The sequence below is a fragment of the Sminthopsis crassicaudata genome, chromosome 2, assembly GCF_048593235.1.
Source record: "Sminthopsis crassicaudata isolate SCR6 chromosome 2, ASM4859323v1, whole genome shotgun sequence".
Lineage (NCBI taxonomy): Eukaryota > Metazoa > Chordata > Mammalia > Dasyuromorphia > Dasyuridae > Sminthopsis > Sminthopsis crassicaudata.
The window spans coordinates 450,465,175-450,599,053 of record NC_133618.1 but is presented as its reverse complement, the minus strand read 5'-3'; the positions used below and the strand labels follow the sequence as shown (position 1 = coordinate 450,599,053).

The 133,879-nt window shown below is 36.8% G+C and overlaps 2 protein-coding genes across 2 annotated transcripts; both read left to right on the top strand.

Annotated features, from left to right (window-relative positions):
* Positions 1 to 14,056: 14,056 nt before the first annotated feature.
* Positions 14,057 to 46,458, top strand: BPIFB3 (BPI fold containing family B member 3). The gene is made up of 15 exons (XM_074284816.1): positions 14,057 to 14,168; positions 17,603 to 17,759; positions 19,044 to 19,148; positions 19,905 to 20,045; positions 24,630 to 24,693; positions 25,577 to 25,637; positions 26,807 to 26,898; positions 27,601 to 27,780; positions 29,012 to 29,065; positions 34,017 to 34,187; positions 36,097 to 36,164; positions 40,560 to 40,602; positions 43,217 to 43,280; positions 45,104 to 45,180; positions 46,222 to 46,458. The coding sequence occupies exons 1-15, from the start codon at positions 14,057 to 14,059 to the stop codon at positions 46,255 to 46,257; spliced, it is 1,425 nt and encodes a 474-aa protein (XP_074140917.1). The 3' UTR covers positions 46,258 to 46,458.
* A 14,984-nt stretch (positions 46,459 to 61,442) lies between these two features.
* Positions 61,443 to 86,208, top strand: BPIFB4 (BPI fold containing family B member 4). The gene is made up of 15 exons (XM_074284815.1): positions 61,443 to 61,526; positions 64,782 to 65,704; positions 68,075 to 68,179; positions 68,366 to 68,509; positions 70,049 to 70,112; positions 71,334 to 71,394; positions 72,750 to 72,841; positions 74,790 to 74,993; positions 76,627 to 76,680; positions 78,410 to 78,580; positions 80,761 to 80,828; positions 81,001 to 81,043; positions 82,316 to 82,379; positions 84,248 to 84,324; positions 85,844 to 86,208. The coding sequence occupies exons 1-15, from the start codon at positions 61,443 to 61,445 to the stop codon at positions 85,865 to 85,867; spliced, it is 2,178 nt and encodes a 725-aa protein (XP_074140916.1). The 3' UTR covers positions 85,868 to 86,208.
* The last annotated feature ends 47,671 nt before the right edge of the window (positions 86,209 to 133,879 follow it).

The following is a 133,879-nucleotide window of genomic DNA, read 5'->3' as shown; positions in this document are numbered from 1 at the left end:
TTAGGAAACTTAGGTTTGCATTCTGACTTTGAACATTGGGTAATTTCCTTCTGTTTCATTGTGAAATGAAAATGTTAGACTAGATTAATTTAAATTGGGATCCAATTTAATCTCTCCCTTATTGATGGCTAGATTTACATGGATCTGTGAATTTAGATCTGAAAAAACTTGCATTTTTAGCACTTACACTAACCTTTAACTGAAACCTTTAACTGAAATTTAGCATTTTCTTCAAATATGAATTTTAAAATCCACATAATTCTAAGAAAGAGTAAATAAACTTCACTTGATTATCCATAATACAGTTATGAACCCTGTGTAGTATATGATTGCTAAGGACCTATGACTCTATGGCAGGATTTATTAAACCTGTAATGGAAAAAGGCCCTGAGGCTTCAGAGAGCTGGCAGGACATAAAGGAGAGAACACTGGCTGTTTTGTCTTTGTTTTATTCTCCTGGTAGCTTAGGAAAAACAGCTTTAGGTCAGAGAGAAAATGGGGAAGAGTCTGGGAGCTTTCTGCTCCAAGTAGAATGCGATCCTTGTATGCTTCTAATAAGTTTCTATTTCTCTCTACCTTTGTATATGCCCCTGCTTGAATGAGCATAGGATCTCTGATCTGAAAAGGATTTAGAACAGAAGTTATCAGGGCTAGAGGGACTTCAAAATAAGATATCAGAACTAAAGAGACTTACTTTACAAATGGGGAAACTGAGGTCCAGAGAGGCAAAGAGATTTAAGTGGCAGACCTACTACTTGACATCCAGGCCAAGTCTCTTTTCAAGTAATAATAATAAATAATAATAATAATAATAATAATAACAATAATAAAATCATGAACATCATCATCATCAACATCATATTTCTATAGTCCTTTGAGAATTTGAAAATGTAATCTTTCTATTAGTTCTGTGAGATAGTGCAGAGATCATTCCCATTTAACAGAAGAGAAAAATAAGGCTCAGAGGTGGATAGTGACTTGTTCTATACCATACTGAGATAGCATTTGAGTAGGAATTCAAAGCCCCTCTTTAGATTGCCAAGGCTCAGGGCTCTCTTTAAATCATTGTGCTGCTGCTGTTGCTGTCTATGAACCACTACATTCACCTTCTCAGCCCAGCACTCAAGTGTGCTCTTGCTAAGTCATCCAAGTGAGAAATCATCTGTTCTGGCAGGCCTGGGTTTATTTTGGCTCTGCCTTCTTGGCTCTAGGGCTTCATTCATCCAGTTGCTTCCTTGGGATTAATTCTGGTGCATTTTCCCAATTCTGGCTCCAGCTTTATCAAGGAGATTTGTTTTCTGCTGGGCCAAATGCCCAGCCTCTTATAATGGTACTATTGTACCTTCTTAAAGCCTGGATTTTCCTGTGGGGACAGACACCAGAGTGGGATCGCAGGGGCTAAGATTAGACTCACTAAGGTTGAGCTTAAGCTCCTCCCCCCAAAAATGGGTATGATGGAAGCTGTGGTCCTAATGAGGTTTGGAACCATTTCCCCCTCCTTCTCCATTGCTTTTGCTACCATGGTTCTTGGTCCCAAACTATGGCCCAAGAGACCCTGATCTTCCTCAGGTGGCTATTTCAGGGCAGGCAGGTAAAGAAGGGGAATATAGTTGTGTATATGGTCAAGGGCTCTATGTCTGAGGGGTCAGCTTTTCCCATAGTGCTTATCCCAAACACAAAGATGTCATCTACTTTGGCCAGTTATTCACTGGGTCTTGTCATTTGTCCGCACTTACCCCTAGCCTCCAAGCCCCCAAGCCCAATACACACACACACACACACACACACACACACACACACACACACACACTCCTCTACTCCCTCCCCTTTAAGTATATGAAGATTCAGACTTAACAGTGAAAAAATACACAGGCAAATGTATATCTGTACATATATTAACATGTACATGTGTAGCACAATACACATATAGACAAAATAATTTGTCCCTAGGCATACATATCAATAGATTTAAATACAGGCATAAAAACATATTCACATATAGATATCCTTACATGTAGATACAATCATCCATTTGTAAACATTTTTATACATTTGCATAGATATGCATCCATGCATTTATGTACATCAACATGTATAAGACATATAAATGTCTTAAATGCTAGAGGAAGGAGGGAAATCCCTATATTCATGCATAGACTTGGATGTACATCTTTATATTTAGAGCCAGGAGAATGAGATTTGTTTCCCAGCTCCAACGTTTACTAATTGTGTGATTATGACGGAGTTATTTAATGTCTCTAAGCTTCAATTTTCTTATTTGTAAAACGGCTCTGCTGCTTGCTTATGGAATCTTGGACAATTCACTAAACTTTTCTGTGCCTCAGTTTCCTCATCTAGAAAATGAGCAAATTGGACTAGGTAGTTTCTAAGATCCTTTGTAGCTTTAAATATTAGGATCCCATGACACATTCTTTGCTCTGGGCATTATGCCTCTCTTAATGCAGCCTAGGCTTACATTAACTTACCCTCTTCTATATAATAAAAATGTGACATTATAATAAAAACAACAACAATAATATTTTCTCCCATTTAATAATAACAATTATAACAACAATTGCAACAATAATAACAATGCCTGGAAATCTATTAAAATACCCAGAAGAACTGCTTTCTAGCCAAACCTTCTCCATCCTGTACAAAGAAAGGTGATTTTTTTTTTTATCACAAGTGGCAGACTACAAGTATCTCCATTAAATTTCATCTTATTTGATTTGGTCCAATATTCTATAGTGCCAAGATATTTTTGGACCCTGAATCTATCATTCAATATGTTAACTCTCTTAGCTTTGTGTCTGCAAATTTTACAAGCACAACACCTATGATGTTATTCCAGTGATTGACTGAAGTGTTAAATAGCACTTGGCCAAGGACCAATCCCTGAAGTCTTCTAATGGAGATTGTATTCTAAGTTGACATTGAACCATTAATGACTACTCTTTAGATCCAAATGTTTAAGCAGCTCCAAATCCACATGACTCTATTATCCTGCCTCTATTCACTTTTCCCTTAAGAATAATGTGTGATTTGTCAAGTACTTTTCTCAGATCTGAGTAAGCTATATCTACTTCATTAACCTAATCTTCTAATCAAGTAACCCTGTCAAAAAAGGAAATGAGGTTAATCTGGCATGACTTGTTCTTAATGTAACCAGGCTAGCTCATTGTTATTTCTGCTTCCTTTAAAAAAATTTTTTTTTTGTATCTTTTATTTTTACACATTGCCTAGATTTTTCTCTATATCCTTTTCTTCCCCCATCTCTCAGAAATCTATCTCTTATAACAATGTTTTTTTTAAAAGGGAAAAGAAGAAGAAAACACAAAGTCAATGAACACATGGGAAAAAATCTTGGTCTTTGCAGTGCTCTGTAACTATGGACCTCCACATCTGCAAAGGCACTGCTTCCTTTTCTAGATATTCACTAATCATCTCATTAATCATAAGTTCCAGAATTTTCTCAGATATTGAAGTCAATCTCATTAGCCCATAGGCTTCAAACTAAATTCACTTTCCTTTTCTGAGTATCATGACAGTTAGGGTATATGGGATATTCAGGCAGGACAAGCAACTCTGGTGTAGGGCTTATTTAGCTCTTTTCAGAGCTGCTCAACTACCTTTGGCATTCACCTGACATCCAATTCTTACTTGGGCCAAAAAGCTATGGCATACAGAGTGACCACATCCTGACAAATCTTCTTGGCAGATGGGCTAAACCAGGTTGAGAGTAATTAATGGGCCTTAAACCCATCACTAAGTTAGAGGAATGTCTACCACAAGCATGTGAAAACTTCCCCTGGCAAAATGGATGAATGAGAACAATTTGTTTTAATGGCCATAAAGGAGCTGAAGTAGGTGCCATGGAGCACTTAGAGCTTGGCCAGATATTGAAGACACCAAAGTCATCTCCAATCATCTTGACTTCTGTCTTGTCATTGAACTTTGATGTCTCTGGAAGAAATAGTAAGGCTGATGACTTTGCAATTCTGCCTCACTTAAAATCCAATTCACACTTAAGTCAAGGCATCATCCTGTGATGTTATTGGTCCTTTACAAAAACGAAGGACAAATAACAACAATCAGATAACAAATATGCATTTTAAAAAAAGTGATGTTGTGGATAGGGCACTGGGTCTGGAGTCAGAAAAACCTGAGTTCAAATCCTGCTTCAGTCACTTATTAGCCAATTGATCTTCAGCAAGTCACTAAATATCTGTCTACTTCAGTTTCCTCAAGTGAAAAATGAGGATAATTAACACCTTTCTCACAAGGTTGTTACAAGGATCAAATATATTAATACCTGAAAATACTTGATATGGTACCTAGCTCATTGTAGTGTATATGGGATGTTCAGGAGGACTGGTATGAGGGCTTGCTGAGTCCTTGTCAGGGTTACCTATCCCCCTTTGGTAGTCACATGATTTATCTAACTCTCACCTATGGCTCCAAGAAACTGTAGCATGTGGAGTGATCATATCACAGCAAACCTACCCTAAACATGTGAAGATTTTCTCCTGGAAGAATGTGTGGATGAGAACAATTTGTTCCAATAGCCATGAAGGCATGGTTAGTCAGACATGGAAGATGCTAAGGCCATCCACTGTTGTGATATGGGAGTCACTTGCTAGTGGCTGCTTGAGATTTAATTCAGATGAATAAAATGGATCTCTTCATGTGAGAGGATGATAATTATATGAGGAGACCTAGAGGCAGTTGCTGTTCTCTGACTTCTTTACTGAGAGGCAATTGCCTTCCCTGACCTCTCTCCTCTTCCCTCTGCCTCCAATTTATTTCATTCCCAATCCATAAGGAACATCTTCGACGTCTGCTTTGTAACTCCTTCGAGTGTTATGATTCACAGCTGTGGAGACTCTCAGAGAATTGACCTGCTCCTTCACTTAGATATGGTCCTTAACAATCCACTGCATGTTGCACCTTTAGCAATCTTTCTGACTTTTGCCTTGCCACTGGACTTTTATTGCCTTTGAAGAGAGAGAGAGAGCCTGATGATTTTGTGCAACACTGTCTCACTTAAATCCAATTCATGAGCAAGTCAAGATATCACCTGTGATGCTATTGGCCCTTTAAAAACAAAGGATGAGTGAATAATTCATCATGACATTTGCCTTTCTTAAGTCTTTGGATGTCCCTTCATCATATGCTCTGAATATTTCCTTACTTGCTTTAAATATTAACTCCCTATGGGCCATTTTTGTTCTATCCCTTTCATTCCCCAAATCATTCTTTTTGGTAGGGAAAATTGAAGCAAAGTATGAGCCACTTTCTTCTATCAGTTTCCTCATATGAACACATGATTAAATATCCAAGCCACTTGAAAACTTGGAAAGTAAGTCAAGGATCTCCATGGACTCTTCCAGTTTGATCTTTGAAAATTTGCAGAAACAGGTGATGTGTTTGGTTCATCTGCTAATCTTGACAGGATAATTATGTAGAGAATAAATACAAAATAAGTACAAAGTGCTTAAAAAAAGGTAGTTAGGAAGGAAGGGAACTAGCATTTTGGAGATCAGAAAGAATATCATATAGAAAAAGATGGCTAAGACTTATTCTGCTCATCCCCAGGAACAGAGCTAGGTGTATGGGTAAGCAGTGTTATGGGGCGATGATGGCAGTCTGTGGACAGAGAACTGAGCTAATCATTCTGTGAGTGAGGTGAAAGAAAAGGATATGTATTTCTCTGAATTAATTATAAATGAGATATCTTCACAATCTTTAAAATAGGAGGGATCATTTTTAGAGTTGGGAGACATTAGAGGACAGATGAGGAAACAGGCACAGAGAGGCTAGATGACTCAGCCATAGTCACACAGTAAGTATAAGATGTTAAACTGTGTAGGAAGTTGTAGGAGCTGTCATCTCTCTCCCTTCCAGTATGTAAGGGAAAGTTTTAGGGAGGAAGTGAGGCTTGATAGGGTGTTAATATGACAAAAGAGAAATAACTTGGGGTGACAAAAGGAATAGAAAATCACAGGATCTTTAAGTTGGAAGACATCTTGGAGATAATTTGGCTAAAACTTATAAATTCATTCATTCTAAAATAGACTTGACAAGTGATCTCTCCTAGCTCTTTCTTGAAGACTTCCAGGAATGGAATAGCCCCTACTTCTAAGGTAATTAACATCATGTCTGCACAAATCTCTTAATTATTAGGAAGATGCTTCTTGTATTGAGCAAAACTGATTTTCCTTCAACATCTACCTTGGTGCTCTTACTTCTGGAAAGACAAAACATATCTTAATTCTCTTCTACATTAAGTTCCTTCCTTCAACTACTCTGTAACTTGTCTTTAATCTCTGTATATCTACTAACTTGTCTTTAATCTCTGTATATTTATTCTGTATATCCTTATAAATAAATAAATATGTATGCACATATATGTATATATTTATATATCTTATAGAATGTAAGCTCTTTGGGAGTAGGAATTGTTTCATTTTTTGTCTTTGTCCCTAGCACTTTCACAGGGCCAGTACATAGCAAATGCTTAATAAATGCTTATTTATTGATCAGCTCCCCAAGAAAGCTCTTTAAACACTTACAGACAGTTATTAAGAAAGGCCTCTCTAAGTTTTCTCTTTCCCAGGGTAAATAGTCTCAATTTCTTCCATTAATTCTTTAAAAAATAATTATTTTTATTTTCAGCCCCACACTTTCTTCCTTCCTCTACCTCTTCTCCCACCCACTGATAAGGCAATAAATGCAGTACCTCTTGTAGAGTGAAGTCATGCAAAACATTTTCACATCAGTCAAATAATTGTTATGTGGTAGTTAGTCAGGTTTGGAATTTTAGGCAACACAAAGCAACAGGTTAAGCTGATAATTGCCCTGCATTATAATTCAATTTATCAATCCACAAGCATTTATCAAGTGCCTTCAAGTGCCTTCTCTGTGCCAGGCACTATGCTAGATGTTAGGGATATAAAGATAGAAATGAAATAGACCCTGCCCTCAAGGAACTTACATTCATATCTTCATTCTTTTGTCCCCTCACTATCCTGATCACTCTATTTGGCCATAGCAAATATTTAACAACAGCAGTGACCAACAATAATACCTAGCAATTATGATGTGCTTTAAGGTTTGCAAAGCACTTTACAAGAATCCTGGGAAGAAAAATGCTATTATTACCTCCTTTTTCCTGATGAGGAAGTCAAGGCAGACAGAATTTAAGTGTCTTGCCTGGGGTTACATAGTTATTGAGTAGATTTTGAACTCTTCTTGACACAAGGTACAGAGCTCTATCCCTGGTGCCACCTAGTGGCCTAGTACATTTACATAGGGCCTTCTATATTGTGGTTTCCAGAACAAAACACAATACTAATGGAAGATTGATGGGGTAGAATTCCTAGATTCTCAGAGCTAGGAGGAACTTTCCCAACATATATTCTTATCCCCTTATTTTGTTGTTGATGTTATTGAATTGCTTCCATTGTGTTCAACTCTTTGTAACCCCATTTGGGATCTTCTTGGCAAAGACACTGGAGCAATTTGTTTCCTTCTTTGATTTTACAGATGAGGAAACTGAGGCAAATAGGGGGTAAGTACTTGTCCATAGTCACACAGCTATAGTTCACTATTGCCTGTTTAGTGGTGCCGTCACATTTGATGGCATTCTATGCCTTTTCATTTTGCTATTCAAGGCTCCTCACAATCTTACACCAATCTTCCTATTCTGACCATTATCTTTCACTATTCCCTTGTTCATTGCCAGCCAGATTGTACTTCTCCCTACCCAAGCACCATTTCCCTCTGAATTGTTCTCTCTTCTTTTTTTCCCCCCTTTTTTCCCTCCCTCCATTTTCCTCGTGACATCTTAACTATCCATCAAATCTCATTTCTAGTGATGTTTCCTCCACTAGGTCTTCTGTAATTTCCCCAGATTGAAGTAGTTCTGGTATCCTTTCTTTCTTAGCACTATAGACTCATCTAACATATTTGTTATTAATCTACTTTGTATCATATTTGCCTCAAAGCACTGGAAGTGCACGAGATTTGTGTGAAAGATATGGGAAAATCTCACACAGGATGAGAAAACATAGATGAGTTATTATTTGTTCTTGTGGATGGAATGACTATGTCAGTGAGGTCACTGATCCAACAAAATTTCCAAGTGTATTTTTTTATAGCCCCATAGTTAGACTTCGTGTTTCTCGTGGGCAGAGACTGAGTTTTATCTACCCCTTGATAATAAATGCTTAATAACTGTTTGATGAATGGATAATATCAACAGATTATATATAAAAATACATCATTATGGATAACTTTTGCTTTTCTATCACCTATATTTCCTCTTTTTCTCACAGAGATCCAAATCTTATAAACAAAGAATAAAGAAGCAGTTCAGCAAAATAAGCACATTGAAAATGTCTGCCTTTATATATGGTGTCATATACTTGTGGTTCCCCCCTCTGCCAAGAAGGGAAGAAAATGCATCCTCAAATATCTTCTTTGGGGACAATCTTGGACATTATGATTTGCTGGCATTCAAGTTTCATTGTTTTGTTATTGATATTATTTTCATTTTCATTGCCACAATTGTTTTCCTGATTTTTCTCACTTGGATGGATGGGGGAGGAGGAGAAATCATTTATTAAGTGCCTTTTATGTGCCAGGCATTCTGCTAAGCTCTTTTACAAATATCTCATTTGATCCTCAAAACAACTCTGGAAATTGCTATTATTATCCTATTTTGCAGTTGCAAAAACTGAGGCAGATAGAGTTTAAGTGATTTGCTCAGGATCACACAGCTAGTAAATATCTAATGTCTAATTTGAATTCAGATCTTCCAGATGTCAGGTTTAACACTCTGTCCCCTAGATGCTGCTTTACATCAATTCATATATCTTCCTATGTTTTACTGTATGCCTCATAGTCACAATATTATTTCATTGCATTCAGGTTATGGAATTTTTTTGGTCATTCCTCAAGTGATGGATACCTATCTACCTTCTTTCCAGTTCTTTTCTCCTCCAAAAAATGCTGCTATAAATATTCTGGATAGATGGGGATTTACAAAATAACAAATTTCTATAATACTTTATGATTTGTAAAACAATCTTATGACAGTCCTGTGAGGTACCTAGTTAGTAAAATTATTAATATTCCCATTTTACAGATAAGAAGACTGAGACCCAGAAAGAGAAAATTACTTACCTGATGCAGATAGCTCCTTTAGTCTAAGAGCAAGGATTCAAAATTCAGGCCTTCTGATTTCAAGATTAGCACCTTTTCTATTATACCCTACTCAGTAGGGAAAAGAAACCAATGCTTGGAAAGGGGGAAGTAATTTCCCCAAGTTGCATGGTGAATGGTAGAGCAGGACTTAGAACCTAGGATTTCAGAATCTCTACCTGATCTTTTTATTCCACTGCATGCAATGTCTGTTCATCAGCCAGGCTCCGCAGTGGCCACTCAGAGGGTTCTTTCCTCTGCCTCCCCTGTTAGTCCCTTCCCTTAGGCCTGCTCCTCTTTTCTTCTATCTTCTGCAAAGTCTTTCTCTGATAATAACAAGAACTACTTCCTTAAGTTCCCTTAAGGTTTATAGAGATCCTTTCTCAACACAATCCTTGGTCAGGAATAGCATTATCATTCCCACTCTACAGATGAGAATTGAGTCCAAGAGAGGAAAAATGACTTCCCTATGGTCACATAGATATAAAGTGTCAGAGCTGGGATACAAACTCAGGTCTCCTAATTCCAAGTCCACTAATCTTTGCATTACACCACTCTGCTTTGGAATTGAAGTGTGGCCAGTCATAGAGTGGCAATATGTTCTACCAGTGGCAAAGCACCAACTTTTCTAGAGCTGATTCCTAGATTCAGGGGCTCATTGTCGCAACATCCCCTCCAAGAGCCATTACCTCTTACCAGAATCTCATAGCATTTGGCTCAGACCCACAGGGCAACCAATCCCCTTTGCGTTACTCAATTGTTGGCTGACATTTTCTCCCCCAGAAGGAAGGCTTAGCCTGGGTCGATAGGAAAACCACAAGTTACCGTTGATACCCTGATGGGTTTCTTGGCTATCCCCATCCTTTTGTGTCTTCCCCATTCCCAGAGCTTTTAGTCCATATAAAAAGCCTGGCATCTTGGTACCCCAGGCGGAGCTGAGCAAGCAGGCATCCAGAAAGGCCTCTCGATTCACCCAGGACAGGTAGCGGGTAAGACAGCAAAGTACATCTTTTAGCATTCCCTCAAAAATGAAAATCAGGGATCATATGCAGTGGAACTGGAAGAAATAAGAAAGGAGCGGCATTTTGGCACAGTGGAAACGAAACGGACTGTGGATTCTGAGGACCTAGATTCAAATCCTGTTTGTTATTTATTACCTTTGTGAATTTGGGAAAATTAAGCTTTCTTGACCTCAGTTTCCTCATCTATAGAATGAAGGAATCAGACTGGATGACTTCTAGAGTCCCTCTCAGCTCCAAATCTCTGATAATCTAATTCAACACTTTTGTATTATATAGAAGGAGAGGCCCAGATAGGGGGAAGTGATTTTCCTAAAGTCACCCAAGTAATAAAATATGAGATTCAGAATTTGAACCCAGATTTTCTAACTTTAAATCCAATGCTTTTTCTTCTATGACATGCTATCTCTCTAGTTTGCTTCCTATTCCCATTGGGAACTTAAGGTGGAACCTTCTTCTGACTATATCATCTTTCTGAATTTCTCATTCTTCTGTAAAACAGAAATGAAAATGGATGATTTGTATAGAGGTAGAAAGGGACCTTAGACTCCACACATTTTACAGATGAAGAAACTGAGGTCTTATAAGTAACTCAGGTCTTCTGAATCTAAACCTAGTAATCTTTATGTTGTACAGTTTGAATAGTTAGCTCTAAAGAAGAACTTTTTGAGAGGTGTAAGAAAAGTGAGATTATAATACTTCCTTATATCCCTTTAGATTTCACATCATTGTTATTAACATTTTACATATGAAGAAAATATGGTCCAGAGAGAAGGAGGGACTTTCAACAAGTATGTGATGGCAATGCCATTAGATTAACTTAACCGTCTCTCTGGTTCAGCAGCAGACAAAATCTTATGTTATATTCTGAATGGTCCATGAGTTAGAATGAAATTATTCCTCTTTCCCTAATTACTGCTACTGTAGTCCTTACCATTGTTTATAAACTAGTATCTCTGCTTCCCTGAGTTGTATCTATTTTGTATTAGTGGGGGATTAGGTTGATTTCTGGATAAGAAATCTAGTGCTAAGATCTTCTTTTGATTTTTTTCCTTCTTTTAATTTTACAAGAGATCACATTCCTATGTCCTCAGTTTTCTCATCTTTATAATAGGAATCTAACCACTTGCTATCTAATTTAAGAGGCCCAACATAGGATTTTAGCCAAAAGAAATGCTGAGTTTTTCTTGGAGAAATTCATTGGATAAGATTTTGGAACATAGTGTGGTGTCAGAGCTGAATGGGATCTTAGAACATTGAATGTAGAATATTAGTGCTGCAGGGAGAATCTTAGAAAAACATAGAATGTTACAACTAAAAGGGACCTTAAATCATAGAATATCAGAGTTAAAGGGGACCTTAAAAACATAGAATGTCAGAGCTGAAAGGACCTAGTATGTCAGTACATGAAAGAAATTTAGACTATAATATATGTCCCCTATATCTCAGTGGGAATAGTGAGATTAGGGATTGTTTTATCTACTTATTTATATTTATATTATATATATTTATAAATAAATATATTTATTTATATTCTCCAGGACCCCAGCATAGTACTTAACATAGATTTTTTTTGGACTAGGTGAAAGAAGAGATTCTTTGCTTCAATTGCTACCCAGCCTTAATCACTGAATGGGTGCAGCTTCAGTTGAACTGAGATCTGTGGAAGACCTTAGCTTAAAAAGGCCGAGGTCTCCCACTGCATCCAGGGCCATCCCCATTCATCTTGATCTCCGTCTTGCCACTGGACCCAGATGGCTCTGGAGGGGAAAGTAAGACAGGTGACCTTGCCCACCCTTTCCTCAAATAAATCCAATTCACACTTGCATGTCATAGCATTACCTCCTTGGTTTCATGGTCTTCTGTGATAATGAAGGGCAAACAACAGCTTAGTCAATGCTTATTGTTTCAGTGGAAACAATATTTGTCTTGGTGTCAAGATTCCCAGCTGCTAATCCCAATTCTGACATTATTTATGTTATCCCATGCAAGTCACCTCACTCCTACTAAGTCTCCTCTGTAAAATGGGTATAATAATATTTGTTCATAGGGTTATTGTCAGGAAATCTTTCTATTAACCTAATAGAATTATATCGGTATATATTATTGTATTGTACAATGATTTGTACAATTGTACAATAATATATTGCTATCTGCCTTCAACTGTTCTAGAATTTTTCAAAGATAAACTCAACATTCACCATTCTTGGGGTAATCCACTTGCTGAGTCTGTTAGATTAGATTGCAGAAATGTTCCCAAATTTCTCATTTGATAGTGGAGGAAACTGAGGCTCAATGAGAATGACTCATTGGAAATACTATGTAGAGTCAGTGGCAGATCTGGGAACAGATGCAGGTCTCCAGGTTCTCAATCTTAAGCTTTTCCCATTGCATAAGGATACTTATGGCCATGTAAAGCATATTCACTCACTTGGTGATTACAAAGAGCTTGAATGTGTAAGGTGTAAAAGAGATAATGGCTTTTTCTTGTGCTGGTATTGGGATGATTAGGATCCTTGGATATATTCCTCTATCTATCTAATATGATTCTGTTCTCTGGTGGTGATGGATAATTGATCCCTCAGTTAAAACATAATCCCTCATATTATCTGCCTTCTACTAAGTTCTGGAACCAAAGAGAAGAAGAGAATATTCAGTGCCTGCCCTCTAAGGTCTTAAGGTCCAAAGTGGAGTTTGTGATTAGGCTATCCCATGTGTGAAATGAGTTTGAGACAAATGTAAAGAAGGGTATGTGGTTCCAGAAGAGCTTGCCTCAGCTAGCAAAGACAAAAGGGATGTCCTGCAAAGAGGCTTATCTTTGGAGTTAGAGGATCAGGGGTGAAATCTTAGTTCAGCCTACCTGTATGACTGAACAAGCCAGTAAATTCAGGAAGTCCCAAAATGAAATCCAGCCTCAGATATCTATTAGCTGGGTCAATACTAGTAGATCCTCTGTCTATATCAGTTCCCTCATCTGTAAAATGGGATAATAATAGCACCTACCTCTCAGGATTGTTGTGAGAGTAACATAAGATATCTATAAAATGTTTTTCAAATTTTAAAGTGTCATATAAATGCTGGTTGTCATCTTCATCTTCCTCCTCCTTATCATTTCTTTACATCTTTGACACTCAATGTTTTCACCTGAGAATGCTACACTTGGTGATGCCTAAGGTCAGTTCTACTTTTAAATCATTTGGTCCCATGACTTGGAAGGAATGGCATTGCTGTTGGAATGAAAACACACACACACACACACACACACACACACACACACACACACACACACACACACACAAACATACACACAGATTGGGTGGGAAGGTGAGGGAGTGGTGAGTTAATCTGGGAAGGCTTCCTGGAAGAGGTAAATAATTTACAGTAGGGCTTTGAATAAGGGGAAGACTCCTGTGTCTTGTAAAAAAACATAGCATCAAAGAATCATACAGAGAACTCAGAAGCTATCTAGTACAACCTGTAAAAGAATTTGTCCCCCCAACTTTTCTGAGAAGGGGCAGCCCAGTCTTTTTTAATGTACCTTCAGTAAGAAGGGCCCCTACTATCTCCAATAGAAGCTATTCCATTTTTGAATGACTCCAACCATTAGCTGTTTTTCCTGACACCATGCCCATATTTGTCCCTTCGTTACTTCTTACCATTCCAAATTTTGTTCTCTAGAGAGGTGGGAGCTGGTCATTCTCTAGGGATGGGACTGAGCTCAAGCTTGTGTGTGTGTGTGTGTGTGTGTGTGTGTGTGTGTGTGTGTGTGTGTGTGTGTGTAGGAGACTAAGAATTCCTGTTCCCAACTCTTCCAGGTGTTGGGATTGATGATGTTCTCCATCCTCTCTATGGTCCTTTTCTTTGGGTTGTTGACTCCATCACAAGGACTGCTAGAAACAATTGGAACAGTTGCACGGATTGATAAAGACGAACTGGCATCAGGTGAGTTTTGCTTATGAACCTCCCATTCATGCTATGTATCCAGGCATTGCAAAGAGCCCTTTGCAGATTACAGTTTTTCTCACAATAATACTCTGAGCTAATTATCATTGATATCATTATATTCATTTACAAAGCAGAAAACTAAGATTCAGAGAGGAAAAGTTTCTTGCCCAAGATTACACAGCTAGTAAGGAGCAGAGTGATTACTGGAACCTAGGGCTCTTGGCAGTTCTTCTGGTGTTTCCACTCCATGAAATGACCTCTTTAAATGAGGATCAAGAACACTCTTGAAGAAGAAAGAAATCTTAGAATAGCTCTTTAAAAGGAGCTCAGAAGGTGTTTAGCTCAATCTGTATCTGAAGCATGGGACCAAGAGTCAGAAGACTTGGTTTTCATTTCTGGTTCTGCTACTGCCTTGATGTGGGATGTTGAACAATTATCTTCCTTGATTTTTTGTAAAACCAAGGAATTGGATTTTAGAAAATAAGGGCAATAGAAACCCTGCAGTTCTCTGCCCTAGTCAGACTGCACTTGGATTGGCACAGCCGTATCAGATTACCACATTTGAAGAAGGGCATTAAGTGCTTTGATGTAATATATAATATTTATTATGTAGGTTTTCTTCAAATGGAAATTTATTGTTTTACATTGAATTCACTTTTATGGCCTGCTGTATATATAGCAGTTTTTCTTTTCTCATTTTGTATTCAATGTAAAAATATTAAAAAAAAAAAAAGGTTTTGCCACCTTTAGTTAAAAGGGCATTGAGAAACAGGAGTGCATCCATTGGCCAGAATGGTAAACATGCTAGAGATATAAAAGATTTATCTACAAAGATATGTTATAAAATGATTGGCTCAAAGAACTTAGGATGTTTAGTTTGGAGAAGAGAGGACTGGGCTAGACCTGATGGTTGCCTTCAAGTAGATGAAGGGTTGTCATGAGGCAAAAAGACTAGGTTTTCTCTGACTGACCCTAGAGGGCAGAGCTGGAAGCACTTGATAGAAATTTAAGGGAAATGATGGAGGAAAGGAGGCGACCAAGTGACTCAGTCAATTGAATTGAGGGAGGTTTGTTTCTCTGTCAGTCTGGTTGAGTAAAGATTGTTGCTTTTTTGTTATTGTAGCTATTGTGTTGATGTGTTGCTTTTCTTTACATCAACTCTTTACATCAAATTTCTTTGAATAATTCGCATTAATTTCTTATAGGGTGACAATATAATGTAATATTCCATTAGATTCATAAACCAGGAAGGCAGCTAGGTGGTGCAGTGGATAGAGCACCAGCCTTGAATTCAGGAGGACCTGAGTTCAAATCTGGTCTCAGACACTTAACCCGTCCTAGCTGTGTGACCCTGAGCAAGTCACTTAACCCCAGCCTCAGGGGAAAAAAAAAGATTCATAAACCAGTTTGTTCAATAATTTCCCAGATGGTACAAATCCACTTAGTTTTTACTTTTTTGCTACCACAAAAAAATGTTGCTATAATTTTTTGTACATATGGAACTTTTCCTTATATCTTTGACCTTTTTTCAGTAGATACCTATTAGAGTTGGATCAGAAGGCATATACAATGTAATGGATTTCTTTAAATAGTTTCAAAAAGTGTTTGTAGAATGGCTGGACCAATTCACAGCTCCTACAACAGGAAGTGCCTCTTTTCCCATAGCACTTCCAACATTTAAAAAATTCCAACTTGCATCATCTTTGCTGATCTTGTGAGTATGAAGCAAAAATTTGAGTGGTTTTATTTTATGGTATATTACATCTTTTTGGAAAACTGCCTGTTTTTATCTTTGACCACTTATCTATTAAGAGATGGGAATTCTGTAATTCTGTGAAGGTGTATTCTAATTCTAATATTCTAATTCTAACAGTCTATATATTCTTTGTTCTTGCATTTCTTCTAGATTTTATGTTCTATTTTTCCTCTAAGGTTCTTCTGAATCTAAGTTATTTAGGTTCTCTAACTCCTTATTTATTTACTATACAACCAAATCACATAAACAATGGAAAAATCTAGGTAGGAGATGGTTTCATTGAAGGGCATCTCTCTTCAGAGGGTAATTTTCTATTGGTCTCTTTTTATCTGTCTGTTCTTTTCAGAGGTAGAGATCACTTTTCCCCAGACTTAAAGCCCTCATTTGAACGGGTGTAAGCCTTCTCAAAAAGAATAATGTGGAAAAAGTGAGCCAGAAGTATGTAGAAATATGAAGTAGGGAAAGGAAAAAGAGTAAATACAGAAGTCTTAAGAGAAAAGCCTTCAATTTCTGAGTCATTGGTGAATCCCTTGTTGACCTGTGCCAGCTTGATAGGTTCAAGGACATGTCCAGATGTTCCTCACATAAATGCTGTGGTTGTATACAATTCTGGAGTTTCTTTCCTAAAGTTTTCCCTTGATTTCAACCATGGTCTCAGCCTCAATTCTAGCCAGGTCTTTGTATGTTTGATTATGTCTAAAAGAGCAATGATGTTCAAAGATCAAGAAGCCTTGGGGATCACTACAGAATGGCTGTAATGAAGAGGGCATGAAGGACGTGAAGAGCATTAAGGGGAGGAATACAAAGCAATGTTTGCAAGGCAGGTTGGAACCAGATTGTGGAGGGCTTTGCATTTCAGGTGAAGGAGTTTACCTTTATCCTTCCTAAGGCAATTGGGAGCCACTGAAGGATTTTGAAGGGGTGGTTGTACTAAATGATCAGAACAGTTCATTAGGAAAATCAAGATGGCCACATATATCTGATGGATAGGAAAGGGGAGGCTGGATTCAGGATGACCTATGTGAGCTCCCCTAGACGGTGAGTCTGGAGAGATGAACCTTCTTTGTGAAATTCTGACCACTTCCTGATTGAATGAGAGAGAATTTGGCTGGATCCACTTCCTGGTTTCCTCCCCTGCTTTAAATTCAACAGACTCTCCTAGACTGGGAAAAAGTTTTTGCTCTGGGCTCGCAGACACTGAGAAACTGAATATGGATGTCTTGTGAGAGGAATGAAGAAAGCTGGGATCTGACTGGAGCTGATGGATCCGTTTGGATTAAATACTGATTTAATTTGGACTTTATTTTTTATTACTTCACATTATTCCAAATAACGAATCTGACTGACTTGGACACCGAGTGACTTTTGCTTAGGCCCAATGACCTGAAGTGGGTAGTGTGGTATTCTGAAAAGAATATTGGATTTGGAAGAAGATCTGAGTTTGAATTCTACTCTGCTATGTCCTAGCTGTGTGATCTTCAGCAGTTCATTAAACTCTCTGGACCTTGGTTCTTCTTTGTAAAATGAGAGAGTTACACTAGCTGATCTCTAGGATCCATTTTGGCTTGAACTCCTATAAAACTAATGAGGTTGGCTGTCTCTTAAGAGATGGATATGGTGCATTGGTCAGCCTGGAGGGGCACATAAGGGTCTAACTTTCTGTCACTCATTCCAGCCATCCAGAATTCCCTAGTGGGTGGTCCCATCCTACAGAATGTGCTGGGAACTGTCACATCCTTGAATCAAGGTCTACTTGGGTCTGGAGGGCTGCTTGGAGGAGGGGGCCTGCTCAGTTACGGTGGTTTATTTGGAGTTGTGAAAGAGGTCTCTGGGTGAGTCACTTTCAATTCAATATGTTTCTATTTATTGAGAGTGGGATAGCTTTCCCCCACGGACTTCTCTGGGAGCTTTTGGGGCTTGGCAGACAGGTTCATATGTGGGTTTAAAAAAATTAAGGCAGCAAGTTTGACCTAGGACACAAACTGGCTATGTGACCCCTAGGTGAATTAACATATTGTGCCCCAGGAACCTCTCTGCTAGTTTGCTTTTTTCCTTTTGAAAACTGCCAGTTCATATCTTTGACCATTCATCTGTTGGGGAATGAGGATTCTGTAATTTAGTGAAGATCTTTTCCAGTGCTTCCATTTCACACTGTTCTAACAACCATTCTGATTCTAACATTCTATATTCTAAAGTCTCTTCCAGCTCTAACATTCTATGTTCTAGGCTTCCTTCTAGTTCTAAATTCTGTGTCCTGAGCTCCCTCTCTTGTTAACATTCCAGATTCTAAGGTCCCTTTCAGCTCTAAAATTCTATAGTCTATGTTTCTTTCCAGCCCTTACATCATATGTTCGAGAATCCCTTCTAACATTAATATTTTATTTTTTAAACTCCCTTCAAGCTCTGAATTCTGTTCTGAACCCCATTTTATCTCTAACGTTCTAGATTCAAAGGTCCCTTCCAGGTTTAACATTCTATGTTCTAATATTTCTTGCAGCTAAGAACCTTTCTATTTCTCACACTGTATTCTTTGGTCTAAGATCCTTCTACCACCAATACCATTTAACTGACAGTTTTTAGATATTCTCTCTGATATAAAATTTATTTATAATAAGACTAGATTAAATGTGACATGGAAAATTCCAGATTGGGGTCATGTCATAAGAAGGCAAAAAGGAAGTGCAGATTTACTGGGAAAAAGGGGGTTTCCTCAGGGTAGAGGTTTCTTATATATACAAACTCATGGGAATGAATAAGAACAACAGCAAAGACAATTTTTTTTAAGTGTAGATACTTCGACAGAAAGGTAGCATGTAATAAATAAATGGATACTAATTCCAACTATGTCACCTACTTTCTGGGTGGTCATGGACGAATCACTTAATCTCTTGAGTGTGTTAGCCTAGATGGTCTTGAAGACCTCTTTTAACTCTAAATATCAAAGTACTAAGACCTCCACCCTCTGCTTTCAGGTATATGAAGGACTTCCTCTTCTATTGCAGATCCATTCTAGATAAAGTCTCACTTGTGGTGTCCCTTCCTCCCTTCCAAAGGATGGATATCTGCTCTCTCTATGACTTCAACTTCTCTAACTTATTTTCCTTCTTAACTGGCAGGTTGAAGATTGAAGAGATCACACTCCCCAAGATAGCTGTGAAGCTCCTGCCAGGATTTGGGGTACAGTTAAACCTGGTGACCAAAGTTGGCATCCATGGATCAGGGTAAATGGAATTCCTAGGAAGGACCTATTTCAATTGACTCATGGACATCTCATTCTTGCTTAGAAGGATTGAGCTTTTTGCTTTAGGTTGGGTGGTAGATGGGTGGATGGGCTCAGAGTCAGGGTATCAGAGGTTCATTTAAAGGAAGGGAAGTTTAGTTAAGAAGATGGGGATTCAGTGAATGGATAAAGGATAAATAATAATTGATCTCAGAGAATAGATAGAGACTAAGAGGTGACTAGCTCACATATACAAATATGACATTTCATGGAAAAGGTTCCAAACTTATAGATGGGAGACTGGGATTCTTATATGGACTTTGCTATTGACTTAGGGTGTAATCTCGACCAAGTTATTCAGGTAGTTTCTTGAGTCTTTAAAAAATATTCTGTTTTAAAGTTCTTCCCAGCTCTGACATTCCATGTTCTAAAAAATCCTTCCCAGCTCTGAATTTTATATTCTAAGATTTCCCAGCTCTGACAATGTATGTTCTATTCTCCTTTCAGCTGTTAACATTTTAAGTCCTGATATTATGTGTTCTAACCCAGCCCTAATATCGTGTTCTGTATTCTAAGGTTTATTCCAGTCTTGATGGTCCATTGTCTATGATCTTTAGACATATTTATTTAGACCTATATAACATATAAAATTTTGATTGTAACCACTTGCGTGTATCCCTTTACTGGCATGATGCTGGTCTCTCAGCCCATTTTTGGAAGGGGGCCCTTAACAGTTCCACTCTGAATTTTCTTCTAGCCCCCTGGGGAGCCTGTTGCAAGTGGCAGCTGAAGTAAATGTGTCATCCAGAGTGGCCTTGGGGGTAAGTCCCAAGGGTACACCAATCCTGATCGTGAAGAGTTGTAGTAGCCTTTTGGGTCACATCAGCCTGCTATCTGGGTAGGTACTGGTGGGTACTGGAATTAATAGTTGGCTTGAGACACCCCAGAATCCAAGGCCTCTATCTCTAATCACTTCTTCTTGGGACTTGGGATTTGGACCTCTCTTGATCTGATGGTCTCATAATTTTACCTTCCATTTATGAAATATAACATGATATATTCAGGAAATTCCTATCAAATCAAATTTTAAGTGCCTCAGTGTAAGTGAATAGGGAGCAAAGTCTGGAGTCAGAAAGACTCCAGTTCAAATCCAGTCTCAAACATCTTAGCTATGTGACCCTTGGAAAGTCACCAAAAAAATCTCTGTTTCAGTTTCCTCATATGTACAATGAAAATAATAGTTGCACCTACTTCCAAGGGTTATTGTGAAAATCACATGAAATACTATTTCTAAAACACTTTGCAAAGTTTTAAGCTTTATATAAGTGATAACTATTATTGAATCCTGTAGGTACTTAGGAACTGTGCAATACTGGATAATTAGATCACTTAAACTCTCTTAACTTCAGCTTCCTCAACTGGAAAATCAGGATAATAATAACTCCTGCTTCATTGTGTTGTTATGAGGCTCAAATAAGATAATCTATGTAAAGCGAGTCACAAATCTTGCAGTATTGTGTATACCTAAATATAGCTATTATTATTATTATATTAATATTCACCTTTGCACAGAGGTCAATCATGTCAGTTCACATATGGACTTTTACTTTATAACTGAAATCATAGAACCTGAAAGATAGAGTGGGTACCCTGGGAGCAGGAAAGGATTCAGAAAAAGGAAGACTAGACTCAGGACAAACTTCACCAATTCAGACCAGCTGATTCCTGGTTAAACGTAGGAGGAACCTGTATGCTTAGGTCAAAGTTGTGATCTCATTTAGAAGGCTTGGCTCTTCATAGTTGTTCATTTCAGTTATGTCTGATTCTGTGACACGATTGGGGGTTTTGCTAGGCAAAGTGATTTGTCATTTCTTTCTCCAGCTTATTTTATAGATGAGGAAACCTGGGCAGAAGGGTTAAGAAACTAGCTATATAGCTAGTAAGTGTCTAAGGCCAGATTTGAACTCAGGAAGATGAATCTTACTGATTCTAAGCCCAATATTTCTTCTATTGCACCCTCTAACTGCTGTTCTTCTTCATGGAGAGCTCTTAAATGACTTCAAAGCAGACTAAGATTAAGTGCTCTAACAGTGGAATTTCACGTATGAGAATTTCATGTATTCCATTTGGGGAGAAGTGTTTACATGTGCATGTAGGGACAAAGAGGGGAATGGTGTTGTTGGTGTTGCTACCAGCCAGATAGGATGGGAAATAGTCCTAGTCTGGGATTCAAGAGACATGGGTTCAATTCTGTCTCAAATTGTGTGACCCTGTACAATCCTTTGTCCCTCCTGGTCATGTTTCCCTATGTGCAAGAGAAGGGACTAGGACCTGATGACATGTTGGATGTCTGCTGGCTCTGGCATTCTAAGTTGGATTTAGTCCTTCTTCCCTTTGTGATGTCCCCTCCCCAGTGTTTACTGTTCCAAAACCACTCAGGTGGAATCTCTTCCACCCATGATGTTTACTTTAGCAAAGGAAACTTGCATTCTTGCACTAGTGCCATTTTTGGCCAACTGCTACTCTATGTGAAGGGCTCTGTTCTCTGTTTCTGTCTTTGTAGTGAGTTCAAGCAATCAACAAACATTTATTAACCACTTACTTAGACCCAGGTACTGTGCTAAATGCTGGGGATACAAAAAGAGGCAAAAGACAATCTCTTCCCTCAAGGAGTTAACAATCTAATAGATATGAAGTCTTAGCAATCAGATTGGGGAGGAAATCATGTAGGAGCAAAGAGGAGCCTTCCACGCACTCTTAATATTCTATCTCATAAGCAGCTCCCTATTATGTCTACTGGTAAATATGCCTATGGGGCAGAGGTGATGATAACAAAGAACTTGCTCTGTGCATGGCTTTGGCTGGTTTTCCTGTGGTCTTTGAATCTTGAGACACATGTGGGTTTGCATAGTTCAGGAACACTAGAACTAGTGGAATAAAACACTGGAGTCACATCAGAGTTCTGCCATTTTATCTCCAGTTAATTGTGATTTCACCTCTATGGGTCTCAGTTTCCCCCCTGTATAAGATGAGAGGTATAGAATGAGCCTGCAAATGGCCTCAAACTTTAGTCAGTCTTCAATATGAATGTAGAAAAAGGAAGAGGAGACTATCGAATAGATTTAAAATATTTATAGAATCATAGTAGGTGGAAGTGCTAGGATTTGAACTCAGAACTTCTGACAAGTCTACCATTATTTTTGCTGTGCTCTGGAAGTGTGACAACAAAAACTAAAAGGCAATTGGACAGATGTTGCAAACTATTACTTGGATTCCTCATCTTTGCCAGAGGGCTGAACCACTAACTTAGTCACTAAGTCAGACAATGCCCCCTCGTGGACTCAGCAGGAAGGTTTTCGAGAAAGATGCCTTGCCTGGCTGGAGCTACATCTTATTAGCAGTACGGCTCTGGTTGTTTTTAATTTTTAAAATTGTATCTTCCTGGGTGAAAATACATACAGTTGTCTAGTGAGAATGAGGAGATTTAGATTCTTGTTCTGCTACTGACTTTGTAAATTTGGGAAAGTCACTTTCCCTTTCTAGATTTCAGTTTCCTCATTTATAAAATGAGGGAGTTGGACGATCTAGATCAGGGATATGCTGGAACCAGCTTAAGAGAGCTGGTTGTTAAATTTTCAGTGTGAGAACTTACACTTCAGAAATTGGCAAACTGTACATCAGGGCTTGATTGACTATTTTGTTGATTGTCTAGAGTTTAAAAGATGATGCTTCTTCACATTAATAATGCAGATTAAATTTAAAAGGGTATCATGTCTATATTTTGTTTTTTAAAAAGATGGTTGTTGAATATTTATGATATTGCTGGACTAGACACATTTCAGAGTTTCTTCCAACTTTTTTATAACCTATATCTTCTAAAGTTTTGACATTTTATGGTGTATGTTCTGTGCTGTGGGTTAATTAGTTTGGATAATTTGTATTTCTAAGTAATCTACCAATGACTGAACTCTCCCAGGGAACATTAGACTTTAGTCTACTTCAAATTCATATATCATGTAAGTTCTTATGGAATGATGATGTTGGTAGAGCCAGTAGATAGGGCTGTGATAGTGTATGCTCTATCCTCCTCCCATCCTCTTCACCTTTCCCCCTAAGGTGAGGGACAGGTACTCTCAGAAAACCTTGGATCTTAGGCTAGAACTCTCTACTAAAGAAAACAACAAGAATACTGGTGTTGCTTCTGATGGCACACTTGGGCAGAGGTAGTCATAAGATGTTTCAAATAAGACCTGATCAGTTTGGGCGGGAGTTGGGGGAGGGATGGGAGCTTCTGGATAGGAATTGAAGAAGGCAAAGAATGGGGAAAAAGAAGCTAAGACTGTAAGAGCCCTACATCTAGTCAGTTTGTAACTCTGCCTTCTATTTTATACCTCCAGACTTTCCTTTCTAAGATCTTTACTTTTCAAGGTAGCCCTGAGGTTTTGCTACAGCCTTATTTTTCTGGGATATAAATATTTAGGGGAGTAAATAGCACTCCTGCCTCTTTATTGATGGGTCCTCTAGTTAACCAATCTACAAACATTTATTAGACAGATTTGAACTGAGGAAGATTAATCTTCCTAACTTCAGGTTCAGCACTCTTTCCACCTAACTGCCCTACAAGCATTTAGTAAGTGTCTATTATATGCCAGAACTGTGCTAAATGCTGGGGATGTTTTTAAAAAGTGAAGTATCCTTTAAAGAGCTTCCATTCTAATGGGGAAGATGAATACATAGGTGAATATGTTATACTATATATGTATATACACACACACATAAACACACATTAGTATGTGTGAGTGTGTGTGTGTGTGTGTGTGTGTGTGTGGGTGGGTGGGTGTTTATGTGTGCTAGCAACTAGGGGAATCAGGAAAGGCTTCATGTCAAACAGAAAATCTTAACTCAGGATCCATGAAATTGGTTTTTAAAAATGTATATATGTACATGCACACAAACATATGTACATATTGTTTGATTATTATAGCAATATAACTTCTCCTTGCAATAAAATGTATTTTATTTTATGGATTTAAAAACATTTATTCTTTGGAGATGAGGTCTATCCACAGGTTTCACAAGACTGACAAAGGGGTCCAGGACACAGAAAGGTTAAGGCAGTATTTGAGCTGAGTTTTGAAGCAAATCAGGGAATACTAAGAGGCTGATGTGGGGAGGCTGGGGAGAGGAGGATGACAGGAGCAATCAGTCCTAAGGCATGGAGACAGATGTGGAGTAGCCTGCACTGAGAACATTAAGAAGGTCCTGGTGATTGACCCATTGATTAAGTGAAGGAGAGTAATATGTAAGAAGGCTGGAATGTGCCATACCTACTCTGCCTCCTAGAGACATCTTGTGTTTCTCACAAGCCCTAGACTGGCCTCAGAACCATGAAAACGCTAGAGGGACACAAGGGTCTCACATCCCTTAGGGAACATCTGGTCCTGCACTTTCTAGGATTAACCCTTCTATTGCTTTGGCTTAGGCTGCTGCCAGCCCCACTCTTTGGTGTAGTGGAACAGACACTCTTCAAGGTGCTGCCCAGACTGGTAAGTCTCCAAACTGCCAACTTGCTGCCCTCCAGCTGACCCTGGAAGTCTGGATCCTGCTGGGAAATTTATATAACTTCACAAATGACACCCAAGTTAAGCCCTTAAATCTCTGCATCTAAAATTCCCTCATGAAAACCTTCTTAGGTAATTCCATCTGAGCCTATCAGCTCCCATAACAGTTAGTAGTTTTGGCAGAAGAGGCAGGGGAACAAGGATGTTGATAATATTAATTATAATAACAACAGCTAGAATTTATATAGTGATTTATAGTTTGCAAAGTGTTTTATATTTATCATCCCATTTTATCCTTACAACAACCCTGAAGATAGGTGCTATTACAAATTTGGAAACTGAGGTAAAGATTAAATGACTTGTGTAAAAATTTATCCCAGATCATAGGATCATAGAATTAAAGCTGGAAAGAACTTTCAAGGTCATTCTTTTTAATCCCCACATTTTGTGATTGAAAAAACCAAGGAGCAGAGGGGTTGTGATGTGAAACACATAGTAAATTGCTGGATTTGGGGTCAGGAAAACCTGAATTTAAAGCCTACATAAACACTTATTTTCTATATGATTAATCTATCTCAGAATCCTCAACCTAAAATGGCAATAATAATAGCACCATCTTTCTAGGATTGTTGTAAGCATTGAAGAATGTATATAACATTTTGTAATCCTTAAAGTGCTATATATAAATGTTATTATTTTTATCATCATCATCATCATCATCACTATTATCTAAAGAATCCATGTTATATAAAGAGCAATTGAAGCCCAGAGAAGGATCATGGGAGGAAAGGGAGTATCTAGTCCAACCTTCTCTAAATCTGACAATTCCAAGACTCTTCTGATTGTGTCTTCCTTCTCTTCCATGCAGCTGTGTCCTATTGTGAACAGTGTCCTTGAGGTGGTGAATGAGCTCCTGGGTGCTGTGCTGTGTAAGTCATGGAGACCACTCTCTGCTTGCCTTCTTCTGTTTTTCTCTCTATTGTCACATAAGGATTTAACTTGGCTTGATTATTCTTCTTCTTGGAGACTCAGTTTCCTCCTATAGAAAATGGGACTGATAATTCTTGTCCTACATATTTTACAAGACTTTTGTTAGGCAAATCTATCTGGAGAATATGAATCAAAGCTCTGGACCATGTTGGGCAGATGTGAGGAGATGTGTGATATCTCTATTAATAATTATAGCTGACAGTTCTATAGAACCTCCAGTTTACTAAAGTGTTACATGGATCAATGCATCCTCACAGCAGCCTCTGACTTAGGCAGGACTGACTGCTTTTTACACATGATGAAAACTCAGGTCCATAAAACCCCAAGTGACCTGTCCAAGGTCACACAAGTAATCAGGACAAAGACAGTTCTTAAATTTGGGTTCTCTTTCCATTGTATCACTCTGCCTCTCATGCAGTGAGAATCTCACTTAAAATTTTTTTATTAAAAATTCTTAATACATTTATTCTTTTCCAATTACATGTAAATATAGTTTTCAATATCCTTTTTTTTTAGATTTTGAGTTTCAAATTTCCCCTTTCCTCCTTTACTTCCCCTCTCCCCAAGATAGCAGCAATCTGATATAAGTTATATATGTACAATCATTTTAAACATATTTCCATATTTATCATGTTGTCAAAGAAAAATCAGAACAAAAAGGAAAACCCAGGAGAAAGGGAAAAAAAAACCCAGCAAAAAAGGGAAAATAGTATGCATTCAGTTTCCATTGTTCTTTCTCTGAATGTGAATAGCATTTTCCATCCTAAGTCTATTGGAATTGTCCTGGATCACTGTATTGCTGAGAAGAATTAAGTCTGTCATAGTGGATTATCACACTATTTTGCTATTACTATGTATGTTTTTCTGGTTCTCTTCACTTCACTCAGCATTACTTCATGAGAAAATTCAGTTCTAAGACTATTTCAACTAAAGCTGATAATTTTATAACAGATTATTAGATTGCTTGAAAACATTAGACTGAGTTCCATGAACACACTTATAAAAGTCAATGTGAAATTTTGAATTCAGATGCATAGGAGGGATATAGTGGGTGGGAGTCTTAGGGCCCACAGCTAATTTAATGACACTCCATACTTTTTTCTTATAGCCCTTGTTCCCCTTGGTGCCCTGGGCACTGTGGAATTCACATTGGCCACCCTGCCTCTCATCTCCAACCAGTATATACAGTTGGACATAAATGTGAGTCAGCTTCAAAAGATGTAAAGTGTCGTAACTGAGATTTGTGAATGACTCACCTTTTTCTTTCTTTAAAGGTGGGGGGCTTGGGACTGTTGCAGGTCATTTTTCAGCAATCTAGAGGCTTCTTAGAGAAAACTTGGATGTAGGTGTTTGACTGGATAGGGTTCATGGCAGTTTTTATTGAAAGAATGGTTTTCAGACTTAAAGAGAACTGAAAAATCCTGAACCATACCTGAACAGGAAACCCTTCTCTATTTCTTGGGAAGTGGTCATTCAACCTTTATCTATACTACTCCTTCTGTTTTCCTCTTCTTTTCCAGTAGGTAGCTCATTATCTCCCAAGCAGTTTATTTTATTGTGGAATAGTTCTGATTTAAAAAAAAAAATTCTGCCTTATATTGAAGTCTGCTCTACTATAATTTCCACCTATGGATTCCAGTCCTACTTTCTGGGAGCCAACAGATCATGTCTGATCCCTCTTTCATTATGATAGCTGTTTGGAGCTTAGAAAGCAACTTTTATATCTTTCATAGTGTGCTCTTCTTCAGGATAGCAATGCCCATGTCCCGGGGTCCACTGTTGTCATGCCTGGTCATGGGTGGCAAGGCTGGGTCTATATGGGGGTTGGAAGCCAATACACACGGTTAGAATAATCTCCTTTTCCACTTTCTCCACCTTGCCTCACTACCTTTTTGCCTTCAGCCTATTGTAAAGAGTGTGGCTGGTGACGTGATTGACTTCCCTGAACCTCCAAAGCCCATCAATGTGCCTCCAAAAGAAGATCACACCTCCCAGGTGACAGTGCCATTGTACCTCTTCAACACTGTATTTGAACTTCTGAAAAGCAATGGGGCCCTGGACATTGACATCGTACCTGAACTAGTAAGTGACAGAGGGCTAACACTTATTAAAGATATAGTAATACCTGCATAGGGGACAATCTTTTCTGTTGGGCTCAGACATCTTGTTGTCCTGCCATTTCAATGAAGAGGTTGGAACACTTTTCCAACTCTGCTGAGTAGAAAAAACAAAACAAAACAAAAATTGAATTTAGAGGTCTTGGGTTCAAGTTCCAGCTCTGCTACTTAATCTCTATGATCTTGATCAAGTCATTTAAACTTAACCTTGATTTCCCTATCTGTAAAATGAAGGAATTGAACTAGATAATCTTTAAGGTCTTTTTCAATCCTGAATCCATGATTGGCCTACTTTTCATATTCTCCTTTCAGTTTGGGCTGGCATTTTTCTTGAAGGGAACATGGGAAATAGTGAGGTATGGAATAAAAAGCTTTGGATTCAGAGAAAAGGCCCAAAGTCCCTAGCTCTGTCAGTAACTTGCTGTATGATCTCAGCAAATCCAACCCACCTCTCCAGATCTCAGCTTTCTCAATAAAAACAAAAACAAAAACAAAAACCGAGCATAATAAATCCTTGGAAGTCATAGAATTGTGGTAAGGAAACTGTTTGCTGAGCCTTTTAAAAACACCTTTAAATATAGACAGTGTGAATTATTTCCCTGAAACTCACTTCCTTCATGTGTTAAAGGAATATAATAAAGCCAGTCTCCATTGACAGAGTAAACTATGAAAAAAAGTGCTTTGAAAAATCCATAAAGGCAGTTAATAGTGAAATGAATGGGGAGCTTGACCTAGACTAGTAAACAAGAATTAAAATCCAGCCTCAGATAATTACTAGCTGTATGATCCTGGACAAGTTACTTCTGCTTCATTTTCCTCATCTTCAAAATGGCAATAATCATAGCACCAATCTCTCAGGATTGTTGTAAAGATTAAATGAGGTAATGATTGTAAAAAATTTGCAAATCTTAAACTGCTATATAAATGATACATGTAACAAATACACTATATATATTTCATATATATTCATATATGTATACATATGATATATTAAATAATATATAATTTTCATATACAAATGTGTATTTATGAAATATTAGTACAGGTAGAAGGAGAGGCAGGGAAATGACCTTGTCGGTCATTGACATTTTTCATTGCTTGTATCTCTTCTCCTTAAGCCCATCCTCCCAATCACCATTTTAAGCCTTACATATATGATTCCTCCATTAAATTGGCTGTGTCTGATTTGTGTACAGGTTCCTAGCAGTGTTCCCATGACAAGCACAGCTTTGGCAGAACTGCTTCCTAAGGTAAGTAAAGTAGTTACCTTTTCTTCCTTCCTGGCCTGTCTCCTCCCCTTTGTACCCTCCTTTCCTGCAAAGAAAAAACTTATTAAGTGGATCATAAGAAAAAATGGTATGTTTAAGTAGTTTTGGACTTTACTTTTGGCTGAATGAGGTCCACCCTTTCTGATTTGACTATAGGAATTAGAGCTGTAATTACAGCCCAGAATATGAGGGGTTTGTCCAGATGCCAAGACCTTTAGGGGAGGGGTATTTCCTCCATGTTACTTCCAGGAGAATGTGTTTCCCTTTGGACTTTGTATCTGTAGGCGTTGAGGGAAAGACAAGCCTGGGAGAGGACAAAATTGTACAGTTATGGGCCAGTATAGGTCAGAAGAAAGGGATGGGAAAGTGTCCCTTTTTCTCTTCACAATTGCACCCCAGGTTGGATTGTTTCTCATGGGATCCAACTCCCTTCCCTTTCCCCAATAGCAAGAGAGTGTTGACTGGTCCAATTCTCCTCCCTCACTTGAATTTGCTTGGGGTGCTGGGAATTTGCCTCAAGAAAGACTAGGATACAAAGAAGATCACAGATATTGGTTCTTTGTAGTTCTGGTTTTGCCATTAATTAACTATATAATCTTGAAAGAGTAATTTCCTATCTTTGGGCATCAATTTCTTCCTTTGTGCAATAAGGAAATTGGATTAGAGCATCTCCAAAGCTCCCTTTATTAATGTTATTAAAAATTCATGTTCAGATATATCTGACTGATACAATCTTTCTTGAGAAAAAATTTTCATGGAAGGAAAATTTGAAGTTATAATTGGCTTAAAGAGGACTTAGAGAAGAATGAGGGCACTAAAGATTGATTAAATCATTTAGCAAACTGGTTTAGTATTTTTAGTATGCAGGGTCCTGTCTTTGGTGATAGGGATGCAAAGATAGAAAAAAACTTGAGAGACTTCCCCAGAGGTTTATATACTAATGACATGAGTGGGAGGGGGAAAAAGTGGGGAGAGTAGGGGGGGGAGAAGATAAGTGTCGAAATAAGTATGCTTCAAATAAGTATGAGTGAAATACAAAAGAGAAAGTGGAAGAAAGTCTAAGCAAAGGGCTTTGAGATTTTTCAGGAGGGAGAGACCATATTTGAGCCCATTCCATTCAATTAATTTAGTTTCAACAAATGTTAAATGCTGTAAAGAATGATAGAAACCATTGGGAATAGAGAAATAAGGGCAGCAATAATGAAAGCTTGCATTTACACAGAATAATAAAGTTTGTAAAACTCCTTATATGGTTCATGAGATCTCATGGAAAAGTCCTATCTTTAAGAAGCAGATGCATTCATTTAGTAACACATACACAAATAAGTATAATACAAGGAAGAGTATAATTGGGGAAGAGAAGAGTAAAATTAACAAACATTTGTTAATTCCCTACTGTTGTTGTTGAGTTTTGTCCAATTTCTTGTGACCCCATGGACTATAGCACACCAATATTGTCAATGGGGTTTTCTTGGCAAAGATGCTAGAGTGGTTTGCATTTTCTTTTCCAGCTCATTTTTCAGATGAGGAACTGTGGCAATCAGAAGTAAAAATACTTGCCTACAGTCTAAGGCAGCAGTTGAACTCAGGTCTTCCTGACTCTAGGGACAGCTAGATAATACTCATCTTCCTCAGTTCATGAAGACTCATCTTCCTGAGTTCATAATTTGACTTCAGATGCTTATTAGCTTGTGGGCAAGTCCTTTTACCCTGTTTGCTTCAGTTTCCCCATATGTAAAATGAGCTGGAGAAGGAAATGGCAAACAACTGTAGTATTTCTTCCAAGAAAACTCTAAATGGGGATATGAAGAGTTGGACATGACTGAAAATGACTGAACAACAACTTCGTAACAGTATCCATTGAGTTTTCTACCTGACCTAACTCTATGCTAGCAATTGAAGATAAGTAATAAAATGATGTGTGCTTTCAAGAGCCTTTTAGTCTGTCTGACTGTCTGTCTGTCTGTCTACCTATGTATCTATCTATCTATCCATACCGAATATAAACAAAATAAATATATTTAGGAGGGAAAGCATTAGTTGTTGAATCAGGATAGTCTATGTAGAGGGGTGACATGGAAATTTGTATTTAGGCAACAACAGGCTGCCAATTTGACTGCAATATAGTGTATACAGTGGTAAGTAATGTGAAACAAGACTGCCAAAATAGGTTGTAGATGGAGTGTCATCTTATTCAGTCATCAAGCATTTAGTAGGTACTTACTATGTCAAGTCAACAAGGCACCACATTTATTAAGCACTTGAAGATACTAGGGTCCTTGCCCTCATACAATTAATGGAAACTATTATGAATCTGGAAAGGTGATGCATGCAGGTCTCTTAACTGTCAGGATGAGGTTTTGTATTTGATTCTAGGAGAAATAGGGAACCAATGGAAGTTTTTGAGCGGGAGAGTCTAGATGAAAGGTCAGGTCTTTAACTAGTGTGGTTGCTATGGGAGTGGAAAGAAGAGGATGGGCGTGAGAGGTGCTGTGGAGATAGAATTAGCTGGATTGGGAAGTGGAATGGGAACAGTGGAGAACAAGGAAGGTTTCATGAAGAATGGTAGTCACTTCTCCTTTGAGAGAAAGGAAGAAGTTAATTTACAACAGGGAGGATGTTTGAGCAAAGGTAGAGAGGTAGAAGAAAAAAAAAAAGGAAATAGGCAGAATATTGCAGTTTGGCTGGGATATAAAGTATCCATCTATATTGCAGCCAAATTGGCAGTTGTTGTTGCCTACATACAAATTTCCATGTCACCCCTCTACATAGACCATCCCCCATGTCTAGAATATAATATCTCTACAGTTCCACCTTTCAGAATACTTATTTCATTCCAAGGTTTAGCTCAGGGACTAGGAATAGTATAAATAGTATAAAATAAGTCTAGTTGCATAGGGCAATAGGAATTTATGTTTTATGTGAGAAATGAAGGAGGGAAAAAAGCATTCATGAAGTGCCTACTATGTGCCAAACACTTTGCAAATATTTGAGCTTCACAACAACCCTGTGAGGTTGGTATTATTATTATTTTACAATGAGAAAACTGGGGTACACAGAAATTAAGTGCCTTCCCCAGGATCGAACAAATAGGAAGTAACTGAAGGAAGATTTGAACTCAGGTCTTCCTGACTGTAGACATGGCATCCTATCTATTGTACCATCTCACTGCCTCAGAAGATTTATCAGTTGCATATTTAATTATGATGCTAAGTTTATCACACCTTTTCTTCTCGTTTTTTAAAAAATAGTTTTTAAAAATGCATTTTTCCTCTTATAGTCTCTTCTCTGTCCACATATTGGATCCTACTTTGTGACAGGGTACAATGCCTTTCAGTAATTGAATTTAGTTATGGAAAACATAGCAAAGATCTAATGATGAAATAATAGGAGAAGGAGAGGTGAATCCCAGCTCTCTAGTGCTAGAAGAATAGCTGTAACTGGGCAAGGCAATCAGAATCTTCCCAAAGACATGGAAATTGGAAACTTTTCTAACAATGCTTGTATTCTTTTAGTAACAGATATGGAAACAAGGCTAAATAGCACTTAGTTGGCAAAAAAGTAATTAGTTAACATAGAAAACCATCAGAGCCTCCCCCAAAGCTATTTAACCAGTAATTATCTAATCTTAAGGTCTACAAGAACTGCAAGTAATTTTTCTTTGTCACAATGTAGGGTTTCATTTGGGTAATGAAATTAAGTGTGATATTTAAAAAAAAAACATGTTTTTCTCCCCAGTAATAAAGGGAGAGATGGGCAAAATAATCTTATGTGTCATACACTAGTGTTATGTATATGAGTGAAAGGATGTTTTTGTTCACATGAGTAGACAAAGTAGGTGTTAAAGGAATTTTGGTTAGGAAGTAGGTAGAACTTTCTGATTAGAAGAAAAGATAGGTGACATAGATCCGGATGTTCAAGTAAAGTTTTGGAAATTTAGGACTTGAATAATGAATGAAAGAAAAAGTATTCAGTTATCACTTTCTGTGCCAGGTTCTGTGATAATTGCTGTGGATTCAAAAATAAAAAGCTAGTCTCTTTCTTCAATGAACTTAATAGAGGAAGATATTACATATAGTGATCAGGAAGAAAGTATTTTGGACAGGGAAGTAACAGGGACTATGAGGGGATGCAGAACTATTGGATATTGTGCTGCTTTGATTAGGGTTTCCAGAGCAAGAGATGGAAAAGGGTTAAAGTTGTTAAGTACTCTGTGGTCTGGTATGAAGTCAGCCAGGAGACAGCAATGTAGGACTTGAGTTAGACTAGAAAGTTCCTGAAAGTTTGCACAGGCAGCTCCCTTTCCTAAAGAGCATCAGTAAGGTCTGTGCCACCCAGAGGAATTTCTGAAATTCTCTACTACCAAGAACTGTGACAGTAGCTGGGGCAAGGAGATCTAAAGATGCCCTTAAACAACTTTTAAAGACAAATTCAGGGATTTTTGAGGGAATTTTGGATGTTGAGACAAAACCCTTAGATGTGATAGAGGCCCTGGGACACTGAGGTGTAAGGGAGACAGAAACCCCAAGGATATTTGAATTACCTTAGGGCCTGTGATGGGTGAGGAAAAGGGGATCAGAGGAGAAGGGTTGGAACTCTAATGGTTTTCTATATTAATTAATTATTTTTACTAACTAGGAGTTAAGCTTGATTGTTTCTGCATCAATTGATAAAGGAATACAAGTACTATTAGCACAGTTCCCAATTTTGGTGCCCTCGGAAAAATCCCTGATTGCCTTGTCCTAATGACAGCTGTTTTTCTAGCACTGGGAGGCTGGGATTCTCTCCCTTGCACCTCTTATTTCATCTTCAGAATCTACTGTTCTTTTGAGCTCTAAAACTTTCTGATTTTAAATTTTTCTTGTTTTTTGACTTAGCCTTTGCTGTGTTCCTTAGCCTTTGCTGTGGAAAATGACTCTCATTTCTCCCATAGGCCCTGGGAACTCTGCCTCCAGACCAACTTTTGTTGATCTCATTAAGAGTGAAGGAAGTACCAACGTTCATGCTGAAGAGTGGGAAAGCCTCTTTGTCCCTCACTGCTTCTATGGAGGTGTTTGTTTATCACCCCCAGGGGACTTCTCAATCCCTATTTTCACTGAATTCGGTGAGCATCTAGCCTTTCTGCTTTTCTGGGATCACAGATCAGAAAACATCTAAGTTGAGGTGACAATGAAAAGTGGAAATGTCAGAATTCATGCATGTTAGGATTTGAATTCAAATCCTGACTATCCTACTTAGTATGGGTTACCACTACCACTGCCACTGCCACCATTGGATTGGGAGTCAGAGGACTCCAGTTTGAGCTTCATCATTGCCATTTATTGTTTACATGAACTTGAGAAAATAATTTCACTTCTTTGAGCCTCAATTTCTCAAGAGGACAATATTCATTTCACTACCTCTATCTTAGATTTTTGTGATAAAATTTATTGTAAACCTTCAATTTCTCTATATGTGTATTAAACTACATAATATTTTTTTATTCCTGATAATAATGATGACAATACCAACAATGATAGTAATAAGAAATAGCAGCATATTACACTTGAGAGGTCAAACACCTCAGGATGTCTAGATTCCTTCTTACAAATTGGCCAGGAAAATCAGGGCTCCATAATGAAATACCTAACCCCTTACATTTAAGAGTTGTAGGGGTAGGGATGCATAGTGGATGATAGCCCCTTCTGGTGAAATGCACAATAAAGGAGCAGAGAGATTAATGGAAAGTCAGGAAAGGGCAATAGAAAAATAGAATAAATAATGTCAGAACTAAAAGAGATCTTAGTACAAAGTTAGAACTGAAAGTAAACTTAGAGAATATGTAATCCAAAAAGGCATAACAGCTACCATGTGTATGACACTTAAAGGTTTGCCAAGAACTCTACAAATATTATCGTATTTAATTCTTGCAACTTTGAGAGGTAATTGCCGTTATTATTAGTCTTTTACAGATAAGGAAACTGAGGTAGACAGAGATTAAATGATTTGCCCAAGGTCACACCACTAGGAAGTATCTAAGACCACATTTGAATCCAGTTCAAATTTGAGGTTCTATTCACTGAGCCACCTAGCTGCCTTTTTTACTAGGAAATCAAATAACTCCCTGAGATCTAGAAGGCTCTGGAGAGGAAAGCGAGGCAGGTGACCTTGCACTGCTCTGTCTCTTACTTAAATTCAATTCACTTGCATATCATAGCATAGCCTGCTTAATGTCACAATCCTCTTCAAGAATGAAGGGTAGTCAACAACAACAAATAACTTTCCAGTAAGTATCAGGGATAGGGTCTCCTTATTCTAGCTCAGTGCTTCTCCCACTGGAATTTATAGCCTTGTCAGTATCTAAATCTCTGTACTAATTTTTTTTTTAACATGCAAAAAAATTTTTTTGTCTTTTGTCTGGGAAATTATCTCTGATTCCATAGTGGACATGAGGGGTGGGGTTGGTGAGATAATGTAAAGATTTACTTAATTAAGATTGTTCTAAGAATTGACTCAGAGGAAGATAAGTAGAACCAGGAAGACATTATTAGATGACAACAATGATGTAAATGGAGAAAAAAAAAAAGAAAGAAAAGAACAGAGGAAAAAAGAAAGGCCAAGAGATAAAGTACATTTCCCACCTTTCTTTGCAGAAGTGAAGATCTGTGGGTGTGGATATGGCACATGCTATTACACAGTCGGTGGTGTTAGTTGGTTTTGTTGAACAGCCATCTTTCTCTTTAAAAAATTATGATTATTTTTAAAATGAAGGATGACTTGTTAGATAAGGAAATGAGAGAGACATATTTAGCAATGAAGCTTGGATAAAACAAAAGTTACAAACAAATATAAAGAATAAAAATATTGTTCAAAGAGAAACAGTTGACATAAAATTCAATTTTTATGTTTATATTCCATTAAGTGAGGGATACCTATTCTATTTTTTTCATTCAATTTCAATGCCCTGAAAACTGGCAGAAAATCAGATTAATGTTGCTTATGTGTTTATTTATATGTATATTTTTTTCATCAAGGTACTGTCAATGAGTGCTCAGCTAGCTACCTCAGCAACTAAACTACACATATCACTCTCCCTGGAACGGTAAGATTTTATTTCCTTTTTGTTGTGCTTTTAAATATAGAAGGACTTGCATTATCCACTTCACAGTGCCTTTTGAATAGAAGCAAAAAGGAATTTAGAGATCATCTAGTCTAATCCTTTTATTTTACAGATGAGGAAACTGAAACTCTGGGAGGTTAAGTCTCTTGTCCAAAGTCACAGAAGTGAAAGTGATGGAGCCAGGATTGAAAATCAGGTCAAAAGACCTGGAAAAGGGTGGGCCAGAGAGAGGATCCTTGAGGAGGAGTCCTTCAGAGCTAGAGACACCAGTCCTCTTTCTACTTCCTCATACTAGAGACTTAACTGGTGTTAACTTATTGTAACCAAATTGAACTTTTCAGAGACAATCATAAAGAAATACATTTCTGAGTCTATTATTGTAGAATACTTTGTTCATTTTTACTTGTTATTATTTATAATTTCTCTATTTAGGTAGGTAATATTATCCCTGTTTTACAGATTAGAAAACTAATACCCAAAGAAAGGAAGTGACTTGCTTATGCTCACATCTGGGAAGTGTTAATACTTAAATTCATGTCTTTTGACTTTTAAATCATTTACCCCTTTTATTCCACCAACCTACATTCTATTGCTGTTGGTATTGAGAATATATTTTCTCTTTTACACAGTCATTGCTTACATTTTTTAATCCTTTTACTAGGATAAAAATATTGGTTTTTCTATAGTCTCTTAAATATCTCTCAATTGGTGGCAGGTTGATTGCTAAAACAGTAGATCAGATTGAACAAAGTTAGTATAACTATTGGTTATGCCTTCTTCCCTCCCCCTATAAATGTTACTTATTTTATCCTTGGACTGTAAGTGTGATTATTATCTGCATTTTACAGATGTGGAAATTGAGGCATACAGACTTGCCCAGGGTCAAACAGCTAAAAAGTTTATGAGACCAGATTTTTGAACTCATGTCTTCCAGACTCCAGATGTAGTGTATTGCCCACTGGGCTATCTGTTTTCCTACATCTGAGTCTGAAAGTTTAGTCCCCTCTTTAGATAGAGTAATATGTACATTATATATGTTACAATATATATGTTGTTGTTTGTCCTCATTTTCGAAGATGACTAGGATATCAGGGAGGTGAGGTCATGATATGCAAGTGAATTGTGTTTGAATGAGAGAAGGCTGTGCAAAGTGACCGGCCTCATTTTCTCCTCTGGAACTATCTGGGTCTAGTGGCCAGATAGATATCAGAATGACTGGGAATGGCCCTGAATGCAGGAGGAAACCTTGGTCTTTTTAAGCTAAGATTTTTAATAGGTCTCAGTTTGAGGGAACACCCATTCAGTGATCAAGATTAGGCAGCTTATATATGTGTACATATTACACACATATACACACATATATACAATGTACATATCAGTCTATAAATAAGTTATAGTTGCTCTGTATAGAATATACATATATATATATATTATATTAAATGGCATTTCATGCATTAAAGCACAGCCATTTAGTTATTCAAATGATTGGGACAGTTGGATCAATTACACTACAATTGATTCATTATGCTTCCCTAAGCTAAATCTTACCTCAAGACTGTGAGATATATAGATTGTCAGAATTAAAGGGACCTTATAACAGAGAAAGTCAGAATTGTAGAGACCTTAGAATAGAGAATGTCACAGCTAGAAGGCCCTTAGAAGGTACCATAACAAGAGGCAGAGGAACCCAAGAATACAGAATTTGGAGTTCGAAGCTTCCATAATACATAATAATCAACAGTGTCAGAGATGAGAGGGACCCTACACACCATCTAGTTCAACTCCTTCATTTGATAGAGATGGAAATTAAAGGCAAAAAGGAACTATCATATTAAGCTAGTGGCAGAGCCTAGGCTAGAGTCTAGTTCTGACTCTTAGTCCTGTGCACTGGTCATGCTACCTTCTATTGCTCTTGGTTTGGTGACTGGCCCTGAGAATCCAGTTCAGTCCTGTTTGTGCTTTGGGCAGACTGCTCTGGCCTCAGTTCTGATCAGAACTGTGTGAAAGAGGAAAGGCTTAGGTGCAATGGCCAAGGGAGATTTTAGGATTAGGGAACTACAGGTTGAACCCAGTGCCTCAGAAATTCCGTGCAGTTCTGGGATTCTTTATTTTTATTTTTTTTTCTTGTTTCTGCTACAAAGACATTTAATGCCCAAGAATATATTTGACTACCTCGGTGAAGTGATCCCCAAACTTGGGTATTTATCTCTCTAGCTCTTGTTTATTTCATCTCATAAAAGAAAGTAGTTGGGTGCCTGACTTGACTAGATGAGAAGCGCCCCCCGCCTTTTTCATTTTAGGGCCTTGATGATCTGCCAGCCTTGATGCAGCTAACTGGAGACAGTGGAAGGCATGCTGGGCCTAGAATTAAATTTAAAATCTAGTCTTATATACTTACTAGCTGTGTGACTCTGATCAATCCACTTAATCTCTGTTTGTGTCAGTTTCTTGTTTTGTGGAATGAAGATAATAAAAGCATCTACTTCCCAGGGCTGTTGTGAGGATCAAAAAAGATGACATTTGTAATTACTGTAGCAACCAGTAGGTGTTTAATAAATTCTGATTTCCTTTCTTCCTCCCTCCCTCCCTTCCTTCCTTTTTTCCTCAGAGCCCACACACTGACCTTTGAATGCTAAGGGTCCCTCTCTTTCATCTCCAACCATTTGTTCTCACCAGCTAGCATTCAAATCCCCCTTGCCATATTTCTTTTTTTTAGATTGGCCTGAGACAGGCTTACCCTGGCACATTTGACTTTTTCAATGGCTGAGCAGATTGTCTGACTCTGCAGTGCAAAGAGACACATTAGTGTTAAGTGTCAGAGAAGAACAATTGGCTTATTCTTGAGTTAGAGTTTTGTTTACATCTCAACTCTAATCAATGGTGTATGGATATTAGGCTTCCTCTCTTTAAACTCCTTGTCTGTTAAAAAATTATAATTGTTGGTTGACACAGCCCCTTTTTCTATCCTTTCCCAAATCTCCTGTGCCTCAAGGTTATGGTTTAGGTGATAAACTAATCCCTACCAATGTGTTCTCAGATAATCAGCTATTCCCTTCCAAGGCATTTAATACCTTAACCCTTAGTAAGTAAGAGATTTATTTTTAGTCAAGGACTTCAGAAAGCACCTAGTCTGGAAGTTCTAATCTGGGGTCCTTGAACTTGGGCATCTGTTTAATTATTTTTTGATAACTGTATTTCAATATAATTGGTTTCTTTTGTTGTCCTATATATTTTATTTGCATTTAAAAGCATTATTATGTGAAATGTTCTATAGGATTGACCTGATTGCATATATATATATATATATGCACACACACACACAGACACACACACAGAGTTGAACTCTCATAGTATATTCTCTTCATTTTACAGGGGAGAAGCTAGTGGCCCAGAGGCCACAGTGAATTAAAAGCAGAATAATCTCTTCCAGGGACAGGGACATAGAAGATATTCTAAAAGAATTCTCCTCAAACCACAGCCTCTTCATATATATCAGAACTATCTACAATTCCCTTTTCCCATTCCTTTTCTTTTTTTCTCTTTGTTCTCAGAACCAAAAGGATTTGTCTCTCTCTGGGCCCCACAAAAGCCAGCTATCCAAACTAGCCATTGTGATTAGTGTCTAGGGCTGCCCTCCCCTGTCTTTTCTTTCTTCTGGCCCTTACTTGTTTCCTTGGGATATGGAGGTCAGCTTTGTATAATGGAAATAATGGTGGATTTGGAATCAAGAAACTTGGCTTCAATTCTTGCCTTATCATTTCCTAGCCATGTAACATCAGGTAAATTACTTTCTGTTGAGCCTGGAGTCAGGAAGACCTAGTTCAGTCCAATGGCCATTTATTAAGTGCCTATTGTGGCACTTAATTTAGCAAGGGACTATGCTAAATGTTAGGCATCCAGTTAATAAATCTAGTTAATAAAAAGAAAGACAATCCATATCCTGAGTTCAAATCTGGTTTCAAACATTTACTAATTAGCTGTGTAACCCTGCATAGGCAAGTCATTTCATCTCTGTCTGCCACAAATTTCCCATCTGTAAGATGGAGATAATAAGAAGATCCACATCTCAGGGCTGTTGTGAGCATCAGATGAGGAGATATTTATAGAAAGATTAACTAGCATGGTGCCTGGAACATTGTAGAAACTTAATAAATATTTTTTTTCTTTCTTCTCTGGGTCAGAACTTTTTTTTAGCTACAAAATGAAAGGTTTGGACAACATGATCTCTAATTATAGGAATAAAATTTTAGAGAAATGTATGGGTTTGGAGGAAGCTCCAGGACTTACATTCTGCTTTGTAAGCTCTCCCCTGTTTTCTCTTTGGGAGACCTAGACACACAATCCATAACCTGTCAATATTTCTCTTTATCTCTGCAGACTCACTACCAAATTGGTTTCTTCCTATTCTTCTAACTTTGATGTAAGTTTTTGGGGAAGGCCTTGGGGTTGAAAGGGAGTGGGTTACTCCTGGATCCAATCCAGAACACCATAGATTGCTTATGTGGAAAAATGGGCTTAGCCACACAGTCCCTACTGTTTTCATTAACCCCAATCCTAGAAAGAACATGTCCCTGGGGTTCAGAGAATCAGAGTACAATCACTTTGAGAGTCTGAGATGCTATAGGGAAGGCAGTCAGATGTACAGCAGATTCAAGAAGGCAGCTGCACCCCAGTTGATGCTGTGTTTTAAAGTTATACATGGTAAACTTTCTTCTCCTCCTATCCCCTCTCCATCTTCTACCCTTTGATGCATATCTTTTTCCCTTTCCAATTTACTGCTCATGCATACTGTGACTTGAAGTTCCTGGGATAATTTTGGAGCCCAGTGTGGGCCAATGAATGACTCTCCACAATCCCATCCATTCTCTCAAATGATCCTCACAATAAGGCATGTCTGCTAACATCCATTTTTAAAGAAGATGCAGGAAGGTATGGAGACTGAGCTAATGGCTAATGTGCAACTCAAATCTAGCATTCACAACTCTTAATTACATGTCTTTTCTACAGTAGCAGACTGATGTACCATTTTAGCTCTGGATAGAACACAACTGTTTGGTGTAGAGATTAACTAGGATTCTTGAGTGCCAGAATTTGGTGATCCTTGGAAACCTGAAAAAGGAAATTTTAGAACCAATATAAAGTTATTTAACTTTATCAAATGAGGAACTAGTTGTCCCTAGGAAGTTCGGGGTGAAAGAATGAACAGGTTCTAGAAAGCTTTAGATAAAAGCATCTAGATCAATGATGATGATAAATTTCTGGTGGTTTTTTTTTTCCTGAGGCAATTGGGGTTAAGTGACTTGCCAAGGGTCACACAGCTAGGAAGTATTGAATCTCTGAGGGCAGATTTGGACTCAGGTCCTCCTGACTTCAGAGCTGGTGCTCTATCCACTGTACCACCAAGCTGCTCCAATCTCTGGTGATTTTTAAAGGAATTGTCAGGTTTTGGATGACAGGTGCATTGAGAACCAATAGTTAATGGAGGACATATACTACCTTTTGAACCTGTTTCTTTCATTCATATGACAAACATTAAATGCTTGCTATGTGATAAATACTGGAGATGTAAAAAAAAAAAAAGCAAAAACAGTATCTGTCCTCAAGGACTTTACATTCTAATCAGTGAGACAAGATGTGACTATGTCGATAAATAGAAGCTATATAGAAAGTAGATACAATGTAATTTTAAAGGAGAACAGCTTAGTAGTTAGGGGGTGGGGAGAATAACCAACAAAGGCCTTCTGCAAAAAAGTATCACTTTAACTGAGACTCCAAGAAATCAATGAATCCTAAAAGAAGTGGAGAGGAGGAGGGATCGTGTATTAGGCATGGGGAACCCTTGGTATAAAGGCAGGAAAAGAACCAATAGGTATTGAAAACTAGCAAGTACGTCAGTATAAATTGTCGAGTTTGTGGAGGGAAGTAACGTGAAGAAGATTGAAAAATTAGGGAGGAGGCAGGTGGTGAAGAGCTCTAAATGCAAGAGGAATCTAAAATTCATCTTAGAGATAATAAGGAAACTTGAGTTTATTAAGTAGATAGAAAAGACATAGATCTTAATGTTAGGAAAACCATCTTTGTAGCTGTGGAGGATGGATTGGAACCCAAAGGAATTTGATGCTAGGAACTTAGTCAGAAGGTGTGTGTGTTTCTCTCTCTCTCTGTGTGTGTGTGTGTGTGTGTGTGTGTGTGTGTTTGTGGGTATACACATCCACATATATTCTTCCTTTTTCATTGGATGGTTGAAGTAGAAGGTAGAGAAAAAAAATACTTGTTAATTTAAAAAATAATAAAAAGGCTGTTTCAATAGTCCAATTAATGGTGGTTGTATGAGTGGAGAGAAGGGGATATATAAGAAAAATATTGTGGAGAAAGAAACAAGATTTGGCAACTGATTGGATATTGTGGGGTGAGTAAGAGGGAAGAGTTGAGGATGACTCTGAAATAATGGGTGATTGGAAGAATGATGGTTCTTCAATATTAGAAAAGTTTAGAAAAGGGAAAGATTTTAAGGAAAATATAATATAAAAGTGTTCCAGTTAGAACTGGACATGAAAGTGAGTTGAATAATGAAGAGGTGACCTTGAAGCATTAATAGTTTGTAGGTCATATGAAAGGTTGATAAAGCCTTTTCCCCCCACAATAACCCTGTGGGTTTGGTAGTTTCAGTTTCAGTTGCTCTCATTTTATAGAAGAGGAATCCAAGATTTAAAGAAGGGGAATCGTGTGTACATGGGCAGTATACTGATAGATGTTGTTTGTCTAGGAAGCCTCAGAGCTGAGACTGGAATCCAGGTTCTCACACAAGGTCAAACATGCTATATATGTACTGTTAGAAGCTCTCCTTAAATAGCTCATATGGCTGTCTGAAGGCAGAAGGCAGAAGGATCTTTCTCTCCTGTTTCAGCTCCTGGCAGGACTAGAGGCAAATCTACTGAGCTTCAAATGCACACTATAGGTCACACATTAGTGGAGGAAAGGAGACAACTGGACTTTAGCCATACCTGCCAACCCCTTTATGTATTCCATTTCAGGTTTCACCTATAGAGGAATGGCTCAGTGATGTCGTGCGGGCAGCCTACTTGCCAAAACTCAATGGTATGGAACATCTGAAATTGTCATTTTTATTTCCAGCTCTGTATTCCCATCCCTTCCTTTAGCTTGGTGCTGCTAGTTAAGGGTCTATCCATGGTTTCTCCACCACTGGTCATATAGCAGATACCTTTTAATTTATATGCATTAATGACTAATGTCTGGGATTGATCTCTATAGCAGTTTCTTAAGTAATTGCAACCAATTCAATACTTGGCCTACAATCCATAGATGAATAAAACCAATGAGATCTCTCCTGAGATTCCCAACTCTGTCTTCTCAAACAGGCAGGATTTACTTTTTGGAAATTGGTCAATCAACACACCTTTATTAATTGTTGTCTGCCAGGAATTGTGATAGATGTAAGATACAAAAGTGAAAGTGAAGTAAAAAATTATATCTGTATAATTATATATGAAAATATGCACGATAAATGCAAGATAGTTTGTGGAGAGAGAGGAGATTCAGGAAAGTCATTATGTAGAAAAGAGCTTGAGTTGAGTCTTAAGGCAATAAGGGATTGCTGAGGCAGATTTGAAAAGCTAGTACATTCTAGGAATGCTGAACATTCAGTGCAAAACATAAAGTTAGGAATTAGAACTTTATGGATGGGGTTAATGAGTAAGTTAGAATGGCTATCTTTTTAATTTCATAAACAAGACCCAGTGGAAAGCACAGAAATCACATGTAAGGGAAATAAGGGTGGGTCAATGGATAGAGTGCTAATCTCAAAGTCAGGAAAACCTGAGTTTGAATTTGGCCTCAAACACCCACTAGCTATGTTAAGTAATTTAACTTCTTTCTGTTTGCTTTAATCTGCTGGAAAAGGAAATTGAAAACCATTTCAGTATCTACCAAGAAAGCCCTATTTGGGGTGATGAAGAGTTACACATAACAGAATGAGTGAAAAACAGATTCAATATTACTGTGGGCTTTGATCACAAATTTGAGTGCTGGATCAGGGCCTCGGTTCCTGCTTCCTATTCTTAACCAGCATAGTTTTGGTCTGTCCACTAATTCTATCCTATGTGTCTGGCCTCAGAGTCTCCTGAAAAGGGGAACTTTGGATATTTTATTTTAAACATTGCCTTTACATTTATTTATACCATAAATATATAGCCTGGGTTGATAATTATTGGTAGCTGATCCCAGCTTTGGGGGTGGTGGTACATATTCCTTTCTGAGTCTATGTGCTCATAATCAGGTCCAATATTATCAGAGTTTTAACTTGACCCCAGTTTTCACACAGCTCCTTTTACTTAATGGCTGATTTACTGAAGTGTATTTTCCTACAGAAAATAGAGATTCCCCTTAAAATGGCACTGACTCATTAGGATGGCATGATCTCTGAGTCATATCTTCAACAGAGGGATGAGCGTTGAGTAAGCCACACTCATTGCATATCAGTGCAAGACTGTCATCCACATTGTGTCTTTTGGATAGAGCAAAACTAAGTGGTTATCACTATGGGGATCAAACACATGATCTTTGTGCAGAGTTCTAACCCACTGGACCAGTTAGGCACAGAATCGTATTAATGACAACTCTTACTTACATTGCTCTGTAGCTCTGAGTTGAAATCATCTTACAAACAATCACCTCAACTAATCTCCTAGTGAAATAAGGTGGGTGGTGTGATTTCTCCCCATTGTACAGGAAAGAAAACTCAGGTCTACAGATGGAAATCTATTGGCTTGAAGTTATTCAATGAATCAGTGGAGAGCTGGGAGAAGAATTTGTCTCCTAGTTCATGTCTCTGACAATTAGATTTAGCAGTTAACTTGCTTCACATCTCAGCTAATGTCTCATTTCCTAATTCTTAATAACAGTGGAATTGGAAGTAGGCATCCCTCTGCCTAAGATCCTCAATGTCAACTATGCAAATGCTGCTCTGCAGATCATTGAAGTAAGTAAGGCCTTTCATCTGGATGGGCTTTTCATTTTATAGTAGAGGGCAATATTTCATAATTCACTCCTTGAGGCAATTTAGATCACAGGACTTGGAACCAGAACAGATCCTTACTAGATGTGGTATTATAGTCAAGTTACTCAATCTCTCTGCCTCGGTTTCTGTATCTGAAAAATGGGCATAATTATACCTATCCTATGGTTGTCGGGAGGATCAAATCAGTTCACATATATAAAGTGCTTTATAAACCTTACACAATATAGATTCTAGCTTTTATTATTAGCTTTTTCTTTTGAACACAAAGTAGTTATCTTTCATTTTCTATTTTGATCTTCATAAGAGTGGTGTTCTGAAGTGGGCAGAACAAACAAGGATTATTGTCCTCATTTTATAGATGGGGGTAGGAAAGGGAAGGCACTTCAAAAATTACAGAAATAGAACATTTTTTGGGTCATTACTCTTGTAGTTTTTGCATAGGAAAGAAAATTGGCCTTGACATCAGAGGCTTTGGCTTAGAGTCTTGGCTCTGATATTTCTATAATCTTATGACTTCAGGCAATTTACTTAATATCCTGACCTATAAATGAGGAAGTTGGATTAGATTCTCTTTAAAACTTTTCCCCAGCTCTAAATAATAATGATGATAAGCAACAAACAATATATAATAATAATTGCAATATTTGGGTTATGTAGCTGCTAAGTAATAGAGCTGGGACCTAAAACCCAAGTCTCTCAAAAGATCCATCTCCTCTGAGCACCTCCTGTGCCCCTGGCCCTGTGCTATGTACAGTGAGGGGAACCTAAGAAAGGCAAAGCAAAAAGGGAATCAATAAATATTACTGAACTAAGTAACTAGGATCACTTAACAAACATTTCCCAAGTGTCTCTTTTGTAAGAGGGAATATTGGGCCCAGAGTAGTGATCCTGGAAATGACTAAGTCATAGTACCTATTATCATTGAGGTTATAGTCTGCTGAGGGTTTGTTGGAAATGTGTCTGGGAGGAGGTAATGGATCCGTATTTAATTGGTTCTTCCAGAATGCTGTCTTGCTGACTGTGGCTTCACGAGGCTGAGCTGATGGAGGAATCCCCAGGGCTATGGCACTTTCTGAAGATATGGGCGAGACCCTTGAGCCTTTCTGGTTTCCTCTTATTCTGATTCCCTTGTGGGTCTTAGAGTAGATAAAAAAAATCAACCCATGGGTACTGGACTGACCCTTTGTGGTTTTCTATGACCTCTTGAGAATGGTGCCCAGGACAACTCACACAAGTTCTTCCCCAGGAAAGTCTTTTAGGACATGGGGTCCAAACTGGGAGAGTATTCAGGGTTTACCCCTGTAAATGCTCTTATTTCAATAAAGGATTCTACTATTTCTGCATTCTCTGGCTGATTTTTTCTCTCTGGTCATACCCAATTCTCTTGGTTCTTTTCTTCCCTTCCTGGTAAACCAGCAACAGGATTTGGAGGGTGAGACAAAAATATCCAGGTTTCTTTACTGGCCTCAGATGATATGGTCAGTTCCTGATGGAAAATAACATTAGCTTGGGGCAGCTAGGTGGTACAGTGGATAGAACACTGGGCTTGGAATTATGAAGACTCATCTCCCTGGGTTCAAATCTGTCTTCAGATACTGGGCTAGTCACTTAATTCTGTTTACCTCAGTTTCCTTATGTGAGGAAATGAGATGGAAAAGGAAATGACAAATCACTCCAGTATCTCAGCCAAGTCATTCTTATTTACTTTGGGCAGTTGTGTGTGTGTGTGAGTGTGTGTGTGTGTGTGTGTGTGTGTGTGTGTGTGTGTGTGTGTGTGTGTGTGTTGGGGGACAGGGCAATAGCCTTACTTTTCTTAAAGAGAAGTATTCACCATGGAGACCAGAGATCTCTTGTAATGTAACTGAGATCTTCTGGGTAGTCATACTTCAGTCTTTCACAATTTAAAGTTTAATTTCATTAGTATGGACACAGTTACCTGTTGATACAAGTCCTCCATGTCCTAGTAGACAATCTTTATGAGAAGCTGTGTCAAAAAATAAGACAAGACAAAACAAAACAAAAAGCAAAAAACCCTCACAAAATAAAATCATCATTGTGCATCCAAGGTGCGAGTAGTGATGAGTCTCCCTGATGTAATTGAAGGTGTGGGCCAGTAGAACTATACTCAGATCCTTTCCAGATTGGAGGGGCCTGCTAGAGGTTATGTTTTACTGTCACCATCTTGGGGAGGTCCCTTCACACCCTCCAAGAGGAGAAATCAGAAGATGCTTTTAGCAGCAGAAAGGATCACATGACTGAGAATAACAAGAATCTGCTTCATGGCCTTCTCATGAGTCTTAAAGGAAATTGTGTAAAACTCTTGGCAGCTCTTTAAATGGTAGATCAGTGTCAGCCCTTTATTAGAAATGCAAGTTTGTTATTCTCAAAAGGAAGCAAAAAACAGTTTCTGCCCTCAAGGAGCTTACAATCTAAGAGATGAATAACATGCAAATAAACATATAAAAACCAAGCTACATATATTTTAAATAGTAAATTTTGTTTCTGACTCTTCCTAAGCTATGTGACTTTAGCCAAGTCACTTAAACTTTCCTGGCTTCAGCTTCTTCATCTGTTGGGCTCAACAGCTTCTAAAGTCTCTCCCAGCTCCAAATCTTGTGTCACTTTTTAACTTGCCCAGAATTACACAAGGAGTCAATGGTAGAGTTTGGACTTAAGTTACTTTCCCTGCCACTAAATCTGGTTCTCTCTTCCCCATACCATACCACCTAATGATGCTGATGAAGACAATAATAGCCTAAAATTCTCTCCAGAGGCAAAAATGATGCTGAAGAGATGAGAGGATTCATGCAGGAACTCTGCAGTCACTTCTGTTGTAAGGCAGTCTTGGTGGTTCTCAAAGACTGAAAACCAGATTTGATTTGGCAAGAATTGCTTGGACAAAAGGGCTGTTCTGACTCTGAGTCACCCAAACTGGAGATTGCAGATTGCTATCTCTAGCAGCCTAAATGGCTTGATTGAGCCTGCCCTTGGAGTGAGCTGGCGCCTTTATCCAAGCTAATCTTCAGGAAAGTCGTCTTAGGCAGAAGCCTGGAGGAAGTAACTCCAAACTCAAGCTTATTCTTATCAAAGGCCACCAGAAGGCCCAGGAGTTTCAATGATGTGTACTGCGATGGAATCTGAGTTGATTCTCACTTTGGCAGTCTGTAGGGCTCACTTTTATGTAAGAGGACAGAGAAATACCTACTAGATGGTGCCACCTTGGTGCCTTTAAAAAGAATGGTAGAATTTGAGAGCTGGATAAGACCTTGGAGATTTATGATCCCTCTGGTGCATCAATTTTGATAGATCTTCTTCAAAGAGGATATGGGCAGGAGACATTTTCAAGGGACAAAAGGAGGAGATAATAGTCATAGCTCTTAATAAATAATACCTATTTTAGGAAACTAGGCAAATGATTTTACTTTTTTGAGCTTTAGTTCTCTCCTCCATAATATGGTGATAATACTGTTTGTATTACTATCTTAGAGTTTCTATCCCTGATTGCCACTAACCAAGATGGCTGCAAGGAGATCACCACCACCATCATCACCACAGCACACAGTGTGTTATAATATCTGTTTGATCTTCTCTCATCCCTAAAAGAAGGGATAGACAGGGGTTATACATTTGACTGAGTTTCAGGGAAGGGAAATGATTTCAAGGTCATCTGGTGATGTGCCATTGACTGATCTGAGGTTCTAAGTCCTTACCTGGTGTACTTTCCTGTTGCCTACTGTAGTGGTTAATTTTATATCACTCTGGAGAAAGACCCATGGATTTGGAGGGGGGGGGAGAAATATTTCTAATTAGGAATTAGAATTTTAGAGTTTCCTTAGATAATATACTAGGCCGACTAGTATTCAGAGAGACAAAATAAATATGAGAATGGATAGTTAATAGAAGGATACTGTGCCAGGTCTAAAGTCAGGAAGGTTGGAGTTCAAATCAAGCCTCAGATGCTTATAAGCTATGTGACTCTTGAAAAGTCATTTAACTCTGTCCCATTTTATTTTCCACTGTAAAATGAGAATAGTGGTAGAATTTCCTAGGGTTCTTAAGAGGATTCAAATAAGATAATAATCGTAAAGCTCTTAAAACAATGCCTAACATAGAGTAAGCTCTGTGTAAATATTGCTTATGGTAATTATTATTATTTTTTAATGGTTGGGGCTAAATTGATGAATTAGTATGGGGTGATTTCTTATGTACTTGTTTGTACTGCTTGTATGTTGATTTTACTTGATGTTAATTTGCCTCATTTGGGTTATCTAGTTAGGATGGACTCCTTTAGAGAGCACTTATCCTGTAGTTAGAAGATCTGAGTCTGATGCTGTATGATTCCAGATAATTTTCTCTTGTCTCGATTTTTTTCACTCATCAGCCCTATAATTTTGACCTGTCTGAGTCTCAGTTTCTTCATTTGTGAAATGCGAGTGTTAGACTAGATCCTCTAAAAGATACTTTCTAGTTTTAGAGGTGGCTAGGTGGCCTAGTGGATAAAGTAGTGGTATGAGTCAGGGATGCTTTATCTAAATCTTCTGAAAATACTCTCATCAATAATAATAACCAGTAAGAGCATCATCACCACCATTATTATAATATTATAGTTATCACCATTAATATATCCATTTACCTTAGAAGAATAATCATTACAGGGTCAGCTAGCTGTGGATTGAGCACCAGATATAGAGTTAGGAGGAGGGGGTGTTCAAATTTGGCCTCAGCACACACCAGCTGTGTGCTAGTCACTTAACTCCAATTACTTTACAAAAACAAACAAACAAAAATAATCATCATAATAAGGAACATAATTAAAAACTTCATTATCATTTATTATATTATTAAACATTTTATTGATGTTCTTTTCTTTTTTCCACATCATCACTTTTATATATTTATATATTTATTTTATACATTGTATTTTACATATTGTCTCAGTTTATATATTGTTTCATATATTGTTACTGCTCATTCCCACTTTCCCCAATAGAATCTTCTCTTTTGCATGTAACTGTAGTTAAACAGAACAAATAAATACATTGGGAATACCTGAAAACATATCTAATTCTGTACCTCTAGTCCATTACTTCTCTTGCTAAGGGAAAGTCATATTTCATAGTCAGTCTTATAAAATTTTTTTACCTCCATCATGGCCTTTATCTAAGTATATTTTGATATGGAATTGATGCTTTATGTATTTCTCTTCTTTATTGCCATTTCTTTTACTCATGTAATACATAAGATATCCTGATATTGGAGCAAATTGATGACTCCTTTCATTATCTGAAAAGAATAGTTATATTACTCTTGACAGATCTTTTTCTGTTATTTTGGCTGCATCTTTTCCTCTTAGTTGCATCTTTAAAATGGTCTTGAAGTGAAATGCTTAATTGATTTTATCATCACACTTTATGTAAACCTATTTTTTTTTTTATTTATTTTTATTTTATTTTATAATTATAACATTTTTTGACAGTACATATGCATGGGTAATTTTTTACAACATTATCCCTTGCACTTACTTCTATTCAGATTTTTTCCCTTCCTCCCCCAAACCCCTCCCCCAGATGGCAAGCAGTCTTATATATGTTAAATATATTACAGTATAATTTAGATACAATATATGTGTGTAGAACCGAATTTTTTTTGTTGCACAGGAAGAATTGGATTCAGAAGGTAAAAATAACAGTTTACATTCATTTCCCATTGTTCCTTTTCTGGATGTAGCTGGTTCTTTCCATCATTAATCAATTGGAATTGGATTAGCTCTTCTCTATGTTGAAGAAATCCACTTCCATCAGCATACATCCTCGTACAGTATCATTGTTGAAGTGTATAATGATCTTCTGGTTCTGCTCGTTTCACTCAGCATGTAAACCTATTTTTCCTTCCACCATTTTTCATTTTACAAAGCAATATTGTTCTAAATCCTCCACTATCTTCTTCTATAACATTTTATCACATTTTAATGATTTATATTTTAAACTGATCTTGGTATCTTGGCTTTGGTGGTATAGTTGGCATATTTTTTCCACTTGTCAGGAAACCGACTGTTTACTATTGAGAGTAGAATTTCTTGGCTCTTTTGGTCTCTTCATTCTGATAGTTGCTTTACAAAAGTTATAACTCCTTTGAAAAGGGTGATAATCTGTGGTGATGCCTCTTCTTTTATCTATTTACCATGTTTGGATGCTACTAGTTTATTTGAATAAATCTAAATAAGAGTATGCAGTATTCTTTTCTCATTTGTATTCTTTCTTACAGTTTAGTATTGATTTTGATTTTTGAGAAATCAGTGTTATAAAAATTGATTTGAAAATGACTCCCTAAGCCATGTGAAAACAAACTGTTTAGAAATCTGTAAGAGTTATGATCAGTACAATTACCATGAATCTAAAGGACTGATGACAATAAATACAATGTATGTAATAATGACGATGCCAAAGGATTTAGGATGTGTAATGGTATATACATATATTTACACACATATGTATATGCATGTATGGACACATGCATACATATATATATATCTACATATATATATGCATGTATCTATATACACACAGATACACAGTTTTAGGCCCATAGTAGACACTTAATAAGTATTCATTAGGTTGGATATCTTTCCATCTAATTTTTTTTGTTTCCATTTTTCCTTTTTTTCTATCTATTTGTGACCTACCTATTGTATACAAATAGCCAACAAATGCTTTTGGCTTGGCCATATAGCTGTGATGAGAAATTCATTTTTTCTTTTGTTGTTTTTTTCTCCCAAGGGGTGGCAGAGAGACAAAATAGATTCCTGCTTATTTCAAAATAAAGAGGTGGTGGCTGGGTGATAGGGATGTGATATATTGCAAGCACTTTTAGATGAGATCATTGAATTATTAATGTTATTTAACTGTTTTACCCCATTGCAAAAGATCTCTTACAAAGTGGGGGTAATTTATAAATATATGTAATATAAAAAACCACATTAATAAAATTGAAAGTTACAAAAAAGAAAGTTACTCATACTGGTGACAAATTGTTTCTTTTATTGTAATATAATCAATTTTTGGGGGGGAGGGAACATTCCTTGAAGCTTGTCATGTTGAGCATTTCCTGACTTTCTTAAAGAAATTATGTATGATAATGATAACTGTTGGAGGGGATGTGGGAAAACTGGGATACTTATGCATTCTTGTTAGAGTTATGAAATTACAAAATGATGCATATCTTTTGATCCAGCAATACCACTACTGGAATTGTATCCCAAAGATATAAAAGAGGGAAACGGACCCATATATGCGAAAATGTTTGTAGCAGCTCTTTTTGTGGTGGTAAGGAATTGGAAATTGGGTGCCCATTAGTTGGGGAATGGTTGAATAAGGTATAGCATATAAATGTAATGGAATGTTATTGTTTTATAAGAAATGATGATCAGGCTAATTTCAGAAAAGCCTGGAATGACTTACATGAATTGATGCTGAGTGAAGTGAGAACTGAAGAACATTGCATACAGTAATGGCAAGATTGTGTGATCAACTATGATAGAATCTTCTCAGCAATACATCAATCTAAGATAATTTCAATAGATTTGTATTGGAAAATGCCATCCATACCTAGAGAAACATCTATGGCTACTGAATGTGGATCAAAACATTATTTTCACTTTTTTTCTTTCTGATGGTTTTCCCCTTGTGCTTTGATTTTTCTTTCATAAACATGAATAATTTGGAAATATGCTTAAAATGAATGTGCATCTATAACCAATATAAGCTTGCTTCCTGTCTTAGGGAGGGGAGAGATATATGAGGAAAGAAGAAAAAAAATGCCAAAAATATTGAATGTTTAAAATTATACTTATTAATTAAAAAATACTATTAAGTGAAAGAGTGTGTCTGGGGAATCTGAAATCTACAATTAAGAGTCCTGGGCTTTCAGAGGTTATATTAGGGTAAGGGATTAAACAATCCAGGAAGAAGTTCTGGACTCCCAAAGGGGATAGGTGTGGCCAGAGAGAAAGAACCAATCAAGAACAATGCTTAGACCAAAGAGAACAGAAAAAAGGCTAGAAGGAATCTCTAACAAGCAGGATGGCTTTGAAAGTTTTGACCTGGGACCTTTTGCCATATATTTTAACTGAATTTGTTATATACTAAAAAGAAAGAAAAGAAAACTGCATTTAGTAGAGATTCACAGTTTCATTTACAATTCCCCTCTTTTCCCTATTTTATTGTGTATATGAAAATGCCCATTTTATTTGGTATTTTTTAAGTTCAGAGCAACAACAAAAAATTAAATGGCTAGGCTTTTCTATGACACGATTGTCAAAAGTGGGAGAGAGACTTAGGATGCAGTTTAGCAAGTAAATGTGGCCTTGGATGAGGAGAGAAAAGGGGATCAAGGGTAGGGAATAATTTTAGCCCTTGATTTGCTAAGTGATTCTAAGCACATTACTTCTCTCTGAGCCTCACTTGTTATCTGTAAATTAAAAAGGTTTGAATTAGGTGCTTTCTAAGGTTTCTTCTAACAATCATTTTTACAGTTAAAGATTTTTTTTTTGACTAGCACTGTTCTTTTGAAAAAAAATTATTGTTGTTTTTTAATTTACAGAGTTTCTCCTTCATATCTTTTTTAAAAAAATTCAAAGACATGTATTTACAAATGCGAGATAAGTGCTGATAGTGTATACTGCATCCCACACGTGTAGTCCTCACCTCTTTACTGAGAGGAAGATGCTATGTTTCCTTATTAGTTCTCTGGGATCAATACCATCCCTTACATTTCTTCAGAGTTTGACTACCTTTTTTTTTTTTTTTTTTTTTTTTAAAGATTTCCCACTGCATCCAGGACAATCTCCTTTATATAGATATTTATGTGCCTCCTGGATCTAGATAGTTCTGGAAGAGAAAATGATGCTGATGGCCTTGCATAGCTCTCCTTTCCTGAAATCCAATTCACTTGAATTACATGGCATTACTTCTCTGATATCATGGTTGTCTTAGAGAATGAAGGACAAACAACAGCTTCTGTGAGTAGAATCTGGCCACCGAGGACCAGGCAGCAATGCAACTTCTTTGATTCTTTCCTCCCTCCCTTCTTCCCTCTTTCCCTTCTTCTTTCCCTTCATTCCCTCCTTTTCTTTTTCTACTCTTCCTTCCTCTCTTCCTCTCTTCTTTTTTCCCTCCTTTCTTCCCTTATTCTCTTCCCTTTTTTTCTTTCCTTCTTTCCTCCCTTGTTCCTTTCCCTTCCTTTTTTTCCTTCCTTTTACTTCTTGCTTAGGATATTTCCATAGCCTTTCAGCTGGCTTTCATGCCTCCATTCTCTCTTCTCTACAATCTGATTGTTGCTGCCAGTTTAATTTTCTTAATTCATAGTTCTGATCAATTCACCCGCCATTCTTCAAAACTTTCAATAGTACCAAAGAAGCTTTCAAAAAGTTCTCCACATTCTAACTTTATCCTATCCAGCCTTATTTCTTAATTGCTTTCTGTGTGTGTGGGGGGCAACTAGGTGATGCCATGGATAAAGTGCCAGGACTAGAGTCAGGAAGACTGAGTCTTCTCTGAGGTTTGGGCACTAACTCAATTGTATGATCCTTGGCAAATCACTTAACTCTGCTTGCTTCATTTTCCCCAGCTGTAAAATGATCTGGAGAAGAAAATGACAAACTACTCTAATACCTTTGCCAAGAAAGTCCCAAATAGGGTCATGAAGAATTTGACATGATTGAAATGACAGAACAACAGCTATCATTTATTCAAATCCATCCATTCATTATTCTCCAAACACATCCCTTCCTTTCTGGTCTCCTTGTTTCTGCTCATTCTGTTTTCTATTCCTGTACTTTACTATTCCAAATCCTTATCTCCACCTGTTGAAATACTACACTCTTTAAATACAACCTCTTCTAGGAAGTCTACTTTAATCCTTCCCGTAGAATTATATTTGTACCTCTCCTCTGGCGTTTAGCTATGTTGTAATTTACTTAGTAGTGTTTCTACCTTATCCCACCCACAAGCTCAGAGACTATAGGACTCAGAGACTGAGGACGAGACTATACATTATTTATCTTCATCTCTCTTTGCAGTAGGATAAATTGCAAACTTTTAAACCAGGAATTTATAGCCCTCTGTAATCTGGCTCTAATTTACATTCCCAAATTTATTTCATGCCATTTCCTTTCACTCTTTCTGTTTTCTAACTGAAGTAGACTAATCTTGTCTTTACTTCTCCTGCCTTTTCACATTCTCACAGGCCTTTAACTGGTTCCATGTATTATTTATGTAAGCTGCCCCTGTGTCTGGAATGCACTCCCTCCTCATAACTATGGCAAAAGTCCTTCTTTTCTTTCAAGGTCCAGATTAAGTACAGACTCCTCCATTAAGCTTTTCCTGATTCCCCTAGGTAGAAGCAATTTCTCCCTCATCCAGTTTTGTGAGGTAATTAAACAGTTTTTATCTTAGTTTTATTGTTCCAATTTAATTTTTTATTGACTTCATTTATGAACATATCAATTTCCTAGACCCAATTAGCAAGCCAACCCTAATAACAAAAAAATTTTAAAAAGGAGAAAAGCACTTTACTTAAATATAGCCAACATGTCAAACATACCTGACAGTGAGTATGATAATCTATATCTATAGATCTCCACATTTGCAATAAAGGGGAAAAATGAGGATAAAAATTTATTAAGCATCTACTATGTGCTGTTGTTATTCTTCATTTTCTTTTTTTCTTTTCTTTTTTATTGAAGCCTTTTATTTTCAAAACATATGCAAGGATAATTTTTTTTTTTTTACCACTGACCCTTCCAATTTTCCCTCTTCCTTCCACCCCCTCTCCTAGATGGCAAGTAATCCAATATATGTTAAACATGGTAAACTGTATATGTAAATCCAATATAGGCATACATATTTATACAATTATCTTGTACAAGAAGGATCAGATCAAAAAGGAAAAAAAATTGAGAAAGAATAAAATTCAAGCAAACAACAAAAGAAGTGAAAATGCCATGTTGTGATTGATACTCAGTTCCCATAGTCTTCTCTCTGGGTATAGGATGGCTTTATTCATCACAAGATCATTTGAACTGGCCTAAATCATCTCATTGTTGAAATGACTCACATCCATCAAAATTGATCACTGTATAATCTTGCCATTGCCATGTACAATTAAATCCTGGTTCTGCTCACATCACTTAGCTTCAATTCATATAAGTTTCTCCAGTTCTCTCTGAAATCATCCTTCTAGAACAATAATATTCCATAACATTCAAATACCACAATTTATTCAGTTATTCTCCAATTGATGGGCATCCACTCAGTTTTCAGTTTTTGCCACTACAAAAAGGGCTGCCACAAACATTTTTGCACATGTGGGTCCCTTTCCCTCCTTTAGGGTCTCTTTTGGATATAAGTCCAGTAGTAATACTGGTGGAACAAAGGGTATGCACAGTTTGATAACTTTTTGGGCATAATTCCAGATTGCTCTCCAGAATGGCTGGATTCTTTCACAACTCCACCAGCAATGCATCAGTATCCCAGTTTTCCCACATCCCCTCCAACATTCATCATTATCTATTTCTGTCACCTTAGCCAATCTGAGAGGTTTGTAGTGGTATCTTAGAGTTGTCTTAATTTGCATTTTTCTGATCAATAGTGATTTAGAGCATCTTCTCATATTACTAGAAATGGTTTCAATTTCTTCATCTGAAAATTGTCTGTTCATATCCTTTGACCATTTATTAATTTGTCCTTTATTTTCGAAGAGGACCACTGATATCACAGATAATGTGTTAAGTTGCTCTTGGATTTGATTTAACTAAGCCACAGTCACCAAAAGTCTTCCAAAGTTACCAAAGTTCAGTGGCAGGACAAAAGTCAAGGTAACTGGTGATGGTCCAGGTTGCAGTGGAAGATATTAGTATCTTCAATGTCTGACCAAACTCTAAGCACTCCACAACACCTGCTTTATCCACTTTCGTGGCTGTTGCAACAAATTGTTCTTATTCACCATTGCACTGGGAAATCTTCATGTGTTTGGGATACATTCCCCTAAATCATTGACAGATTTGAAGCCTGTCAATTACTGTCAACCTGCTTTAGCCTGCCTGTTAAGAAAGGTTCCTGGGGTGTGACTACTGTGCATGCTTCATCTTTTGGGAGCCACAATTGAGAGGTAGGTGAATCAGATGGCCATGAGGGGTAGATAAGCAACCCTAAGAAGAGTTGAGCAAGCCCTCACACTCCATGTGTTACTCCTCCTGATTATCCTATACACCCTACTATATGCTAGATACTATGTTAAGTACTTTTGAGATTTTATCACATTTGATCTTATAAAAACCTTGTGAGGAAGGTGCTATTATGATCCTCATTTTCAGTTGAGTAAACTGAGTCAGACAGAGGCTTAGCATCATTTAAGGTGTGGTTTGAACTCAAGTTCTAAATGCTTTTAAAAATGACACTCATTTTCCAAATACTACTCTCATCCCATAGGAGAACTATAGTTAACCAAAGGAGTACAGTTAAGCAAAACAAACCAATAAGTTGAATATGTATCCCTTATACTATACCTGTGGTGCAATCCAACACCTCTCTATCAAGAGGAGTAATGGAGTATTTTGCCATCAGTCAAAAGTCTCATTGATCTCAGTTTTCATGTCTCTAGACAGTTAGAGACAACCCAATGGCATGGATAGAGCATTGATCCTATTGTCAGCAAAGTATAACTCAAATACTTATTACCTGTGTGACCCTGGGTAAGCCACTTAACTTCTGCCTACATCAGTTTTCCTTATATGTAAAAGGGAGATAATGATAGCACCTATCTCTCAGGGTTGCTGAATTGCAAAGTATATATATAGCTCAATGCTTGGTATATATTAAATGATATACAAATGTTAGTATGATTATTTTTATAGAATATTGTTCTGGATCTCCTATGTGCCCCCTCCCTGTCTCCTTTATAGTATACCTATTTTTATTCATGTTATATTTTCTCTTTGGTTATGTTGTAGGCTTCTTGAGGGTAGGGATTTTGTCATTTTTCATTGATAAAAATCCAGGGCTGAAGATAACTGTATAAATATTTATACATCTATTGAATTTAGCATATATTTTAACATATTTAACATGTATTGAACTACCTGCCATCAATGGGAAGGGATGGGGGGAAGGAGGGGAAAATTTGGAACACAAGGTTTTGCAAGGGTTAATGTTGAAAAATTACCGATGCATATATATGTTTTGAAAATAAAAAGCTTTAATTAAAAAACAAAACAAAAACAAAACAAAAAAGAAGAGAGTTCCATATTAAAAAAATAAAAAATAAAAACCCAGAGCTGAATCCAATAGTACATAGTGAGTGTTTATTAGCAGTTTGTTGAATTTTGCACATTATAACTATTTCATTGAATTAATTGAATTAAAAGACACATTTCTTAGCCTAAAGGAATACATTTCAGATATTTTGCCAATCAGAAAGAAGACATTTTTGGATGGGTGGGGGCCCCACACATTCCCCATAGTATATGAACATATGCAATGTTAAATAGTCTATTTACCTAATTAATATAGGGCTAGCACTACTCAAATTGTGTTTTCCTTAAAAATAATAACACATTTCAATAACATGTTAAAGTTTATAGAATGCTTTCTATACAATTACTTTGTAGGAGAAGGTATTACAAATGTCATTATTACTATTTTCTTTCTTTCTTCCCCCCCCCCCCCTAAGGCTGGGGTTAAGTGACTTGCCCAGGGTCACACAGCTAGGAAGTGTTAAGTGTCTGAGACCAGATTTGAACTCGAGTCCTCCTGAATTCAAGGTTGGTGCTCTATCCACTGCGCCACCTAGCTGCCCCTATTATTTTCTAGATAAGGAAAATAGCCTCAGAGAAGTGACTTGTGCAGGGTCATAGAGATAATAAATGTTAGGATTTGAACCCAGCTCTCTTGACAACAAATCAGTGTATTTGACATTACTGGGTCCTGCCTCCCACCCCTTTATGGTCGTTCACTATGTTTTTCCCAGCCTCAACCACAGCTAGACAGAACTATGGTGATGGTCCTCAGTGGGTTCATTTGGGAAGGGAGGCTTCCATCTCTTTGTAGAACAGGAAAGAGCCTGGATTAGCCAGTGACCTGGGCTGGTCAAGCTACTAGTCTCAGGGAACAATCCCTCATCCTCAGGAATGCCTGATAACAACTTGGGCTGATTAAATACAGGTCTATATGATATCCTTTGAAGAATGCAAGGTTGTGGTTAATCATTTCCATCAGATTTAGTCACAAACCACAAAATACTGTGGTTTGAGATTCTGGGTTTTTTGTTTTTGTTTTTGTTTTTCTTTTCCTGCTGAGGAAATCCTAATTCTGACCTCTCTCAATTACCAGATTTCTCTTTATCCTCCCTACTAGTGCCCACATAATATAAAAAGGAAAGTCTTGCTTCAAAATATCCACATCCAGAGGTCCAGGGGAAGGACCTCCCTGGGCTGGAAAATACCTGGAGAAGCAGTGCAACCAGACCTTGTTTTACCCAGTGCCTGGACAGGTAAAGTGATGCGACAGGTTCCTTGGGGATGGCTCCCCGGTTAGCCTTGGCCCAACCTAGCAGGCTGAGTTGTGTCTCTGAGTGTGCTGAGATCACAAATTTGGAGACTGACAGAGACACCTTGGTGAAAAGGCAAGTGCTTGGATTTGGAGGCAGAGGACTTGGGTTGAACTCCCATCTCTGATCCATATTAAGTGTATGATCTTGGGTAAGTCACTTCTCTCTGGGTTTTGATGTCTACATCTATAAAATGAAGGAACTGGACTAAATGATTTCTAAGGGTCCTTCTACATATGTCTATTATACTCTGATCTAGTGAACATTTCAGAGTTAGAGGGGCCCATAGAGATCTTTGTCTACAAATATCTAAAACCAGATGCCTTATATATGACTGCTGTGTTTACTACAACCTCCTCATAGGGCTTGTAGCTACATCTTTCCTTGGCAGGGTCTTTGTCATTTTCTTTCCTTACCTCTTATCTTTTCTTTTATTGTTACCCCCGAGATTCTCATGCTTCATGCCATGATTATTGCATTAGTATCCTAACTGATGTCATTGTCTCCCACCTCTAGTGCATTCTGCACAAGCATCCTCTGTGCATCTCCCACCTCTGCTGCATCCTGCACAGGCTCAACTTTATATCACCATAATAGCTCCTTTGTCTGAGGCAGAATTCAACCCAAGTCTTTCTGACTCTTTGTCTAGTACTCTATCCACTACCCCTTTCTACCAAAAAACTTTAACAGGTTCCTATTTTTTAATTGAGTAAAATTCATAATCCTTTACTGTATATTCAAATGTCTTTACAATCTGATAATAATAGCAAGCATACAAATATTGCTTTGAGCTTTGCAAAGTATTTATAGATATTATTTCATTTGGTCCTCACAATTCTGGGAGGTAGATATTACTATTATCCTCATTTTATAGATGAAAAAATAGTTATGACTTGCCTGGGGTTATCGCTAATAAATGTCCAAGGCAGGATTTAAACTGAGATCTTCCTAGTTACTTCTGGTACCAACCTACTTTTCCAGCTTTATCTTATATTACTTCCTTCCTTTTCCTTATACTACTACCTTCCTTTTCTTCTTCACCTAGTAATTTTTCATTCATCCTTTAAAGACCTAATCAAAAGTCTTCTCCTACAGGAGGCCTTCCTTGATCCCCTCTATCCATAATGATTTTTCCCTTTGAAGCTCATACAGAATTGTGTTTTTACTGCTCTGATGCAATTTTATCATCTGCACCTTTTGTTGTTGTTCAGTCATTTTAGTTACTTCCAATTCTCTGTGACCTCATTTGGCGTTTTCTTAGTAAAGATAGTGGAGTGCTTTGCCATTTCCTTCTTTAGTTTATTTTTACAGATGAGAAAATTGAGGCAAACAAGCTTAAGTTACTTGCCCAGAGTTACATACTAAGTATGTCTCTGAGGATGAATTTAAACTCAGGTATTCTGACCTTTAGACATGGCACTCTATTTTAACCCCACTTAGCTGCCTCAGTTTATACCTTATACCCCAATGATATTTGAGTTCCATGAAAACAGAGATGATAATGTTCCCCTCAAGCCAAGGAATTGTCCTATAAAAGGTGTTTAATGTATGTTTATCAAATTCCATTGAATTACTATTAATGATTAATGAGAAGCTTCCTTCTTAGGGAAACTGAAGGCAAGATGCTGAAGACGTGGTGTCTAGCAGCTCTGTGTAGCTCCATGGTGTTCACTGGCACTCTCTCAGAAACAAATACAGTCCTCAGGGTGAGCAAAGAAGTCATTAGTAATGGTAAGTGCCCCCTTAGGGCCATGGGAGGGCAGAAGCCCAATAACTGTCATCTTTTTGAAGAGACAGAGGAGAGGGCCATACGCTCTGGTCTCAGATGCTGAGTACTGGTACAAGAGAATCCCTTCAAGAGCTTATTTCAATATCAATCAATAAGCATTCATTTGGTGGCTACTGAGTGCCAAGTATTGTGCTAAACCCTGCTGCTCTAAGAGAGAATTTTTGGAAGAAGTAAAAAGGTGCTGTCAGAGAACAGGTAGACCATACAAAAAACTGGGGTGATAAAATCAGGAGACCTGCTTTCAAATCCTGGCCCTGCCACTGACTTGTGCAATCGTGCTAATTACATTCTCTCCCCAGACTTCAGTTTTCTTTGAAAAAATAAGGGGATGGGTGGTTTGGAAAAAATTAGAGTGGTTTGTCATTTTTTTCTTTAGTGGATTAAGGGAAGCACAAGTAAAGTGACTTGATTGGGACACACGGACACTAAATGAGTAGGGTAGATTTAAAATCAGGTCTTCCTAACTCTAAGACCAGTACTCTATCCATTGACTACCTAATTATCTCAACAGCCTCAGTTTACTTATTTGTAAAATGAGTGATTATGGACTAGTTAATCCTATTTATGATTTTTTCTGGAATACTTGAGGTAAGAATAGTCCACTGGTAATTGGTAGAGACTGAGTGTGAAGGCTATTTCCAAATTTTTGTTCCAAACTATATTGCTGAACATCTTTCTATTATGTATAAGGCAACTTCTCTGCCTTAGCTGGTGGAGTCAAGTGACTGGACCTGAAGCTTTGTTGTTAATAGAGGGTCCTGTGGATCTAAGGATTATCTTGTTGAACAGGAACATTTTCAAAATAGGCTGGAAAATGATAATAATTCAATATTACCAGAATAATAATGTTTATAAAGTGTTTAGCACAGTGTCTGGAATATTATTGCTGTGCAGTCATTTCAGAAGTGTAACCCATTTGGGGTTTTCTTAGCAAAGATTTTGGAGTAGTTTGCCATTTCCTTTTCCAACTCATTTTACAGATGCAAAAACTGAGGCAAATAGGGTAAGTGACTTAACAGGCTAGATTTGAACTCATGAAGATGAATTTTCCTAATTCTAGGTCTGGCACTCTATCCACTGCACCATCTATCTGGCTGGCACATTGTAGACACTTCATAATGCTTGTTCCTTTCCTCCCCAATTGTGACCACATAGATAGAGCTTTGTGATGTGCATTAGCTCTTCAAATGTGTATGTGAGCTCTGAGATGAAAGCAGAGCAAAGGTTTTCAGCTCCATTGTATAGAAAAATAAAACAAAGGCCCAGGGAGAACAAATAAATTTCTCAAATTTAAAAAAAAAAGCTTAAAAAGTAAGGAAGGTAGCACAGTATGGTGCCTTTGAAAACCAGGCCCTTGGTTTCTGTTTTTTTTTTTCTCTTTTGAAAAATCCCCATTGTTTTATGGTAGGGTGGGCTTGCCTTTTCCTTTCTCTGTTCTGAAGGGAGTGTAGTAAGAAAGAATAATGAGCCCTTCCCCTTCCAAATTCATGGAATTTGTTATGTGTGGGGTTTTTTTTTGAGGAGAACAGGATGGTGGAATGATGGATTAAAGAATTTCTGTATACCATGCCTTCAAACTTTGTTTATGTACATGTATACATGCATGTAAGATATATATATGACTATATAAATTGTATGCATATGTGTATGAATATAAACAGTTACTGATTCTAGGTTGGTCAATAAAGGAGACTTTGGAAACTGAGAAAAAAAAAGAATTGTTGGACTATCAAGTCTTATTTTATTTTTTATTTTTATTTTTTTCTGAGGTTAAGTGACTTGCCCAGGGTCACACAGCTAGGAAGTGTTAAGTGTCTGAGACAGGGCTGGTGCTCTATCCACTGTGCCACCTAGCTGCCCCTGCCTGGAATGTCAATTCTTAACTGTGATGTACACTCATATTTGGCCTGGCACAGTGCCTCAAGCTTAGATGCTGAATTGTAGAAGGAGTGCCAGTTGGAATTAGGACAGGGAATTTGTTTGCTGAGAGTTAGTTCTCTTTAACAAGAAAATCATAGGTCTAGTCTGGAAAAAACAAGCAACCCAATATAACATAATACAACAAAACTAGAAAGTGAGAGAAGTAGGTCCAGAACTAAATGCTTCTTAGTCAGTCCCTGCTGCTATTTTTGAACTCTGTGAAATGTGGCTGATGGTGGATTGAACCCAAGATGCCCCTGGAAATTAAAAATAGTGACAGTAAGTTCTTCTTACTGACTTGTTTTCTTATTCATTATTTCTTCTTTCTATATTGGATGTTGCTAACCAAAGGCCCTCAGTAAAATAAATTCTGGATAATTGGGATTTTGCTCTGCTATGACAAAAATATCATGGGAATTCAAACAAAATCATAAAATTAAGCGTTTAAAGGGACTTTAGTGGAGGAAGAAGAGAGAGTGAGAAAAAAAAACAAACCCAATACTGGATTTGGAGTAAGAGAATAAATTCAAATCTGGATTCTTCTAAATAATACTAATAATAATTAAAATAATTATAACAACAACAACATTTATACAGCATTTAATATGTGCCAGGTATTGTGATAAGTTGCTTTAAAATTATCATCTCATTTAATTTTCAAAACAACTCAGGGAAATGGTTGCTATTATTATCCCCATTTTATATTTGAGGAAACTGAGGCAAACAGAAGCCAAATGACTTGCCCAGAGTCACAATGCTAGCAAATGTTTGAAACTGGAGTGAAATCCAAGTCTTTTCCACCTCAGGCTCAGCATTCTCCGTAGTAGCTGCCAACTTGTTAGTTATATCACCTAAAATAAATATGTTTCCATTTCCGGAACTCGGGTTTTCCTCCAAACAGAGGGAGATTATGGCATGATGGGTAGGGAGCTAGGAAGATCTTGGTGCAAATCCTGCCTGTGTAACCTTCCACCCCTCCCCTCCAACCTCCCTGAGCAATTCACGTAACCTCTTAGTGCTGTACAATGGACCAAAGAAGGTATCCATTTGTACTGGTAGAAGGAATTTCCCTATTGGGGAGTTCCCTGTATCAATGAAATCACATTCCTTGAAAAAGGAGAAGTTTGAACCAAATGATCTCTGAGATCCCTTCTTACTCTAAAATTCATCCCCTTATAGTCCTACAAAGGAAGGATAAGCTGACTAATGGAGTTTCTTTGAACTATTTGCAGCCATTTCTGGTACTCTGCAGCAAGGAGATGCTCTTCGATCAGCCTTGAGAGAGGTTCCCATTGGTAAAGCTGGTGGCGATGGTGGGGGTCCTCTGCTGGGGGGCCTTCTTGGAGGAGGAGGAGGTGGAGGGGGTGGAGGTGGCCTGCTGGGGGGCCTGCTTGGTGGTGGGGGTGGTGGCTCCAGTGATGATTTGTTAGGTGGAGTTGGAGGAGGTCTCCTGGGTGGTGGGAGCAGTGGCGGTGGCGGTCTGTTGGGTGGCAGCGGTGGCGGGTTGTTGGGTGGTGGTGGTGGGCTATTAGGTGGCGGCAGCAGTAGCGGTGGTGGGCTCTTGGGAGGCGGTGGTGGCGGCGGTGGGCTCTTGGGCGGTGGCGGTGGTGGGCTCTTGGGTGGCGGCCGACACCGTTATGATGACTACAGACGTGCTGAAATTCCTCGAGGTGTTGGTGGTGTTCCTTATAATGACTTCCATGTTCGGGGAACCCCCCCAAAATACAACAACGGCAAGCAACTCGGAGGAAATTACAAATATGGCGTCATTGAATCCAATGAAAACGCTGCTCGCCTTGGTGGCAAGTACAAATATGGTGAAATTTTAGAAACAGACGGAAGCATAAGGGATCTCCGGAATGTCAATAATGCCTATGGAGGTATTAAAGCCCGTAGTGGGCGCACTTATAGGTCGGTGAACTATCCAGATACTAGAAATCAGCACCGTGACCTGCGTCCTGGAGAGATCCCCCCTGGTGTGGCCACTGGAGCACTCGGTCCAGGCGGGCTGCTGGGCACAGGAGGGATGCTGGCTGCAGATGGCATCCTGTCTGGACAAGGGGGCTTGCTTGGTGGTGGTGGTCTTCTGGGAGATGGAGGCCTTCTTGGAGGAGGAGGGGTCCTTGGTGTCCTTGGTGAAGGTGGCATTCTCAGCACTGTCCAAGGAATCACAGGGTAAGGAAAACTTTGAATCTCACATACTGTATGTTAATGATAGCATCTAAATGGGGGAAGAAAAGAGTACTGACTTTGGAAGCGGACCAGTGTCATGTTACTTGTTACCTGTGCCCCACTTCCCTTCTCTGAAAAGTGAGAGGGTTTTTGTTCACTCTATTTTGGGCAAAGATCCTGGAGGGGTTTGCCATTTCCTTCTCCAGCTCATTTTTACAGATGAAGAAACTGAGGCAAACAGGTTTAAACAATTTGCCCAGGGTCATACAGCTAGTAAGTGTCTGAGACTGGATATGAACTCACAAAGAAGGGTTTTCCTGGCTCTAGCCCCTGCACACCATCCACTGTATTACTTAACTGCCCAGGGAGGGTTAGACTACTTCATTTCTAAAGTCTCCTTTTAGCTCTAAAATCTTGGATCTTTTGAGATCCTGGGTTCAAGTTTCTATTTATTTATTTATTAATAGGTCTGTTGAAGTTGCAGTTGCTAGAAAATAATTTATTTGTATAAACTTGGCCAAAACACTCGAAGCCTGTAAATCTTAATTTCCTCACCTCCGAAAGGAGGGAATTGAACTAAGATCAAGAGTTCTTAATCTGAAGCCTGTGAACCTTAAAAAAAATTTTCATAACTTTGTTGCAATATCATTGGTTTCCTTTGTAATTCTATGCACTTTGGTTTAATAATTTAAAAGCCACTATTCTGATAAGGCTTCATGAAATGATTAAAGGGGATATACAGCCCCTCAAAAGTCAAGAATCCTTGGACTAGATCACTTCTTCATCCTTGCCACTTTATATCTATGATCCTATGATATGATGATTCTGTGATTCCAAAATCTATCTTTGTTCCATAGTTCTTCCTGCTTTTTTTCTGGGAAATATACTTCTCCTCTCAGTACTTGTGGAAACTATCCACAGACATGAAGCTGCAGAGAAGGTTTGAATTAGTAGGTGGACTTTCTTCAGTTGGGAGTTACACTACTAAAATAAGTCCCTTCATTACCATTCTCTTACTATAAATCAGGTCATTCAGCTAGCTGCTGGAGATAAAAAACCCAAGAGCCAAATGTTCTTCTTTTCAAGGCTATTATATTTGACTATTTATATTCCTAGCTGTTATCTGAATAAGCTATTTGGGTCCTACCTCGTTAGAGGTCTTCAAGCAAAGAGTATATGGTCACTGGACAAATATGCTATAGAAAAAATTGTTGGCAATTGTGTGACAAAGAATTAAATCTTTCCAAATGTTGGAGTGTGCTTAGAAAGGAAATCCAAGAAATACTCCAGAGACATATGGCAATTCTATCTTGAACTATTCCTTCTTCAAGAGGATTTCCCTTTTGGGTCTTATTTTCTTAATGGCTTGGAGATAAATGCAAAGATTCCTTGTTTTAAAGTTAGGACACCAGAATCTGAGTTTTGACCCTGACAGTAGCTATGTGTCTTGGGCAAATGAATTAATTGCTTTGAGCTTTGGTTGCTTTGTCTATGAAACGAATATAACATTAATGAATTATAAGTATAAATAATAATTTAATATTTTTATGATAACAATTTACTGAATTGTTAAATGAGAAAAATAGTTAGGTAAATATCAAAATGATATGGAAAAAGGAATTTATTATTACTATTATTATTGTTGTTATACAGTTGTCTGTGTTCCTTCTCAGAGATTCATTGGAGGCTTCTGGTTAAATATTTTATTCTAAAATCACAAATAATTAAATGTGATTAATACAGGATCTCTCACTTGTACTCATGATCTGATCTTTATTATGATGGTTGCTTTGTAAAAGAAGGTATTCATTGTAGGGATTAGTATTCATTGTCAGCATTACCCATGGAGGTCTCAATAATAAAGATCATCCTGAAGAAACATCAACCAGAACCTTCTTGGCAACTCCAATATGTACACTCAGTAACTCCTCCTTGCTATAATTTAGGTTTAGGATTCAAGACTACAAATACTCTATGAGCCAACTTTATCTTGTTTCCTGTGATTTAGATTGAAATTAGAGATGGGGAGTTCATGATCTGGTTGCTAAATGGCCCAGGGACTAGAGTACTGGACTCAGTCAGTCAGTCAATAAGCATTTATTAAGGGTCTATTATTTAAATTCTCTATCAGACACTCACTAGTTATATGACCCTGCTTCAATTTTCTCTTTCATAAAATGAAAGAGTTGGATTTGATTGTTTCTAATTCCAGCTCTAAGATCAATGATCCCTTTCATGGTCTGGGAGGACTGAATTCCTTCTTAGCTCCTTCCCTCCTTTTATGAGGTGCCCTGCTCTCCATATCACCCCAGTATCTAAGTTTCTTGCTCTCAACACTTTTTTTCCCTTATCTTTGCCCTTTCCAATTTATAGGTTGAGAATTGTGGAACTCACACTCCCCAGAGTATCTGTAAGACTCCTGCCCGGTGTGGGAGTCTACCTGAGCTTGTACACTCGAGTGGCCATCAATGGCAAGAGGTGAGTGTCCTTCACCCTGGGGCTGTACATCACTTAGGTCACTTAGAAGAATAAGCTCAAACTTGTGATATACTGGTCTAAAGTCTTGTCATCAGAAGACCTTGCCTGTGTCTCAGCTCCATAGCTGTGGGATCCTAAGCATGGTCCAAGCATGGTAGGAAAATGACTATCTCTTATTCTTTCTAGTCTCATTGGCTTCCTGGACATTGCTGTAGAAGTGAATATCACCGCCAAAGTCCGGCTTACGATGGACCGGACAGGCTATCCCCGGCTGGTCATTGAGAGATGTGACACCCTTTTGGGAGGTATCAAGGTCAAACTCCTTCGGGGGTGAGTGACAGTTGTATCTGGACATCTCCCTTCAATTTATATTGCCCTTTACATAAAAAATACCCTGACTATTGGCTAGATGCATTTACTTGTTTTTTTTTTTTTTGTATGGCAGTGATGTCATTCTTACTATTCTCACTGATCCCTATTATGACAGATGACTTTCATTTGGGAGACTGATGACAGGAGATCTACTTAAGGAGCAAAACCTTTTCTAATTGCCTCCAATTGGAGGTAGTGTGACTTAGAGGTAGCCTGGGCTATGGCTGGAAGGTTGGGTTTAGAGTGAGGAAGACCTAGTGCCAGCTGTGTGACTGTGGCTTATTTAAGTTAAAATAATTTAGATTGTACTGTTACAGGCAATTTTCTAAGACTTATCTGCTATGTCACAGTTAGGTTCTAATCAATGTTGGAAGCAGTTCCCCATGTAGAAGATCATCAATCCTTATAGTGGGGTAGATGTAACAAAGAAGAACCCTAATTTGAAGTCAGGTGACCTGGATTATCTTCCCAGCTTCCAATTTACTAGCTGTCCAGTCTTGGCCCCTTTTCTCTCAATCTTACTGTTTTTGTTTGCTAATGCTTGCATTGCCAAGTTGTAAAGGAAACATTTTGCATACTATTTCTCACTATAGAAGTGTGAAATATTGTCATTATCACTTTCTGTAAGGAAACTCTAGGGAATATTGGTGTCTATCTTTTTTAAGGTTTTTTTTTTTTTAATTTTCTTGATTTCTTTTATTTCTATATCACACTCCTCAGGCTTGTCTGACAGTGTATAAAATATTTCTTTCTAGTAGTCCCTCACCTTTCTGTCAGAGGGAATAAATATATGATGTTATCTTTTTTCCATGATGTTGCTGGCTTTTCCTATTACTTAGTTTATTTTCCTTTGAGTGATCTTTTCATTTGCATTATTGTAGTTATTGCATTATATTATTCCTTTGCTTTTTTTTACACAATCATCCAGGAAACTTGAACACACCATGCAAAGACATTTATTTAGTGCTTTGTAGTTTATAAAGTACTTTATATATGATTTTTCATTTGTTCTTTATAATGACCTAGGTGCTACAGGTACAATTATATCCATTTAGAGATGAGGAGCGTGAAGTTCAGAGAGACTACGTTATTTGCTTATGATCATGTGATTAGTGTTTGGTGTGGAATTTGAACTGGGGTTTCTTCTGATTCCAATATTTCCAAGATAAACATTCTTTCCACTGTATCATGCTGTGATACTTTTCCTACCACACCAAGACATTACAAGTCAGGCTAAATCATACCATTTACTCTACACTATGCCAGCTCATCGATGGCAAGCTATTTAATGAATCAGTTGACATACATTTATTAAGTATCCATTGTATGCCAGACACTTATTGAGGGGTTGAATATTTGGCAAAAAATGAGGCAATCTCTGTCATTTAGAAGTTTATATCCCATTAGGGGATTATAAAATTCTTCTTTCCTGGTGCAAACCTAGGGGATGTTAATATTTACCAACTTCTCATTCGGTTTGCCTTCTGGTTTTTCCAGCTTGCTCCCTAATCTTGTGGATAACTTAGTGAACAGAGTCCTGGCCAATGTTCTTCCTGACCTGGTAAGTAGGGGAGAAACCCCAATGGTTCTTTGTTCTTGATTTTTGGTCCTAGAACTATCCAATAATGCAACTGGTTATTTTGGGAAGTAGTGAAGTTCCTCTTCCTGATAGAATTCAAGGAATAAATGCTTTGAAATTCTCTTAGGTTAGGTTTTTAACTTTCTATAGAAAAGGGAAGAAGAGAGTAGCATTCATTTTATTGGAACCATTTTCAACTTAAGGGGCAACAATTATTTTTCCCACTAAGAAGAGAGAGATTATGGGAACATATAAAGAAGTTCATGGTGGGAGGGGGAAAACTCATCAAAAATCCATATAATATTGGAAACCTGGTGAAGATGTATCCCATTGGCTATTTTGCAGTAGAAAGAAAGTAGTAAGGGTTGTCTCCTGAATTATTGGCTTTGAGACTAGGCTTTCTTTTAATCAGACCAGTCTCCTGAAAGGAAGTCATTCCATTCCAGAAGGAGTTTGCACAGTGGATGTCCTTAGGTACTTTACGAAAAATTCTCCTACCCTGTAAAAGGAGAGAGAGAATAAATGGGGGAAATACAATTAGCAGTAGCAATTGGAAAAAAAATTCAAAACAAGTTTCTCTAATGGAATATTACTGGGCTCTGGAAAATGATGAGGAGGATGCTCTTTGGGAAAAAAAAAACCGTGGAAAGTCTTCATGAACAAAATGAAATATGCTGTAATCAAAATAATAGCAATGTTCCGGGATGACCAGTTGTAAATGGCTTTGTTATTCTCAGGAATACAATCATCCACACTTACTCTGAAGTACTTATGATGAAAAATCCTATCCATACCCAGAGAATGAACTGATCAAGTCTGAATATAGATAGAGCCATTCTCTATTATCTTCTCTATTTTGAACTTAACTTTTCTTGAGGGTTTTATTTTCATTATGTTGGAAGATCCAGTTTTCTTTCACAACTTGACTTTTATGGAAATATTTTGCACAACTTCAAATGTGGTTTCTTAATTGTGGGTGGGGATAAGGGAGAAAATCTAGAATTCAAAAATCTTAAAAACAAATATAAAAATAATTGTTTTGAATGTAACTGGGGAAAATATTAAATAAATAAAATTTTAAAAGTCCCTTCACCCTGTTCTGAGCCTGGAAGACCCATGGCAGAGCTTTCTAGTCCTCCAGGACTCCTATGGGCTGGATTTTAGTATGTTTTCTTGTAACATTGCTATTCTATTGCCTTTCAGCTCTGTCCAATTGTGGATGTCGTGTTGGGCCTTGTCAATGACCAATTGGGTCTTGTGGATTGTAAGTTCTTTTTATTCTCTCATGTCTTCTCCTGCCTCAGGTTTATGCCCTTTCCAATTTTTCCAAGACCTATCCTTTAGGCTTCTACATCTGAACTCTGTGGAAGGACAGAACTACTTCTATGAGATCTGTGAGCTATAGCTCTATGTTCTTCCCCAAAACATTCCATAGCGGCAAACTCAAGGACATTTTGGTGCTAGATCTGGAATAAGGAAAGAGAGAGCTTTGTAGTTCTTGAAATCACTCAGTCCACATTGTGTCCTATTGTGGGTAATATATTTTAAGAAAAGCATTGACAAGTTCAGGAGCAACCAGAGGAGAGTGATGAAGGTAGTGAAAGGCTGGAAAACAATACTAAAAGAGGACTGACTAAAGGGATCTGAGATATTTAGACTGAAGATATTATGTAAAAATGGATTAAGGTTTACTCTATTTGGCCTCAGAGGGAAGCACTAAGAGCAAAGGGTGGAATTAGCAGAGAGGAGTAGATTTGGGGTTAGAATAACAAAGAAATTTCCTAATAATTGGAATTTAGCAAAAGAGGAATGGGATGTCTGGAAAGGTGATGAATTCCCTATGACTTGAAATCTTTAAATGAGATTGGATGACTACTTGTGGACATTTTTCTGATCAAGTTTGGGTTGGGCTAAAAATGCCCTCTAAGGTGTCTTCTAATTCTGAAATTTTGTGATTCTGTATAAGACAAATGGAGGACTGAAATTTTTTGCATTCCAAAATAGGCACGAGCATCTTGAGGGCCAACCCAAGTTATCATTGAGGGACTTTTGACTAGTTCTTCCATTGGGTTCCATAGATTCCATAAGGTTCTTTCCACTGAGTGAAGGGTAGAGAACCTAGTGCGTTGGCAATCCAAACAATTTGCTTTTCTTCAAACTCTGAACTGTAAATTCCCCTATCTATATTTCTGTTTGACCAATTTCCTGACCTTGGAGTATCCCCCCTCCTCCTCTTTACTAAGTCAAATAAATACCTTCACCTCCAGGAGCTTTCTCTGACTCACATCCTTGAGTTGGTGAAGAACTTTCCCCTTAGGCTATAAATAATGATATATTTCATATCTCTCTCGTATTTATTTAATATTATATGTCACAGTAAACTGTACTGAGATCTTCATGAGGGCAGGAATAGTTCTTATCTCAAAATCTTTTATCTACATGATCTTATTTGTTTCTCTCTCAGTACTTAATACAATTATTTAAAAAAGTTTTAAAAATTATTTATTTATATTTAACTCCAGTATGTTAGTAAATATTTTATTAAATGAATGAATGAATAAACTGATGGGAGCAGAAGTATATTCATTTTTTTTTTATCTCTGACCTGTTTCTCTGCAGCTTTAATACCACTTGGTATATTAGGAAGTGTTCAATATACCTTTTCAAGTCTTCCATTGGTGACTGGTGAATTCCTGGAGCTGGATCTAAATGTAAGTCTAGCCATTTCATTGAGATTGAGTTAGAAAGTGGTAAAACTCTTTTCCTTTATATCTGGAGTTACTGGGGTATCTTCCTGGTCTCAGAGATCCTTTCCAGAAGAGCTATTACTTGCTTTCTATCATAAAGGCAATACCTTTGCTCATTGTCTGTGGAAATGAATTCCCCCTTTTCCAATGCAAGGGATAGAGGATGCTTCAAAGTTATAGTCCCAGTCAACAATGTACATTTATATGATATTTAAAGGTTTTCAAAGCATTTTCTCTAAAACTCTGTAAACTAGGTAGTGCAGATTTTGTCATCCTAATTTTATAGTTTGGGATACTGACTTTCTCAGAGGCTAACTAAATATTGTGTCCATAATTAAACAGCAAATAAGTGCTCCTACTGAGCAACTAATAGAACTGTTGTTTTTGACCCAAAGTCCAGAGCTCCTTCCCATTTGCCAGGACAGAACTGAATCAGTTTCACCTGAAATCAGATGATATCAATAATCCTGGGTGCTCTTCCTAATCTGAATTTAGCACTATGGATGCCTCCTGCTGACTCTATAGATAGACATAGGCAAATGGGTCCCTTCCTTAGGATCCCTTTTCTCTTGGGAAATGCAGAAATGGAGTACCATTCTGGAGTCCAGGATCCTCATAAGCTTGTAATATTTAAATTTGGGAGATATTTAAAATCTTTTAAAGTATAACATTCTTATTTCATTGATGAGGGAATTGAGACCCAGAGAAGGAGACATTCATTGTCCCACAGCTAGTAAATAGTAGAATGGGATTTGAATACAGTTCCCTTGTGACCTTGAGCTAGTCATATTAATTTTCTGAAACTTACTTTCTGTAAAGTGGGAGAATTGGACTAAATGGTCTTTAAAATATCAGTTCCAAACATCTATGATTCTTAGATTCCAAACCCAGCATTTTCTAACCTTCCTAATAGAGAGAGGCTTCCAAGGATTGTGCTTTTATTTGTATGTGTTCTGAAAGGATTCCATTTGTAAAACCCAACACCTCTTCTCAACAATAACTTGCCTCAAATGTCCAGACACAAGTGGCTAGTAGCAATCACCATAATTGGGTTGTACCAGTCGATGATTAGAGGATAAAGAGTCTATAGGTCAATATTATGATGACTCCAAGATCATCCACTGCATCCTAGGCCACTGGCAATCATCTTGATTTTTATCCTGACCCTAGATATTGATGACTCTGAAAGAAAGATTGAGGTTGGTGACTTTGTGAAACTCTCCCTCACTTAAATCCAATTCACTTGCAAATCAAGATATCATCCTTATGATTGCATTGTTCCTCTTTGAGAATGAAGGATGAACAACTAATATTATAGGATTCTTATATGCTAGCTAGCACTTACATAACATTTTAATGTTTGCAAAGCACTTTATAAATATTATGTGATTTGATCCTTTTAATAACCCTGGGAAGTAGATGCTATTATTATCTTTATTTTTATAAATGAGAAAACTGAAGCAAACACAGATTGTGATTTTGCCCAGCTTTGTAGAATCAGAAAGTGTTTGAGGCTGGATTTGAATTCAGACTATCTTGACTCCAGGTCCAGTGCTCTATTCACTGTACAACTTAGCTGCCTCCACTGACTTACGTAGGAGGGAAAAATTAACTGATAAAGAAAACCCTTTTGAGTAGTGCTATTACTACTACTTCTCTTCCCATCACAATATTCCGTTTGTGCCTTCTTCATTTTATTGCATTTGTAAGCCCTTTTCCTGGTGTGCATTTTGTATGTGTTTGTGGCTTCTGCAGCGGCTATTTTACTGGTTATCCACTTTCCAAGATCTCTTGGGAGAAGGGGAGGAATGTCAGCAGTGCAGTGCCTCGCCAGTATATAGTGAGTACCTTATGAGTACTTGTTGATTGACTGATGATATCTATGCATAGCTTTCTCCCCTGTTCTTGATAGAGTCTTGTTGGAGAGGCTGGAGGAGGTCTGATTGACTATCCATTGGGCCGACCAGCCACTATGCCAAAACCCCAGATGCCAGAATTGCCACCCATGGGTGACTCAACCAATTCCCAACTTGCAATTTCTGCCAACTTCCTGGGCTCAGTGTTGTCTCTCCTGCAGAAGCAAGGGGCACTGGATATAGACATCACTGATGGCATGGTAAATAATTCCACTTGGATTATTTAATTCTGGGACATTTTCTGGTTGAGCTTGGGGAAGGCCAGTTAGGGAAACAAATATTTACATAGATCATAAAATTTGAAATGGCATGGTAATGCAAGTATCCTTTACCAGCAGTTCTTAACTTGGGGTCGGTAGGTGTCTTAAAAATGTTATTATAAGTGTATTTCAACATATTTGTTTTCCTTTGTGATTCTATAAATTTCATTTAAAACATTTGAAATAATTATTCTTAAAGGAATGTACAGATTTTACCAGGATGCCCAAGAGTTCTAGGACACAGAAAAGGTTAAGAAGCCCTGATCTAGTCCACGACCTTTATTTATGGTTGGGAATATATGGTTTCTATTTTATGGATGTAGGTTCAGAGAGAGGAAGTAAATGATCCTGGTTCTCCAGTTAACAAGTGTCAGAACCAAGATTCAATTCCATGTTTCTTAATTCCAGTTCTAATGCTTTTCCCATCACATACATCAAACTCCCCTTCTTCTATGTTTCTCTATTTACTGTTACACCATTTGAAGTATGAAAACTTTAGCTAAGCTACCATTTGTTTGGATTATTTAGACTCTATAGCTTGGGTATATTAGGCAAATGTCACTTAATAAGTCAATGTTTGCATTATTTTAATAGAGAATTATTTTTAACCCTCACTTAAGTTCTATTGATACCTTGTTGTAGTGTGGGATTCTTTAAATTGTGCACCTGTCATTTGAGAACTGACAGCATATTTCCATAAACTACAAGAGAATTATTATTATTAATGCCACAATTTATGAAGACTAACAGACCATGATCTTCATTGATGGAGGAAGTCTGGACATAGGTGAAATAGTAGTTGTTTGGAACTATTGAAATATATATGTACATATCCATATTCAATACACATATGCACATAAGCATATATGTGTACATTGTCTACACAATGTATGTTCACTCTATACTGAAACAAATGTGTGCAATCCACATGTATACACATGTGGATATACAACATAGGTATGCTTATGTGTGTGTGTGTGTGTGTGTCCTGTATACACACACACACACACACATAATGAGAAAGACACCATTGTTTTTGTCTTTGTGTGCTGCCTGTTATTCATTCTTGTGGTAAATTTATTGTTTAGCCATTTCACTGATGTGTGATTCTTCACAAACCCATTTGGGGTTTTCTTGGTAAAGATACTAGTATGGCATGCTACTTCTTTCTGCAGCTTATTTTACAGATGAGGTATTTGAGGCACACAGAATTAAGTGACTTGTCCAAGGTTACAAAGCTAATAAGAGTTGAACATTTTCCTGATTGCAGGAATGGTGCTTATTCATTGAACCACCCAGCTGCCCCCAATCCCTCTAAAATAGGCCGCATCTGGTGAAAGTAAATAGAATGGCAAGCATAGTGTGGCAAAAAGTCAGAAATTAGCCTTTCTAGGGTTGGTTTTGTAAATCTAGGCCTTTGAATAGTATTCTACGTGAAAAGCAATTTGGCTTTTTCAGGGGATTGATTTTATTTTATATTTTTGCCTTGAAAGAGAATATTTGAATCCTTAAGGGATTCATTTCCAACTTCAGTTATAGGAAGGTTCACAGAAATCTTTATTTCTCCTTACAGTTTCCTGATCTCCCTCCTCTAACCACATCCACTTTGGGGGCATTGATCCCTAAGGTGAGTAAGATTGGTTCCTGGGGTTCTGTTCTATCCTGAATCTCTGTGTGTGTTCTTTATCAATTTTAAGAAAGTAAACTTCACAACAGGCCTAAGAAGAAGGCTGTTCAAATGTTACTTCCAATTTAAAGAGGCTAAAAAAAGCTTAATAACTTGAAGATGACATAGCTAGTAAAAGTTTAATTAATTTGGAAAAAAGGAGACTGGCAAAGTGAAGTATTCTTTCCTCCCTCAGGTGCACTGTAATGATGGAGAGATTTTTCATTAAGTATTAAGTAAAATTTTTGAGACCAAAGTCCTAAAGGCATCATCATAGCAATAGTTATAAGAGATTATAGTCATAAGGAGTTTTAGGCTACATAGTCCTATATAGACATGACCTTATTTGGTTTTCATAACATTCTCATGAGGGAGGCAGCCTAAGTATTATTACTTCCATTTTAAAGAGGAAAAAACTAGGGCAGTAAGAAGTTAATGACCTACCCAAGATAGAATGGCTAGTAAATAGTGAGACTGAGACTTCATTACAGGACTTCTGACTCTAAGTGTAGATGATCAAAGTGGGATCTGGTTAGATAATTAGGAACTTCTCTTCTGAAAGGAAATATAACAATTAGGGATTCTTTCTTTCTCTCCCAACATATTTCATAAAGCAATGTGTTTTAAAAATAAATAAATTTACTAGGAAAAAATATTTAGCAGATAGGAATTGTAAAATACTTATCAAACAAAACACATTATAATAATGAAAGTCTGCTTTATATCACAAGAGTTTTTGTAGATATCTATGCAGATCTAATTTTAGTAATGGGCCATTTTCACTGTCCATAAAAGAAAAGAAAATATGGACACTAAATATTATCAAAAATTATAGAGAAAGATAGTTGTTCTAAATCTTTCTGTAAATTCACTGTTTGGCTGAAAAGTTAGTTAGTGGTGACATTCCAGGTTAATTCTCCTAAAGAAGCAGGAATATTTTTGCCTTTTAAGAAATTTTCAATATTCTGCTTTAGACAGATTTTCCCCCTTCAGATCTGCCTTTTGGAACTGAACTTTCTGTAAAAGAATTTGTAAACAGTTGTGGGGTTTGATACTTCTAGATAATTTTTTTCCTCAAAAAAATAAATTCTTTCAAAATCAAAGGGACCTGAGCTAGATAAGCTGAAGGATTATCTTGCTTTATATTGGTAGACATGGAATTACCAACCCATATATTTTTGGAGATGGAAGCATCCTCAAAAGTCATACTCATTTTATCAGTCTCAGAGTTGGAGGGGACCTTAGAACAAAGGAGAGAGATCATCAGAAGCAGAAAGTACTTTAGAATGTTATTATTAATATTAGAGTTGCACACATATATAGAAGAGAATTGAAAGATGATCTAATCTGGGCTTTCTTAAACTTTTCCCACTCATGACCCCTTTTTGTCTGAAAAAATTTTATGTGTGCCTGGATATATGAATAAGTATATGAATCAAACATTTACTGATAGTAAATCATATTTTCAGTCCCCACATTCAGTTATGACTCCCATATGGAGTTACAAACCACTGTTTAAGCATCTAGTTCAATCCACTCACTTATTAAATTTGTAAAATTTTTTGGTCAAGCATCAGGAAACCCTCGCCAATTCCAGAAAAATTGACTGTCCTAAATTTTCCCATAAGATTTCTTGATGAAGTTTTCAGAGTCAAATGGTCTTGCTTTTTCATCATCTGTGGTTCTCCAGGTTTTCCAGCAGTATCCTGAGTCACGTCCATTGACCATCAAAATTCAGGTCCCCAATCCTCCTGATGTCACTTTACGAAAAGATCAAGCTGTGGTAACAGTTTTTGCAACCGCCGAAGTAGAGGTGTCCCAGCCAAATGATGTAGAAACTACCATCTGTCTTCTCAATGTGGTAAGTTCCTGAGTAAAGAGTATTAACAACTTTGGTTTTAGTCCTAAAACTGAATGAAAAAAAATGCAAGGGCAGAAAATCTCCAAATTTTCTCTGAGGAATTATGGTCCTTTTCTATGAAGTGCCAAGGATGAGTAGCTTCCATCTTTGATGATGGAGAAGTCATTTCCAATGTCCTCATTGTAGACTCTCAATCACTGATGATGATAAAAAGCTATTTTTTTGTCCAGCTTTCTGATTATGGATAGGGTTATGGTGCTACCTACTAGTGACTGGGCTGGGGTTCTAATTCTGACCAGTAGAATAGATTGTGTCATGTGAGAGGACTTATCGTCCATATAAGGAGTTTGAGAGGCAGTTGCAGTGAAAATCTCTTAACCTCTTACCTCTGATTTATTTTATTCTTATACAGAATATATATTTTTAAAACACAGCAAGGTTATAATTGATTAAAGAAAAGCATACATTCTTTCCTAAGCAATATCTGCATCAATAAATTTGTTTATGACCTCCAGACAGATATCTCTGACTCTCTGGGTTTCCTCGAGCCTATCAGCTCTACTCAAAGAATAAGATAAAGATTGTAATAACAAAACATACCTTTAGTCTCTCTAGTGTGCTGTGATTCACAACTGTGGGGGATTCAGAGAACTGATTCATCCTGAATGGTGCAATACCCTTTAACTTTTTTACAGGTTTTCTGGGTTTCACACTTAAGCATGGTCCTCAACAGGTAGGGAACATTGTTTCCCCAAATATGGACAAAATTATTCAAAGGAAATGAGATGTTTAGTCTGGAGAAGAAAACACTTAGGGGAAACATATGTTCATAGGATTATAGAATCTCAGCTTTGGAAGTTATCGTTGGGATCATTTAGACAACCTTTCTTTCCTAAATGAATCTTTTAAACTTATTTTCAAATATCCCAAAGAGTTGTTATGGGGAAGTGTTTACCTTTCTGCTTGACTCTGGAGGAGAGAATTAAAAATAATACTTGGAAATTAGGAGGAGATAGATTTTGATTCAATATAAGGAAAACATTTCTAATATTCACAGTGGTCCAATAATGGAATTAACTGACTTTAGAATTAATGAGCTTCCTGGAGATTTTCAAGCAGAAGCTGGATGGCCACTTCTCTGCCATATTATAGATAGAAATCCTACTTCAGGTAGAAATGTCTGAGGTCTTTTCTAGCTTATCTTCTATCAATAAACTCATCTTTTTTCCAGCAGAAGATGAGTTTGTCTGAATCATTCAAGCTCCTTTCTATGTTCCTTATGATTAGTAGATGATTGGAGTTGGGAACAAGATGAAGATGAGAAATGAATGAACAAAATCTTGAAAATGATGGAGATCTTTCTATCAATAGCCGGATGCTTGTTGTAGCAGATCATAAACCACTTATACCTTCCCACCTCAAAAAGACAAGGAATGGCCATTTTGTCATGAAATAAACCATTTATGGAAAAATAGTACCCATAACATTGCTCTTATTAACATTGAGATAACTCATAATTACAATTACAACAACAATAGCTCCTGATTATTTCTATGATGCTTTACCATTTACAAAGGGCTTTATAAATCTAATCTCAATGAATCCTCACAACAATCTTTGTGAGTCAGGGATTACTATCAACATTAGTATAGGACAAAATGAAGTTCTAAAGAAATGAAATGACTCTCTCAATGTCACACAATTAATTAGTGATAGAACCAATTCTTATCCTCAGGGATTCTAGGTATGTCCTTTTCTTATCATGTCAAGACATTTCTTAGAAAATACATTTCTTCTGTTAATCTGTTGACTCCTCAGCAGGGCAGGGCACTATCCTGCTTCTATATCTATATATCCATCAATAGAGGACCCGATATAATTTTTCCTTTTCCTTCTTTAGATAAGACCTGTAATTTTGTTGGTAAAGGATACCAAGTATCTTTGAGGAAACTGCCTTTACGAATGCAGATTAGCAACTTTGAATTTCAGAGAGTTGCCTCGATATCAAGAGGTGTTACCAAGGGTCTTGAAGGCAGCATTTATCAGAGATAGGTTATAAATTTAGGTCCTCTAGGTTGCAAGGGCAGCTCTCTATCCACTATGCTATGCTATGCTGCTTCTCATATAATTTTATGTGTGATCTATCCCTCACACACCTCTCAAATATTTTCTGTTTTCAGGATGTTGAACTGCTGGCCTTGTTTTCTGTGGAAAATGATAAGCTTATGATTGATGCTAAGCTGGACAAGTAAGCAACTCATTGAGTTTTCCTTGCTCCCAAATGAGAAAGGTTCATGGCTAGGATGAGGGGTGTTAGTTTTGAGCATAATTTTTCTAATTATGACTGATCAAATACCCAACTATTTCATCACTGCTGATAAATATTCATTTACCTTAACTGTATGGTTTCTTTTTCTTAGGACAACACTCACCTTGAAAACTTCAAATGTGGGCAATTTTGATGTAAGTGTCAAACTGGGAGGTGAAAAAGGGAACATCACAGGATGTCAGAACAGGGTTTAGAACATAGAACATATAGAATCAGAAAGCATAAAGGGATCTTAGAGAGCACCTAGTTCTGGACCCTCATTTAATAGGTATGTAAACCGAGGCCCAGAGAAAGAAAATGATTTTCCTAAAGCCAAAGGGACAAAGTTAGAACTCAAATTTGGATCTTGACTGCTAGCCTGGGTCTTCTTTCACTCCATCACACACACTGTCTTTCACCAAGGAGGGAGCCAGCAAAAACTCTTGGCTCTTACTGGGTGGAACTCTCATGCACCATCATCTGTGGCATTTCCCCCATGAAATGGGATGGTCATTTCCCATGTCAGGACCCATGAAATAATTAGTCTTAAACATCCTTCAGGACTTATGTTCAATGCCTGAAAATTAGGCGACTATGTGAAGTGTCAATTGTTTGCCAATGGTGTTTGATGTACTTCAAAGTTTTAGTGATTATAATACTGAGAATGTCACTTGAATTAAAAGAATGAGTTATGCATAGTACTTCTGAAATGACTTCTTGGATCCCTAAGTAATGTTACTGAGGCTGCCTCTAAGGGTAGTTCTGATTGAACTGAAACAACATCTTGGATTCACTGGGCTTGAGATTTGGCTTCTGCTGTCTATTCATGATGTAAAATTCTTGGCAAGTGAGTTTTTCTCTCTGGGTTCCATTTCCTCTCCTGTAAAATGAAAATGTTGCTTTGAGTGATCTCTTAAAGATTGATGAACTCCTTGAGGGTAGGGCACTATCTTGCTTCTACATCTATAAACCTACCAATCAGGACCTGATATAACTTTTCCTTTTTCTTCTTTAGATCAGACCTGTTATTTCATTGGTAAAGGGCTCTGAGTCCTTGTGAGGAAACTCTTTACAAATGCAAATTAGCAACTTAGAATTTTAGAGAGTTGCCTGGATACCAAGAGGTGTTGCCAAGGGTCTTGAAGGTAGCATTTATCAGGACTTAGGTCCTCTAGGTTGCAAGGGTAGCTCTCTATCCACTCTGCTATGCTATGCTGCTTTTTATATAATTTTATGTCTGACATGTAGAAGGTGCATAAAAATACTTATTGATTGACTGCTTGCTTCCCTCAATCAATTTAAGGTACAGGCCTTAAAGAACATATTTTTTAAAAGGGGAAATGGAGAAATTAAATGGGTCAAGTTAAACAATAAACAAGTTATTTCCATTTTTAAGTTTCTTAAAATCACTTTTTTCTCCCTGATAGGTTGGCTTGATGGAAATGCTGGTTGGCAAGATTTTTGACCTTGCTTTTATGCCGGCGATGAATGGTAATGACAGCTACTGATCCCTTTTAGAGATATTGTCATGTGTTTCTTATACTTTAATTTCACACTTATGAGCACAGTAGTTAATTTCAAATCAATTGAGTTCAAATTTGAGGTAGCTTTTGAATGTTCTCTAATATCATTCTTGTAATAGCATAATATCTCATTTTCCTGGCATCGTCAAGGCCCTCTGATTCATGTAGTTAGATTTTCCAAATAATTGAAGATCACCCTTTGTCTTCTAAGAGAAACTTTTTTTCTCTTTTTTTGGATGCAAATCTTCTTAAAATGTATGACATACTTCTTCCTTTTTAAAGGAGACTAAAAAGGAGAGTCCACAAACAAAATGGAAACCGCCAAAGACTCGGGATCATAATTCTGAGTTTGTTACTCAAATGGATTATGAAACTCTCTAGACTCATTGAGTGTGTAGAACCTCAGAGCTGTCTGCCTTTGGGGTAATTATGATATTACTTAAAAAATTCAAAGAATTTGAGAACATTGAACATAAAACATTGAGTTAGAAGGAAACTAAGACCACAGAATAGAGCTGTGAGGGACCTTAGAGCCTCTCTAGCTCAACCACCTCATTTTTCAGAGGAGGAAACTAAGTCTCAGAGAGGGGGATGTGAATTGACTAAGAATATAAGAAACTGGTGGCAGAGGTGGGACTAGAATCTAAGACCTCTCCTTTCTAATATCAATTTTGTTCTTCTTCACCCTCTATTGAAAGCTCTAAACTCCCTCTATGCTCCTCAGAATGACTATTTCTGCTCTCACAATGTAATAAGAAGAATTTTCATTGTATCTGGTAAAATATGGGCTAATTCTTTCTGCACTAAATCAACAAGTGTTTATTAATTACATACTGTATATTAGGCAAATGCACTAAAGATACAAAAAAAGACAAAAAGAGCTCCCAAGGAATTTAGATACTAGCAAAAAAGACAGTATGTGAATAACCTTCAAGATGTGTATGGAACCTGTACATGTAGGGTTTGTATTGACTATGTAAGTTGTGCTTGTTCACATCAGTCATCTAAGGACAGGTTGCTGGAAGGCATGGATAATATGTATAGAATCATGCCCATCTTTCTCAAAAGAAGATTTTTATGTTACCTGGAGTTTCCCTTTCTTTTCTGAAGATGTTTCAGACTAGAATTGCATTTCTCTACTTTGGCCGGCCCTAAATACAGCTGATCTAAGAGCGCTATTTTTCTATCTTCCAGAGCAACAAAGCCAGTAGATTCTATTGTAGCTTTCTTTTAAATGGGGAGGGTACACCAAGTTTACATTTGTAGATTTGACTCCTCACCAAAAGCTAATGGTAAAATTTAATAACAAATAGTGAAGAATGAGCAAGCCATTTATCCTAGCAAATAGAAAACAAAAGCCAGGGAAGTTCTCCAAAAGTCCAGGAAATACAAATAAGTAAATGAATTCTTTAGATGGGAATGAGCTGAAATCTTATTTTATAGAGACAAGTTTTGAGCTCACCCAGGGAGAAATTCCCCGATATCTGCAGGGAGGCAAGCTAGAAATCAGTCATGGATCATGTGGAAGCTCCTCTATATGCCTGTTGCTTCCCAAAACATTTTTTTTTTCTTTCTGTATGGGTCTTTCCTTGAAGTCTAGAAGAAAGTGTATCTCTCTTAAAGCATAAATTGTAGGGGTCTCTCCTCTCCAAATCTCTTGTATCTTGCTTTCATGGAAACATGAAATACTAAGTTATTATTGTTTCACTGATTAAGAAAGTTCTATCCAAAATGCTTTATTTTTGAAAGCTGGGTTATATTCGTTTGGAGTAGATGGAAGTACATGAGACAGCCGCCTTCCCTTGTACACTGATCATACATGCCTTCTTTTCACAGCTGTGCTAGGCTCTGGAGTTCCACTACCCAAAATATTGAATATTGACTTCAGCAATGCCGATATTGATGTCTTGGAGGTGAGAGTGTTGACATGATGGGTGTTCCTTCTCCTATGCTATGTCTTTGTTTTTTTTCCTGTTGGTTTCATCTTCCATCCACTTATTCATTTTTTTTCATGCAGTCCATTTGCTAGGTGATGAGAGGACAGGGATCCAAAGCAATCAGGTTATAAGAGTCCTTTTTGGTTGATTTCTGTCATCATAATAGCTCATTTCTGTAGCTTTTCCTGGTTACAAAGTACTATTGCCCATATTTTTTCTGGTCCTTACCCACAGCCCTGTAAATGAGGCAGGGTAGAGCTTATTATCTTCATTTACAGATGAGAAAATTGAAGCACAGGGAGAATAGGTGATTTATTCAAGATTACCTTATTAATAATGTCAGAGGAGAATAGAAAATTGGGCCTTCTAAGTCCAATGCCATTTCTATTATATCTGAGCTGCTTCTATTATATCTGGCTCCACTGGGAATCTGGTCCAGTAAACCTTTTCCCATGTTCATTGATGGAAGATGTAAATATATTTTTAGCCAAGAGACTTGGGGTACTGGAGCAGAGTCTAGGGATAAGCCAGAAGGGGACTTTGGGAAACATGACTAGAGACAGTAAACTAAATGGAATCAGTGTAAATTGGTGACTTTTCAAAGTCACACCAGAAATTTGTTCTGTGGCATTGTTTCTTCTGGAACAGAATTCCAATTCAAATCAGTTCAGCACTTATTTAGCATTGTGTTCCATGCTAGGAATACAAGATGAAGAGTAACATAGCAACTGCCCTCAAAGAATTTGAGATGTTCATTAATTGGTTGGTTGTTGCCTTTTATTCTCAAAGAATTTTGTTAGAGTTATATTACAATATGACTGAATGTGGCCAATATGAGCTTGGAATGCTTTACCACAGGTTGGGCACAAATAGTCTGTGTTAACATTTGGGTTAAATTTCTCTAATTTTGCACATTTTATGTTTCTTTTGAGCTGCTTCAATTTTCCAGAGCACATTTTCTGTTGAGGGCATGTCATATTGGGTGATCCAAACAATTCCGAAGTTCCTAAGAGAAAGGCTTAATGAAAATAGAATGTGATAAGGTTGCTAGGAAGATCCAAAGCATTTAGGAAAATTTGAAGAGATGGAGAATACTTTCAGATGATGGGAAGAGAGCTCTCAGGGAAAACTCAGAGAAGGCAAAACCTAATCTGAGCCTTCAAAAGATTTGGATAAGAAGGGACTGTGTTCTGGTGATGGAGCACAGTTCTGCTTGAATCCAAGAAACTTGATATGATCCTTGTCTACCTCGGACCCCAGCAAAAAGGTGTGAATATTGAAGTCTCTGCCTTTAGTTTCTCCAGTAGGACTTCATTTTAGGTTATCTTCCCTCTAAGGCTAGAGACCATGGCACACACCCAGAGGACAGTACTGCAGGACTTAATCTTGTTGAAGCCCTCTTTTTGTCATTTTCCTCAAAAAGTTTTCACTGGTTGAAAAGTTCTCTTTATCAGGGGAGAGATGTGACCCAAACTCCTGTGCTTCATTCCCTTAGGACCTTCTTGTGTTGAGTGCATGAGTTTAAGAAGACCAAGGCATGGAGCTCGAAGCTCCCTCTCTCCATAGTACCATCATCACTGCCCTGAAGAAGGCAGGACCATATTCTCCTTCATGTTATTTAACAAAGATGGTGCCTGAGCTCATCCATCCCCCCAAGACACCAAAGGCTTACTTGACTGAAATGGCCTTAGGGGACTTGGCAGCCAGATTTTGCTACAAAGCAATTGATTTTCCCAATTTGCTGAAATGAGGTGAAGACCAGCCAAAAGGACATGGCTAAGGGCTGTGGAGACAAGGATGTTTTGAACATTGTTTGTTGTTCATGTTGCTTTTTCAATAAAAGATTCCCCTTTCTCTGCACTTCAGATGGGGATGAGTTTCCATAATGGCGCCACCAGTGCTCTTTCCACAACCCCATGCTGTATTGTGGCATGATATCACTTTACTGCAGAGCTGGAATTCCCAGTTTCTAATAGTTTTGGGTATGCATTTGGGAGAGGGGTGGTCTCAGGGTCAGTGCACAGACTGGAAATACTGACAATATAGCAGTTCAAGTTGTTTCTATTTCAAAATACCCTGGGTCTCTTAGGATAAGAGGTAGTGTGATATAGTAGAGAGAGTATTGAAAGAGTTGGACAATCAAATTCCAGCTTTGCTATTTACTGTGTGATTTCACCTCTCTGGACTCAGTTTCCTCCTTTTTTTTTTTAAAAAAAAAAGAGGGGTTACACTAGACAACATGCGGGGAACATCTGGCCCGTAGGCCAAATAAGGCCCACAAAATCATTTGTCAAGGTAGCCACAGGTGATGAGCTGAAATCTAGGTACAATAATCTGTTACTGCTCGAGTTCTATAAGTTGATAATTTTTTATGGATTGTGAATAATGTAATAAATATCCAAATGGACCTTGGCAGAAATAAATGTTCATCACCCCTGTACTAGACAGTCTCTTAAATCCCTTCTAGATATAAATCCTCCAATATTACAACTCCAGTGGATCTTTGATCTTACTGTTGTGAATATTCCAGCCAGATTGAAATCCATGCTTCTTTCTATTTATGTGACTTTTATTGAACTCCTTTCCCTTTTTTGTCTTCAATGGGATAAATAAGATGCATTCAGGATTCATTCTAGCTCCTAGAATTCCTTTATTACCTTCCAATTCTGTGCTTAATTAGTCTATGAAATACCCCAATTTCTGGATTCAAAGTCTAGAAAGTGATACCAATTATAGCAAATAATAACAACAACAATGACAAATCTATGCTTACTTGATGAGTCAGGATATTTAGATTTGATATCACACATACACATATTGAGCACTTCAGGGATTAGGTTAATACACAGTATGGGGTTGAGTAAGGTTCCTGGGTGGCCCCAGGGTAGTTGGTACTGCTGAAATTTGAGATCCTTTTGACCTTTACTTTGGCTTGGCCCTCCAAGATTTTGTGCCTCATTAATCATTTCTGCCAAATTTTTTTCCTTTGTTTTCTTTTTCTGGGGGTGGGGTGGAGATGGAGAAACTCACCTGTTGTGTCCATGGAGTTCATCTCTACAATTGGTAGTTGGATATTTGTCCTGTGGTCTTTAGAATTAATCCATACTTTGGATTCTGATCAAGATGTGGGGGCTACTTCTTGAATCACCTGTAATAATAATAATAATATAAAACATATAAAGGTTGGCTATGTATTAGTACATAAACATTCTATAGTTAAAAGCATAAAAGCAGAAATATTAAAAGGATCCATTTCAGATCATAATGCAATGTAAATTATATGTCAGAAGGGACAATGGAAACAAAAATTAAAAACTATTTGAATATTAAATAACCTAATTTTAATGAATGAGTTGAAGAAATCATAGAAATGATGAATAATTTCATTAAAAAGAATGGCATTAAAAATAATTTGTATCTCTAAATCCTTACATCAATAAAATAGAGAAAGAAAAGACTAATAAATTGGATATGCAATTAAAAAACTAGAAAAAGAAGAAACTAAAAATTCCCAATTGAATTCTAAATTGGAAATCCTAAAAATTAAAGATGAGATAAATAACACTACACGTGAAAAACACATCAAATCAATGAATAAAACTAAGAGTTGGTTTTATGAAAAACAAACAAACAATAAAATAGGTAAATTATTGGTTAATTTGATTAAAAAAGAGAGAAGAAAACCAAATTATTAGTATTAAAAATCAAAAACATGAATATATCATTGACAGAGATGAAATTAAATAATTATAAAGAGTTATTTTGCTCAATTACATGTCAATAAATTTAATAACTTGAGTGGAATAGAAGAATATGCACAAAAATATAAATTGCCTAGGTAAGTAGAAGAGGAAATAGAACATCTAAATAAACCTATTTTAGAAAAAGAAATTGAATAGGCCACAAATGTGCTTCCTAAGAAAAAAGCACCAGAATCAGATATATTTACAAGTGAATTTTATCCAACACTTAAAGATCAATAAATTTGATATTAAATACATTACTTGGAATAATAAGCAAAGATAATAATAAAATAATAAATAAAATAAAACAAAATCCTTTTATGGAGCAAATAGGATATTGATATCTAAGTCAGGAAGCATAAAAATAGGAAAGGGCAATTATAGACCAATTTCATTAACTAAAATCAATGCAAAAAATATTAGCTCAAGGCTTACAAAGATTATACATTATGACCAAACCAGATTTATACCAGGAAGGCAGGAATGGTTTAACAGAAGGAAAACTATTAACCTAATTGATTGCATCTATAATAAAAGAAAAAAAGCCCATGAGATTTTATCAGTAAATGCAGAAAAAAGTTTTTGATAAAGTATAACACATATTTCTATTAAAAACACTTGAAATTATAGGTATAAAATGGATTTTTCCTTATAATGGTAAAAAGTAATTGGAATAAAAAGCCTTCCCAAAAGGATCAGGTATGAAATAAGGATGCCTATTGTCATCAATATTATTAAATATTATTAAGTATTGAAACTTCTAGCAATAGCAAAAAGAAAAGAAAAAGAAATAGAAGGAATCAGAATAGCAAATGAGATAATAAAATTATCTTTTTTTTGCAAACATATAATGATATACTTGGAAAACACCAAAGACTCAAGTAAAAAGTTACTTGAAATAATAATTTTAGCAAAGTGACAAGTATGAAGTTAATCCACATAAACCATCAATATTCCTATATATCATAAACAAAACTCAGCAAGAAGTAATAGAGAGAGCTATTCCATTAAAAAAAATCTAGATGGTATAAAATACATGGGAGCATACCTATAAACCAAGGAACTATATGAACAAATTTATAAAAATACTTCTTATTCATTTAAACTCAGATTTAAATAATTGGAGAAATATTAGTTATAGATAGGCAAAGCCATTATAGCCCAAAATAACAATTTTACCAAAACTACCTTATATATTCAATGCCAAAGCAATCAAATTACCATTTTTTACTGAATTAAAAAAAATAACAAAAATTATTTGGAAAAACAAAATTGAAGGATAAAAAAGGAACTAGTGAAAAAATGTAAAGGAAGGAGGTTTAGCAGCACCAGATCTGAAACTATATTACAAGATTGCAATTATCAGAATTATCTGATACTGGCTAAAAATAGAGAGATACATTAGTGGAACAAAGTAGACATACAATTTAAAGCAGCTGATAAAAACAATTTTTGACAAGTGTAAAGCCAAGTGTTTGGGATTAGAATTCATTATTTGGTAAAAAAAAATTGTTGGGAAAACTAGAAAACAGTCTGGCAGAAATTGGGCATAGAACAATATCTTACACAATTTACCAAGGAAAGTTCAAAATAGATACATGATCTAGATATAAAGAAATTTTATAAGAAAATTTGAAGAACATGAAACATTTTTATCAGACTTATAGATAGGTGAACCGTTTATGAATAAACGCAAAGTAAAAAGCAGTATGAGATATAAAACCAATAATTTTCATTTCATTAAATTAAAAAGGTTTTATACAAATAAAACAAATGTTTTCAAGATTAGAAGGAAAGCAGAAAATTAGGGAAAATTTTACATGCAGATTCACATATATAAGTATCATCTCAAATATACAAAGAATTTTGTCAAATCTTCTAGACTACATCAGTCTCCAATTGACAAATGGTCAAAAGACATGAACAGACAATTTCTCTCTTCACAACTTTCTATTATCTTAACTTTATAGATGAGGAAGCTGGGGACCACAAGGTGAAATGATGTATTAGAGCCAAGATTTGAATCTAGTTTTCATGACTGAGATCAAAACACTTATCACTATGGTAAGTTGTGAATTGTATAGCTCTGCTCACTTCTTGAACAGATAGATAGCATAGATGATAGAATGTAGAACCTGAGGTCAGAAGTACTTATCTTCATGTGTTCAAGTCTGACCTCAGATACTTACTAGCTATCTGACCATGGGCAAGTCACTAAATCCTATTTGCCTCAGTTCCTCATCTGTAAAATGAACTGGAGAAGGAAATGGTAAGAAAATTCTAAATCCTTGCCAAGAAAACCTCAAGTGAGATCACAGAGTCAGACATGACTGAAAACAATTGAACAAAGCCCTATCCTTGCACAAAAGTTTGGAAGATTTGTTTTCTTCATCAATGATATGTTGCTTCAAAAAGAAACAGAAAATTTGAGCAGCAGGCAATTATTTTCACTCTATCAGATACCCAAGGGGATTTGAAAATATCTGGATAATTATGTGCTTTATTTTCTTTCTGGATGTTTCAATGTCATAGTCACAATTCTGATAGTTATTCAAACATGAGTGGCCAAACTACATACTGGGTCTGCACATGGTTCTTTAGAACTCTCAGAATTATTGAATGTCAGGAGTGGAATGGACCTTAGAAACCAACTGTCTTCACCCTTCATTTTAGAGATTGGGAAATTGAGACAAACTAAATTTAAAATGACTTCCTCAAGATCATAAAACTAGTAACTAGTATAGATAGGATTCAGACTCAAGTCTTCTGATACCTATTCAGTGCTTTCCATTATGGCATACTTGTTCCCACCACTACATTCGTGGATCTTGAAGAATAGGAAATGAAAATTCTCTCATCATTAATTGTATTCATATTAGGATGAAAAATATTAATATACACTTTGAAATACTAGTAACACATAGGGGGCACTCTAATCAATCTTCCATAAAGAAAAATGTTTAGGTATCAGAAGTTTGAAAGAAAGTTTAGTTATTGTAAGAAGGTTGGCCAGCCTCTACAATGTTAGCACCAAATATACTTCAGCTAATGCCTTATAATAAGCCAATAGAATCTACTCTTAAAGAGAATTGAGCTCCATGCCTTCATTTTAGAGAGGAGAAAATTGAGGTCTAAGAGATAACTTTTTCAGGACATATAGTGATGTATAGTCTAGTAATGATTAGAAGCCAAGCCTTCCAATTTCCAAGCCATAACTGTTCTTGTAAATCAAACTATTTTATCAATACTGGATTCTCAACTAAAGGACTTCCCACTTCTTAGAACCTCTTGAATTTCTAAAGGGGCTACTTGATCAATATTTGCATCTAGCAAGATCTGGATTGGGAAAGACAAATAATACAAATCACAGAACTTAGAAGCTAAAAGATCTTTGGATATTATATTACTCCTTTTATACATGTGAAAACTAAGATCCAAAGAGAAATCTGTAAGATATTATAGAGTGAAAACTCATTACTTCAAGTCTTGATTCTGCCATTTCAATTTGAGTGAACTTGGGAAAGACAGTTTCTGTCTCTGCACCCTAGTCTCCTCTTCTGCAAAATGAGGAGATTGGATTTGATGGTATCTCAGCTTCATTCATTCCAGTTCTAGAGAGAGGATCTAAAAGTCTATGTGGGAACTGAGTGTGGATCACAACATAGCATTTTTACTCTTTTTGTTGTTGTTTGCTTGAATTTTATTTTCTTTCTCATTTTTTCCTTTTTGATCTGATTTTTCTTGTGAAGCAAGATAATTTGAAAAATATGTATGCATATATTGAATTTAACATATATATATTTATTATGTTTAACATATATTGGATTTACTTGCCATATAGGGGAGGGGATGGGGGAAAGAGGGAGAAATTTGGAACACAAGGTTTTGCAAGGGTCAATGTTGAAAAATTATCCATGCATATGTTTTGAAAATAAAAAGTTAAAAAAAGACATAATGATGTCTTATTTCTTTAGTTTAGGATAAAATTAAGCCTCATCTTTAAAATGTTTAACAAATGGCTGCTTCTAAATTGACTTTATTTGAATTTCCCAAATTCCTTCATAAATTTTTATCCTTCCCAACATTTTTGTATTTTATTACTAAACTTTCACATTTTTAGATAGATATATAATTAATACTTAACTAATAAGAAAATTGAGTCCCAAGAAGATGAAGAACTGATCCTTGGTTCTCTTCTCTATACAATGAAAGGGTTTGAATAGATCATCCTGAACACACTCTACATTTTATATTCAGTGGTCCCTCCTAGCTTTGGCATGGTAGTTTATAAAGTGTATTCCTCTCTCATGTTCTATATTCCAAGGTCCCTCACAGCTCTGACATTCTATATTCCAAAGTCCCACTCAATTCTGATATTTTGTGTTCTTAAATAGCTTTCAATTCTAACATTCTAACAATCTAAGGTCCTTCCCAGTCCTGACATTCTGTGTTGTAAAGTTTTCTAAATTTTAACATTGCATTTGCAAAGGTCCCTTCCAACATTAGCACACGGAATGTCAAAATTTAGATTGAGCTCCTTTCTTTGTTCTGTCCCTTATGCCCTAATATATTTACCAGGAAATACCTCACCTGGATTTATCAACTTTAATTGACAACCTCTCTCCAATCAATGTTCCTCATTCCTGTTGCTCACTGAGTACAGACCTATATAAGGGCTCCTTCCTGGCTGCCAACCCATAATTATATGCAACTGTGTGTGCTGATCAGCCTTGAATCCCATCCCAGGTAATTTCCCTGAGGTGGCTTTCATTGCACAATTCTCCAATTCTTTTTACAAGTTGCTTTAGAAGATAGTGGGTGAAGAAAAAAGTCATAAAATCAATAGTTTATTCTGCATCAGCCTCCAGTATGTTATAATCAGAAAAGCACTGATTTTAAAGATGAAAAATCTGGGTTCAAGTCCTGTTAGGATTACTAAGTGAGAACTGAGGTTGTCTGGATAGTGACAAGGTGAGAACTCAGGTTGACTTGATAGAGGGGGCAAGCTCATTGGCTGGGGTGGTTCTTCCCAGAAGCCCTTGCATTATCCCACGCCCATTCTCTGGGAGAATAAAAGAGAGGACTCTCAGAGAAAGAAGAAGACTCTCTGCATTACATCAGGCTTAACGGGGCTCTCTGCAGGAAGGGAAGTCACTTCTAAGGACAAGAGTTAACAGCAACTGCCTGGAGACAACGGTTCGTTACAGGAAGAAGAATCTGTCTGAGAGATTTGAGTAGAAGACACAGCAGATCTCTTCCCAGAGAGTGATCCAGCAGCTTCTGGAGACGACAGCACGCAACAATTGGCGCCCAACGTGGGGCAAGGACTTTTGCTTATCCTGACAAGAGGAGCTAGACCAGACCTTTGCAATTTGGCGCCCGAACAGGGACAGACACAGTCCTGATTCCAGTGGAAAAGCTTCCGATCTAGATCTCAGTCTCTCTGACCCAGAACCGTGAGTAAGGAGGAAACTTTGTTAAAGATTAAGTGAGCATGCTAATAGATAAATAAGGAACTTAACTTGTTAAGGGCTAAACCAGGAATCTCTTATAGCTGAAATGGGGCAGATGTTAGCTATATTCAATCCCTGGACCTCAGCCGACTCATCCCCAGCCCCAGAAGCAACCTCAGCCCCACCCCCATTCAGGAGTGGTACTATAGAGAGTATAATCAACATAATTGAGGAGCAGAGTTTACTTGTAACCTGGGTACAGATTGCTAAACTCTTGGCTGCATTAAGACGTACATCCCCTTGGTTCTTAGAGGAAGAAAAGATAGATGTAGATAAATGGAAGCTAGTGGGATATGAAATGAAAGAATTTCAAGCAAAAAATGGGCCTCGTTCAATTTCTGCAGAAGTATTTTATATCTACAACATAGTTCAATTAGCCTTAAACTATCAAGCAAGTTGTAGGAGAAGGAAAAGTTCTAAAAATGAACAGAGGAGGAAGTGTGAGGAAAAAAGGAAAGATCAAGATCTTTCCCTAGAGCAAGAGGATTTAAATGAGGAATTATGGTATGATTCTCTTGAAGAAGCTTCAACCCTGCCTAGAGAACAGATTATTGACAGGCCCACATCAACCCCACCTTCAGAGATGGAGGAAGAAAGAGGGGAAGAGGCAGAAACACAAACAGAATTGCCTGTGAAGAAGCCTAAGCTTATGACAAGATTAGAAAAAGCATTGGTTAAAGCTAAGAGAGAAGGACAGGATATAAGTGATTTTATACATGCATATCCTGTGATTGAAAATACTGACTCTGTAGGTAAAAAAAGGAGAAGATATGCACCTTTAGATTTGAATAAAATTAAGGATTTGAAAAAAGGTTGTACCCTTTATGGGGCTACATCAGCTTATGTCAAAATGTTACTAGATGGTTTGTCTTATGAAGTCCTAACCCCGAATGATTGGAAATCCATAGCAAGGATATGCCTGGAACCTGGAGAAAATTTATTATGGCTTTCGGAATTTCATGAATTATGTAAAATTCAAGTCAGATGCAATTTGGAAATAGGAGTTAACACACAATTCACTTTTGAGCACTTGGCTGGTGAAGGTCGGTATGGAGAGAATTCAGAACAGACTGATTATACCATGACAATATATGAACAAATTGCTAAGGCTGCAATAAAAGCTTGGGGTGTCCTCCCTGGACAGAAAGATCACGGAGAGGCTTTCACTAAAATACAGCAAGGTCCCAATGAACCTTTTGCAGATTTTGTGGGACGTTTGCAAACTGCTGTCAAAAGAACTATTGGAGAAAATGCAGCTACAGAAATAATGACCAGACATCTGGCTAAGGAAAATGCCAACAAGATTTGCAAAAGAATTATATGGGGATTAGACAAAGATGCTCCTTTAGAGGAAATCATAAGACGCTGTGCTACAGTGGGAACAAATGCTTTTTACACCCGGATGATGATGAACATGGAAAGACAGGGTCCCTCCTGGCAAGGGACTTCTAGAGAAACTCGGCGATGTTTTCAATGTGGAAAAATTGGGCATCTAAGAGCTCAGTGTAGGTATGGAGATACAGTGAGAAGACAGGGTGAGAGAAGACCTAAAACCCCATGTCCAAAATGCAACAGAGGACTCCATTGGGCATCAGAGTGTAAACTAATTCAGGGAAATGGGATGAGGGGCCCAGGTCCAGGGCCCCAGGCAAAAAAGACTTGGGGCATGATGGCAGCTGATGTTACACCTAAAGAACCTTTAGAAGGTCAGGACTCTGATTTGATCAACCAGCAGAAAAGTAATCACATGGTAGAAAGGGATTACCTGATAAGTGAGCCAAAAGGCAATCAGATTGCAAAAATGGATTACACTTGGGGAGAATACAGGCCTTTTAAACCAACAGGGCTGTGTCCAATGCAAACAACTCCAATGTAATTGTCAGATGATGAGAAGAGATTTAGAAAGTGGTAAATAGAAGGTAATTAGATAGGTTAACTGCCTGGGAGAGAGGGTTTGCTTGTATTTCTTCAGCAGGAAAAGGAATCAGATGGGTGTCAACGAGTCATATTCGCCTTGTCCATCAGAGAGAGACAGAAAAAGAGAAAGACCTCAAAATAAAGGAGAAGATCTAAGAAACATCTGACACTGAAAGAGCATGGCTAATAAAAAGACTGTTAAAGAACTTTAAAACCAGCAGGAATCATTGGACTTCCTCACACAAGATGAGAATAATGGACAATGGACTTATGGACATTTATAAATTTTCAATTTATGATTATTTGATTATGTTATATACTTCTAGCATGCGTTATGTTACTATGTTACTATATGCTTATGTAATTTATGTAATTATCTGTAATACTTCCCATATTGATGGATTTGTGTTTCAAGGTCATTTATGTAATTATCTGTAATACTTCCCATATTGATGGATTTATGTTTCAAGGTCATGACTGTCCTATGTTCTAAATCAAAAGAAAGGGGGAGATGTTAGGATTACTAAGTGAGAACTGAGGTTGTCTGGATAGTGACAAGGTGAGAACTCAGGTTGACTTGATAGAGGGGGCAAGCTCATTGGCTGGGGTGGTTCTTCCCAGAAGCCCTTGCATTATCCCACGCCCATTCTCTGGGAGAATAAAAGAGAGGACTCTCAGAGAAAGAAGAAGACTCTCTGCATTACATCAGGCTTGACGGGGCTCTCTGCAGGAAGGGAAGTCACTTCTAAGGACAAGAGTTAACAGCAACTGCCTGGAGACAACGGTTCGTTACAGGAAGAAGAATCTGTCTGAGAGATTTGAGTAGAAGCCACAGCAGATCTCTTCCCAGAGAGTGATCCAGCAGCTTCTGGAGACGACAGCACGCAACAAAGTCCCAGTTGTTTTCTACCTGAATAAACTTGGGTAAGTCACTTTATTTCTTTGGGCTTCAGTTTCCTCATTTGTAATATGGGGGAATTGGAATGGTTGATTTTGGAGGTATTTTCCATTCTCTAAATTCTCTAGATCTATTTTCTTATAATCTTATAACACGAATTTGAATTCTTGCTTTACCACTAAGGGCAGCCATGGATGAATAATTTAGGCTCTCTAGGATTGTTTCCTCTTCTACAAAGTGAAAGCATTGGAATTAGATGTATTTTAGGGTTGTTTCCAGGTCTTGGTTTATGATAATCTTATTATTATTGTGGAGAAAAGTTTGTAATAATGCAAATTTCTTGAAAAATTGGGAGCCAAATAGTATCTGTCTCCTGATAAAGGGGACTTCTGCCCCAAATCAAGCTACAGAATTAAGAAAGAGGAATATATATAGTCCTCAGGCTTCTTGGCCAACTCACTGCTCTGCATTGTACCTGAAAGTCCGTGTGTTTGTTAAGGATATTAGTAAGAGGCAATCCTATTGAAATGTCAAGTGTGGTGATCACATCCTGGGTTCATGAAGAGAATTGGGGAATGAACAGTACTTGGGACAGAGAAACTCTTGTAGATGAAGGGACTGGTAGAGCTGAGAAGATAAGAATGATTGTCTTCAATGGAAATGAAAGATTTAGGGGGTTTGAGGACCTAAGAAAGAGAAATGAGAGACTGAAATGATAAAAAGACTAAAGGGACTAAAGGAATAAATGCAATTAAGTATTTTGAGGGCAAAGAGATCAAGGGAAAGGGAAAGGGAATATGTATTTATATAGTACTATGTGCTAGGCACTGTACAAGTCTGCAAGATAGGTGTTATTATCTGCATTTTACAGTTTAGAACATTGAAGAAAATGAAAGTTAAGTTACTCAACCAGGCTCACACGGCAAATAAGAATCTGAGACTGAATTTGGACTCAGATCCATCTATCCTGGCTCCAAGGCTACTTTATCTATCGCTATATTTAGCTTTCTCAGGGGTTTTAGATCAAGAGCTTGAAGGAACCTTATATACCACCTATATATCAAGCCACCTCAATTTTACAGTCTTTCTACTTTACATTACCTCAACATGTGGGAGGGAAGCAGATTAAGCAGGGTAAATAAAAAACTGAGGAGACTAATGAGCCTCAGCATAGGATGACAGAGTTAGAGATGGAAGGAATCTGAGAAAACATTTAGTCTGATATTCTCATTTTATAGATGAGGAAACTGAAGCCCAAGGAAGTTAAATGACCTATTAAGGGTGATATAGGTTGTAGGATGCAGAAGTAGAATTTGAGTCTGAGATCCTCTGACTCGGTGCTAATGCTTTTCCCACTGTTCTACAATGCTAAAACAGTCGAAAAGATTGAATGAGGGGCTAAGTCAGCAAAGGGAGTGGGGATGGCAATCAAAGGGCCCTGAACTGCTTAGAAAGTTTATGTGGATTAGCAAGGGAGGGGAAGGTGAAAGGAGCTGAGCTCAGAGCCAGGTACAATAGTGCTGATTAGGGTGTGATGAATGAAGCAGATTCCTACTTATCCCCTCATTTCTTCCATCCTTCTTAGGCTGCCCTTGGGACTCTGCAACTCTCCAAAATAAAACATGCTTCTTCAATCTTTCTCTCTTCCTCTCTAACCACAACCATAGGGGTAATTACCTACTTTGAATAAGAAATGACTTTAAGACTTTAGAGTCAAGAATCATGGAAATTTAAAGGCTTTCATCTCTGAAAGGGGTCTCAGAGGGCATCTATTTCAACCTATATCTGAGTAGGAAGCCACTCAGTCTCATTCTTGATGACTGATCATTTAGTCTATACTGGACTATCTCTAGTGATGGAGTATTGATGATAGAATGGGCAATCTGTCTGGGATGTTTGTAAACCAGGCATTCTTAAATTGAAGAGTGCTCCCAGATTCTGATTCAGATTTGTTATTGGATTAGATTGACTGATGTCATATTATCATTTATGATGAAACATGCTCCCTTTCCAGGAAGAGAGCTGATGGAATCAGTGAAGATAAGAATATATCTTCACAACAACTCTGGGAAGCAGATGCTTTATAATTTTCTTCTTACAAATAAGTAAACTGAGGCAGACAGGACTTAACTGACTTGCCCAGAGCACAAAGCTAGTAATTGTTAAACTCAGGTCTTACTGCCTACTCAGTTCAAAGCCCCATCCACTCTATCTCATACCTGTCTCTAGACAAAATCGACATAATTTGTGTCTGTGGGAGAAGGAGAATACCAGAAGCTGGGAGTTGAGGAAAACTTTCATATAGAAAGTGGTGTGTGAGTCAAGTTTTGAAGAAAATTAGCAATTCTAAGACACCCAGGAGAGGAAACAGCCAGCATATTCCAGTCAAGAGGATCAATCTATTCAAAGGCATGAATAGGAGAGACTAAACATTTTGATTAGGCAACAGTAAGAAGGCCATTTTGACATATAGGTCATAGAGAACAGAAATAGTAGTAAGAAAATGAGAGAAGAGTTTATTTTTGATTCTAAAAGTCATGGGGAGCCAAATTGACTCTACTGAGTAGGGAAGTGACTTGATCAGAACTGTACTTTAGGAAAATCCCTCTAATAGGTTCATGGAGGATGAAAAGGAGAGGAGAGAGACTTGAGGCAGAAAGACCAATTAAGTGGACATAGAAATAGTCTATAGAAGTAAGGAAGAGTAGGGGCTATTTGAATGAACAAAAAGGAACACATATAATATGGTTTTGGAAGGTGGATCTTTCTTTGAGACTCTTTCCTTTATTGGGGTCTCAGTCTCCTCATCTATAAAATAAAGACCTTACATATTGTATCTCACACTGACTTTCTGAGTTTTCAAGCATTACCTGTGCTGTGCATGAAGCCTTTCTTGGTTTCCTTCCTCTATAGTGTCTAGTGTGCTGGTGGTCTTCCTGATAGAATGTCCTTGAAGGCCCAGATAATTTCATCTTTAGTGATAGGTACAGGGCCTGACACAGAGTAAGCAGTGAAGAACTTTGTTGATTGATAATTTGAGTCAATGATATCATTAACCCCATTTCACAGATAAAAATCAAAGGATAGGGAAGACTTCAAATACTTCAAATTGTCTCTGACAAAGCAATAAACATATTATGTCATATTTAGTATTAGGGTTTTTACGAAGCATAGAACACTTATACTTGGTCCTTAGTTTTATCACCTGTAAAGTGGGGATGACAATTCTTTTCCAGCCTTCTTCATAGGGTGATTATGAAAGATCATGTGATCATAGATCCAGAGCTGCCATTGGAAAGGACCTTAATAGCCATTTAAGCTCCCTTTTACTGAGGAGAAACTGAGACCCAGGGAGGTTAAGTGGCTGGCCCAAGGTCAGTGTGGTGGCAAGTGGCAGAACAATTTGGACATAGATTCTTTGAATTCATAGAGTCAAATGAAATAAGGAATGAAAAAAAATTGTTTTTGATCTTTTAGTACTGGACATAGATAGCTTGACATGGTGATGGGTTATTTGATGATAGAATGGATGTTCTTTCAAGGCAGAATGAAGACAATCAAGGCATTGTGGTCCCTTATTGTTTGCTGCTCTCTACTCAGCTTGTGTCATGATCTTTTGGTGGGTTCCAGTTCAAGATCAAGTAAGTGACACCATGCCTCTTGATAGTTCAAAATCTTAGGTTCCAGAAGAGGTCAATTCCATCATGCAGCAAGGCTGACTTGTCAACTTGTGTCAGTCATTATTTCCAGATTTTTAATTTCTTTCTTGTTTTTCAGGTAGATTGGGAAAATCTTAGGCAACTTTTGCATACAAGTTACAAATGAAACCAAATGTTTTTGTAGCAGCAATATCTCCACTCAATTTTGGCTTTTCCTTGTCTGACTGTTTCTCTTCTCCCAGAAGTACCAGCAAATGGTTAACACCTTCCTTCTTCCTATGACTTTTGTTTTCTCTTCCATATTCCTCTCATTCTGAGCTTCTTTTCAATCTCTAGAGATAGAACAAATGTAAAGTTCTTTGCAAACTTTAAAGTGGCACATAACTTTTAGAAGCACATGACTTTTACTGTATCTATTTCCAGTTGCTGCTAATTTCTTTCAGTCTTTTTTTTTTTTTTCTGAATAAAGGAACTCCATTTCCCCGCCTGATTTTTTAGAAGACCCAGGACAATTTCACCAAAGTTAAATTGTGCTGAGTCCTAAGTTTCCTTCTAGCTTGAATGTTTTATATTCTAGGACCTTTATTTTTATCTCTAACATTCTAAATTTCCATCTCTATTACTACTACTATCAATAATCCTACTGATTACTATTACTACCACCACCACCACCACCACCACTACTACTACCTATTACTACTATAACTACTACCTATTAATTACTACTACTACTACTACTATTACTACTACCACCAGCCAGCATTTACATAGGTCTTTAAAGTTTGCAAAGTGTTTTACTTGAGCTAATTCATTTGATCCTCACAACAACTCTATGATGTAGGTATAAATAGTATCTTCATTTACAGATGAAACACAGAAAGGTTAAGCTGATATCATTCTGATTGAAAATCTGGTATAGTGCACAGAAAGCCCCTATACTTAGAATCCCAAAGATCAAGGTTTATATTATTATTATTATTATTATACTAGTTGTATACTAGTATTATATTAGGGATACTCTCAGTATCCCAACCAGCTCTCTAAGTTATTATAGATGAGTTGTCTATCTGCATTAGTGGATGTAATTCCTATAAAAAGAACTGTCCACAGTAATGAAATTACAGACCTGGACCAAATTTTCAGGGGAAAAGAAGGAGAGCATTCTTATGGAAGTGGGTGGTGGGTGAAGTGGGCCAGGTATCTTGGTCACTGTGGGAGGGATGAGTGGAACTCAGTGCTTTTGTGTATGTAATTTGGATTTCCAACAGTATTCACAGCCTCTTTCATGAAGCTAGGAAGTACAAAACTTCTGTGCGGTGACAGGGCTATCTTTTTGAAAGTCAGTGACTGCCACTGGGGGGTACTGTGGATTTGTTGTCTCTGAAAGTTTTGCTGTATTTCTTTCCCACCAGGCAAAAAGAAAGGCAAACTTTGCTGGGCAGTAACCAAAGAAATCCATAGATGACTAGTCAATACAATACTTATCTAAATGATGAAGACTCTGATGTTCTGGATGACTCTGAAACCAATGAGTTTATACCGCATCATACTAGTATTGATGTTTCCAATGTGGCCCAGTCTGGAAAAACCGCTATAAACACAGCCTAACCTTGGAAGATGACCAGTACCACCTAGATCAGGAAGACTAATATGGCCAGAATAAAACAAGTGAAAATGTGTACATGCAATGTAACCCAACCTATAAAAAGCAATGTAATTAGGGAGGGTATTTCTGGCCAACAGGGTTGGACTGCATCAGGCACTTATACAACAAGAGGTTTAGTAACAACAGATCTCACTACACGAGGGTCTGGGACTAAGTCAGGTACCTCCAGACAAGTGATGTTATCTGGGATATTCCTTATAAACAAGGGACATTAATTGGATCAAGCCCTACCATACAAGGGATATCAGATCCTGTCATACAAGAGTTATTAACTAGATCAGGCTTTTTTAACCAAGGAAAATTAGCTGAGCGAGGGCCAACCACACAAGGGACATTACTTGGGTCTAGCCCTTCCAGTCATATTACATTAGCTGAATCAAGCCTTCATAGGGAAGAGTCTTTGAGCAGGTCAAGTTTTTCCAATGAAGGGACATTAGCTGAGCAAAGCCTCTTCATACAAGAGACAATAGGAAGGTCAGGATCTTCTAGTCAAGAGACATCAGTGGGATCAGGCATCTTTGAGCAAAGAACATTGATTGAGTCACAGAAAGCACAGTCTCTGGGTCAGAATCCTTTAGCCAAGAGACATCAGAGGGATCAGACATCACTCGGCAAGGGACATTGACTGAGTCAGGCTCATCCCCCCAAAAAAGAGTCTCTGGGTCAGAATCTGTTAACCAAGACATATCAGTAGGATCAGATGTCTCTGGGAAAGAAAAACATTGACTGTGTCAGATTTGTCCACAGAAAGCACAGTCTATGGGTCAGAATCCTTTATTCAAGAGACATCAGTGGGATCAGGCCTTTCTGGACAAGGATCTTTGTCTGGGATAAATATGTCTGGCCAAGGAGTTTTGGCCAGACCAATCCTCTATGTCAGTAATGCTCTTTCCTTGAGTAATTCCAGCATGTATGGTGAAACTCAGCCTGCAGAAAGTAGTAAAGGTCACAAAACTCATGTTTCTAGGATTGACACATCTTTTTCAAATCAGCAGGTAAATTTAGAGATGACTGAAGGGAGCATTGTGTCCTCTTCAGCACTAGACATTTTAGGAAGTTCTGGAAGATCTTTTTCTCCTGAAGTTATTGCTAATGATATTTTTGATATGGAGACATCTTATCATAATTTGGATGAAATGGAAGCTCTTGTAATCAAGAGTATAGGCATATCTGGTAGTCATGGTCAAGTCAATGAAGGTAGTTATGATAATATCAAGTTTTCTGGGGCCAAGCTATGGGAAAAGATCCTTGATCTTAGTAAATTTTTTCCCATTAGTGATAGGAGAGATGGTAGGGGAGATTCTGGTTACAGTAGGAAACTTACTGCCCATTCTAGGGGTTCTTCTGGTAAGACTCAGTCTGGGGAAAGAAGTAATGGTGGTGGTGCTGGCATTGTGCCTGGTTCTAGCTATCCTGGGACATTGGGCTCTGCTGTAACTGAGGTTGTGGAATCTGACACTGCCAATCCTGGCACAGTTGGGGAGCTGAACCTGATTCCAGCTGGAACAGATGCCAAACATGAAGTTGGAAATACTAGCATTGCTGATGGTCCCAGCCCAGAGGTAACCAACATGTGAATTGGTACAAAGCAGAAGAAAAGCCTTGATGGTCATAAAAGAGCTAGCCCAACCATGGATGTCCGAAGAAATAATGGCACACTCAAATTTGGCACAATGGCTAATTATGGGGATCCCAGCTCACACAGCAGACCCAATATTACAGGGTCAGGTGTAACCAAGGCTGCTGGTGATATGGACAATGGAAGTTTCTCAGAGACCTGGATTCAGCTTGTCAATGCAAGGGGTATTGAGTCAGGAGGACTTTCTCATGAACAAAATTCCCTTAGAAAAGACTTGCTAGACCAGAAATTGCTTCTTGGAGACCTCCTTCTCAATGATCAACATTATTTCTGGATGAGAGAATTGCTGCTATATCATCTTACAGGCAAAGCAGACTATGAGAAAAATTTCCTCATCAATAAGGCAGATCCTCTTGCTCTTGAAGACTCCCAAGAAAAATTCCTTTTGCAGGTCTTGGAAGTGATAGAAGCCTAGCAACAATCAATGATATGCTATACAGTGATGTCTCTTATGGAAAACAAAAAAACTGGTAAGTTTGAATATAAAGGCAAAAAACCATAGCATTGATATACCTTGGGAATTTAGGGCCATGATTATTAGTCAAGTTTTCTTAATTCCTTGAATTAGAGAATTTAGTTTAAAATCAACCTTAGAGTGCTCTTTTAATTATAATCAACCTTAGAGCATAGAGCATACTAAAGCTCATTTTAATTACATTTTCTGGATTCAAGGAATTAAGAAAACTTGATTGATGATAAAGCTAGAGGTAATGGGGATCTGAACTAATGTAGTGGTTGTATTACTGAAAAAAAGAGTATCTTCTAGAGATGTAGAATTATAAAATGTAGATATCTCTTTGCAAGTAGATATCTAACCATTGATAGCTATTCTTTATGTCTAGTGATTCAATTAATTCTGAATTCATTTAACTCTATTATCATCTATTGAACATTTCTCCATATTATCCTTGAGAATAACAAGAAAGGTTATGTCAAATGCTCTGCTAAAATGTAGTCAAACTATCTATATCATTCTCCTGATCTTCCAATTTAATAACCTTGACACCAAAGGATTGGTATTTAGAAATTGTCTTGAAAAAAATCATCCTAGTTCTTTGCAAATAATTCTATTTATTTGCAAAACAGTTATTTGCAAAACTAACTATTCCTTTAGAATTACACTTTAGAATTTTGTCAGAAATTGAAGTTATATTAACCTGAAGTTTCTAGGTTCTACTCTCTTCCCTTCTTGGAAAATTGGGAGGTTTTTTTTTTTTTTTTTAACAATCTTATCTTGTCTGTTATGCAGAAGTTCATTCACACTTCAAAGTTCACTGATAATTTGTCAGTTATTTCAGGAGCTGAAGATTTGCTTCATTTAGACTGGGGGACCTGAACTCGTGCAGGCTGCTTAGGACATAATTTTTGAGCTCTTTATTTATACTGGACTTCAATTTCTTATTACTAAATTTTCCTCTGTCTCCTTATGTCCCATTCATTTTAGTAGAGAAAATAGAAGCAAAATTAGAGTTGGAAAGCAAGGTCTTCTTTATATTTTCTACTATCATTTTCCTATCCACCTCATGAAATGATCATAGCCTTTCTTTGATTCAATACTCCAAGTAGGTGGAGGAAAGAAGCAATAAAAAGTGGGAGGTGAAAGAGTACAAAAGATAAACTCCTTCAGTCACATAAATTTGCTCACTATCCATTTGATATTCTTATAAATATCAATATTTATTTTTTGAGGAAGGAAATACAATGCTTGGTATAGCTAAATCTGCTAACAATTTTTTTTGCTCTTTTATTCTCATTATGTAGGCTCAAAATTATGGATTTTGAGATAATACAGGCATCTTGGAAAATCAACAGGTTCTTTAAATTTTTAATGAACTTTGAGACCATACTCACTGTCAATTTCCCAGGATGAGTGGATCACCATGACAGAGTGGTGAAGAGGTAATTCTCAAGGCTGGTATATACATTAACCTTGATGGGAATAATGTGTATCCTTACATGTATATTTATGTGTCCATCTTTTACTCAAAGATTACACTGATATTCTATTATCTAACAATCAGCAGGAGACGTACATTTTTAATGTTTTTTGATGTATTAAAAGGATGGGAGGCTTTGATCCATTCTTGCTCTTAATTCTCTCTGCGGTAAATGACACACACACATTCAAAAGAATTCTGGTGTGATAAAAGAGTGCTAGAAGTGTTTTGGAACAGGAATTTTCTCTGAGTAAAGCTAAGATATTTGAAAAATCTCTAAATTCTGTACTGTCCCCAAATCAGTCTAGCTGATTAGTCTAGATAGATGGTGAAAAGTGCTAATTCAAGCATTAGAAAAATCCTCAAATACTTAATCCTATTGAGAGAAAAGTACCTTGGATTGAAGTTTAGGAGCCTTGGATTCTAATCTTCACTAGGGTTCTGGATAGTTGATGACCATGGGCAAGTAACTTCCATTTCTACATTTTGGTTTCTCCTCACTTCTATTCAGTAGTTAGACATTAAAGTCTAACATTCTATATTCTGAATTGTATCTCTGAAATTTGATATCTAATGAGAATATGTCTATGAAGTATTTTGCAAACATTAAAACACTATATAAATAGGAACTATTATTTTATTCTAAGAATTCTTCTTGTTCTTGAATTATGTTTTAAGCATAGCTGAAATTTTCTAGACTAAGGGTCTTTTCCCTGATTTTTCTGATGTAAGGCTTCTTCCAGGCCCCATTTGCTATATATTGTGACCATGACTTTAGTTTAACAAGTTTTTACAATTGAAGGGTACACAGACTCCTTGATAGAACTAGAATGAGGAAACTGATGCTTAGAGAGGTAACGGGACTTGTCCAAGGCCACACTGGCAAAGTTCATTGAAAAGTCAGAACCAGATTGCAAATATTCTGAAGTCTATTCCCGAATTTTTTCCATTATACTATGTTTCCTCTATTACTGGCTAACCAAACAATGTCCCTTTCAAGGCTTTTTGGGAAGTTTACTTTTGTGAAGGCTATTACACTAATTCTGGTGAATCAAAGAAAAATGAGTTTAAGTAACATGCTGGAGAAAATGTGTTACCTCCTTACTCACATTTTTCCCATCTTCTTTTATTTAGTCTCATGGTTTATATTTAATGAAATTTAATGAAAATTAGTCAATAACCATTTATTAAATTTCAGGCACTTTCTTAGCTGCAGAATCAAAATTTTAGTTGTGAGAGATGCTGGCAGCTAAATAATTCTATCCATAAATGAAAGCATTTTAAATTATAATAAGCTTTAAAAGTAGTCATTCAGCATCTGATTTTGGACTTCTAATTGTTAGGAAGTTTTTGACATTAAAGCTTCATTTGTTTCTGTATCTTTCATCTATTGCTTAGTGTTCTAACCAAGCAGAACAAGACTAATACTTCTTATACTATCATGTCTTTGAGTCTTAACTTCTGCAACTTAAATATCCAAAGTTCCCTCATCAGTCTTCAAATAACGTGGACTAAAATTCTTTCATATTTCCATACAAATCATGTCTCAAAAAGAATTAAACTATTTTGTACTAAAACATAAGTGACTTGTAATATTAAGAAATGACCCTTCCTATGGTTATGAGGATAAGTGTATTTCAATTGGAAGCAAATCTTTAACTAAATGAATGCATTTTGGATGGTGAAATTCCAGACATTAGTGAATCATTATCAAATAGGAAAAAAAAACTTTGAATTTTCAGGCAGAAGATATAAGTTTGAATTCTGGTTTGAAGTTGATCATTATTTGAGTGACCTTGGACAAGTTAGTTAAAATTTCCAAGTCTCAATTTCTTTAATGAGGGAATTGAATTATTTTGTTTCTGAATTTCCTTACCCATATCTTATCATTTTATGAATGGGATAGGACAAGTGAACTCAGTTTCCCATGAAATAATTTACTAAACATGATTGTGTCATTGAATCTATTTGTTCACAAGTTTGGTCACCACTGTTCTTTTTTTATAGTTGCCTATTCTAGGCTCTTGCTTTCTTGACAGTAGTGAATATTTGGTATTGGTCAAGTATTTCCCCAAGAAAGCAATTAGAGAAAGGCAAGTGTAATAGTCAGCTCAGACTCAGTGCCAAAAAAGTGTCAGACATTAGGATGATATAAGTGGGGAAAGTAGAGGCAGAGTTTTATTTTTCCTTGTAACTACCTTCTGTAAGGTATACTAGTGTCTGGGAGATGTGTGAAAAAATGGATTTAAAATTATAGTCCCTGGCTTTGAATATCAGCTCTGCTAACCTGTTATCTCTGAGTTTGAATGAGACCTTTAACCTCTCAGAGTCTCATTTTCCTAATATAAGAGAGGGTACAGTTAGATAATTTTAGTACTAGCATTCTATATTATGGCCAGGGTCAGCTGAAAAGTTCTCTTCTGTCTGGTATTCTGGTATTCTCTCTTTAAAGGAAGTCCCCAGAGTGCTGTGTAAGATTTCTCACACATTTGCCCCCTCAATGTGCAGGCCATTCCAATTCCTTAATGGTAGCATTGATGTGAACATTGTGGCTCAGTTCAAGCTGGGACATAACTCAGTGGGAGAATTCATATTGGTGACTGACAACTGCAACACACTCTTCAGTGACTTTAGATTCTAGATCACAGGCGGGCGAGTAGTATGGATCTAGGACATTTGAACTCTCTTTGCTAATCTAGCCACACTCCTTCTATGCCTACCTTCCTCCAAGATACACACCAGGTATATACTATAAGCCATCTCATTCTAGCATTTAGGTGAAATTTCCTTCTCAAATTGTTTTGCCTAGATCTGTCATTTCCATTTATCATAGTCTTCTATATATAATAATTATTAATGTCCTTATAATCCCCCTTCTTCTATTAAAATTTAAGTTTACTACAATCCATGCTGAATTTCTCTTGAGAATTTTAGAGTCTTGCACAAGATTTTGCACACATTAATTTCTTAATATTTGCTGAATGAATGAAATAAATCACATTGAAGGGCAATCTGAGCAAATTAACCTGCAAAGTGTGAAACGTTAATACTTCTGATATTTGCTGAATAGATACAGCCACATCTTCAATTTCAGGAAGCCAGATATCTTGAAGGTAGTTTTGCTGGCTTTCAAGGTGTTTTCCTCTGGAAGCCAGTTAGAGGAATCAGCACCACGGCCAATGACCAAATGACTCTCCTTTTCAGAACCGTGGACAGAAACCAATCTTGGGTGATTGAAAGTGCCCAGTTTTGAAAATATCCAGATCTTTTAGACTTAGTATTTCTTACTCTATTTCATAGGATGACAGAGTCTAGAGCCAAAAGACACAGTAGTGATCATCTAGTCAAAACCTTTTGTTTCATTATTAAATTTTTTCCCTCCAGAAAGCTAGAAGAGCTGGGATTTGAACTTATCCTCTGACTCTGAATTGTTTGCTTTTCTTTCTTTCTTTCTTTCTTTCTTTCTTTCTTTCTTTCTTTCTTTCTTTCTTTCTTTCTTTCTTTCTTTCTTTCTTTCTTTCTTTCTTTCTTTCTTTCTTTCTTTCTTTCTTTCTTTCTTTCTTTCTTTCTTTCTTCCTTCCTTTCTTTCTTCCTTCCTTCCTTCCTTCCTTCCTTCCTTCCTTCCTCTCCTTCCTTCCTTCCTTCCTTCCTTCCTTCCTTCCTTCCTTCCTTCCTTCCTTCCTTCCTTCCTTCCTTCCTTCCTTCCTTCCTTCCTTCCTTCCTTCCTTCCTTCCTTCCTTCCTTCCTTCCTTCTTTCTTCTTTCTTTCTTTCTTTCTTTCTTTCTTTCTTTCTTTCTTTCTTTCTTTCTTTCTTCTTCCTTCCTTCCTTCCTTCCTTCCTTCCTTCCTTCCTTCCTTCCTTCCTTCCTTCCTTCTTTCTTTCTTTCTTTCTTTCTTTCTTTCTTTCTTTCTTTCTTTCTTTCTTTCTTTCTTTCTTTCTTTCTTTCTTTCTTTCTTTCTTTCTTTCTTTCTTTCTTTCTTTCTTTCTTTCTTTCTTTCTTTCTTTCTTTCTTTCTTTCTTTCTTCTTTCTTTCTTTCTTTCTTTCTTTCTCTTTTTTCTCCACACACCAAGTTTTCTCTTCAGGTTGTTTTGGAGCTGATGGTAATGGTGGGGAAGAGGCATTCTATATTGTCAGAAGATCTGGGTTTAAATATTGACATTTATTGCTTGGATGACCATGGGCAAAACATTTGACATTTTGTGACTTGTGATTTTTTTTATCTGTCAAGTGAGATAGTTGGACCAAATGATCTGTAATGTTCCTTATGTTACTCTAAATGCTTTTAACTAAATTTTTAAAAAGTCAGATTATATTATTTCTGCATCTTTACTTTTTTCTCCTCCCCTCCCTCCCCAGCCTTCTTTCCAATCTGACAAGTTTTGTGGTGAATGAATCACTGCAGAAAGTCTTACCAGTAATGGTGAGTTGAACTGGCCAAAATTCATGTAAAAATATTAGTACAGGGCATAGATAGATAGAGGTAAGAGTTATTGTATGATGTAGAGGTGTAATACCATTTAGTTCACCCACATTCTATTATTTATGAAACTGTGACCCAGATATTAGGAATAATAACAACAACAAAAGCCATGCAGTATGTCAGTGGCAGGGTCAGGACTGAAAGCTAGGCTCTAACTTTTAATGCAGACTATGTATGCTATAATGACACCACACCATAATGCCTTTATGATTTTTTCTAGCTTTTTGCCCCTTGTAACTATTCCAGTTTAGTTAATTTCAATTAAAATGTGTATTAAATTAAAAATATGCAAAATTTTGAAAAAGCTAATAATTATGTCATCTATTCCTTTTTTAAAGCTATTGATATTATTGAAGATAAGACAACTTCTGGTGGGTAAGCCTCAGGGTTAAAGTCTGATGCTAGTAAGGCAGAAGAAATGGATGATCTCCTTGTGGGTTCTGTCCTGCTCCTTGAACACACTTCTGATCCTGGCCTGCCCTCTCACAACATGGGTGTCCATGGGTAGAAAAATGACCTGTGAGACAGTGAGACAGTATTGCTGATTCCATCTCACTTCATATGCCAAACTCACTTCTGGAATCATATCCAAGGTTCAGATATTCATGCATCTATTATTTCCTCATGTCAAAACCAACTTTATGTGTTCTTGGGTATCAAATGGAGAAATAATGATGATGATGATGATTGATGATAATGCATTTTTCATAGTAATTGAACGTTAATGATAGTTCTATGAAATAGATTGCAGGTTTATTCTTCCCATTTTAAGGATGATGAATGTTCAACAGCTGGTGGCCAATCACAGAATCCTGGGTTATTTCATTAAAAATTCTTATCATTTGACATCAAACCATTAATGATTATGATTTGGGCTCAGTCATTCAACCAATTCTGAATCCATTTTACTAGCATCCAACTTACACATCTCAAGGAGCTCACTTGGGGTTCACAATAAGTAAATAAATGCGTATGTATAAGATATATAAATAAAATGAAAGATAATGTGAAAGGGGAAAACTCTAGCAGATAGGATGACTGAAAAAGGTCTCCTGCAGAAGTCTTTTTTTATTTAGAATTTTTTTCCACAGTATATATGCATGAGTAATTTTTAAAATAATATTATACCTTGTATTCATTTTTCCAAATTATCCCCCCCTTCCTCTACTCCCTCCCCTTGATGACAGGCAATCCCATACATTTTACATATGTTACAATATGACCTAGATACAATATATGTGTGTAAATACCATTTTCTTGTTGCACATTAAGTATTAGATTTCGAAGGTATAAGTAACCCGGGTAGATAGACAGTAGTGCTACCAATTTACATTCACTTCCCAGTGTTCCTTCTCTGGGTGTAGTTATTTCTGTCCATCATTGATCAACTGGAAGTGAGTTGGATCTTCTTTATGTTGAAGATATTCACTTCCATCAGAATACATCTTCATACAACATTGAAGTGTACAGCGATCTTCTGGTTCTATTCATTTCACTCAGCATCAGTTGATGTAAGTCTCTCCAAGTCTCTCTGTATTCCTCCTGCTGGTCATTTCTTACAGAGCAATAATATTCCATAATCTTTATATACCATAATTTACCTAACCATTCTCCAATTGATGGACATCCATTCATCTTCCAGTTTCTAGCTACAACAAAAAGAGCTGCCACAAACATTTTGGCACATACAGGTCCCTTTCCGCTCTTTAGTATTTCTTTGGGATATAATCCCAGTAGTAGCGCTGCTGGGTCAAAGGGTATGCACAGTTTGATAACTTTTTGGGCATAGTTCCAAATTGCTCTCCAGAATGGCTGGATTCCTGCAGAAGTCTTAAGGGAAGCTAAGAAAAATAAGAGATACAGTAAAGTAAAAGATGGGGTATTCCAAACTTTTGGAACAGCAAGAACAAAGGCATAAAGTTGAAAGATGGGGTGTCATGTTTCAGGAAATGCAAGGAAGCCATGTATCTATATTGTAAAGTGAATGAATGGGATTAAAAGTAAGAAGAATGAAAGGATAGCAAAGGAGATAGGTTTTGAAGCTCTTTAAATGCAAACATGTCCGTCTTTAAGGATTTTAAAAGTTTTTACAAGAAAGAAGGATTAAATCCCTTCTTCTTGGTCCTTCAGGAAACAGCTAGATGCTAAGTATTTTTAAGTTGTAGAGAGGCAAATTTAGGTTTAATGCAAGGCAAAGCTACTGATTAATTAGAGCTATCCAAAAGAGTAGAAGGGTGAAAGCTCTTTTAGTAGAACATGGCTTTCATGTGGACAGGGGCTATTTGATTTTGTCTTTGTATTCCCACACCTCATTTGGTGCTTGCCATGTAGAAGAGCCCTGATAAATTCTTGTTGAAAATTTGATTTGAAAATGAGAATGAAGTGACTGGGCAAAGAGTGGATTTCCTCTACTTGTAGTCTTTCAACAGACTGGGAGACCACTTTGGTGAATCTGATGTTTAGAGTATTCTTTTGTAGGTTTAGTTGTAATAGATCATCTCTGAGGCCTCCTGAACTCAACAGTTCTTTGGTTCTCTGTGATTCTTGACACTATCTAGATACAGGGATTACAAAGATCAAAAAATGCCATATCCCTTTCCAATACAGAGCTTATATTCTTTGATGGTAGACAATAAATTATCAAATTAAACTTTATGTAGGAGAAGACACCAACAATCTGGAACACAGAAGGGAAGGCTTCACACAGAAGGTAGCATTTGAGCTGAGCCTTGAAGAAAAGCAAGGATTGTGATGAAGTAGAGTTAAGGAAGACATTCCAGGCAGGGAGTTCTCTTAAGCAAATAAATGGAGGATATAGAAGATATCCTATTTCTTCCTGCTGAATGGGAAAACAAATTCATCAGGTCAAAATGGCAGGAACTGAATTTTTTCCTTCTCCTAAGGAGAGAAAATAAATGGAAAACCTGGGAAGAAAAAAATGGGGAAGACAGATTTAGGACTGGAAATCCTTAGAGATATTCTAACCAAGTGGTGTCAAACTCAAATAGAATTGGATCCCTGTAGGCACATATTCACTTAGAAAATCACAAATTAACATTATCTATATTGCATTAACTTTTTTGTTAAGACATTTAAATTATATTTTCTTTTGGTGTGGGCCATTTTGTTGGCCCATCAGCAGTGAGAGCAGAGAGTGAACCATTCTCATTTTTCAGAGGAATGAATTGACTTTTTAAAGGATGAAATGATTTTCCTAAGGTGACAAATATAAGAAGGAGCAAATTTTTCTTTTAAACAAGGACTTTTGACTACATATTTGGTGGTGGTTGTTGTTGAGAATTCAAAATGCCATAGCCAGAATTAATATTGGAAGTCATTTACCACACTCCTCTCCTTGCTACATTTTATAGAGGAAGAAACTAAGGTCTTGCTCAAGGTTACACTGAAAGTTTCCAGATTACAGATTTAAAGTTGGCAAAGACCTTGGAGGCCATATTGTCCATTTTAGAGTTGAGGAAACTGAGTTGTGGAGAGGTAATGATTAGCCCAACATAATGCAGTTAGTAACAATATGAACTGGAGTATCCTGAATTGAGTTAATTTCTTTTTCATTGTACATTATGGTATTCCCAATAGCAGAGTTTACCTTGTTTTTTATGAAAATTATTTTGTGCTAACCAAAAAGTTCAGGTTTCGTGAAACCATATCATTTTTTTTGTGTTGCAGCTGTGTCCCGGGGTTAGATTCTGGATTGTTGTCATCAATCAACAGTTGCAAATCATAAACAGTGAGTCTCTGAGCTTATTTTTTTCTTTATTAGAAAAGTGAATTTGGATGTACCTAGACAAACTAGATTAGTTATCTTGGGAAGAAAATTTTCCCTACATAAAAATCCTGCTATTGTCCTCCCGTGATGCCATATAGCCAAGAATGGAAGCATATATTGTCATTGAACATTAGAGTAGACATCTTCTGGTGGGTTAGTCTTGGAGTTGAAGTCTGATGCTAGTGGATCATGCAGAGTAAATGGATGTGATCTTCTTGTGTGTTCTCTCCTGCTTCTTCAATACACTTTTGATTCTGGACTGGTATCTCACAACATGGGTGTGTTTGAATAGGAAAATGATCTGTAAAATAGTGAGACAATGTTGCTGAATCCATCTCACCTTCATGTGACAAACTCATGCCCAAAGTTCAGAAATGCATGCATCTATTCTCTTCTTATGTTAGAACCAACTTTATGCATTTGTGGGTGTCAAATGGAGTGATATTGATGATGATGATTGATGATAATGTATTTTTGATAATAATTCAAAGTTCATGATAGTTTTATGAAGTACATTGCAGGTTTATTCTTCCTATTTTAAAGTTGAAAACATTGAGCCTCTTATGGAAAAAGTCACATATAATAAGTATCATAACTAGAATTCAAAGCTTCTTATCATTTCACTGGGAAGTTAAAATTTCTTTGAAAGTCCTACTGTACTTATATAATGGTTGACCCTGTGAGACAAGTAACCCTTGCAAAACAAAACCAAAAACCCTAAATTCTCCATACTATAGACCATTGCGCTTATTTGTCTTCTTTCATGGAATCACATGAGAAATCTTCTGCATTCCAGAAAATCAAACTCTTTCTGGAAACCTGGATTCATAAAATTTAGAGCTGGAGGGGTCCTAGGGATATTATTTAGTGCTTTCCTTAATGTGTTTATGAGTTTTCATGATATTGTAAGCTCTTGGTTTTCCTGTTTGCCTGATGTAGATCACTCTCACTTAGGCTGTGTGATCTCCAAGGCTCTGTCCTATACTTCCTTTTCTTTTTACTCTCTCATCCTCTGATCCCATTAGCCCTTATGAGTTCAATTGTTATCTTTACACAGATGATTTCTGGATCTACATATCTAGCACTGGTCTATCTATTGTCATACAGTCTTATATAAAAAACATATGATTTTTTGACATGCTGAACTGGATTTTCCATAGTTCATCACTTTTCAATATCAGCCTTCCAAACTTGAACTCATTATGTCTCCATTCAAATTTTCCCTTATTCCTTATGATTGTTTATTAAAATTTTTTTAAAATTATTTTTTTATCATTCTTTTCTTTTAAAAATTTGAATCCCAAAATTTCTTCCCCCTTTCCTTATACTTCCCATCCTTTTTAGAAAACAAGTAATATGATATTAATTATATATGTGATATCATAGAAAGCATTTCCATACTTCAAAAAAAGCAAGAAAAATCAAGTGACAAAACAAAACTTCAACTTCCATTCAGAATTCATCAATTCTTTCCCTGGGGGTGGATAACATTTTTTTTTTGGTCATGAATCCTTTGAAATTGTCTTGCCTCTTTGGATTGATCAGAGTAGCCATAATTGATATATTGTTTTTCAACATTTCAACAATATTTCTATTATTATGCACAGTGATTTCTTGGTTCTTCTCACTTTACTTTAGCACAATAATATTTGATCATAATCATTTGCCATAATTTATTCAGTCATTTCCCAATTGATCAGTATCCCTCAATTTCCAATTATTTGCCGTCACAAAAAGCTGTCATAATTATTTTTATACATATAGGTCCTTTATTCCCCCTTTGATTTCTAGTAGTGGTATTTCTGGGTCAAAGGATATACAATGTTTTATAGCTCCCTGGGCATAGTTTCGATTGTTTTCCAAAATGGTTGAACCAGTTCATTATTCCACTAACAATTCTTTTCTCTTTCTTGGTGAATTTATCTTTCTATTATCACCTCCAGCATTTTTGATAAGTGTGAGATGGTATGTCAGAGTTGTCTTAAATTACATTTTTTCAGTCAATACTAATTCAGAGAATTTTAATATGATTATAAATAGCTTTCATTTCACCCCTGAACACAACTATTTATTGACTAGGGAATAGTCCTTATTTTTAAAAATTTGACTCAGTTTTAGACTCAGTGTATATTTGAGAAATGAGGCATTATAATAGAAATTTACTCTACTTTTGACATTAATTCATTGTCTATGATACCTTTTTATTAAAAAGCAAAAAGAAGTTTCTATCATTATCCATTTTAATTAGGTCTGTTTTTGCTTTTGTTCTTTGTCTGATTGCTACCCTTTTAAAAATTCAGTTGAAGAATATTAAAATCTGTTCCAGCCTTTTACTTTAATTTCTGTGTTTTTCTATTTCAAGTGTATCTCTCATAAAAAACTAATTTTTGGATTCTGGTTTCTATCCATTCTCCTCTCACATTCTGTTTTATGGTTGAGATCATCCCATTCACATCCACAATTATGATTATTAACAGTATATTTCCCTTTATCCCATTTTCATCTGTTCCCTTTTTCTCTTTTTCTTTTTTATTCTGTCCCTCCTTAAAAGTCTATTTTGTTTCTAATCACCATCTCCCTTAATCTGCACTCTCTTTCATCATCCTTCCCCCCTCCCTTTTTCCTTCTTTTCCCATTTCTCTATCAGATAAGTTAGATTTCTTTATACACCCCTTTCCTTTTTTGAATCAATTACAATGAAAGTAAGGTCTAAGAATTGCTTGTACCCCCTTTTCTTTTCTACAGTAAAATCTCTTCCTTATATGTTTCTTTTATGTGAGAAAATGTTCACAATTTTACCTCTCCCTTCCACGATTCTCCCATTACACTTATCTTTCTCACTATTTCATTTTTTGGGGAAAGATCATTACACATATTTGACTCATACCCATGCCCTTGATATAGACTTCTTCTAGCTGTCCTAATAATGACAAAATTATTGGGCGTTAAATGTATCATCTTTTCATATAGAAATGTAAAAAGTTTATTGGAAGCCTTATGATTATTACTCTTTCATGTTAATATTTTTATGCTTCCCTTGAGTGTTGAGTTTGAAAGTAAAATTTTTTTTCAGCTTTAACGAAATATTCACCTTTTCCTCCTGAAGGATTATAATCAGTTTTGTTGGTTATGTTATTCTTAATTATACTCCCAAATCTGTTGATATGGGAATATCATATTCTAAAACTTCTGCTCCTTTAAGGTGGAAGCTGCCAAATCTTGTGTGATGCTGATTGCAGCTCCATAATATTTAAATTTTTTTCTTTCTGGTTGTTTGAAATATTTTCTCCTTGACACAGAAACTGTAGAATTTGATTATACCAAATCTGTTTTTCATTTTGAGATCACTTTCCGGAGGTGATCAATGGATTATTTCTTACCTTTTTACCTCCTATGTTTCTCTTGAGTTCCATATTTGAATATCAAATTTTCTGTTCAGTTCTGATCTTTTCATAATTTGCATAATTCTGATTGTGGCCCCTTGATAGTCAAATTGTTTCTTTCTAGTTGCTTGCAATATTTTCTTCATGATTTGATAATTCTGGAATTTAATTATTGTGTTTCTTGGAGGTTTCATTTTGGGATTTTTTTTCAGGAGGTGTTTGGAAGATTCTTTCAATTCTATTTCTATTCTATTCTATTTTATTTTCTGGTTCTAGGATATCAGGTCTATTCTCTTTGATGATTTCTTGAAAGATGCTGTCTAGGATCTTTTTTTCATCATGATTTTTAGGTAGTCCAATAATTTTTAGATTGTCTCTCTTGGATCTATTTTCCAGGTCAGTTGCTTTTCAATGAGTTATTTTACATTTTCTTCTAGTTTTCTTTTTCTTTATTGTTTTTTTTAAACTGATACTTGATGTCTAATTGAGTCATTCACTTTCATTTGTTCAATTCTAATTTTCAGTGAATTATTTTCTTCAGTCAGTCTTTTTATTGTATTTATTTATTTTTTTAAACTCCTTTTGCATTTGACCAATTGAAATTTTACAGGAGTTGTTTTGTTCATTGGGTTTTTTACCATTTCCCTAATTCTATTTTTAGGGAGTTGTTCTCTTTTTCCATTTCATCATTTATGTTTTTCAAGAAGGTGTTTTTCCACTTGATCAAATCTATTTTAAAGTGTTGTTTTCTTCAGACAATTTCTGTTTTTCTTTCTTTCTTTTGTTCTTTCTTTCTTTCTTTCTTAATTAATTAATTAATTAATTAACTTATTTATTTTCATTAAAGCTTTTTTATTTACAAAACATATGCATGGGTAATTTTTCAATGTTGACCCTTGCAAAACCTTCTGTTCCAAATTATCCCATTCTTTCCCCACCCCCTTCCCTAGCTGGCAGGTAGTCCAATATATGTTAAATATTTTAAAATATATGTTAAATCCAATATATGTATATATATATATTTATACAGTTATCTTGATGCACAAAAAAATTGGATCAAGAAGAAAAAAACTGAGAAAAAAACAAAATTCAAGCAAATAACAACAGAAAGAATGAGAATGCTACAACATACACTTTTAAGTGAAGAAACCTTCTAAATTCATTTTTAGATTCTTTTTTTTTTATTATAGCTTTTCATTTACAAGACATATGTATGGGTAATTTTTCAATCTGTTCACTTTCTAAACTCTCCAACAAAGCTCTCATTTTCTTTCCCCATTCTGTTCTTTTAATTCTATTTTAAGATCCTTTTTGAATTCTTCCAAGAGAACCTTTTGAGGCGGACTCCATGTCATATCCAGCTTTGAAGCTTCATCCGGATGTGTTTTGCCTTTAGTGTCTTCATGATTTGAGGTCTGTTCTTCCCTGTCTCCATAATAGCTATCTATAGTCAGATCCCTTTTTCCTTTGTTGCTTGTTTTTAAAGGTTAAGGTCTATTCCTAGGGCAAAGATGAGATTGTCCCAAGTTTCCTCCATTAGGGTGACAGGGGTTTTACACTGCCCTGGGACCAGTGCTGCAGGCTTTTTTCCAACCTGGGTGGGTGTGACCAAGTCCTGCCTATTTTGCTGGGGTTTAGAGGCTCATTATTTTCCTTCTGTAGTTGCACTGGAGGTTTCACAGCTAGTTTGCTGATCCACTGGCTTCTGAACCAGAACATAGTAGCCAATACTGCTGTATTTTAGCTATGAGTATCTCATTAGATTTCCTGTAAGGTGCCTTTCTGCCCTGTGCCTCCCCATGCTACATTTGCACCGGGCTACATCATCCTGCCTGATTGAGAAAGACATTTCTTGAAGTCCTTCCTAGTTATCTTCTGCTGGATATTTGAAATATTTTTAGATTTTGTCATTCCAAAATATGTTTAGAGGCTTGATCTCATATTTATTTTGAAGGACTCAGGCAAAGTGATGTCTACTTTGTGTCATCTTGGGTCCACCTCTCAATGGATTATTTCAATTTTATTTTACACTTGTGTCTAAAGTATTGGCACAGTTTTCCTTGATAATTTATTAAAACATAAAGTCTAGGCTTTTTCTTTGATCTTGGCTTTCAGGTAGTCCAATACTTCTTAAATTATCTCTCCTGGATTTATTTTATAGGTCACTTGTTTTTCTGATGAATAACTTCACATTTCATTCCTTTGACTTTGTTTTATTGTTTCTTGATGTCTATTGGAATTATTCTCTTATTTGTCCAATTATAATTTTTAGGCAATTATTTTCTTCAGAAACTTTTGTACCTATTTTTCCATTAGAACAATTTTATTTTTAAGGAGTTGTTTTCTTCAATGAATTTTTGTGTCTCTTTTCCCATTTGGTCTGTTTTGCTTTTTAAGGACTTCTTTTCTTCTGAATTTTTGTGCCTCTTTTACTCTTAGGTCAAATTTTTTAAAAGATATTATTTTCTTGAGTATTTTTGAGATTCTTTTACCAAGCTGTAAATTCTCTTTTTATAATTTCTGGTATCACTCTCATTTCTTTTCTCAAGTTTTCCTCTATCAGTTTCTCTTTATTTAGCTCTTCCAGGAATCCTTGCAGAATTTGGGCCAAATTAGTATTTTTCTTTGAGACTTTGTTTGTATCTGAAAATAGATACAAATAGATATTTGAAAATAAATTATTGTCTTCCTCTGAATTTGTGTCTTAGTCATCCCTGCCACCATAGGAGATTTTTATGGGCAAGTTCTTTTAGTTGTTTTTGTTGTTCATTTTTCCAGCCTATTATCTGACTTTGAATTTTATGCTAATGAGGTCTTTGTTCACTTAAGGGTGGGGAAATACTATTCCAAACTTTAGGTTTCTTCATGATGCTTTTTTTGTAGCTATTTCTGGAGGTCTGTAATTTTTTGGTGTTTCTAAGGTAGTATGATTCTGGAATAAATATGGTTACTGCTTTCTCAGACTTTCCTGTTCCTATCAGTTGCTATTACCTTCCTTTTTGAGATTATTTGCTATCTAATCTCTCCATATTGTCTATCTGTGTAGCTATTGCTCTCTCCCTCCCACACCATTAGAATGTAAGCTCTTTGATAGGAAAAACAATTTGTGAAATAACTTACAATCTTATGTAGGATACTCAATATAACTAGGTATTTTAGGGGATATTAGAAAAAGAAGCAGCTATGGAATAACAACAATAGCAGGTGGCATTTATATCACACTATCTTTTGCAATGTTCTTTACAAATATTATTTCCTTTGTCCCTCATAACCAACCTATCTGGAAGGTAGGTGCTATTATTATCCTCATTTTACAGATGAGGAAACAGAGGTAAATAAAGGTTAATAATAAATAATTATAAATATAAAATTAAAACATTAAACAATTATAATAGAGGTTAAATTAACTTGCCCAGGATCATAGAGCTAGTAAGAGATTGAGGCAGAATTTAAACTTGTCTTCCTGATTTCAAGTGCAATGGACCTGGGTCCAGAAGTCAATTTTGGCTTTAATACTAGTTGTGTGGCTGTGGGCGAGTTATGAAATCTCTCTGTGTTTCAGTATTTTTATGTATAAAGTGACTGTGCTAATACTTACACTATCTATCTCATATACTTCTTGTGAGGGAAATGCTTTACAAACTTTGAGGCACTACTGAAAGGGATCTATTGTTTTTTTTCTTATTATTATCGTTACTGCTACAAATGTTATTACTACTAGTTTGTTACTAGTATTTTTTTGTGGGTGAGGCAATTGGGGTTAAGTGACTTGCCCAAGGGTCACATAGCTAGTAAGTGGACTATTACTTTCCACTATTACTACTACTATTACAACTATAATTACTACTATAAAACTACTGCTATCATTTCTACTATTATAACTATTATCTCTATACTATTATAGCTACTATTATTATTACTACTTCAACTCCAACTCCTACTATCACTACTACAACAACAATAACTACTACTATCACTACTACTAAAACAACAATTACTACTATCATTATTAGTACAACTACTATTACAATCACTACTACTACAATTTCTATTACTAGTATTGCTACAACTACTACTATTATTAATACAACTAGTACCACTACTTTTATTATTATAGCATTACTTTTACTGCTATTACTGCCAATGTCCATCAGAAAACAGGATTAAATATGGATTATATTAATATGTGGATACAAATTAAATATGGATACAAAATAGTTTTAAAACAATTGCCAGGAGTAAACAGTGAATATATGAATGCTGAAGGGATTTCAAAGCAAAGGAGGCAGAGAGGAGATTAAATTTCTTCTTAAAGGTGATGAGATTGAGGATACAGAACTTTAAGGTTAGATGGCAAAGAAACCAGGCTGCAATCATGACAGCAATAAAATTTCTGTTTCTTACTTGGCTTTTTCTTTTTTCAAGACAAATCCTTCCCATCCAGTTTTATCAATTGGCTCCTTCAAGGTACAGTCCTCATTCCTCACTCTCTGTAATATTTGGTTCTCTCTTTTTCCAGACAGGAGAAAGAAGAACTTAACAATCACATCTTTGTTTTGTTTTTGAGGTTTCAGTTGTGTTCAATTCTTTATGACCTCATTTGGGATTTTAATTCGCAAGAATGTTAGAATGGTTTACCATTTCTTTCTCATTTAACAGATGAGGAAAATGAGGCAGATAGGGTTTCGTAGTTTGCACAGGGATCACTACTACTGTTTAAGTGTCTAACTTACTCTAACTAATTTAGTGTCTGAGGACAGATTTGAACTCAAGGCTTTATGATTCCAAGTCTAACTCACTATCCATAGTGCCACCTAGTTACCCTTACACTCAGAACTATGCTACAACAAAATGAGTTACCAAATGAGATATTGAACTATCTGCTCTTAGAAATTAGGCAGGGCAGCCACTTGTAGAAGAGGTAGAGCATTTTCCTGAGGTGACCTCTTCCAATTTGAAGTCTCTGATTTTGTGAATGATCTGGAAAGTTGTTTGACTCTCTCTTTCTCCTTTGTTTCTTTCCTATTTTTCTTTTTCTATTCTTCCCTCTCTTCTTTTCTCTTCCTTCCTCTTACTTTTGATGGGGGTTGAGGTCCCTTTAAGATTTCCTTTCTGATTTCCCAACCCCCATGCTGACCTTTGATTCACAAATACTGGTCAAAAAGCACCCTTTTGAATATCCGGGCCCAGCCCCAACTGGATCTGAGCTGACTTGGGTTTTCTCAGCCCCCACTATCTGCTCAGGTTTCCCCAATCCCCCACAAACAGTTTCTTCCTTATCTGAAAAGCCCGCCAAGAACTTGGGACACCTTTTAGGTATAAAAGGTATAAAAGAGCCAAGCTGGAGGTCTCTCTTTGCAGGAGCTCTTCCCCTCAAACATGGTATCTTTCCCTCCATGTAAGGGTTCCTGCCCGCCCAGCGACCACCTTTGGCCCTGGCGTCTTTCTACCTTCAACTTTACTTCCAAATTCCTACAATAAACCTTTTACCAATCTAGGTTTTTGGGCCTGTAAATTCATTTACAGGGGACATGCGCCTCATGGATCTATCTTACTATCTTTGTGCTGACAAAACAGGGTTACCCCTTTCCTATCTCTCATCACTTTTTCTTCCTTCCTTCCTTCCTTCCTTCCTTCCTTCCTTCCTTCCTTCCTTCCTTCCTTCCTTCCTTCCTTCCTTCCTTCCTTCCTTCCTTCCTTCCTTCCTTCCTTCCTTCCTTCCTTCCTTCCTTCCTTCCTGCCTTCCTGCCTTCCTGCCTTCCATTTCTTTATCTCACGTAGGCTAGAAGTGCAGCAGTTACTTATAGGCCTAGTCTCATTCTGGTCAGCATGGAAACTTTGGCCTGCTATGTTTCTGACTTGGGCTGATTCATTCCTCTTACATTACCTGGAACACCCTCTTCCTCTATTTCTGGGGGCTTATTATGAATTTTGTTGTTTAGTCATTTCAGTCATGTCATTAGGAATATATTGGTGTTAAAGTATAGTCCTATTGTGATACAGAACTTCAGAGTCAATCAATCTAGCAGCCTCTATCTCCTTGCATTATACAGCCTCCTCACCAAGTATTACAAGTATGAAACATCATGTCTAGCTTGACATGTTATTTTAAGAAATAACAATCTTCAGATTCTTCAGAAACAATCAGCAAGCATCAGTTCATAGTTCAGGATTCGCTTTGGTCACCAGCAGTTAGAAACTAAAAGCAGGCCAGGCTTGATGATTGTAAGAGCATGTAGGAATTTCTGGCTATTATTTATTTTGAGAAAAGATAAGTGATTATAAAAGTGATATTAAATTGAGGAAAGTTGTGAAAGAGTTTTGAAGATACTATTTGATGAGTGACTTGGGTGTAAGAATGATTTCCCTTAGAATATATTCTGTAAGAATTTAGGAAAGAGTCACTGGTAGTGAAAATTTGGGATGAAAGAATTGTGTTGGGTAAGCTAAAGAAAAGGAATGACTGAGCTGGTACAGGACATAGAAATCTACATGAATAGGACTGCATATAGGGATGTTACATAAGCTGGGTTCTAGTGTCCATCACTCATGAAAGGTCAGCAGAAGAGATTAGCATTGAAAAGTTGTAGGATCATATTCAATCTCATAAAGCTTAGTTGTGGAATTATTTTTCAGCTTAATGAGCTTGCTCATCAGCACTATTGTTGGGATTCCTAGGTTAATAGATTTATGGGTACCATTCAACTTTGAAACCTCCATTAAATCTGCTTCATAGGTAGGTTGTGAAAAATAGATAACATAACATCTCATCCCTCATGGTAGAGTCATAAGGACTACTAGGACAGAAATCTTATGAATACAAAAATTCTATATCAAATGTTTTAATTAATGCTCTCCTTTGTCATAATGGAATGTTTAGCTTGGAACAGATGAGAAATTAGGATGAAATAAACACATTTTCTACAAAAAGATTGCTTTATAGATTCATAGATTTAGAGCTGGAAGAGACTAAGATCCTATGATTAGAGATCTAGAGATTCAGGGTCAAATATAAAATCATCTGTTTAGTTTTTAAAACCTTTTATAGCCATCTTATTTTTTAAAGTCTTGTCACATTGTCCTGACTCTGTACTTTGTAATCCTATTATACTGGATTAGCTTCTGTGCTGTCACTCATATAGTCCACCTCCCTCTTCAGCACATTTTCCCTGGTTGTCTGTTATGGCTTGAATTCTTTCTCTCCTCACCTTTGCCTCTTGTTCTCAGTTCTCAGATAAAACTCAAACTTTTACAAGAAATCTTTCCCAGTCCTACTTAACCTTTGTGCCTTCTTGATATTATCCTCCTTTTAACCTGTATTTGTTTTGTACATACACTTATACATTTGTTTGTACAAAGCTATCAAACATAGTTATTCATATGTTGTTTTCTCTGTTAAACACTAGACTTTTTGAAAGCAAGGATTGTCTTTTGTCTTTCTAACTCCAGAGCTTAGTACAGAGCTTAACACCTAGTAAATACTTAATAAATGCTTGTTGACTGATTCCCTGATTGACTGAAGCATCATAGCAAGGATCATACATAACTGCTTTAGGCACTAAAAGAATGTGAAGTTTAGGTAACCAAGTTCAGAACCCATGCAGCTGATGGGGAAAGCAGGGAGAAACATGTGCAAAATATTTGTGGCAGCCCTTTTTGCAGTGGGAAGAAACGAAACTGAGTGGATGTCCATCAGAGAATGGCTGAATAAGTTATGGTATAGGAATGTTATGGAATATTATTATTCTATAAAAATGATCAGCAGGATGATTTTAGAGAGGCCTGGAGATATTTACATGAACTGATACTAAGTGAAATGAGAAGAACCAGGATATCATTGTAGACAGCAATAGCAAGATTATATGATGATCAGTTCTGATGGACATGACTCTATTCAGCAATGAGATGATTCAGGCCAGTTCCAGTGATCTCGTGATGAAGAGAGACATCTGTACCCAGAGAGAAGACTGTAAGATCTAAGTGTAGATCCCAACTTAACATTTTCATTCTTTTTGTTATTGTTTGATTGAATTTTATTTTCTTTCTTATTTTTTTCCCTTTTGATCTGATTGGATAACTATATATACATATATTGGATTTAACATAATTTTTTTTACCATGCTTAATACATATTGGATGACTTGCTATCTAGGAGAGGGGGTGGGGGAAAGGGAGGGAAAATTGGAACACAAGATTTTGCAAGAGTCAATAATGAAAAATTATCCATGCATATGTATTGAAAATAAAAAGCTTTAATAATAAAAAAGAAAACGGGGGGAAGCTTAACATAGATAGGCATCCCGATGCTGGCAACCTTTCTTGTGATTTACACATATTGTTTACTAGTGTTAATCATTCTGTACTTAGAAAAGAAAAGGGGATCTGGAGGCTAGCAGAGAATGGAGGAAATGGCCACTAGATCTAATAGGGATGCTTTAAATACCTAAATAGACCAGACTGGCCTTTATTTTACATGTGGGAATTTGGGCAAGTTGACTTATTAATGTAGACAATTTGATACCTACTGATAGGAGGATTGGATATTGCTCTTGATGCCTATGGTGTATTTGAAGGAATGGGGTCAAGTAGTGAAGTCATTTTGGTCCTCTTTGAGCATGAAAGACAACAATTAAGCATGGAGGGATGTTGGGTTGAAGCAGGAAAGGATCAGGAGTTAGAAGGAGACTCAGCCAACAAGATCTTTATATTCAGGCATAGAGTGGGAAATAAATTTCAGTAATAAGAGAGGATTGGGCTCACAGGGAAAGATTAAGAGCTCAGACTTCCATAAAAAAGCATTAAGGAATAAAGGACAGTACAAGGCTAGAAATACCTTTAGTTGGGTTGTAAGCTTTGATCTTAAGTAGCATTTGGGCTAAGAAAAGCAGTGATAAAATGAAGCAATAGGAGGAATGGGGGAGTGTTGTACTGTGTGAATGGAGATTGTGAGGTTGATTTCATAAGGATGAATGAGGGACTCAGTAAGGTTAATGTAGTGTGAGGGTGAAATATTTCATGGGAGAGAACAATTGAGGTTCTTTAGGAGAGTTGGAGTTTTAGCTCTGTCATTGAGAAACCTGGGTTTTAATACTCCTTCATTATTAAGAGGGACCAGGAATGAAAGATATTAAGATTATATTATTTCTTTTCACAGTAACCCTTAATCACAAGATTTTAAGTTTTTGATATTTGTTTTATAAAAAATAGTCCAGAGGTAGGGTAAAGGGGGTACATAGTAATCAAGGGCAGGAAGGGGAGGCAATATAATGATACCCTTAAGCTCAGGATTTTATGTTCTAAGATTTTTGCCTCACTCTGGTAGTTTATATTCTTTGTTCTAGCTTTCATTTTCTATAAGGTATATGGTAAATTTCCCTCCATCTCTCTAACCTCTATTATTCTTGATTTAATTCTAACCTTCTACCCAACAAAGCCTTTCCTAGTTTTAATTTTTCTGTCTGTTGATCTAAGCTCTCTCCCAGATCTGATTATGTTCTATGTTCTTTTAAAGCTCTGACTTGCTATGTTCTCTTCCAAGGTTCTTTCTAGTGTGACCTTCTATTACCTATGTGTTAAACTTTCTCCCAGCCCTAAATCACTATGTTCTATTGTATTCTGGCTGTGTCCTTGAGTGCTGCACGTCTCTAAAATTACTCATTCCACCCTTTTGTTCTCAGTTTCAGGGGTGAAAGAATACAGGAGGCACTACTCTCATCATCCACACAGGGTAAAGACTCCTGAGCTTATGGGTTGATTTGGACCTTGCCAAGCTATAATGATAAACCACAAACAGAATCACCCTGCAATAACTCCTTAATATCCCTCATTAATATGAATCCAGAGTTCCTCAGAGTTAAACAAGTTGTGGCTTAACATCCCTTTGAAATGTTTGATTTTTGCTGTGTTTGACAGAACATGTTTTCCTTGAATAGCTCTCCTATGATCACTACTCTAATTCTTGAGATCCCTATCATGTAGAATATTTTAGTAAACCTTCTTACACCTAGCCTTCTAGTCTCCTTATCTGTTTCCTATCCTGCATCCATCTATGTCATCCTCTTAATGCTCAGTTCTGACCATTTCCTCCCTTATTCAGATAACTTTTATAGTTCCTCATTGCTGAGTCACAACTAGGAAGCTGGGAATATTACAATTTTCTTTTTCAATAAATATTTTTTTTTGGGAAAAGTGTGAGGAAGAGAAATTAAATTTTGTTAACTAAAACAAAATTAAATTAAATTGTAAAAATTTTAAAGTAAGTATACAAATAATATGTAATTATCAACTAAAAATAAAATTAATTTAAAAAAGATTGATTCTGTATTGCAAACTTCTTTTGAGTTCTCTAGAGGGCAGCATAAAATAAGATTCAAAGTTTTCTCTACATTGAAGTAGGACCAGAAGAAGAAGAAATCTCGAATAGATTAAAGTTATTTCAAGAAACTTGTCTGAACCATTAGGTACTGGCTAAGAAATAAGAGTACTCAATCAGTGGAATAGTTTAGGATCACAGGACAAAATAGGCAATAACTATAGCAATCTAGTGTTTGACAAACCCAAAGACTCCAGCTTTTTGGATAAGAACTCACTATTTGACAAAAACTGTTGGGAAAATTGGAAATTAGTATGAAAGAAATAAGGGCTTAACCCACACCTAACACCATATACTAAGATAAGATCTAAAAGGACTCATGATTTAGACATTAAGAGTGACATCATAAGCAAATCAGAAGAACATAGAATGTTTTACCTCTCAGATTTGTGGAGAAGGAAGGAATTTGTGTCTAAAGAAGAACTAGGACTCATAATTGAACACCAGATAGATAATTTTGATTATATTAAGTTAAAAAGTTTTTGCCTATAAGATCAGAAGGGAAGCAACAAATTGGGAAATGATTTTTACATTTAAGGGTTCTGAAAAAGGCCTCATTTCTAAAATGTATAGAGAAGTGATATGAATCCAAGCCATTCTTCAATTGATAAATTGTCAAAGGATATGAATAGACAATTTTCAGATGAAGAAATTAAAACTATTTCTAATCTTATGAGAAGGTCATCTAAATCACTCTTAATCAGAGAAATACAAATTAAGATGACTGAGATATCACTACATACCTCTCAGATTGACTAGAGCGACAGGAAAAGACAAGGACGAATGATGGAGGGTATATGGGAAAACTGGGACACTAATACATTGTTGGTGGAGTTGTGAACAAATCTAACAGTGTTTCTATTGGGCTTATATCCCAAGAGATCTTAAAGGAAGGAAAGGGACCCACATGTGCAAAAATGTTTGTGACAGCCCTTTTTGTAGCGGCAAGAAATGAGAAACTGTGTGAATACTCATTAGTTGGAGAATGGCTGAGTAAGTTATGGCATATAAATGTAATGGAATATTATTGTTCTATAAGAAACGATCAGCAAGATGAATACAGAGAGGCCTAGAGAGACTTACATGAACTGATGCTAAATGAAATGAGTAGAACCAGGAGATCATTGTACATGACAACATCAATATTATACAGCAATCAATTCTGATAAATGTGATTCTTTCTAACAATGAGATGATTAATACCAGTTCCAATGATCTTGTGATGAAGAGAGCCATTTACATGCAGAAGAGGACTGTGGATCACAACATAACATTCTCACCTTTTGTTGTTGTTGGCTTGTATTTTGTTTTCTTACTTTCTTTTTTTTAATTTGATTTCTCTTGTGCAGCAAGAGAATTGTATAAATATGTTTATACATATTAGATTTAACATATATTTTAATATGTTTAATACCTATTAAATTGCTTGCCATCTAGAAGAGGGGGTGGGGGGAAGGAAGAATAAATCTGAAGCACAAGGCTATGCAAAAGGTCAATATTGTCAAATTATCTGTGCATATGTTTTGAAAATAAAAAAAACTTTATAAAAAAAGAAGGCTCAATCAGATCTTGCTCTTTATAAGACCTATATATGTGTCCAAATAGCAACAATGCAAGCTAGGATAAGTGGGACACACAATAAATGCCCTAGGTTCTTCTGAAAAGTGATTTTTTTTTCTCAGTGACTTGCTGAGGCCTGCCCAAATTAGTGAGCTCCTTCTGAGATCTCCATGATTTTTATTCTCTTTGTGGGTATCTGAGAGGAAGATGTCTTCTTATTTCCCCAATATCTAGCCTTGTCCTACTGAAAGAGAAGGGTGCTGCATTTCCCTGGATCTGTGATTAATCCAGGAGAAATACTCCCACTGGGGAGAACTGTCAGGGAACCCTAGAATATCGGAAATGGGGGTGTGACACTTTAGTCAATGATAAGACCGTATCATTAGTGTTCTTCTTCAACAAAAGATTGTTTTCACTGCAGGCAGTCTGGTGTATGATTCTTTTCTCAAATCTGGATAAACTGCCCATTATCTATTTTTAAAATTGAATTCCATTAGAAGAAGTGGGGTGGAAACAGCCCTGCATCAGTCAGTCAATAAACATTTATTAAACATCAATTATTTTCCAGGCATTGTGCCAAGTGCTGGAGAGACAAAGAAAGGTTAAAAGTAGTTTCTGTTCTCAAGGAGTCCACAGGTGAGTGGAGAAGACAACATGCAACTGCTATATAAATATAAGATATATCTACAGGATAAATTGGAGATAATCAATACAAGGAAGACACTAGTACAGAACAGGATGGAGAAAGGCTCCCTGGAGAAGACAAAATCTTGTTCATCCTTTTTGTTCTTGAAGAGGACCAATGACATCATGAGAGTGATGTCTTGACTTGCAAATGAATTGGATTTAAGTGACACAGGCTCATGTGATCATTAGCTTCACCCTGTCCTCTAGGCATTGCAGAAGAGTGGCGAGACATAAGTCAGAATGACTGGCAATGGTCCCCAAGGAACTATCTCAGATAAAACCAGGAAATAGGGATGAGCAGGGACTGTGTTCTAGGCAAAACGAATAGACAGAAAATTCCCAGAATTGGGAGAAGGAAACTCTTGGGAGAGGAACATCAAGGAGATTGGTGTCATTGGATTGTAGACTATATAGTAGAGAGTAAGGTATTAAAATACTGAAAAGGTAGGAAGAGCTTTGACTTAAGAATTTTTGAATTAAGAATTTCTCTGCTATTTAGTAATTACTGAGTCACTTCCCCTTTCAGGACCTTTGTCTTCTTAACTGTAAATTGAGAAAATAACAGTGTATTAACAACTTCATGAGGTTGCAAGAAAAGCGTTTGGAAATACTTAAAGTACTAAAGATATGAGGATTGTTATTTTAACTGAATATTTTTCAGTTAAACAAATTTTTCAGTTAAAACAAAAATGTTTTTAATTTTGTATTGTTTTCTTTTTCTGGTTATACATACACATTAATTTTTTAAAAAAATATACATTTCTTTATGAATTGTGTTGGAAGAAAAAATAAAAACAATAACAACAACAAAAAAAACTTAAGTGAAAAAAAAGAAGAAAAAGGGGGGAAAAAGTGAATATAGTATGTTGATTTACATTCAGTCTCCAAAGTTCTCTCTTTGGATGCAAATGTTATTTTCTATCCAAAGTTTATTGGGACTGCCATGGCTCACTTAAGCTCTGAGAAAAACCAACTATTTTATAGTTGATCATCACACAATCTTGCTGTTACTATGTAAAATGTATTCCTGATTCAACTTGTTTCATTTAGCATTGGTTCATATTAATCTTTCCAGGGTATTCTAAAATCAGCTTGTTCATAATTTTTTATAGAACAATAATATATCATAACTTATTCAGCCCTTCCCCAATTGATGGACATCCTATTCATTTTCCAAATGAATATTTTTAAACTTAAAAGTGCTTACAGTACATTTAATTTAATTCAATTTGACAAATACTTATGAAGCATAGGAGAGATTCTAATGATCGGTATGAATGGTGTAGGCCTGCTAGTGAAAGTGGATGGAAAACTGGACATGGAAACAACTTTAAATCCTGACTCAGACACTTAGCTGTGTGACCCTGGGGAGTTCATATAATCTATATTTGTGAAATGGAGATAATAACTACATTCCCAGATTGTTGTAAGGATCAGTTGAGATGTTTGCAAACCCTAAAACACTATGTAACTGCTATTATTATTATCTCTCAATATATAGAGCTGATAAGGATGTCAATTTTCTGGGTGAAAAGAAAGTCTGTGCTTAAATGTGTGTATGTGTGTGTGTGTGTGTGTGTGTGTGTGTGTGTGTGTGTGTGTGTGTGTGTGTGTGTGTGTGTGTGAATGAGGAGAAGAACTTGATGGGAACAAAAACCTTGCAGCTTGGCTCAATTAATCTCCATAGCTTTAACAATGAACAAGGTTGGGGCCTTAAGATGTCTAAGTTTCCTTATAGTTCCCAGCAATCCATGCTCTATATTCTAAGGATCCACTAATTTGGCTGTCCCATACTTGAATTCTGTCCTGATGCAAAAGTTTCTTCTTTTTTATTATTGTTGCTATTATTATTACCAAAGCAGAAGTGTAAATCTGGAGCTATTCTTAAAGCCTGAGGATCAGAGGGCTGGGAGGCGGAAGAGAGACTGACAGTAGGAGAAAGATCTAACTTTTATGAGAGGCTCTGGGGAAAGTGAGAAGTCTGTGGATCCAGTCCCCAGAGCCTCCTTCTTCCCCAGAACTGGTCACACCTGTGTCCTAATCATAGAATCATGGGGGCTAGAGTGGTGCTGTTGAAAGAACACTGGATTTGGAATTCAAGAATCTGAACTTAAAGATTCACTTTTCCCTTTACCACCTGTATGAATTCAGCCTAGTAACAGATCTTGTTGGGCTTCAGTTTCTTTATCTGCAAAATGAAGTTTTTGGACTATTCAGGGTTTTTAACCTTTTTTTTTTTTTTTTTTTGGTGTCTTGGATTCCCTTCATGGTCTGGTGAAATCTATGGATCTTTTCTCAGAGTAATGCTTTCTAATGCATAAAAGAAAACATATAAGATTATAGAGGAAACTATATTAAAATTTAGTTATCTATTTCTCTGTCTCTTTGTCAATCTGCTTGTCTGTCCATCTGTCCATCTGCCTATCTATTTAGCTTTTAGACTCAAATGATCTTTAAGTTCCTTTCCAGCACCGAATCTATGATCTCATAACTACTCCACCCTCATTATACATATGGGGAAATTATTCTCTCTACTTCTCTATTTCCCCCCATCCAAATATATTTCCCTTTCAACTTGAAAGGTAACATCTATCTCATCTCTCTCACAGTGTTCATAGTTCTCTTCACATAAGGAAAATGAAAATTAAACATAAAACCTCTGAACAAAGCAGTCATTTTCAATATTATATCCTCTGCCCAGGGTTCAAAGACTTCTTGGTTTATAGGATGAGCTGACATGTGTATTCTTGGAAGTTTTATCCGTCTCCTGGGCTGGTTTTCCCAAATATGTTGATGAGATGGGAGAACAGTTTATCTTTCATTCCAATATAGATTCTTCATGTATAGGACTTTATAATTCATATTTCGTATGTACTTCCTACCCTACCCAGCCATTCAATCTATTTAGTAAGTTCCATTCCACCTGAGCTTGAATTAGTTGGTCAGTCATTTGACTGAGTTGACCAATCTGTAATCTAACTGAATTGATAGTGATCTAGCTATATAGGCTCTTTGGACTGTTTGGACTGTTCAACATTTTGATTGAATTGGACAATGATACAGCTGGAATAATTCATTTATGTTACAACTCAAAAGCTTAATGGTTTAATTGAAGAACATTAACTGACCAGGTTTACTTGTTTAGCATAGACACATTGCTCTCTGGGATTATTTAATCAAGCAGAGAATGTGTGAGATTGATTTATTCATAGTTTGGCTATCTGGTCTAGATGAATTGCTCAGGAATATAGGAATATAGTTGGTCTAATTGAGCCAGATCAATCTTCTGTCTGGATGAATTAAACCACATGTAGTCTACTTGTATGGTGGCGTCCTGGCTGGATTTCAGTTAGTCTCAACTCTGTCAAATAGAGACATATTCTAGTTATGCAAATTGTGGCTCTTTCCATTGTCTTGATCTCAGAAATTGCATCACTTTATCTTTCCATGGAGTTATAGGGAAAGACTTCAATTACAGAGGCATGATATCATCAATTAGATGAGAGGGGAGTATGGATATAGCAATTGTTTCATAGTTATTTCTGAAGAAGAGGAAAAAAGAGAGAGAATCTTATGTTACCCTGTTAGAGACAGGTTGACATTGGCCTGGGTAGAAGTATTAAACTTGTAGCCCTGAAAGCAGCTTCAAAACTCCTAAGCATTTCTAAAACAGATGAAAATATAATAAGGAAAAATTTAACAAAATAAACATATAATGCAACATAGATAATGGTAATTTGTAATTTTCCAAATTAATAGGTGTAAGGGCCCTTTAAATGGGCGGACACAGTGCATCGGGATTGAGGCCCAGAAATAATTTCTGTGGATATTAGGACTGCCCTTGGGCGGGATCCTGGCCATATTGAGATAGCTTCGTAATGGGTGACTCTCTCGCTGATTGGCTGTGTGTGTGACCTCACAGGCCCTATATAAGCCCACTGCAGGCAGCAACCGCCCTCTTTAACCTCCTGCTGTTCACCCTGGCTCCTAGCCTGGGTGGCCAAGCCAAGATGGGTAGCCGAAAGAGGTAAGGAGTTTGGTAGTGAACACATGGGTCTTCTGACCAGGTGTTCACCAGGGAACCAACAAGTCAGGGCATCAGTTAGGGCATTATGTGAGTAGGTATAATAAAGGCTTTTAAGATTACATGTGGTTGTTCTTGAGTGCGCTACCGGTTACTAAGCTATAGATTCAAGAGATTGTGGCCAGAGACCTTAGAAGGCCTCAGAGGAGGCGAGCCGGGTAGAGCTCACACTGCAAAGGACAGTGGTCAAAGGTGCTCTGGTGGG

Bases quoted from the DNA above. Each gene is read 5' to 3' on its own strand.
- BPIFB3 (XM_074284816.1), top strand. From the start codon at position 14,057: ATGTTCTCCATCCTCTCTATGGTCCTTTTCTTTGGGTTGTTGACTCCA. The intron at 19,149-19,904 runs GTAAATGGAATT...ATTTTCTTCTAG, and splicing joins GTTGGCATCCATGGATCAGG to CCCCCTGGGGAGCCTGTTGC. The intron at 27,781-29,011 runs GTAAGTGACAGA...ATTTGTGTACAG, and splicing joins TTGACATCGTACCTGAACTA to GTTCCTAGCAGTGTTCCCAT.
- BPIFB4 (XM_074284815.1), top strand. From the start codon at position 61,443: ATGCTGAAGACGTGGTGTCTAGCAGCTCTGTGTAGCTCCATGGTGTTC. The intron at 65,705-68,074 runs GTAAGGAAAACT...TCCAATTTATAG, and splicing joins ACTGTCCAAGGAATCACAGG to GTTGAGAATTGTGGAACTCA. The intron at 78,581-80,760 runs GTAAGTTCCTGA...TTCTGTTTTCAG, and splicing joins CCATCTGTCTTCTCAATGTG to GATGTTGAACTGCTGGCCTT.